Here is a 144,179-nt window from a genome sequence, read left to right as displayed (position 1 = left end):
CTTTTGAGAAATTTGATGGCTCAACACTGAACAAGACAAAACATAAGCCAAGAGAAGTATCATTACCATTATAAAATTTCTCCAAAGCCATAAGCTGGGCTGGTGTCTTGAGCTTTCTTTTCTTATTATTGTCTTGGGAGTTTTTATTCTCCTCAGAATGCAGTTCATTTGATTCTAAATATCAACCAAAAAGTGAACAAGGATACATTAGTCACAAAATGAAATCAATGATTAAGATAAATAAACATCCATCAGGGCATAATTGTTATCGAACCAGCTTCTATGTATGAATATAATGCTTCGTTTGTTCAACTATAAATTGTGGTGCTAAAGATAAACATGGCTAATATCAGGGCATGTCAATGACCATGGAATATGATAGAACTCGACAAGAACCAAACCCTGTTTACTTGAGTTCAGTCATAAAAATCCTTCACTATTTCAAATAATGCACTTCTGATCTTCTAGAAAAACCCTTCAATTTATTGGCATCTCCACTTAATTGGAAACTAAAGATGCTTTCCTCCTAGTTAACCCAACCCAGTTTTTCTCTATTTAATAGGAAACAGGAACTTTACTGAAAACCAAAAAAGGCACGACATAGGGCACAGATAAGAGATCTCCAATCCATTTGTCTCCACAAACGGATCATCTCTCCATTCCCTGCAACCAAATCCGAAAACAAAACACCAAAGCCTTGAGAAATGTCTCTCCAAGAATATCTCCTGGCATGATATTCTATTATGTCACCAGTGAAGCCAACTCTTCCTTACTATTATGAAGGCTTTTGCTATTCTGTCCCTACCACAACACCCAAATAGAGCCAAAACAGCCTATCGCCACAGGCTGACACTTCTCTTCTTGAAATCCCTCCCCATAATGAATAAATATAGTCAATAGTAGCAATTCCCACAAACCACCCATTCCAAACCAAAAGCCAGAATTGATCTAATCTAGATTTGTGACGTGGCGAAACAAGGAAAGAACGACATGGTCAGAAGATTCTCCCACAGGTTTTCTTAGTGCACGCCAAGGAGATAATGAAGAGTACTGTCTTCTCTTCTAGCATATTACATGTGTTAATTCACCAAGAACCAGCAGCCAAGCAAGTGACTTAAGATTTTGGTAGGCACCCAAGGCTTTCCAACTGAAATTACAAGGACCAAAGTGGTTGGTTCTATCGGATTATCTAGCAATGAAAGACAAAATCCCCCAAAAGAAGGGGTTCCAAGAAACAACTGAGAGAGTGAGAAACACACTAAGAATGGTTGCTTCTGGATTCAACAATATCAAAGATTTCAAATCTGAAGCTGAAAACTCTTACAAAGTTATTCTAGCAATGATAGTCGCAAGAATAACTTTCTTCATTACCATTATTATGATTATGGTTATTCCCATGAACCTTCTTTCTCGTTTGAGACAACAATAATAAGACAACCACCACATCTAAGAAAGACCTTCTGAGAGAAATATAAAATGGTGGGAAGTTTATGCAATTCCTTACTGGGTTGCAGGAATCTGCTATATGATTACAGGTTAAACTAAGCCTATCCAATATACATTTGCAAAACTAGTCACCCAGTGCTCAAATTGGAAAACTAGGTGGGATTCCCTGTAAGCATTCATAAAGGAAAATGAGGGTCATAATTGCAAATCTACATCTCCCATGCAACTTCCTGCTTCAAAAGCTTATGTACTGTGCAAGTCCCTTCCACAACCTGGACCAATGAGTCAAATGTACCACTTGAGTAAAAGTACGTAGGTCATGGTAGCATGCCTAACAGCATCCTGTTTCACAAGAAATTTTCCACACATTTTGTACATGGAAGAAGGTCATAGTTGCATGCTTAACATTATCCTGTTTCACATTCTATTTTTAAACCTGGATCAAGCGTTTTTATTCTTATTCTTTTACTAACTTCAGCAAATCTTTTGTGATACATTGTGAGGCCGGCTTAAGATTTAATTTCAATCATCATAATTGCTTTTTTATCCATCATTCAAAGATCCTGCTTGCAAAAAATTAGACAAATCGAAAATCACTAAGACATCCAATTACAATGAAGAAAATACACAAGCACATTATTTCAAGAAAACAACTAAAATGACAACCATTTTATCAAGTGGTTAAATGGTTTCGGATTAGAGTAATTTTTTTGAAAGCACTGATACTTGATGAAAGATCTAAAAACTAGATGGTTCAGATCATTAAAATACACCACAAAGCCCCACAAGAGTGTCCCTCAAATAATCTTATTGGAGGGATCCCTCAATTGAAGCTCCCCAAAATAATCGGCATTTACCTAACTTATCCATATTAAACTTTCTTGTTTCAAAACGGATTTTCCAATACAATCATAGAACATTTGGACAACATCTTAAACATAGACCGTATCATTTACAGAAGAACTCATATAGTACAACCAACCTCCCAGGTTAAGTATTAGCATCATCTATACAAACATTCAAGAATTTCCTGAGATCCCCCTAACGTGGTGCCTAATGCTGTCACCAGAGCTTCTGTGCCGGAAGACCGAAGGAAATCCAGAAAGCAACTAGAAAATTAATAACCCTAAGCCCGAAAATCGTGACGAAAGGCAAATGTGGAAAACATAAACCATTGTAAATACATGAAAAAATTATTAGGCTAAGTATTTGTCCTCAAATACAGTAGGAAACACAAACCATCATGATCAAAATGCCATTTCCCTTCACCCTTAAAAGTTTCCCAGCAATCAATTACCCAAAATTAAAGAACCCAGATTACCCTCATCACCATAAGAACCAAGCTCCCCATGCATACAAAATAGTCAAATTCCCAAATGGCAAATACAACAAACAATGCAATACCAGAAATTAACGTAAATCAATCAGAAAACAGAAAACCCATATCTCCAAAACGATCCGAGATGGAGCGGAAAACGACGATACCTTCCATGGTGTGAGTTTCCGGGGAAACTATCGGTTTGTTAGTTTTTGACTTCTATACGCCTAAAAAGCGTAGTCCATTAGAACTGTTTGGGCAGATTGATTGAAGCGAAGGAGTATACAATTGAGCCTGCATGTTTCTGGTTTGCACCCAATTCAATTTTGATGTTGGAGAGAGAAAGGGAAAAGGTTGAAAGGCAGGGGAATTCTCTTTCTTCTCTTCTCCCTCTCTTTTCCCTTTAACTTGCTAACTCGGTTTCGCTTCTCTTCATCCTAATTAACTTTTTACAGTTTTTTTATTTTTATTTATTTTTATTTTCTATTCTTTCTATTCTTTATTGTTGGTTTTATCGTTTTAGTTTTTTTTTTTGTTTTTTTAAATAAACTTTTTAGTCAAAATAGTCATTGAGATTTACTTAACTCCTCACTTTAGTCTCAGAGATTTGAAATCAACAAAAGTTCCTGAAATTGTCCACCATTAATCATTTTGGTCATTCGATGCAAAATTATGTAAAATAAGGATCCAAATGGCAAAATAACCCTTAATATAATAAACAATAAGCCAAAATGATTTGACAAATGTTGAGGGTATTTTTATCATTTTATCCTTATTTTATGGAGATTTTTCAATAAATGACCAAAATGATTGATTGTGGACAAACTCAGCGACCAATTATATTGATTTCAAATCTCAGGAACCAAAGTGAGGAGTATGTAAATCTTATGGACTATTTTGGCTAAAAAAACCATTTTTTTAATGTATTTTTTTATTTGTATACTTTTAATTAAGAAAAGGTAATATTACAGAAACTAAATTTATAAATAAAATTAGCAAACTAAATGATATGTCACCAATAGAAAATAAGCACAATGCTTAAGTAATAATTCAATCATCAACTTCCATGTCATTTAGTTTACTAATTTCATCTACAAATTTAGTCTCCCTAGCATTACTTATTAAGAAAATTCTTAGCATCAACTAAAGAGGTTAAGATGACGTTCACGTCTTTCTATTTTTTTTATATATATAAATTCAGTGTGTTTTAATATTAATTTTCATTAAGGAAATAATAATTTTTCTTTTATTTTTCACTTACTTAGGCACATCATATTTTTTTCAATTTGAACTATTGAAATAAATTTTGAATTTGAGTGCTTTTTTGCTCATCCTCTAATCCAAAGTGACCGTCACTCTTCTCCATAATCGTGTCACTAGGGGTGGGCAAACAGACTCTTGATTCGCGGGTCGAGATGGTGCTTGTGTACGTATGACTAACCATGATTACCTTATATATTTAATTAAAAACTTTATAGACAATAATAATTAAATGATACCATTCATTTCTTGCTCAATGTCCAACTCAATGAAGCCCATACACTATGTGTGTATAGACAGAAAAATTAAAAAAAAAAAATTTATATTGTCACTTAATAATATGGTCTAGTAGTACTCCTATTTACTTGTAAGTGAGAGGTCTTAGGTTCGATTCTCGCCAAGACGAATTTGAACCACGTTATTGTTAGCTCATTGTGAGGCTAAGTCCACTCCCTACTCCTTAGATAATAGCGTTTATTAAAGAAACTATATTATGGTAAAGAGAAATGTGTGAGAGGAAGAGAGAGAGAGAGAGAGAGAGAAAATACGTGTGTGTTATATGGGTGAGGTTTGAAAAAAAAAAAATTGGTTTGTGCAAAATTACTAGTCATGATTTTATTTTGTGTTAGAAGACCAAATTGTCTATCCACTCTCTTTTATTTGACAAAAAATATTTATTATAAGTAATTTAAGTTAATTAGACAATTAATTGAATTATCCTATTTTTATTCCTCTCTTCTCGGCGACAGCACAAATCCACCTTATTTTTAAGAGAATAAATCTTCTTCTACAACAGGAAGAAGAAAAATAAAAACTGAACAGAGAAAAGGAATAAAATAAAAGGAGGAAACTTGTGTGTCCAAAAATTTAAAGGAAGAGGAATTGATGTCATTGAATTTAGCATAATTCAATCAAATAAATTGATACGATGGTAATTTTTTTTTAATCATTTAATCATTTTTCTTTTCCATGCAGATTTAATTAAACGTATAGGTAATCATCTTCACTTGTAAATGCGAGATGTTAGGTTCGATTCTCGTCAAAAGCGAGTTTAAACCACATTATTGCTAGCCTATTGTAAGGTTAAGCACACTCCCTCCTCCTTTGTGTATATAATATTGTTTGTTAAAAAAAAAACAGTATTAGCAGTTAAATGGACACATGGCACCATTATGAAGGAAGAGTAACAGTTATCTTGGGTTAGCCGGTGGAGCAAAACTTTTGTGGGGCTGTATTGGTCACTCGACATTGCTAAATGGCACTATAACCTAATCAAAACCAGTCACATGGTAAATCTTAAATATAATATTTTGTTATTTTTTATATTTGAAACTCTCATAATTATTTTTCATACTAAGTAATATACACCATTAGAATAATTTAGTGGTTCATTTTTTTTTCCTCTTCTCTCTCACCAATTTTCTCTACTGTCTTCTTCCCCAATCTGTGTTTTTCATTTCTTCATTAAATTTTGGGATAGTATTCTCTCTAGATCCTCCGTATCCATCTTCTTTCTTCTCAACGTTTCCATGATACACACTTGCAATTTGAGGTACTTGGTGGAGATATCTGGTCACAAACTCAAGTTTAACACGACACTCAAACTCAAGTTTTCAATATTTACCATTCCCTTCAACAGAAATACTTTTACAACATTACACCTCACTGTTGAATAGTCTTCGATTGGGGTTTTCAATATTTTCTTCTATTATTTGCTTCCAAAGTTCCAAAACCCTCACTATTTGCTTCCAGAGAAGAACGAAGATCCGAATGAATAGGATCCGGAGAGGGGGCACGCGGATATGGCAGTGAAAAATCAATTAGCACGCCACAAAGTGGGAAAGAAGACGGTAGAGAAAATTTGGGAAGAAAATTTTAATGGCTGAATTCCCTCCCCCAATATTCTTATGAAGAAAGGGAAGACACAGAGTGAGGAAGTAAGAACATATAGAAAATTTGAGAAGAAAAAGGAGGGGGAGTAAAAGAGCGAAAAAGGAAGAAGGAAGCATTAGATTAATCTCATGGTGTATATTAATTAGTATGAAAAGTGATCATGAGAGTTTTAAATATAAAAAATAATAAAAAATTATATTCAAGACTTGTCATGTGGCGAGTTGTGATTTGATAATAATGTTACTAAGCAAAGTTCAGTGACAAATAAAGCCCCACACAAGTTTTTTTCTAGTGGGTAAGCAAAATGAACTCTTAAAATTTAGATAAAGTTAGAAATTCGAAATTGACCACCATTAATTTAGGGCTAGTTTGAGGTTGTGGTGATCTAAAAAAGCAACTTATTAAAAAATCTGAAACATTAAATGCGTTTGGTAAAAAAAAAAAAAGTGCTGTCAATGATAGTAGAAAAATATAGAAAAACAGAAGTAGGTCTACCATGCTTCTAAAAGGAGCTAGGAATGTTCTGAACACATTAAATATGTTTGCTAAAGCCTCAGGACAACATGTAAACTTTCATAAGTCTTTTCTTTATTTTTCATGTAGTACCAATGCTCATACAAGAACCTGCCATTATGACCATTCTACTTATACAACACAAAACAACCATTGGTAAATACTTAGTTATTCATAATATTGTGTTCTGGAAAGACCAAGTGAATGAGTGTGAGTTAATGAAAAGAGTTAAACAAAAACTTGCTGGTTGGAAGGCTAATACTCTCTCTAAGGCAGGAAGATTGATATTTATTAAGTCAAATTTGACTGATATGCCTAATCATGTAATGTCGTGTTTCAAATGTCCTAATTGAGTAACTGAAAAGATAAATAAAGAGTGCATAGATTTTTTTTGGGGGAGGGACAAAAAATTAAAGCCTACTGCTTGGAAGAAAGTTTGCACTCAAAGGAGCATGGATGGCTTGGTATCAACATAGTTGATCATTTCAATAATGTGTGCTTAGCCAAATTAGGTTGGAAAGTATTGACAAATGAGAATAATTGGTGGGTTCAAATTGTCAAAAGGAAATACTTAAAGAGAGATAATTTCTTGAGTTGTAAAGTTAAACAAAAGCATTCATTGGCTCTGAAAGGCATTCTTAAGAGTAGGGATGTTATTTACAAGGGTATGAGGTGGAATGTAGGTAATGGTCACTACTACAAAAGAGGCTATCACCCTGCGAACCAAAAACCGACAAGAACTCCAATTTCTGTCAGAAATTTGATAAAAATCTGACATAAAACTATGCAATGTCAGATTGGAATAGCGACACCATTGCTAGCGTCAAGAAAGGGTTTCGATGTCAGTTTGTGCACTTAATTTGTCACGACTCAGTGTCGGTTAAAAGCAACACCCACTATGACGTCGGCTAAAAGCGACGTGATGTTCTGACATGATGGCGGTCATAACTGACGTCAACTAGTAGCTAACAAAATACTCAATCTATTGTCGATCCTAACCGACATTACCCAACATCTCGATAAATAAAATAATTATCATGCATTCCTACATGGATGGTACATGAGATGCAAACTTCATAGATTCAATTTATTTAAGAATTCAACTGGGATCCTTGGGTGTAGAATTTCTTGTTAAATATATTCTATTTCATATAAATAAGGAAGTACAAATAACACATATATAGGAGCTATTAGAGAACCGGTTACAAGATGAAGATAAAAAAAAAACTAACAATTACATATAATACTTATCAGAGCTCCATGCTTGCATATAATACTAGCAGTTACCATGATGCTTTCTCGTGCTTGCCTTTGTCGAAGACCACAGATTCTGTAGCTCCATGTTGCCATATATAATACTAGCAGCTCCATGCTGCCATGCTTGCCATCAGATCAGTGCTCCAATACTTTACTACTTCAACATTAGGGCTCTAATCTCTATAGATTAAACTCAGGTTTTATACCTTTCAAAAATTATGGATTTGCGATAGTGTCTTTGCTCTTTAGATTCAAAATGAACATGCATGAATTTTTATATGGATTTTCGCACTGCTAATCTTATTGAACAAGAACATAAAAGAGGAGCTTAGTGGAGATTATAGCTTTAGTGAGTCATGCATTAGACTGCTTAGCATTGACATATTAATAGCTACATGGAAGGTTGTAAATACATCAAGAGTTCCGCTTAATCTTCATACCTTTTCATCGCCAAATCATCCAATTAGAATAGATTTTGTTGTTATACCTTTAAATGACGGATCTAGAACGGAGATAAATCAGTGGTGGTTTTTCCTTGAGATGTGATTTGGGGCTGTACCAATGGTTGCATCATACCTTTTTTTTATTTTTTTTATTTTTTTTATAGATCTCATGTCCCTGCAAAAGAAAAAACACAAGCATGAGGAGTTGAAGATTTTTTCTTGTATGGTATATTTCAATCCATGAACCTGAGTGCATGAATCATCAAGGGAAGGTGAGAAGTTTACTTCTGAGTGCATTGGCACCAAGATCGGTGCTGCTACCCTTCCAGCGATGCAATAAATCCATGGTTGCGAGGTCTTATGGGTTGATGATGGAAGATTAAGGTTTGGTTTGCAGAAATGGAGGTTAGGGTTTGAGAAAATATGGACAGAAGAGCTGCGGTTTTAGGGTGTGCTTGGAAGAAGGGAAAGATAAATGAGGAAGGTTAACCTCTGAGCTCGAGGTGAAGCCTCTTGAAAGAGGGAGACTGACATCCTCTTTTTCGTTTAAAAATATGGGGAGAAATATCCTGCCCAAAATTTTGTCATGCGAGATAAATATTTAAAAAAATAGAAACACCAACCTGTCGGCTACAACCGACAGGAAGTTTTAAAATATTTAAAAAATACTTATTAGTGTAGGGTAGAAGCGACATGAGTTTCGTTTTTACCGACACTAACTTAATATCGGTTGAAAGCGACAGTGGTTTTCTTTTTATACGACACCACCATTTAAAAATATTAAAAGCTATGTTGGTTATAAGTGACATAGACAGTTTATATCGCTTATACTCGACAATAATTCCGACACCATGTAAGGAAGGTGTCGGAAATGTCTTATCCGTCAATATTTTATATAAAACCGACACCAACCATCGACACAATAAGCCACTTTTGTAATAGTGGGTAAGGATATTCTATTCTGAACCCATCATTGGGTTTCTCCTTACCCATTTTTCCATCTTATCCCAAAGAATCAATGGGCAACTTTGAATTGGGAAGTTAGATTCAATGATTTCATTGTTAATAATTGTTGGGATAGAATTCGTCTTTCTCAAGTCCTAGATTTAGATATTGTTAGGAAGATATGTATTATCCCTATTCCTGTTCAAAATAGAAACGATTATTTCATTTGGGGTCCTTCAGCTCCTGGTGAGTTTTTAATAAAGTCAGCAACTTGGATCCAAAGCCATAATCATCAAGATGTAAATAGACATAAGTTGCTGAAGAAATTGTGGAAGTTGATGATTCCCCTAAAGGTAAAGATTTTTGTGTGGCTCCTCATACATGAAAAGTTGCATACCAAAATTCGACTGAGTAACTTTGTTCAAAATATTGATAAAAGGTACCCACAAAGTGGCAATGGTGATGAGAGTCAAGATCATTTGTTCTTTAATTGTCATCATGCAAAAATGATATGGAATCTTTCTTCGGTGAGTCCATGGAATAGTAATTCGGTGCAATTTGGCAATGTTATAAATTGGATGAAAACTTTAAATTCATCTAAGGTAAACGGTTTAAGTGACTGAAGTAAAGCTCTTCTTAATTGTTGGCAAATTTGGAATAATAGAAATTATTAAGTGTTTAGGAGTATAAATCGAATCCCTGCTTGGAGTATATTGATTGCAACAAATGTAGGATTGTCCTCTCGGGGTGAAACCAATACCTTGCATTGCATTAAATGGAATTCCCTTCCTCTTGGTTTTATTAAATTAAACTTTGATGGTTTGATCAGGATGGAGAAAGTGGCTGCTGCTTTTGTTCTAAGGAATGAGGGGCAACAGGTCAATGCAGGTGCTTTTAATCTAGATTGCGCCACCATATCTGTTGTAGAAGCCATTGCTTTAAAGGAAGGTCTTTTGTACGCCAAACGCAAAGGTTTTAGCAACTTAATGGTGGAAGGGGACTCCAGACTTATGATTCAGGTGATGCTAGGCGCTTGGGATACTCCTTGGCATCTCAAGCCAATTGTGGATAATATTAGATGGTTGACCTCTGAATTTTCTTGCATAAGGTGGAAGGGAAGCAATCTTTGTGGCTGACACTTTAGCTCACTTTGGCCTTGGTATAGTGAACCAATATTTCTAGGAGTATTGTTTACCGATTTTGGCTATGGAGACCTTTAAATTTGATTGTATAGGAAACAGTTATATTCGTGGTTTCAAGTTTTAATAAATTTCTTTCTTGATTTAAAAAAAAAAAATGCTTCTAAAAAAAGTGTTTATTTTAAAGCATAATAACCAGTGCTTATTTAATGAAATTTTTAAATGACAAGTATACCTCCTCATGTTTTGCAAAACTATAATCTTTGCCCTACATTTTTGTTTTTGCCAATTATTATATCACATTAAATACCATATCCTTTTTAGTCATTTAATATATTCAAAGTAATTTATATAAAAATTTACCAAACACTCATACACTACCATTTTTTTATTCAAAGAACATTTACAAAAAAGTTTACCAAACACTTAACAACTTTATTTTATAACTGTTTATTCTTATAGCACAACAAAAACAGTTTATTTTTTATTTTTTTTTTAAACACACTAATACCAAACTAGCACTTACTTGTTTGGATTCACAAGTATAGAAGTTAAGAAATAAAAATTTTGAAATTTGTAGCCCTTAATTTTAACTTTAAATTTCATCTTAATAGTTGACTTTTTATTTTTTTATTTTTTAAGTTTCATATGAGAGAGCGTTAAAATAAAAACCAAGACAAACACAACATCACTACCATGGTCATCTCTCTTATATGCTTGCAACCATCTTCGACACCACTAGTCCCACCACCATCAACACTGCTATTGCAGTCATTTTGCCATGACCACCAATGTCATTGCTGCCACCATTACCCTTAGACAACAACCATCACCATCACCATCACAACACCACCACCAGCACCTTCCTATGACCATCACCACCCAACCATTCTATAGCCATTATCCCCACCTCCACCCCACCACCACCTCAACTAACAACAAATTTTGATGTTCATCACCAAGGTTCTAAAATACTCTAGGCGCTAGTCGGACGGTGGATATGGGCCTAGCACCGTCTAGGCGGGCTAGGCGGATTTATGTAAAATTATTAAATATCATATAAATTAATTAGAACTACAACATAATACATGAATAAAAATTATGTAACACCTTATTTAAATAAATAAAAAAAAAAGCAAGAATATATATATATATATATATAGAGAGAGAGAGAGAGAGAGAGAGAGAGAGAGAGAGAGAGAGAGAGAGAGAGAGAGAAAGAGAAAGAGGTAATGTAGGAGTTTTAAGTACATATTATGGTTTTAACATAAGCTTGAAGTCAGCTTGACCCTAAGCAAAAGCAACCTCAAGGCTGGACTTCTCATTCTCTAGCTGCTTATTCTCCCCAATCAGGTCAGTACGAGCACTCTACAAATCATCTAGTTCATTCTTTAGGTTCTTGCAGGCAGATAACGCTTATTACAGCTCTATTTCTTGGACTCAAGTTTACTGGCAGCCTTCTTCAATCGAACCACGTCATTATGCATGGCGAGCAACTCTACGTCCTTTGCATCACGGGCAGTCTGAAGCTCTGAAATGGCACGCTTGAGGTCTTGCACTAGTATTGCTTCGACGTCGATTTGTTTCTCTACTGTGTCGTACTTCCCCTAGATCATGTCAAGCTGACATTTCAAGTCACTGATCTCCTCGCGAACGGTCTCAAGCTGTAGAATAGTAAGGGCAGCGACATCAGATCCCTTCAAAAAGGCAAATTCAGATTCCAACTCTTTACTTTGTTTTAGCTGCCAAGCAAGCTTGTGCTACCATAGTTGCCACTATCTCCCTAGCAGCCTTAGCGTCATCTTGCTCCACACCCGTGTACTCGGCTGCCAAGATCACAGATTTCTGCATCATAACGAGCAGGGAACCGCTTAGCCCCTTAGTGAATGTGTAACAACCCGTCCTTAACTTTACGATTTTATTAATTTTAAATGAGTGAATTGACGAAAATGCCCTTAGAGGCAATGATTTTGACTTCTGTTGACCATCATTTAGAGAGATGTATGACTTATTCTTTTAGTGTATTTGTGTAGTAATCGACAATACAAATGCGTGGGCACAAGCAGAATTGAATTTGGAGCTATGATGGAGATTTTATGGACTTACGAAGTCTAAGGGTATTTTGGTAAATTCATTATTCAAGATAAACTACCCCTTTATTATTTTAATAATTTTCATTGTATGATTTTTTTGCATGGTAGGACCCGTCCAGGTGGTGTCCTATCCCTTTTGTCCCCATGTTCTATCTTCCTCACTCTTCGGATCTCATCTTTCTCGATTGTGTTATCTTCTCTCTTTCCCTTAAACTGTTCATCCCTTCTCTCTATAAAAACAATGGAGCCGAGCAGCAGTAGCACCACCTCGCCGTACTCCGGTGAACCTGACAACCAAACTAGCACCATATCATCACCATCAACCTTGCGGAAGACTACCACTTTTGTACCCAGTTTGCTCAAAACACCCAAGTGGAAAAATGGAACTGCACAATGACTTTTATCACTGTTCACTCATTTCTTCGACCATGGTGAGCCTCGAGACCCTTAAATCCTTCTTATTTTGAAGCTTTTAAGTTGTTTTAACCTTAAAAATGAGTTTGGGGGACAATTTGATGTAGAACACGCACTTGGAGGATTTTCCCCTAGTTTTTCGACGAGAGATCCAACGGCTTCGAGCCATTTTTCTGCCAATTCCAGCCACGTCAAGACCCCATGTTGTCATATTTCTCTTCCTCTCTTTCGAGCTTCAAATTGGTAAATTATATTGCCAGTTTTAGTTGAGTTTTGAAGCTAGGAAGAGCCGGGAAAGTTTATCGACCAAGATTTCCAAATTCTGGCGGTTGCATAGGTAATCGGCCGGAGAAGAAGAAGGAAAAAAAAAAATCCAAACTCGAAGAAGAAGAATGAAAAAAAAAAAGAATCTAAACCCTGGATTCATGAGGAGAGAATATTTTGTTAAAGTTAACTGTTGACCGTTAGTTGACTTTTTTAGAATTTTCTTGAAAACCCTTATAGGCTAATTTCGACACCCTTAGTCCATTTTTGGCATCCATTTAGTGAAATTCCAAAGTTTTAACATAGTTGACCATCGGGACGTTTTGGTTGACTTTTTAGGGCTGATCATTAACTTTTTACGAAAATTGTCTAGGACCATTCTTAGCGTATTTCGATGCATTGATTTCGAATTCACCATCCGTTTCTCCAAATTCAAATGTTTTAATTGAGTTTTACTAATGGGTCCCAATATTATGTTTAGGTTTGTTTATTATTGAAGACACCGACTATCCAAGTTCGAACGGCTACGACCTCACAAGTAACTGTGAATGGGTCATTTCTTTTACATAGTATATATATTTGTTAGTTTCCATTTATATATTTGAAAAATAATTTTCTACGTTACACCTAGATTAGGGTAATGTATATAAAGTTACTGTATCGACGGAATTCATGCAATTATACTACGTCCTACAGGATGCACATGTATATGTATTAGTATGGATGCTTGAATGGAGTTTATGGTTATGAATAGTATTTCATTGACTCGGGTTGTTAAATTATCAAATTATCAATTTACCATTGCATGATCATATTTGTGCTATCCGCTCATCATGTACTGTTCTGTGTTTGTACTCGCCTGGGCTAGGGCCAGTCTTTCATGTGTATGTTCACATCGCATCGTACACTTACTTTGGATATATTGTAGGTGTCAGTCCTGTCCTAGATTGCTATAGGCAATTAGGACTCGTATGTGTTTCACCTAGCACCAGTCTTCACGTGATTGTAGTACTAGAGCTTAAATCATTATTACACCGAGTCCTGTTCATGTTAGAATACCTCTGCATGAACTTGTGTGTTAGCATATGTTGATGAGCACTTGATGTGATTTATTTATTTCTGCGAAATATTATGATTACTAGAAGTTATATGCTTATTTACGAATTTGTGATGTATTGAAGTCTTAAGATATTGCAAGCTACGGTAAGTATTTTCATAGTATACATAGTATGTATATTTTGAAAACTATACTTGTTTTACGGGGAGGGGTTATATTGTTTTCAAAAAGGTTTTTATAAAACTTCATTTTTAGGCCCACTCACCCTTATTTTTTGCCCCTCTAGATTTTAGTGTTGAGCTTTCATGTCGACGAGGATTCTTAGCAAATCTTGGTATAAGTGATTACCTTCGATAGTATAATTCTTATCCCACTATTCTGTACTTTACTTATGCTCTGACATCACGTGTGAATTGGGTTCATTCCTGCTCACTAGCGTACTTTTACATATAGGCACTTTTAGATTTAAATTTATCCACATTTTCCACATCACTACACTTTATGGCTTAGTCACCCTTTGGGTGCCGGCCAACACAGCTCTATTAGGAGTCCAGGTGGACATTCCTGGTCGTGGTATGTCATTTTGGTATCAAAGCATAAGTTTGGGCAGTATTGCGTTCATCACATGCGTGATGTAAGCATTCTTGGTTTTTAAGCTTGAATTTTTGAATCTTGCCACCTCATCGAGCGTGGAAAAAAAAAAGGGTGGTAGCTTTTTCTAAGTTTTGAGTGATTTAGATGACCTAGTGACATTCTTGAAGAACATTTTGGCGACCACCTCTGGACTTTAAACAAAGAACCCTTCTGCCAAGGAAAATCCCAATTTGGAGACGAGTTTGAGGCCCTGAAACAGGCTACTGTGTTGGTAATTGTGTACCACCAAAGACTTTACTCATTAATTCCACTACTGTTATCTGGTCTTTTTTACCAACCCTTTCGAGTTAGGAAACTAGAAATAGTTTTGATTCCTTGGCAGTACCCATTAGAATACCACCTATTAGAATTCCTACGAAGTTTTACTTTTTTCAAAATTCAAAAAAATATTATGAGTGACAATGTGGTGCTAAAGTGGTAGTACTCGAAGGAAGAACTTCTGGGGGACAATCATTTTGGGTCCCTGATGCCATTAATCCTTCACATGTACTAGTATAGTTCCGAATCTTCAGGAGGAAGATTGAATCTTTTTAAGGTAATACTAAGGTAAGTTATTAGCAAATTCCTTTTTTTGGCCTTAGGACATTCCAACCAATATTAGTTTCCAGAATTTCCTTTGGTGTTGTACTCGTCATTTCGATGAGCATAGGTATAGGTGTACGAGTTGTTATACCTTTGGGAAGTAGAAATCCCAAAAGCAGTAATCAATTTCTCCTAGAATCAACGAAACCACCTTACAGGACCAATTCCTTACCAAGCATCTGAAACCATCTACCCGAACGGGCTTTAACCTGTAATTAGCCTACGGTGACGCTACTATCTAATATCCATGACATGTCAACTAGTATTCAAGTGATATGATTTCTAATACCGGACACAAGTACTAGTATTTAGGAGTGATACCTTTATGCCAGAACGTCGGTTCATAGTTTCAGGGTAGCAAACAATATCAAAATATCATATGTGCGTTAATTAACAGCGTGACTGATAAATCAATTAACAGTGACTATTTGAGCCAAAGAAATTAAAATTGTGAAAGCTTAAGGGTAAGCCTTGTAGGAGGATAGTAAACTCGTAGTTGTTCCAACCACATTACCTATTTAGGTAACTTGAAGTCACTTTCACAGACAAACATTAGAATTAGGGAACGAGTTAATTCCCGTGGTAAAAGTGAATTGAGTATCGAGAAAGCTGTGAGAGACCTTTTATACGTGGCATATAGAAAGGAAGTAGTATGGTACATTTCAAGGATGAATATTTCTAGCATAATTTCTCAAAATTTTACTTAGGACATCACCAAGTTGTGAAATGAAGTACACCATTAATCCATTTACTTGCACTACACCAGTTTTCCTTGTGCATTTTCGAATGACTCCTACATCATTGAGAAAACTTAGTTACAAAAGCTTACTGATTGGGAATTTACCAACTAGGAACCAGACACCTTACTTTGGGACTTCAAACCTATCCGTAAAGGTGAAAGACTGAACCTTAGGATCATACCTAGATTTTAGCGACTCAATCAAGCAACTCAATCAAGTGACGATTAAAAACCGTTAAACCCTACTTCACTAACTTTTGGAACTCTGTTTTCTTCTGTAGCTTGTCGAATTCGTAGTGGTCTTACCGATGACTTTCTCACTTTCCCTAGCAATGAGAGTAAATTTTCCAAACATCGACAGTCAGCTTTATACCAAATTCCTTAAATATTACCTTTGTTTAGATTGGTACTTTTCTTGGGACATAATCTCAGCAGACAACATTCTTATTAATTTCCAAAAAGATTACAAATGTAGAAAATTTCATATTCCATAAATCGTTGTGAAATATGCAATATCCTTGGCTTTGTTAATTTTATGAGCAGTTTGTTAGTTACTTTTTAGCGGTGATGTTTTTCCTTTCGTGTTGGCTGAGGAAAATCAGTTTAACTCAGATGTGGAATACAATTAAAGTTGTGACAACTGAGATGTTGTTTATTTGCCACCCTTGTTCGTACGCCTTTCGATAACATCAAGAATTTTGAAATCCATGATGACTTTTCTTTGAATGATATGGCTACATACCGATGTAGTATGACAAAGTATCGCTTATGTTTCCCAACAGTTGGAATCATACGAAATGAACCATCTTACTCATGACCTTGAGTCAACAATTATCATTCTTACTTGAAAAACTGGATGGCATTTCTCTGTGGAGAAGCGTGTCCAAAATCTTTAGCAACCTTAGACTTCTCAAATACATTTTCAATTGTAATAAGCTAAATTTTTTACAGCAGTGATGGAAGAACTAAATCAATGTCTACGATTGTACTATCGTGTATTACCCCCGGTTGTGCAAACGTGATTACTGCTCACCGTAGTAAAAATGTATCTACCCTTGAACACTTTCAGCATGTCCTATCCCAATTCAGTTAGAATTCACAGGCATTGATATGGCGTTACTTACAAATCATCAAATGAACGTTTGTGTGATTATGATCATTTCCCATATACAAATGGAGATAGGGAAATATCACCATAAGCTTCTGGTACGAGGCATCTCATACATATAGAGAATATTATAATGTTCGATGATTATTGACTGACTTGACAAGTCAACTCACCTTTTGTTGGTCTAGAGGGACTATGTTTAGACGGCTTGGTAAAATTCCTCATTCTTGAAATTATCAGATTTTCTGATGTTTCGATCAGCATCTACTTTGATTGTGATTCCATATTCTCTTTTTTTTGTGCCGAAAGGCATTCCAGTCAACCTTGGGTATGTGTCTACCCTATTGCACTTCATATTATTTCTAGGGCAGACAGATCGACTAGAATAATCGCTCGGACAAGGAAATTTTAGTTGCTACCATTAATTCCTCAATCACCTAATAAATACTCTGCTAAATGAATCTTTATCGTTGGTGATTGAATATTCAGGAAGCTACAGTTGAAGCAAGATATATGAATTTAACCTAGTTACCTTGTATTCTAGATTTGATGGACTTGAGTTGACCCTCAGATTATTGAGTGTTCATTTAGCCTTTTCAGCGTAATTTTTCGCTAAACTTGAGAGAAAATTTATAATGAATCTACTTGTTAAGGCATATGTGAATTATAATGTTCGATTGCATAGTGTGCATGGCACTACTGTATCTCATTGTGATGCGTGTTTCGCTTCCAAGTCTTGGTAAGCCTTCTTGAAGGCCATGTGCATTAAGTTTTGTCACATACCACACTTCACCCTCAGACTAACGACCAGCCTGAACGAACCATCCGGACCTTCGTGGCATGTTACATTTATCCGTTTTATAGTTTTAGCATGATTGTAGTATACATTTATCTTTGTTAGAGTTGGGTGTAACTGCGGTTACACTTTCGGTTTTTGGGTATGATTTAAGACGTAGTACAGAAACTCTATGCATAGTACATAATTGACAGATGAGTATTACGAACAGGTATTCAAATGATCAAGATTACGATCTAGCAAAATTGCATACTATTGTCGATGTCGCCCGAGAAGGTAGTGTGTGAGTGCGATCAAGGCGTTAATCAGATGATTTATGTGTATTTCCCAATGAGGGACAAGATGGTAATATTGCACCCTCGGGAATTATTTGCTTGCTTATCATGATAACAGTGAGTTGTCGGTATTGCGAGCTGCATACCGTAATAGTGATAACTTTTTTGTTGGATTCATTAAGCAAGTAGACAATTAGGCCATTTAAGTTAGTTTATTTATTTATATTTGGGCTAGACTCAAAGATACTACACTTATTCTCAGAGTACGTTACGCTACGAGTGCGTGGGTGAAAAACTTTCTATTTTTAGTTTAATTTTAGTACAATTATTTTAACCTTACATTTTTATATAGGTATTTTTGACAATAGTATTCTACTGAAGGAAAAGGAAAGTCTGAGTTTGGAGACATGAAAGATGAATCATTACAATCCGATCGCGACAAAATGACATTCTCTTTTATGCAACCACTTTAACTTGATTTCTTCTTTATATATAATTTCTTTCTATCATTGAATATTTTATGTATAGCAAGTCATTTCAAATTTCATGGACGAATTTTTTTTTTAAGGTGGGTAGATTGTAACAACCCATCCCTAATTTTACGATTTTATTAATTTTAATGAGTGAATTGACGAAAATGCCCCTAGAGGCAAGGATTTTGACTTCCATTGACCATTGTTTAGAGAGACGTATGACTTATTCTTTTAGCGTATTTGTGTAGTACTTGACGATACGAACACGTGGGCATAAGCGGAATTGAATTTGGAGCTACGACGAAAATTTTATGGACTTACGAAGTCCAAGGGCATTTTTGTAAATTCGGTATTCGAGATAAACTACCCCTTTATTATTTTAATAGTTTTCATTGTATGATTTTTCTGCAGGTGGGACCCACCTATATAGGTATCCTATACCCTTTGTCCTTGTGTTTTCTTTTCCTCATTATCCGGATCTCATCTCTCTTGATTGTCACTCTCTTCTTTCTTTCCGTTGAACTATCCTTCCATTCTCTTTTAAAAACAATGGAGCCGAGCAGCAGCACCACCACCTTGTCGTACTCCAGTGAACCTCATGACTAAACGACCACCATATGATCACCATCAACCTCGTGGAAGACGACCATTCTTGTACCCATGTTGGCATATTTCTTTTCCTCTCATTTTGAGCTTCAAATTGGTATATTAGATTGAGGAAGAGCTGGGAAAGTTTCTTAGCCAAGATTCCTAGATTACGGCGGTTGTAACGACAACCGGCTGGAGAAGAAGAAGGGAAAATAAAAATCCAAACCCAGATCAGTGGGTCAGATCCGAGCCGAAGAATATTCCGTTAACTTAGCAGACTATTCCTTATGAGGAGAGAATATTCTGTTAAAGTTAATTGTTGACCGTTAGTTGACTTTTGTTGACCTTTTCAGAATTTTGTCGAAAACCCTCCTAGGCTAATTTCGACGCCCTGAGTCCATTTTTGGCATCCTTCTAGTGAAATTCCTAAGTTTTAACATAGTTTACCACCGGGGTGTTTTGGTTGACTTTTTAGGGTTGACCGTTGACTTTTTATGAAAGTTGCCTTGGACCCTTCTTAGCATATTTAGATTTGAATACGCCATCCGTTTCTCCAAATTCAAACATTTTAATTGAGTTTTACTAATGGATCCCAATATTATGCCTAGGTGTGATTACTATCGGTGATTCTGACAATCCTAGTTCGAACGACTACAACCTCATAAGTAACTGTGAATGGGTTTTTTCTTTTATATAGTATATATATTTATTAGTTTCCATTTATATATTTGAAAAGGAATTTTCTACGTTATAGCTAGATTAGGGTAATGTATATAAAATTACTGTATTGACGGAATTCATGCAATTATACAACGCCCTATGAGATGCACATGTATGCGTATTAGTATGGATGCTTTAATGGTATTTATGGTTATGAATAGTATTTCATTGACTAGGGTTGTTAAATTATCGAATTATCGATTTACCATTGCATGATCATATTTGTATTATATGTTCATCATGTGCTGCACTAGTGTTAGTACTCGCCTCGATAAAGGCCAGTCTTTCACGAGTATGTTCACATCGCACTGTACGCTCACTTTGGATCCATTGTAGGTGCTAGTGTTGTCCTAGATTGTTATAGGCAATTAGGACTTGTATGTCATGCGCCTAGCTCCAGTCTTCACGTGATTATAGTACTAGAGCGTAAATCATTATTACACTCAGTCATGTTCATGTCAGAATACATCTGCATAAACCAGTGTATCAGCATATGTCGATGAGCACTCGATGTGATTTATTTATTTCTGTGAGATATTGTGATTACTAGAAGTTATATGCTTATTTACGAATTTGTGATGTATCGAAGTCTTGAGATATTACAGGCTACGGTAAGTATTTTCATACTATACGTGATATGTATATTTTGAAATTATACTTGTTTTATGGCGAAGGGTTATAATTTTTTCAAAAAGGTTTTTATAAAACTTTATTTTTAGGCCTACTTACCTTTGTTTTTCGCCCCTTCAAGTTTTAGTGCTGAGCTTTCTTGTCGACGAGAATTCTTGGCAAATCTTGGTATAGGTGACTACCTTCAATGGTATAATTTTTATCTCACTCTACTGTACTTTACTTATACTCTGACATCACATGTGAATTGGGTTCATTCCCGCTCACTAGAGCACTTTTACATATAGGCAATTTTAAATTTAAATTTATTCACATTTTCCACATCACTACACTTTATGGCTTCGACACCCTTCGGGTGCTGGCCAGCACAACTGGATTCGGAGTCCAGGTGGACATTCCAGGTTGAGGCATGTCAGAACGAGCCTTACGCATCATGAAGAAACTGGAGTCGACAACCTTGCTAACGACATCGATGAACTTGGCACATGCTTCCATATCCTTAAGTAGATCAAGCTTCAACAATGCATGGATCTCGGAAAACTACCCGAAGGTTAGCTTGGCAGGCTTCTCACGGCTACTCATAGTAGTGGAATCATTATCCTCGCTCTTCACTGCTGCACACTTCTCCGGAATTAGATAAGACTTGGACACTGAAGGTTATCTCGGAATAAACCCAGGCACATGAGGCACAACATAACTCATCCGATGCACAATTTTATCAGCAATTATTCTAGCAACCCTCAAATCAACATGCCTTATATGTTCAGATCCAATAGCCTCCTTCCTCTTAGCAGTGGATGGACCATTGCGAGTAGCAAATGAAGTTTTCGACTACTTCTCAACATACGGTTCTCGAGTAGGCTATAAAGATCTATTTTTCCCACTTCCGTTAGCAACAGGTTTCACAACAGCAATTGGTCGAGCTAGCATCTCAGCCTTAATCTGCTTGATCTCTTTCTTCAAAAGCAACCTACATCTCTCCCGACGAAGAGGATTGAGTAGCTAGTGCCACTCGCGATATTCAGCAGGTATCTATAAGGCGATGTGCACATTCTTCATGTTTAGAGAGGTCTTGGAAGTTGAGCCAAATTCCGAATCTGCATAAACAGATAAAGTTAAATCAGAAGACAGCTCAACAAAAAGTATAAAGCAGCTTAGAGACTAAGCAACCCACTTACCAGCAATAAAGCAGTTGGAACACGTAGCCCAGGCGAGGAGTCGGATTCCAATTCGTCGCTGATTTCTAGGGTTTCCTTGCCCTAATCATGATCATATTTCATCGAATAGCCTATGACGGGTCCTCAGCTTCCTAACATTATTGATGTGGCCCATGTGAAAGAAGCACCAATACTTGTTGCTAGTCAAGTCCAAGTCAAAGAACTTGGTCAAGTTATGGAACCCCACCATCACGCGGATCATGTTTGGAGAATAATAAGCAAGAGCACACTTCATGAAGCATATCACCTCCTGGAAGAATTAAGGGATAAGAAAGGTGAACCCCATCACAAAATAGTAGGGGTGAAACTTGATAGCTTTCCTAGACCTACACGGCTCACGACTGCTATTTTCCTTGGCTTGCATCACGTGAACCCCAAACAAAAGTGTGTGCTTGAACATCTCAAGGAAGTCCTTAAACTGCTCATCAGAACGTATATTGACATGAGTAGACCTGAAGTGCCTAGCTTACTTACATATCCACCTTGGAAATACAACGACAAAATAAATTCATCATTCTTGTAGCTCGAGGGAGACATGTTCCAAAAAAATCCTACATCGCAAGGAAAAATTGTTAGAACACTGCTCGAAGAAGAAAAAAAAAAAAAAAATTTAAACAAGGCCTCAGAACCTAGCATTCCTGCGCTAAGCCTCACGGTGTAACAACAAAGAGCCCAGCTCGCGTTGGCTCACCCATCTCTCTTTCAGCCCAGCAAGCCCTTGCAGCCCAAACCAACAAAAGGGGGGATGGTGCCCCTACACCTCCTTCTCTCTGCTGCATCTCACTCTTGCTGTGCAGGCCCAAGCCTAGTGATGTGATAAATAATAGCACTCAAATTAAACCCTCTTGTTGACAATTGTAGTAAAGATGTAAGTAGGGATCGTTCTAGACCGGGGATTAGGAAGGATTGCTAATCTACTAAAAACTGACTCAAAGATACAAAACTAGGCTTAAAAACACTTAAATAAACTCAAAGACTCTTAACTAGACTTATATGACTCAAAACAAACTAAAAAGACTCAAAACACTTAAAAACACATAATAGGACAGATTCTAACTATTTGACACAACAAAGTAAAGGGGATTGGGTTTTTGACGAATTTAAAATAAAAACAAGTAACTTAAAGACTTAAACAAAGTTTGGCATGAAATTGAGTGAATGGATGGGTGACAAGCTAGCTAGAGGGTCCTTTTCCACACATGACACACTTGTATACAAATTGATTTCCAGTTGCTTTTTCAATAAACCATGAACCTCAACACCCCAGATTGACCGTGACATCACTAATTAACCCTCAAATTTTCCTTAAGTCATTGAATTGGATGGACAACGCATGGCAACCAAATTGTTCTTCCCAAGTTCCCTACATGAACTGCATAATAGAGACAAAAGCAAAGATCATTAAGTTTGCTGAAAATCATAAGCATTGACAAGGCATTCGTAACTATGACATCATGATACTCATGCCAGGAATTTAACTTAACATGATTGTGACCAACAACCTTTACTACTTGTGAATATAAGTTTGTAACGATTATGTGAAACTCCCTTATATTCTAGCATCAAATTCAAGCATGCAAACTAAGTAGGCCTCTTTAATCAACATACAAGAATAAGTTCTTAATCAAATGGTTAAGTAAATTGCATTCACAATTTATGAAATCACAACTGGAATTAATCAATTCATATCATAAATATAATCATGGTTTCAAAGTCTCCTCTAGCTAAAACAAGTTTAGCCTATCATGTTCACAGCAAAACAAAGAGAATTTAAATTAAACATTGAAAACAAAAGATAGATTACACCTAAAAACATTCCAACAATCCAACTTGAATAACCAAAAACGTCCAAGATTGCTTCTCCTCTCCTTCTTCCTTGCCAGGCTGCGGCACAAGGGTGTAAGGGTGTGAAATTGGGTTTTGGTGTGTTATGGTGAATGATTGATGAATGGCAGGGAAGTATGATGGATGATAGGGTGTAGAGGTTTGTATGGGTGATGTTTGAATGGAAGGATGCAGCTATGGGTGAAGAGAGAGATGAACGATGGCTGAAATTATGTATATGAATGAATGAATCTGTGTATAAATGCGGCAAATGGTATATATTTTGGGGAAAGGATCCTAGCTTTAATTAAATGTTTTTGGGAAAGAATTGGACCCCAAATCCACAAGGAAAAGGAGAATTAAAGTCAGAATCCTAAAGGAAAAAGGATAGGAACTTGCGGCAAGGAAAATAGGAAAGGAAATGAGGATGCCTTGCATGGCAAGGAAGGGAGAAAGGGTAAGGTGGTGCGGCATCCCCCTTTCGCTAGGATTAAGGCTTCTAGAACTTATATTTAGGTGTCCTAAATTGATTAGGAACCCTTTTGATAGCTGGAACATAAGTAGGAAAAGATTAGGGTTGACTAAGTCAAAATAAGGAAGTTTGACTCATGTTTCCTTCATTGTGGTTGATTCCTTTTCTTCCAAGTTTTGAATTAATTTCTTCCATCTCTTTAGCAGATTCCTAGCCTCCTTTGGTCTTCAATTTCGTCCATCCACCTTGCTCCAAGCATGTGGTATCCATTCCAAGCCCAAAACTGCTCCAAAATGCACTTTCTTGTTACTTTAGCCCTTTGGACCTACAAACACACGAAAATAGCTCAAAATACTAAAATAACTATGAACTAACAACATAAATGTAAGAAAAAAAACTAACTAAATCGCCTAAATATGCTTCTATCACCCAGCATGACACACCCCGACCTGGGCCCCCTCTATATCTTGGGCTCGACTCCACCGTAACACGATATTATCCACTTTAGGCCTCGACCACGCCTTCACGGTTTTTTTTTTGGGAACTCACGTGAGCAGAACTTTCCATTGGGTCACCTATCCTAGGAATGCTCTGGCCCCTATCTCGATTAACTTCGGAGATCTGATAGAACCTGAAGCCAGTGAGCTCCCAAAAGGCCTCATGCTAGGTAGAGATGGGAATATACATATAAGGCTTACATGATCCACTCCCCTGGGTGATGTGGGATCTTACAATCCACCCCTCTTAGGGGCCTGATGTCTTCGTCGGCACACCACGACCAGGGTTAGGCTCTGATACCAAACTGACATACCCTGGCCTGGGCCTCCATCACATCCTGGGCTCGACTGCACCGTAGCATGATATTGTCCGCTTTGGGCCTCGACCATGCCCTCACGGTTTTGTTTCTAGGAACTCACACGAGCAGAACTTCACAGTAGGTCACTCATCCTGGGAATGTTCTGGCCCCTTTCTCGCTTAACTTCGGAGTTCCGATGGAACCTAAAGCCAGTGAGCTCCCAAAAGGCCTCGTGTTACGTAGAGATGGGAATATACATATAAGGCTTACAGGATCCACTGCCCTAGGCGATGTGGGATCTTACACAGCAACCCAGTCAACCAAGAGGCTCGCGCTTCCTCTCTCTTTCTTTTTTTTTTCTCTCTCATCTCTCTGTTTTAGCCACACGGGCCTGTGCCTAGTGGCTTATCTGGGGCAACCTAGGACTGGCACCCCAGCTAGCCAAGTTGTCACGGTAGCAGTAGCACAACAACCCACGATTGCCTCTTTTTGTCACGTCCTCGACCCCTATCGAGCCAAAAATTCAAGCCCCGAGGCTCCGAAAAATCAAGAAGAAATAGAAAAATATTTTTTTTTCTTACCTTAGAGATGAAGAATCAACCAGACACAATTCTTTACACGGACAAGCGAAGTAGATTGCTAGGGATGGGGAACAAATATCCTGCTTAAGGCAGGCTTAATAGATTTTGGTGGTGATTATAATCCATTTCCTAGATCGAGTCAAAGTGGGTATTTACATCAAATTAGGACACAAACTCTTTGTTTTCTTATGCAGCTTTGGATTCCTACATCTCCTGCCTTTCCTGAGAGTAGCCCAGCATATGTGTTGGCATTTGTGGAGCAAAAAATAATCCCCAAAATTATGGAGCTGACACGTGGATTATTTCCCAAAAAAGACAAGACTACCCTTATTAAATAAGTAGGGAGCATTCTTGTTCACCTCGCACAACTGAGGTAGAGCAGGCAGAGAACCATGACTGCTCAAGGCACACCTGCTGTAGGAAAAGTCAAAGGTATTTATGATAGAATAATTCCTTATTCCTGTCATAATTACATTCTTAATCAGAGAAGACTTCTTTCAAGTAAGTAATCCTAATTCCATTTATTTAGGATGTTTACCTACTTACTCCAACATATTTATTTACACAAATATCTTGGAATATTCCCACCTAAAATACCACCCTAGGGCAGGCCACTGATAAACCCTAGAGGGCCGGCCCACTACCTCTTCTCTCTTATAAATACCCACTTTATCTCCAAAATTCAGTAAGCTTTAGCTACACGTAAAAGTCTTTCGCCATATAGAAAAGCCAAACACTCATTCTCTCAAAGTTTATGACTTAAGAATCGGAGGACCAAAACCCCCCCAACTCATCGTGGGCGGGTTAGGCATTTGGTCATTGACCAAAGGTGTTGACTGTTTTGCATCAAAGGAAGACGAAAATTTGCATCGACAGTATCCACTAGTGTAACTATTTTAAATTGATGATCGGGTTTGTTCATTGTATTCCTCTAGGGTCAAGGAGTCTATTTGTAAAAAATCATAAAAATCAAAGCTAAAATGATTGTTAAATCGTGATTTTTCGTTAGCAATTAACAAAAGGTTTCGTCCCGTTATCTAATCTCCGAACATCTATTTTTCATGATTTTTGGCGTATGAGATCTTGAAGTATATACAAACAAGTTGGACGGTTAGATCCTGAAAACTAGTTTTGTAGAATGCATATCTCGTTAAAACAATAGATTAAACAAACACTTAGAGTTTATTCTATACTTCTATTAAATGGAACATAAGTTTTTGTGGTATTCACTAGTGTAAATATTTTCAACTGATGACTAGGTTTGTTCTTTGTATTCTTATAGGGCCGAGGAGTGTACTTGTTAAAAACCAGCAAAATTAGAGCTAAAATGACTGTTAAATCGTGATTTTTTGTTTTGTAACCGTCGAAGAATTTCTTCCCATTACCTGATCTCTGAACATTTATTTTTGGTGATTTTTGGCTTATGAGATCTTGGATTATATACAAATAAGTTTGACAGTTGGATCGTGGAATTTAGTTTTGCAGACTAGAAAAATCGTCGAAGGAATTTAATATGCAAACTATGTCTCTCACTTTGCTAGACGAACTTTGACCTGATGAAACAAAACACTAAACCGTAAAACCTAAAACCTAATTTAGCCTTTGCGTGATGGAACCTATGTGGTTCATCAACAAGATTTGACACATTTGCCCGACAAATATACTCTTGCCTTCTTAAATTATTTCGTTGCACAAAATCTTTGGCAAAACCCAAATGTTGAGCAGCTTTGGCTGACCAACAAAAATTTACGTCGAAAAAAATAACTTGACCCGAAAAAATAGTCTTTAGACCAAATTTCGTAGAGCAATAGTATTTTCTGGTAATGTATGTAGGTTTGCCATGAAGAGGAGAAGTCAATAAAGTATTTGTTGAAGAAACTGACAGAAAGTATGAATTAGTAGGAAGACAAAGAACCAACTACTATGCAGATTGGAATGACATCTAATTAACATGTGATTTGTGGATGCAAATTTCCATTTTCTTCTTCTTGGACAAAAATTGCACCTTTAAAACGAATATCACCTTAGGTCAAGGCCAAGAGCCTCACGTGCCCACGATGAATTTTGGGGGGAGGGGGGAGGGGGCATTGGCCGAAGAGCCTCCGTTGCAAAAGTTAGAATTTTGAGGGAAAAGTGTTTGGAGAATTTAGAGAATTTTGCAAGAAAGTTGGAATTGAGTTTTGGAGAAAATGAGGTAGAATTTATAAGGGTATGGCCGGCCCCTTTGGAGGATGAGGACCGGCCACTTGGATGGTTTTTTGGGTGTGATTCATAATTTGTTAGCTAATTAATAAATTAATTGAGTAATAAATCAATTAATTAGCAATTACTATAATTTGAGAGGAATGACTTGGGGGTTACCTTGTGGAGAAGATTTAATGAGGATGGATGAAATAGGTTTTGAATAATTACCTATTTTGAGCACTTTGGACCTTGATTGAGTCATGATTTGGGGGTGGTGCGGCACATTGGCTGGTAGGGGCCAGGAGTCGGCTTGGCATGGGTCGAAGAGGTGTTGTGCTAGAGACCATTGCTTGGGCTGCTTGGCTTGGCTAGAGCCAATGGCAGCTTGTGCGGTTAGGGTTGCAGATTGAGGTGTTAGGGCGCAATGCTAAGCAAGCCGCATGGTTCATGTCCCTTGGGTTCTTGAACCTAACATGGGCTAGGCCGGCGATTGAAAGAAATGAGGAGGTCATAGACCTCATAGGCTGCTGGAATGATAGGCATGCAGGCTTCCTGCCTGTTGCTCCAAAAGAAAAAAATAAGGGAAAAACTAGTATGGGTTAAGCTTTCTTGCTGAGTACCGTGAATGATGTTAGCTTCTTTGTCCTCTTCATCAGGAGAAAGGTGGATTGCTCCCGAAAGATGACGTAAAGAGGATCAAGGCAGATGCATTGACTCGTCTGATTGCTGTCGTGGAGTTTATTATGAATGAAGGTGGAAAGAAGAGATATTCCCTGCCTGCTCAAGAGATGCCGGTTGAGAAAAAACTGAAGACTTCCTCTCCTGTTCGTGAGGGTGCGCCTATTGCCGAGAAGCCTGTGATGTAAATGAGTCCTTCCAATGGGAAGAAAAATGAGGCTGCTAGATTTAAGCTTGTGGTGTCTGCCATGTCGAGAATGGCTAGTACGATTGTTGATAAGATTGCTCAACGTAGAAGTCATGTCATGGTCCCAATGCCGAAGTCTATATAGAAACGTCCGTTGGGAGCCAAGTCCGGTTCACCTTTAGAGAGGCTTGCTATTATAAAGAGCGATAAGGTGGACTCTGCTACTAAAGTGGCGCCAAGGTCCACTCCTGCTGCTACTGAGACTAATACGCCTGCTGGAAAGGAGAAGACTGCTCGCGTGGGCAGCTGTGAGAAATCCACTAAGCCTGCTTCTGAGGAGGCTGCTGAAATATGTGCACTTTTGAAACCAATTCTTCTTGAAGAAGTGGATGTTTGTGCCAAGTTTGTCGATGACGTTAGAGGGATTGTTTGCCTAAGTTCTTTTATGAAGCATACGACCGAGTATAGGAAAATTGCCTACTTGCCATGATGTAGAATATGGCTAAAGGCTGTGGTAGTTGAAACTTATTCTCATATTCAAGATCTTGAGAGTGCCATTTCTGAGTTTTCTTTTGCTGCTTATGCAAAGGATGAAAAGTTAATTACTACTTATAACCAAGTGATCCACTTCAAGAAGGTCATTGATAGGCTTGAACCCCAAGTGTTGGAATTCCAGGGGTGTTGAAGATCAATGAAAGTTTGAAGAAATAAGTGGATGAGCTTCATCGCGTCTGTGTTGGTCTACTTGAGGAGAACGAGCAGCTAAAGGGTGAGAATGCTAGGCTTGAGGCTTTGTTTATTCATAGTCATGTCGATTCTACAAGCTGGGTTATGTAAATCATCTCTTTGGGCGGTCGTCTGACTTTGTGTTTTTTGGTAAATACTTCGAGACCTTTTTTATTTCTCCGAAAAACTTGCTCGCCTTTACTTTTAAGTCTTCCATTGGTGAAGTAGTTGGAAAGGTCGACGCCCAAGCTGGGGCAGTTAAGGGTGAAGCACTGGATGGTGCCGCTGCTGAGAGTGTCGTGGCTACTAAAGGTGTTTTCCTTGTTGTTTTTGCTTAAACTCATTCAGTCTTCGCTAGTTGTTCATCAATTTTGCTAGAAAATTTAATAAACTTGTTTCCTTTGCTTTTCTCTATCTTCGCTTCTTTTGTTCTTGCCCTAACCTTTAGACTTTGTAGACCAGTGTCAGGTGTGCTACTTTTCTATAAGGAGATAACCCCGCGTCACCTATGTAGCCATAAGTGTTGGTGTAGAACTTTGAAAAGTTATTAGCCATAGGGTTGGCAGCCGAACACTTTACTTACAAAAGCAGACAAGTCAGCATAACCACTAGGCTTTCTTCAATTCCGTAGGTTGCGTAGCAAGTATTGCAACACTTTAGGACTTGGTGTAGATTGTTTCACGCTTGGCAAAGGTGAAGCTTATTGACTATGTAGCATGTTGACAGTGGATAAAGCTTCGTATATGTATGCTAGCCTATCTAACCTTTCACAAGAATGTGTGGTTGTATAAGTCTAGCGCGGCTTTACTGCTTGAAAGGCAAGCTGTAGGCAGTCTTCAGGAAACCGTAGGCTACGTTAGTGCACTTGGTACTAGCTTTAAGGTTCTAGGGCATCCATCCATAAAGCGTACTACATTATGTGCCTCATCCGTCTCTGAGGCCCGGTTCCCCATAGATTAGGCCAAGAGACCCAAAATCCTTTAGTTAGCTAGGCCTTGAAAAAGACAATTGTGGCTACTTCTAGGAATCCTGACGCAAGCCATTGTGCACCTAGCTATACCAGGGCAGGCCAGCTCATCCACTTCTGGATATTCAAAGTGTAAGTTTATCATCATGCCTTAGAGAGTAGACCCATATGAGTGTTAAGGAATTGGTTTACCCTCTCGCACTGGAGAGCATGGTTGGTCCCTTGGGGGGCTCAATTCCTACGATAAGTCCTTAAGAAGGGCGCGATCTTCTTTTGAAGTGCAGGAGTGATCAGTTATTGTAAGCATGCATCCAAGCCAAGTTATAGATTACTTCTGAATTTCTCATTAAAAAACAAGTGAAATGAACGAGAACTTAGCTGTAAGGTAGGAACTGCATAACAAATGGATAATGCTGAAGGAAAAATTTTGTCCTAGATAAAAACATGTGAAAACATTTGAACACATAAGCAAACTAATAACCCTTTAAGTAGGCATGCATTAAAAAACAATTCTAAAACCCATGACTTTCAAAGCTTAGTGAATGGTGAAACACAAAACTCTTTAACAACATTAAAGAGAAGAAAGGATATTAAGATTCATTACCCTTGAAGCTTATCCTTGTTTACACAAGGGATTCACCCAAGTTAAGGGCCTTCAAGTCACCTCCTAGCTCCTTGGATCTTCCTTTTGATACTCATTTGCTCCTTAAGGATGTGAGGAAATGATTTCCAAGAACACCAAAGGTTTAGTGTCTCTAAGTTTCCACACCAAGGATGAGGTGTGAAGATAAAATGGATGACTTAGAGGAAGAAAAGATTGCTAACTATTTTTCCCCTAAGTGATCGGCCTCTTTAGAGAAAAAGAGAGAAAAAGGTTTCTCTTTTTTGCCTCAAGAAAACCCTAGTGAGAGAATGGTTATAAAGATGCCTCTATACCACCTCACATGTGAGAGGTAAACTTGCAATTAACCCAAGTTTGCTACCACTCACCTTATGGCCGGTTTTGACTTTATATTTGGATTAATATCCATTTAGTTTTAGTTGTCACACAACTTAAACTCAATGGGCCTTGTGGACCAAAACCCTTTTGGTCCCGAGACCTAAAACTAACTTAAAAGCCCAATACAAACCTTTAGTATAATTAATTAACTAATTAATTAATCTTGACCATTCCCAATTAAACAATTTAATTGCTTATCCATCTCATTTAAATTTCTTCATTTTTATCCTTACTCGGTGTACGATCTATTAGGTTTTAATTAGCAAGGCAGTGGGCGATTGTTACTCTTAACGCTCGATTGTGAATTGAAACTACATTTCAATTTTCCCTTTGATGAAGATTAGTGTTTGCTAATCTTTAGGGCTTCCCCAAATCATAAGTGACACCTAGCAATATGGCATGGCTACCCAAGCTAATTAGAAGTGGTTGGAGAACCTATCCAGTTACAATTACAATGCAATATGGTCATTCTCTAATACAATATTCTTAATCACATTGTTTGAGTGATAGTTTGTTTCATCTCTACTATCCAATGTGATACTTCTCTAGATGATTCAATTGAATATGATTTGGAACAAACTTCCTAAGTCATATTCGTATGTTTTGGCCAAAGACTCTTGAATTATATCTCAAAGTATTCTCCCTCTATCACTCATCCATAAATGAGGAACATGTCCTTAGTTCTTCTCAAGTACTTAAGGACTATCTTGACAGCTGCCCAGTGTTCTGATCCTGGGTTAGATTGATATCGACTAGTAATGCTCACAATATATACGATATCAGGCCTTGTGCATATCATGGCATACATGAGACTTCCTATGGCAGAAGCATAAGGAATAACACTCATCTGCCGTATTTCTTCAGGAGTCTTAGGTCCCTATGGATTTAGAAAGGTGAATTCCATGTCTCATAGGAAGAAAACCTTTCTTAGACTGTTCCATCTGGAACCTACTTAGCACCTTATCTATGTACATAGATTAGAATAATAATTAATTTTCTATATCTATCACAATAGAGCTTTATCCCAAGCACATAAGATGCATCTCCCAAATCTTTCATGTGGAAGGTTTTGGACAACCACACTTTTACAAAAGAAAGTACTGCAGTGTCATTCCCAAATAGTAATATGTCATCTACATATAACACTAGGAATACAACTGCATCCCTAATGACCTTTTGATAAACACAATTGTCATCTTCGTTTTGAGCAAAACTAAACAATTTGATTTCAATGTCAAAACAAATGTTCCAACTCCTAAAGGCTTTCTTAAGTCCATAAATGGAGATCTGAAGCTTGCATACCTTAGTCTTTTCAGACTTAGACATGAAACCTTCGGGTTGAGTCATATAGAGCTCTTCTCTAGGTAGCCGTTCAAAAAGGTCGTCTTCACGTCCATTTGCCATATCTCATAATCGTGGTACGCAGTTATAGCAAGCAAAATCCAAATGGACTTAATCATGGCTAAAGAAGATAAGGTTTCTTCATAGTCCATCCCTTCTCGTTATCTGTAACCCTTGGCCACTAGTCTAGCCTTATAAGTCTCCACATTCCTATCAGCACCTGTTTTCCTCTTGAAGGCCCATTTGTTTCTAATATACCTTTTAGAGGGTCTATAAGAGTCCATGCCTGATTTTGATACATAGAATCCATCTCGGATTTCATAGCCTCTTGCCATGTCTTTGAATCAATGTTGGACATTGCTTCACTGTAGTATCTAGGGCCCTCCTTTGTGTCATTGTCACCTAGAAGGTGCAATTCCCCAAAATCATTATCCAAGCCATACTTCTTAGGTGGCTTGCTGACCTGTTCAGATCTACGTAGAGCTAGGTGTTCAGGAACATGGTTGTCCATCAGTTGATTGCTTATTTGTGGCTCATCAGGAATTTCCTTCAATTATATCATTCTTTTGCCAATTCCATTGAGAATGATTTCATCCTCAAGGAATATAGCAATTCTGGCGACAAAGACTTTCTGGTCATCAGGGTGATAGAATTCGTATCCATAGGTTTGTTTAGGATGCCCCATAAAATAGCATTAACAGATCTTGCTTCAAGCTTTCCTGTATCTTCTTTCTTAATGTATGCAGGACAACCCCAAATCTTAAGATGTTTAAGACTTGGCTTCTTCCCATACCATATCTCATATAGTGTTTGTGGAACAGATTTACAAGGCACTACATTTAGCAAATAAGCTGTTGTGTGTAGTGCATATCCCCGTAATGATATTGGTAGATCAGCGGAACTCATCATAGAGCGAACCATGTTCATCAAAGTTTGGTTTCTCCTTTCAGAAACTCCATTATGTTGAGGAGTTCCTGGTGGAGTCCACTGTGATATTCCACACTCCTAGAGATAATCTAGGAATTCAGTACTCAGATACTCACCATCTTGATATGATCTTAGGGTCTTTATCTATCTCCCAGTTTGCTTATCTATTTCATTCTTGAATTCTTTGAACTTTTCAAAGGATTCTGACTTGTACTTCATTAGATACACATAGCCAAACTGAGAATAATCGTTGGTGAATGTGATATAGTAAGAGAAGCCTCCCCTTGATGTGGTGGACATAGCTCCATATACATATGTGTGGATTAACACTAGAATATTTTTTGCCCACTCTCCTTTCCCAGTGAATGGAGATTTAGACATCTTCACTAGTAGACAAGGTTCACAAGTGCCCATGTGGTCATTATCCAATGGGCTAAGATATCCGTCTTTTGACATCTTACAAATCTTATCCTAGTTTACATGTCCAAGTTTAAGATGCCAAAGTCTAACTTGGTTAACTTCTTCTATAGCCCTTTTGGGTTTTGAGGTATTCCTGCTCTCAATACAGTGCATCCCACTACTTGTCTCTAGGTAAAAAAGTCCCTCTATCATGTTACCATAAGAGATAATAGACCAGTTCAAGTATAAAGTGCAACTCATTTTGTCAAACAATATTGAGTGCCCATTTCATAAAAGAATAGAGATGGAAATCAAATTCTTTATACATGAAGGAAAATATAAACAATTTTTAAGTTCCAAGACTTCCCCAGAGGGTAGTTTAAGTATGTAGGTGCCTACTGCTTTTGCAGAGATCTTAGTGTTGTTCCCAACTCGCACAATCATCTCCCCATTGCATAGTGTTCTGCTCCCTGTTAGTCCCTACAACGAATTGCAGATACGTTGACTAGCGCTTGAATCAAATATCCAAGAATTGGAGCTCACTGTAAAACAACTCTCTATGACAAAAATAGTCCCTCAAAAGTTCATGTCATAAAGCTCGCAATGAGCACCCTATATTTCTTCTTCCAACGTTCATCCTTTCCACAGTGAAAGCATGTCCCTTTGGATTTTCTTACCTTCTTCTTATGCAACCTTTTCCTTATGATTACATTCTCACTCCCACTTTGCCTTTTGAAACTTTGTTCAAACTCACATCATATGTCAATCATCTTGGTAAGAGTATGATCAAAACTATTCACTTTATAGTTTACTATAAACTTAGTGAAATCATCCAAGAGAGATGCAAGGAAAAAATCTTAGGCCATTTTCCCATCAATGGAAGTTCCTAAACTCTCAAGATCTTGAAAGATCTTTTCCATCTTTTGTCCATGTTTCCGAACCGAAGTCCCCATTGGTATTTTGGCGTTCAATAGACTATAAACATTTAAGAATCGTAAATTACTAGTCTCAATGTCATGCATCTTATGCAAACTGTCAACCATGGCACAAGAAGTGTCCATGTGCTTATGTAGCTTCTTAAGTTCTTTACTAAGTGAAGTGAGGATTAAGCATTTGGCTTGTAAGTCATCCTCATAGTGTCTTGCATAATTTTGACACTCCTCATTTGAAGCTAGTTTTGTACGAGGTACATGAGGAGGGGATTGCTTGAGCACATACGATATGTCATTCATCTTTGAGACATTCTCGATGTGATGATACCAAGCAAGGAAATGTTGACCCCTAAGGCCCTTTTTGTCAAGGACAATAGGTGTAATTTTAGGCATGTCGTTAACTACATAACATAATAGAAATCGTATTAGATTGTTGATTTTAAAACTACTTGATTGAGTCTTAAATCAAATAGTACTACCCACTATTTTTTGGCAAATTCCACATCCCTCTAAATGGAATCCGAGAGTTATGTTGAACTCTTAGTGGGGTATGGGAGATTCACCATTACCAAGCCCACCTCAAAATTATATCATTTTGGCTAGCAACAATAATGATGTGAGGATAACTCTTAGCCATTTACAGCTTTTGTAATTACCCATCTGTTTTGGCCTCTTGAGAATGATTGCCTCAGAATTATATCATGTTGGCGTCATTGCACTTAGTTAAGTCATTCCTACCATGCTAGTTTATGTAGGGGTTCAAGCATAACCTCATAATTATATCATGTTGGTCATATTTGTTGTCTACACTCACTTCATCATATATTTTTATAGACTCCTCCTAGTTGTAAGCACATACTTTGAACTTCCCCATTATAGGGTGAAGCTAGTGTATGAGTCACAAAGGATTGGAGCCTACCATGGTGGAAGGCCCACAAAGAGATATTCAAAGCATATCTCGCTTATCAACTTAATATTCGTTTTAAGGGAGTAGTATTGAGGTACATCAATTTCATTTTAATCTTATTAAAAGAACTTGGGTCTATCACAACCATTGGTCCAAGTTTATATGAATTAGTAGTATTTAATACTTCTATTGTTTCGATGAAACAAGCGAGACTATATGGAACTACTAACGAATGCATAGCATCCTCATATGGACTATATAGTCATCTTAGGTCTTAGGATGATTATGACTCGTTTGATTTGATCCAACACCAGCCTTGTTTTGGACCTTGGGTCTAAGGTAGGTTGTTGTTGATTTTAGTTACGCATTTAATCCAATTAAACCGTTATTTCCTATTGGGCGTTGGACCCAACTATTCCAATTTGCATGCAAATAAACAAAAAAGAATACTTGAAATAAAGAGAAGGGCTTATGCCCTTTTACAACACATTTGAACTAATCAAATTACACTCAAATCTAAACCACTTAACCCAAACATTCATAATGTAAAGCGGCCAATCACATAGCTCAATTATCGAGGCATTTGGTTCATAATCACCATTTTCTTAATCAATCACATTAACTAAGAAAGCAACTTAAACAATTGCTAAAACATAAACTTTTGGGGTCACTTCATAAAAACACAAGAGTCCACAACTTCATATAATTACAACTAGAACCCAAAAATTTTAACAATTACAAAAACTTCATTAAAGGAGCAAAACAATTTGTCCTTTAGTGATTTTGGGCCTTTACATAAAAGCGTAAACTTTTAGGCCAAAGTACAAATACACAGAAGTATCAAAACTTTATGTAATTCATCAAAGCCCCAAAAGTACCCCCACTAAGGGGTGGCCGGTTTTGGTAGTTGAGCGATGGGTTGGTTTTGTTGAAAATTCAAAATTTCATAAAGAGGGTTGAAAAAGTGAAAGGCATGGGTTGAATAGTTGATTGGCATGGTTGAAAAGTTTTATTCGTATGGATTGTAAGATGTAGGTTTTTCAAACAATAAGGACACAAATCATCCATCACCAATCAATAACAAACCAAAACTTTATGAAAAACAACAAACACATTGAATCAAAACACCAAACCTTTTTGTTCTTGGTATGAACATCCAGAACTTTGAAGAACACACGTGAAAACTCATAAGAGCTCCATGAATGTTTTCACTCAATAAAACTCAAAATTACACTACTCAAAAGAGGGTTAATATCCTAGGGTACTAATGGGGTTCCTAATGTCACTTTAAAACACTTTTAACAAGACAAACATGAACCCAAAAATACACCCTTGGATTTGGCTAAATTTCCCCACATACATGGCACCAAATTTTAGTTCCAATATTCATGCTTAAATGAACTACATATACAACATTTGAGATGCTAAATTTTCAAGCAAAATTTATATTCAAAAAGCAAAAACAAAGCTTGTAACATTTGCAACATTTAAATCACAAACCATGAAAAACAAAAAACCCAAAGGATTCACCACACACTAGACCTAGGCTCTGATACCACTTGAAGGAAAATTTTTGTCCTATCTAAGAACATGTGAGAACATTTGAACACATAAGTAAACTAATAACACTTTAAAGTAGGCATGCATTCAAAAACCCATGACTTTCAAAGCCTAGTGAATGGTGAACCGCAAGACTCTTTAACAACATTAAAGAGAATAAAGGGATTTTGAGATTCATTACCCTTGAAGCTCATCCTTGTTCACACAAGGGATTCACCCAAGTCGAGGGCCTTCAAGTCACCTCCTAGCTCCTTAGATCTTCCTTGTGATTTTCTTCCTTTTGATACTCCTTTGATCCTTGAGGATGTGAGGAAACGATCTCCAAGAACACCAAAGGTTTAGTGTTTCGAAGTCTCCACACCAAGGATGAGGTGTGAAGATGAAATGGATGACTTAGAGGAAGAAAAGACTGCTAGCTATTTTCCCTCTAAGTGGCCGGCCTCTTTAGAGAAAAAGAGAGAAAAGGTTTCTCTTCTTTGCCTTAAGAAAATCCTAGTGAGAGAATGGCTATAAAGATGCCTTTATACCATCTCACATGTGAGTGGTAAACTTGCAATTAACCCAAGTTTGCTACCACTCACCCTATGGCCGGTTTTGACTTTATATTTGGGTTAATTTCCATTTAGTTTTAGTTGTCACACAACTTAAACTCAATGGGCTTTGTGGACCAAAAACCTTTTAGGTTTAAGACCCGTAACTAACTTAAAAGCCCAATACAAACCTTTCGTATAATTAATTAATCTTGACCATTCCCAATTAAACAATTTAATTGCTTATCGATGTCATTTAAACTATTAAACAATTCCTCAGATTGTAGGCATTCTACTGTTTTTCAATTTCTTTGCCATTCATGGTGGCAAGGGTGTAACTACCCTTGCCGCCTACCTTGCTGATCTTGTACGGACCTTCCCAGATGAGATCCATCTTTTTGGAACCTTCTCTGCGGGTAGTGATGAAGGCTTTTCTTAGGGCTAGATCTCTGGGTTGAACTGTCGAATCTTGGCCCTTTTGTTATAGCTAGAAAGAAGCTGATACTCATAGGCTGCAATGTGGGTGATGGTCTGCTCGCACTTCTCCTCTACCAGATCTAAGCTTGTGGCCATCTCCTTGCTGTTCTACTTAATGTTTGGCAATAAAGTGTTGATACTTGGCATAATAACATTTGGGAGGAATGATTGCTTCTGAACCAAATGCCAAAGAGAAAGAAGTCTCATCGGTGGCTCGTCATTTGGTCATGAGATATGCCCATAGACATCCGGGGAGCTCGTTTGGCCACTTTCCATTCTTGTTGGAGAAGGATTTCTTGAGGCAGTCGAGAATCGTCTTGCTGGATACTTCAGCCTGCTCATTACCTTAAGGATATCTCGGTGTAGACAAATGCTACTTGATGCCATACTTTTGGAAGAACTTTGTCAAATCTTTGCCCACAAATTATGAGCTCTTGTCGATGACGATGGATTAGGGATGCCAAATTGACAAATAATATTCCTCCGTATAAAGCGCTCTATATCTGCCTAAGTCATGGTTCTCATGGGCTCTACTTCTACTCGTTTGGTGAAGTAATCAGTTACCACGATCATCATGCCTCTGCCTCTAGTAACGGGCAGCATTGGCCTTACCAAGTTGATTGCCTACTGCATGAATGACCAAAGACTCGTCTGTGGTTGTAGTTCGCTGGTAGGCAGTGCTGGTACCAGTTTGTAGCGTTGGCAGCAGTCCTTTTGCACTAACTCCTTAGCGTCTTGATGCATGGTAAGCCAATAGTAACCTGCGGGCCTTCGGAGTGATTTCCACAAACGCCTTCGTGGATTGAGCTTAGAATCTTTAGGTCGTCGGGAGGCGCTAGGCAGTTAAGATGTGGTCAGTGTAGGATCTTCGGGCAAAAATGTCGTTTAACATGTAATAGCGTGCTGCCTTTATTTAGAGCTTTCTAGACTCCAACCTTGCCGTGGAGAGTGTGTCATTGACCAGGTAGTCTATAATATAACTTTGCCAGTTTGGACTTGTACTAACCTATGACACTTCGGCTGCTGGCTCTGCCTTTATGCTTGGCTTGTTTAGATATTCCACCAGGATAAAGCGTTTGAGTTGGTGGTCAAGGGCAGAGCCTAGGTTGGCTAATGAGTTTGTGTGGGCGTTGTCTGCCCGCGGAACTTAAGTGAGGGTGTAAGTCTGAAATGCCTCAAGTTGCTTACGTACTTTCTCTAAGTACTACCCTAGTAGTCTGGCTGGTAATTAGCTAGGAATTAAAAAGAATTGCAAGCTTTTTGACTGCCAAGTCTTTTGCCATTCAGAGGCCTGTTAGTAGGGCTTCATACTCTGCTTCATTGTTGGAAGCCTTGAAGCCTAAAGTAATTGCCTGCTCAAGCATCAAAACGTTTAGGGTGACAAGAACCATGCCTACTTCCAAAAGTCTTCATTGGGCGAAGTAAGCGTGGCTAGGGTGTGCTCGGCTGCCTTTGGAGCGTCGTTGGGTTTCTTTGTTGCAGTCGCCTAGGCTAGGCGTGAAAGCAGGGTAGGGAGCCACAGAGCTGGGGACATGTTACCGTAGCAGGAGATGCTCAACTGCCGGTATTAGGCCTCTCTAGAGCTGAATTATGGAGCAACAGTAGGCTAGGGCCATGTGATACGCAGCAGGAGGTGGTGCTCAACTTATCGATACAAAACTTGCTTCTGACTGTCCTTCTAGTGTTCGTTTACCTTTAGAGTACCTTTTAAGCTGAGTTGTTACGTTTGTCAAAAAACTTTGCACCACCAGTGTTGGCACCTTTATTGTCGCGCGTCTGGATTGGGTAGAATAGTGCATCATGAGGATGATTGTGTGCATTTGAAGGTATAACTTGAGCTTTCGGGTTGCAACAACTGTCGTCAAAGTTAGCTTTTGAATTTCTGGTAGCTGGTTTTCGCATTGAGGAGAGCTTTTGAACTGTGGAATATAGGTAGTTGAGCCCCCAGCTCTTCTCATATGAGGGCAAAGCTTATTGCTGCTTCAGATGCGGTTGCTCATCCAGTCAGACCTTAAATCTCCTTTAAAGTAGTAGGGGACTTCATATTCAAGATCACTTGGATTTTCCTTGAATGTGCATCGACGAACCTCATTCCAAAGTGCATGCTTCTCTGCCAGACTGAAAAAGTTTGCTAGAGTTAGATCTTCTTTCATGATCAACTCTTCGAACAGCAGGTAGTCTACTGGGAGTCCTTTTTGGAAGGCTGCTCTAGCTATCCAGTCGTTGCATCCGACTATCTTTGCATTCTCTACTTTAAACCTTTTCACATAGTCCCAAAACAACTCATTTGGGTTCTTCTTGACGTTAAACAAATGGTAGGACTTTTTCTTGATTAAGCGATAGGATGAATATTCTTTGGTGAAAACCAAAGAAAATTCATCGAAACTTCAGATGGATTGTGGTGGCAGGGTGTAAAACCAATCTTGCGCCTGGCCTTGTATAGTGGTGGCAAATATCTTGCATATAAGATCGTCATTGTTTCGATAGAGGATCATTGAGCTTCAGTAGTGCTTTAGGTGTCTCGCCAGGTCTCTATCCCCTCTGAAGGATATAAAATGCGGCATGCTGAACTTGCATGGAGGCTCTGTCTACTCGATCTCGTCCATGAAGGGTGACCTACTTATGTTGATCATGTCCTATTGTAATGCCTCGTTAGTGACCTTGTTGCATTGGAAATCATGCAATCGCTCGGTCAAGAGCCTTTCTACTTCTTCCTGAATTTTCCTTTGTTGGGGGTAACGAAGCTCTCGGCTACCCCCAGTCATGACGTACTAGTTTAGGCTACTCTTTTACGTGCTTGACTCGTTTATGCCGGAGCTGTAGTGCATGTGGTTCGTTCCTAACAGGCAAAGGAATTCTTTGTAAGCTACTGGTTGAGCTTGAGCCAGACTGAGTGACTGCTTCTCTCCATCCATTATGTTGCCTACTCCAATGTGAGGTGAATGATGCTCTTTGTGGGCCTAGTCGCGAATGAACACTTTGCCTGGAAGGCTACTCATATTAACTATCGGAGTGTGGCCTCAATCGTGAATGTATGCTCGTTCATAGGCTTAGTCAAGAGTGCACGCTCTTTCGTGCGCTAAGATAGGAATATACACTATCTCAATGGCCCAACCAGAAGTGTACACTGCCCGAACGCTCAGTTCATGGCTGCTTGCTGGGACGCTACTAGAGAGGTTCTTCGTCTGCCCTTATCCTACTTCGGGACACCTCGTCTAAGGCATGTTGCATCTCGGTGCGCTGCAAGAGATGATTCATCAAGGTCATCTGCTGTGCGAAGGCACTCATCAATTCTATGACTTGTCCAAACAAGTGTTGTTCTCCATTTGGATTGAAAGAGCTTGGAAGGAATGCATCTTCTTGAGCAGTGGAAGTGTGGTTGACTTCGGGCGCGACATTTGAGTTGGGAAATGTCAAATTCATGGAGAAATGTGGTGAAAATGGCCCCAGTTCAATCGTAGGCCCAGAAATTTGAAGTCGGGACAGTTGAACTAATCTTGGAGCGATTTGGGTTGCTTGGAAAGCCACATGAGCTGGTTGGGCCACGGAAGTAGGCTACTCAGCGTGTGGCGCACTTAGGTGCGAGGCTAAGGCTCAGCCAGGCAACTCGTTAGGTTCGCGTTGGGTTTGGGCGGCTCGGCTAGGGCTTGGGCCCTTGAAGGTTGAAGTGGCATGGTTTGGGCAGTGGCCTTGGCGTAGTGGGCCTTGCCGAGGGTAGTTGCCATGGTGGCCACTGTGGTTGTTGCCACGGTGGTGCCCCTTGGTGGTGGTGGTGCTCCATTCATCGTTGTGTGAGCCTTGTAGATTGTCGCGGTCCTAATCCTTGAACATTGGAATTTCCATTCATCGAGATTTCCGAATCTCTTGCCATTGTACTTTTCTTTTATGTTTTATTGAAGAATTTTTAGAAATAAAAACTCCAAGAATAAGAACATACAAAAAATCTACAAATGAACAAGAAAACGAAAACCTTGGATGCTAGAGTCTTCTACGAGTGTGTGACTCAACTCTCAATAAAAGCACCAATTTGTGGATGCAAATTTCTGCCTTCTTCTTCTTGGACAAAATTGCAACTACAAAACAAATATCACCTTAGGTCAAGACCAAAGGCCTCACGCGCCCACAATGATTTTTTTTGAGGGGGGTGCGGAAGCTTTGGCCGAAGAACCTCCGATGCTAAAGTTAGAATTTTGAGGGAAAAGTGTTTGGAGAATTTAGAGAATTTTGCAAGAGAGTTGGAATTGAGTTTTGGAGAAAATGAGGTAGAATTTATAAGGATATGGCCGGCCACTTGGATGGTTTTTTGGTGTGATTCATAATTTGTTAGCTAATTAATAAATTAATTGAGTAATAAATCAATTAATTAGATAATTAATATAATTTAAAATCAATGATTTGGGGTTACCTTGTGGAGAAAATTTGATGAGGATGGATGAAATAGGTTTTGAATAATTACCTATTTTGAGCACTTTTGACCTTTATTGAGTCATAATTGTCCACTGCTCGTGCGTAGGAATTCTGGTATTCCTTGAGGGTGATTTTATCCTTTTCACTCTAGAATCCACATATCACCTTCATATTTTTCTTGATTATTTTTTGCTCTATATGATTCATTGTATCAAATCTAGCAATGATTTACAAATTAAAAGTCACGTGCTAATTTGAGGGCTGACTTTTTGGTTTAATTAAAAAATTAGTGGAGTAGATATCTACTATTCTATTTGCTGCTACGTACAACACGGCAAAGGTAGACAAGAACATTGTGGAAAAAAGAATTATGAAAACCATTCAAACTTGCTTTCAAATTCAGCATATATGCGTGTGTTTTCTGCAAAGATTGAAGAACCATTCAACAATCCACATCCATGTTATAATTTAGGATCATCAGTAAGATTTACCATGCGAACCTAAAGATAACAAGCTAAGATGGAAGTTAGACCAAATTGTTCACTGTGTCTGACTTGTATCTTTGTATCCTAATTCAAATCTCTTCAGTTCATTAAAATTGAGTTAGAAAATATGGTCAAAGGTATAAACTTTTCCGCATATCTCATAAATAAGCAAAAATTGGCTGGCTAGAACAGTGAACCAATGATTAAGACAAACCCTAACCGGCCTTTGAATCTAGGGACAAGTTTTAGTTCACGCATGTTATGCATGGTCCTATGGGTCTGGGTAAGTTTCTCATGCAATGGGTCAACAAATCAACAGCATCGGACTTAACCAAGTATCAAGCGTGTGGCTGTTCTTAATTTGAAACCATGAATTGATGATAACTCCAGAGTTTCTTAAATATTAAGTGCCTCATGATTATACCCGTTCAAAATATAATTAACTAGGTAGAAGCTAAGCAAAGCACTAAAAATGAAGAGAGAGGGGCTTTCACACACTATTTTAGGTTCTCACACGCTCCTTTTGATTTTTAGCCATCCAATTGAATAATTCAAAAGAAAATAACGGTCTAAATTAAACAGAAGCGTGTTAGAGGCTAAAAAGGATGTGTTCACATATTACTTTTGATCGAAAAATCAATCTGATTTATTTCGTACCTTTCGCTCAATGATAAAATGGGTCAGATTCTACAGGATCAAACCTATGGGACTTAAGGAATGATGGAAGGGAATAAAAAAAGAAATAAAAAAAGAAAGGGAAAAATAATAAAAAAAATGAAGTAAATAAAAATGAAGTAGAAGAGCCCAGATTCCAAATGAATGAAAACGTGACTGAATTGGTCCTAGTTACTCTTCGGAACGGAGTGGAAGAAGGGAAGAGATTCTCGAATATTATTTTCCAAATAAAAATTCATCATTCCTTAGTACTTATATATTTTGCAAAATAAAAATACGAAACAAGGATATGGAGGCACTGAAGAGAGTTAAAAGGTGAAATAAAACTATTTTGAACGTTCCTTGGCGCACTGGTTTACATATATATCCATTATTTTGGGGTACTGGTTCAAAAATTCTTCTTTGGTTAAGGGATCTCTTAAATAAACTTTTTTTTGGAGGACAATCTCTTAAATAAACTTATTTGAGAATCTTTTTGCAGAATGATCCAACCATACATCATTCGGTTGTTTTCTCAAAGACTATCACTACCAAAATTCACTTAAATCCAATACCATTTCACCGTTGGATTAAATGGTAATCATATTAGTTTGTCTTTGAAAAATTATATTAATCTATTTTCTACACTACAATTGAATGTATTAATAATTTTGAATTTATTTAATTTTTTTTTTTTTAAGAACGATCTATAAATAAAAAAACGTTATGTAATAAAGATCAAAAGGTGTCCCTTAAATAAAATATTTAAGAAATCCCTCAAGGGACTGCTGGTTCACATATTTATTTATTTACTGTTTGTCAACCCAACAATGGAATTTCTTTAACGAAAGAAAAAAAACCTAACAATGGAATAAGACATTCCACATGAATATTCATTCCATTTCCGTTTTAAGAATCATTCTTGATTCTAATAATTAAACATGTTGCAAGTTAATTAAAAGTGGATAAATTAGGTTATCATTTTTTTTTAAATGAGAGAACTAGTGGCAAGTTACGGTTATCCACCTATTCTGATATAAATTAGGTTATCATTCTTTGTTTTTTCTATTTATAAATTGACTTTTTTCATGTCATTATTTGAATATTAAATTATTTACATGTCATCATATGTACATTTTAAAATGTTAAGCTTATTAATCATTTCCAAAGTGAACTGTTATTAGCACTCGAAAAATCTCATTCTACATTCCTCACAAGTGTATTTTTCTTTCTAATTATAGAAAGTTTGGAGTGCACAATGAGATTTTTTGAGTGCAAATAACAATTCCCTTTCCAAATATATCTTTTAGTATTTTTGATATATTTTTATTTTAAATTTGTACCCATTTTTTTAATTTGTACAAATATTCTATTAAATTTTAATTTGTAACCATACTTTTAATTTTAATATGTACTCATATTTTTTAATTTAATTTGTATTCTTTTTTTTTTTTTTTTTTTTTTTTTTTTTGGCTGAATGTACCATGTTAATTGCATGTATTTATTTTATGTTTCAAAATATATTAATAGTTATTTCTTAAAATATATTAATAATTACGTGGATACATTATCTTTTTGCTAGAACTATGTGAAGACTATTATTGATTTTTAAGTAATTATTATATTATAGAAATATTATTTGAATTTGTTTAAATTTCATTATTTGTGAGATATTGAATGCATAAATGCAGAAGTTAAGTCCCTTAAATGATGTTAGAGATCTCGATCAAACTATTTAAATAAACAATGTTTCATTCTAACAATTAGGTTGACTAGAGACCAGAATCAAAATGATTATTAAGAAAACATGTATGTGTAGACATGTAAATTTTGTTGCATACAAAAGATGCATCACCAAGCTCCACGTGGCATATGACTCATCACAAATAGACAAGTCATCAATGACATGTTGCACAAGTCAAGCAAAAGAAGTAGAAAACTTCACCAAAATGTGGCAAAGGGGAGAAATCTCCCTTAAATTCAGCAAAAGGATCCAAATTGATCCTAAAACCGGAAAGAAAGTTAAAGCATCTTCATAAAACAAGCAAGAATTGAATATTGGCTCTTAAATTCGACCAAGCAAGGGAATTAAGACACAAAACATACCTAAATTCTCCCATGGATGAATTAGGACATAAATCAAAGCCAAATCCATCCAAAGGCAAGCTTTGAAAAGCCTATAAATACAAGGAAAAATCTCTACATTGAAGAACCTATACCAAACCTTTGAAGACTAATATGCAGCCAAAGCTCTCTTCGAAGAACATTCAACCAAAGCCGAATCTTTCTCTCGACCAAAGCCTAAGCACTTCCTTGAAGAATCAACAAGCACTCGTGCTAATTCCTTCAAGGCATGGTTGTAATCTTATAAACTTGTAGCAATGTTCGTTTCAAGATCAAGTCGCCAAGACCCTTGAAGCAACACAATCCCGCATCAAACACTATCTTTGCCGCACCCAAGAGGTGAAGATCATCCACGTGTTGTTTTCAAGCTCAAAACTTGAAGCAATCGTTCAACCATTCGTCCGAGATCAATACAAACGTTCAACCGTTCGTCAGAGGAAGATTGTAAACAGAGATTGTAACGTACAAATTCAAATCAATACAAATCTACTTTGTACTCGTGTTCTCGTTTCATTCGTTATAGAATTTTCATGTTTACAGTATGTATCTGTAAACAAAACCTTTTGTAGTTTTTGCACACCGTTTGGGTATCTCTCTTGGTCCAAACGATGCGATTCAATCTTCAACATGAGTCATCCATAGACCATAGCTAATCTAAACCCTCACCTCTCCTAACCCTAAAATCAAAGATGTTGTCGGAATTAAAATTCAGATATTAAGAAGTAACTAAAAACCATTTGCCGGCACACAATTTAAGGGATTTAGGTATGATCACGTGCAATTGAAGGTATTTTGTAGATGGGTAATGTTAAGGAACTAAATTTATAGATAAAATTTGTAAATTAAATAATGTGTCATCAATAGAAATGAACACATTTATTAACGTTTAAGTAATAATTCAATCATCAACTTTCATATCATATAGTTTACAAAATTAGTTTACGAATTTAATCTTCCTAACATTATCCTTTGTTTATATATATACTAGCTGGCAATCTCCACGCATTATATGCATGTGCTTGTATGAAAAATAAAAGTATGGCTATGTGAGGGACATCTAAATTTAAAAAAAAAAAAATATATATATATATATATATATATAGAGAGAGAGAGAGAGAGAGAGAGAGAGAGAGGACGGAATGGATTCCAGTTTCCCTCTTAAATTTACAAAGATTAAATTTTACACGAAAAGTATAAAATAATAATAAAAAATAATCTTCCACATGTACTCCCACTTCTTTGTCTGTGTTATCTCATAGATAATGGTATTATCTATGTATTAGTTGCACCTTACTTGCATGACCGAAAAACCGAATTTAAGGTAACATAAAGCGCACCACAGAAAAAAGAAAACGATATGGTTAAAGTAACTTTGAAAAGAACAATTAATCACGTAACAAAATATAGAGCTTGTCAAAGCCGTCATAACTGACCACCGGCATGCTCAAATCTAAAAGAAAACAAGGAAAGACTTTATCCAAGTCAACTTCATCCCTTCCCTCTCATTTAATAACCCCCAACACCCTTTCTCTCCCGTCGTCCATTACCTAAAAGCCAACTACGTTCCTAAATCTAATTCCTTAACTATCATCTCACTCCATCCAATCATATGGGCAATGCAGTTTCTCCCTGCTTTCAGCAAAAAACAAACTCAGTTGTGAAAGTAATATTTTCAGAAGGCAGCACCACAAGATTCCTCAAAGGAAACCACATCGCTGGAGAGATCATGTTCGAGTTCCCTGACCAAATGGTTTGCCACGCAGACTCTTTCTTCATCGGCCGCCCGGTTCCTGCCTTAGCCATCAACGACGAGCTCATGCTTGGCCAGACCTATTTCGTTCTTCCGATTGATCGTTTCGCATGCAGCGTCCTGTCAGCCTCGACCCTCGCCGCCCTAGGCTCATCGTCGAGGCCCAACAAGAAGGCAGCTCCTATCAATTTCGGGGAGTGCCCGTTTGAGTACATAAAGGGTTCAAACGGAAAGGTCTTGATCAAGGTGGTGCCAGAGTTCATAGCAAGGCTAATTGCAAGAAGTCAGAAGGAAATTGATGGGTCGTCTGAGGCTGATAGTTCTGTAAGTACTACTTTTCTTTGTAGCACACCTGAGCTGCAAAAGCACTATGAACAACTCGTTGTGTCTAAAGAGCAATTATGGTCGCCTAAGCTTGAAACCATTTCTGAGTATAGGGTTAGGTTTTCACCATGCAAATATATAGGGCTGGAGTGGAAAGAAAAAGAGCAGGAAGTCATCTAGTTAATTTCCTTTTTGTTTTTATACAGTTTAATTGAATTTTGTATCAAGGGAAAAGTTAATTTGTAAATTTACTGTACTAGTAGCTAATTAAGGGCATAAGAAGAAAGAAAGGTTTGCTAATTGTGCGTATTGTTTTCTTGATTATTATATATATGTATTTGTGACTAGTACAAAATTTAATTTTTGTTAAAGTAAAATAGTAAAATAGTTTTTTCTTTTTATTATAAGAGATATTCGTAGTCTAAGCTACAATAAAAAAAAAATAAAAAAAGAGGAGAGTTTGAATCTAGGATATAGTAGATTAAAGAGAAATGCTAATCCCAAAGCAATCCACCACTTGCTTCTTTTTCTATTAGAGCATTGCCCTTTTAGTTGCATAAATCTTTGTTTAAATTGGTCCATCCTTATATTTGGTCATGTACTAGTCGCTAAATAACTTTATTGTAATTGTGGTAACTAAATTTCTTCGGTTTCAAATGAGATGCCACATGTGTATGAAAGTAGATCTAGTGAACCTGGATTCGAAAAAGAGTACTTAAGTCCTCAAAATAACTAAAAAGTGTATCATGTCTAAATCTAATTGGGGTTAGAATTTCGCCAACACTCAACCCTTGCATGCGTGTGTTGATTATTAAACATAAGAGGGGATGCCTCCCCGTAAATCACGCTTAGTAGAGGTGACACCTCTGCAAAAGTTGGCGTGCGAATCCTTCATGTGATGGGCTCATGCAAAATGATACGATAGGCCACCCTCATTCAGCAGAATTGGTGGGCTATGCAAATTGTACGTATTGTTTTCTTTCTTTCTCTCCATACGTATTCGCGAGTGCAACAAAATTTAGTTGTTATCAAAGTAAAATTGCTTATATTCTTTTTATTACTAGTAATATTTTTATTCTAAGCTCGACCAGGAGAATGGAAAATTGTAATATAATAGTTTAAAGTGAAAGGCGAATCCACCAGAGTAGTCCGTCATTCGCTTCTTTTGTATTAGAATTAAAATTTCTTTTTTCAGTTGCATAATATCTTTTTTTTACTAGTTCATCCCTATATTTGGTCATGCATCCATATCAAAGTTTATTGTAATTTTGTATAGTCCGACTTTAGAATGAACATTTGTCTGTATATCTTGATTCATATATAATGTGATTATATTATATTGTCGTCAATAAAAATTATTAATATGTTGTTGATACATTTTCGACCATATTAACATAGTAACAATGCATGTCCGTCATTATGCATAAAGAATTTTGATGTAGTTTGTATTTTTATATGTCTTAGGAAAGACTATAAAGCTTTTCATATGCATATGAATGAATATATATTGTATGATACCGTTAAAAAGGGTCTGCTAACAATGCACGTCCGTCATTATGCATAAAGAATTTTGATGTAGTTTGTATTTTTATATGTCTTAGGAAAGATTATAAAGCTTTTCATATGCATATGAATGAATATATACCGTTAAAAAGGGTCTGCTAGGTATCCCATGAGAAAATAGAAAAGTAAAATAAAATATACATGTGAGTTTAAGATAAAAGAATATGGGTTGGACTTCTTGTCCACCAAAACCCATTATACGAATACCTTCGGGGTCAAGCCAAATTAGCTTGAGTGGCCGCAAGGCAAGGGGAGATGAATCCTGATTCGACTTACCTAACCCAAACCGCCAAATCTAGTTGGATTTGGTATTCAATTCATCTTACAGATTGAGGGAGCAATAAAGCTCTTTGACCCAAGATTCTCTCGTAGTTTTAAGTTATACCTAAACTTGTTTTACAACTTATCAACAAACAGCATGCAACAGTCTCCTAAACCTGAGCACATCGGTTTGAACTTGTGTTGACTCTAAAAATTACAAAACCTACGTGGCGCGCATAACGAGTAACTAATGAGCTAACTACGTCCTTCGGTTGAATGCGGGGCGTGCCAACTCGTCGGCCGAGCTCGACCGAGGAGTAAAACTTGATGTTGTCGCGTTGGGTGCGCTGTTGACTTCTGTATCTTGCGATTGCGACCGAGGAAGGAACGCTCTCGGCCTCTGGGTTCTATAGCCTGAAGACAAGGCTACTAATTCTACGGAGTTCACAAGTCGTCGGAACCTGATTCGGTCACTGTGATTATATTCGTAAGAGTATAAGCACGCCGAATCGAGACCAAACTATATGGGCACAGGTACTCGAATGTGATATATGTCTTGATGGTAAACGTAGTTCGGCCGTCGGAATGCCGAACCCTGAAGCTTACTTGCGAGTATCCAATCATAAAACCACTCGGCGTCCAATACGCCGAGCAATGCAATTCGTAACACCCTACTATGCCGGAAAGGCTTAGTAAGATGACCTCTACCAACAAGGGCTCGAAAACCCTTCTCGGCCGAGACTTAGATAGATAATCGATCGACCTCGACGCAGTGCTGTTTATCCAAACTGAAGGTGCTCCTCGATCGGCTGATTCTGCGGCAGCAGTGCTGTTTATCCAAACTGAAGGTGCTCGCCGGGTGCTTCCACAGTGCTGTTTATCCAAACTGAAGGTGTGTCGGCAGGGAAAAGAAAAGGAAAAAATCTCAAGGTGTTTGAGAGGTTTTGCGCAGGGCAATTGTATGCTGAGTTCTGAAGGTCCTTTCTATTGCGTAATTTCTTGTATTTATAGCACCTCGTTCCCTGAAACCCATTCGAATTTGGATTGGGAGTCCTTGTCCCATTTTACCTCTAGCTCGAACAATCCTACCCCTTCTGGGATTCTGAATTTTCCTCCTTTTGAAGCTTTATTTCTTGCTGGTCAAGAATCCTGGTCGCACCAGGACTTCCTCGACATTTTCTACTCATCTGGACTTTTTAGGATAGGATTCGGCCGACCCTGCCAGCTGGCCCGGGTTCTATTATTCGGCCCATAACATTTGTCATTACCTTGGGCCGAGCACATCTTGCTGCTCGGCCCAACCATATTATTTTGGGCCCAAACATTGCCCCCTCGCTTCTGAGGTCGCCGACTGTTACTCTTGGTCGGTCCTCGGCCTTGAAGAAGCGAAAACGTTTATTGCTTTTTGGACCTTACTTCATTAATGACCATTATTCCTGCATATTTATGAGACATGATTGCACCTTCCTCGTTGCCCCCAACGCGTGGCCACGTGTCAATTCTCCGCCGTTCTTAAAAGCTTCAATCATGGGCCTCGAAACCGTGCACTAATTAAATCGTCTTATCCTTATTAATGCATTGAACCTGTCGCCGCACGCAATCGTGCATCCTGGATTTTTGACTCCTCGATTCCATTTTCACAGGTTCCCAAAATATCCGAAATGATTGCAGACTTTCCCGGTTAAATTTCCCCCCAATTTGAACCAACGCTTTTCGAATTCCAGTGCCTTTCGAAATTCAGGCGTTTGATCTTCAATCTGAAAAGCCTATAAATACCCACACTTCACTCTATTCGTATCTTACGCTTTCAGAAATCCCAAACTCTCAAATTTTATCATCCTTGCTCGTTCAAACCAAACCTTCTAGTTCTTCCTTCTGCCATCTTTCCAGTTCTTCCAAATTATACTAATGGCCTCCTTTATCGCGAAACTTTCTGATGAAGTCAACAAGTGCAAGGATTTCATCGATCGGAGCACAATCAAAACACTACGCTTCGAGAATGACATGGCCACCTCTCATCAAATTCTAGGCCCACTTTTCAAAGACGCAGTGCCGTCGTGCATCACCGACCTTTTCAAGGAGCAGTGCCTAACACCCCTGCTTCAAGGGTTAGACTGGTCGAAATGGTGCCTGGCTCGGCCTCAGGGAGCTTGGCCCTCGACCACCACAGCCTGGGCCGCCTGGGTGGACCGAATGAGATCATTCTTCGGCGAGGAGTGGAAAGCCCTGGGTATCTATGATGCCATCCTGCTCTTGACCATGGAGATTACCATGGACAAGGAGCTGCTTATGGTGGCCTTGACTCTATGGTGTTCGGCCACCAACACTATGATCCTTCCATTCGGCCCCCTCGGCCCAACGGTCCTCGACATTTCGGCGATCCTTGGGACTTCTCCATCCGGCCTCCCAATCGATGCCGCTCTCTCAGGATGCCCCTCCTTTCTCGACCTGAAGGCGCTTTTCGACGAGCGGGCTGTCGAAACGCTCAGCCGAGGTGATCGGGAGCCTTCGAGAGAAGAAGTTCACAAGCTTCATAAAAACTTCTTCAATTATAATACTCTCATCCTCCATTTCGCCGGCCGGGGCGAGGAGAGTCTCAGGAAGGGGGAACATGAAGTCTTCCTCTTCTACTGGTACAACAAATTTATTTGTTGTACCAGATCGAACAAATGTTTGGTCGAGAATATGCCGGTGGCCCAGGCCCTAGCTAGTGGTCACTCCCTGGCGCTCAGCCCGGCTATTCTTGCCAACCTTTTTCGTTGCTTGGCCGAGACGACCATCAACAAGATTGACCCGCACCAGAACGGGCCCCTCTGGGTCTTTCAACTCTGGCTGCAGGTCTACTTCTCCACTCTTCGGCCTGAAGTCCCTGCCTTCCAGCGCTTGGCCGCCCTTGGCCCCCAACTGGCCTCTCGACCGGCTCCTCCTCACCGGGCCGACGAGGTCCTCAAGCACTTTTTTGGCCTCGACGTCCTTTCGGACGACGAGTTTCTGGTGTGCCGGCGCCAGGAATACCCTGCCTCAATCAGGCTCCCGACGGCAGCTTGGGCCGAGACCGAGGACGCGAGCCTTCGTCAGTGCTGGGGGTCATTTGTACTGGCCCGCGACCTTCCCCTTGGTTGCGATGCCCGCCGGGCCAGTTGGGAAGTCTACCATCCCCACTTCGTCGCTCGGCAGCTTGGCTACCTTCAAGGTTGCCCCGTGCCTCTGCTTGCTTCTCGTTCCCTCCTGAGCCGGGGGCGTCTTTCTGGTTCTTCCGAGAGGGAGTGCCGGACGATGGAGCAAGAATTTCAGGATCGGTGCAAGAAGTTCCGTCTTCGGCCCACCGTTCCGGAATCCTTGGGCACCGACACGTTCGGCGACTGGTGGGACGAGTACACCTACGACTTCTTCGGCGCCTCTGTCGAAGACGTGGTGAATCAGGTTTTCGGCGACCGGCCCAGACCAGCGCCCTCGACCCAACCAAAGGAGCCGGCCCTAGGTATATTGTTGTCTCACTACCTTACCCTCTTTTTAAACTCCTTTCCATGCCTAATTATTTCGCTCTTCAGGAGGTCGTGCGTCGAGGAAGGTGGAGGTGGTCACGCGGTGGCGTGGGCGAAGAAACCGGTGCCTACGAAGAAGACCATCGCCACCGAGCGAACGGTCCCTGCCAAACGCCCCCACCGAACGGCCGAGCCGGAGGTTGATGCCCCTCGCCCTTCTAAACGCGTCAAGAAATTGGCGAAGAAGGGCGACCGGGAAATACATGTCGTCCCTAGTGATACTACAGGGACGGCTGCTCCTGCCAGCTCTCCTCCTTCGCCGGCTGCCCCGACTTCTCCGGCCGTCTCTCCTACTGAGGCCACGGCCGACCCCATCGGCGTACCAACTCCAGCTTCAGAGCCGGTCGTGGCACCTGCTGCGGGGAAGTCGGCTGCCCCTGTCGAGGGACCTTCTTCTCCAACGGTCATCCTGGAGGTATAATTCTACTTCTACCCTTGTTCCTTTAGGTTTTTTGGTCGTAACGTAGAAAGTTTTTCTTTTTGTTCAGGATGTCGAGAGCGAGAGCGAAGAGGTCCCCCTGGAACGCCGTCGCCGACCAGTCAACTCTCCTCCCGTTCATCCTCCTCCGGTTGTCGAGGCGACCTCTCGACCGACTCCTCCTGCGGCGGATCGCGGCAAGAAACCCATGGCCGACCCTGAGGCCACGGCCGAGTCGCCGATCCACCCGCAGGATGAAGATCTCCCTATTCCTCCGCAGGAAGTCTCTTCGGCCTTTGTAAGTCTTTTCTTTTTGCATTAATTTTCCCATGACACATGCTCTTAAAAAATTATTAAATGTCAGGTGCCCGAACGGTCATTTCACCGACAATTTTATGCGCCGACGGGCGTTGTCTATATTTCTTGGCCACCGTTGTGGCCATCAAATGTAGATGACCTCCATCGGCCGCGTGAATTGAGAAGCGATCTAAGGTACTGGGCTCGGCCATTAAGTTCCCTGGGTTCGAGCAATGACCCAGAGGGCATGGCTGAAGTCTCCTCTCGGCAGGTCTAAAACAATCCTCTTTCTTTTGATGCACTATACCACGACGTCTTTACTGTTCTTCACAAAATTTTCCTTTTATGTGCAGCCATCGTGGGAATTGGAGCTTGACGCTCTACTCCAGAGCACGACCGGTGAGGCCGGCTCCTCTGCTGCTCCTGCCGAACCGGCGGGAGCTATGCTCGAGGCCGAAGTCTTCGTGAAGCTGCACGAAGTCCTATCTCTTACTGCCTCCCAAGCCCTTCGATGCAAGGGCCTTGACTCTGTTGGAGAGTGTCTCAACGACCTCGCCAGCGGTGGTCACCTGAGCCCGGAGGGTATCTCTTTCCTCATCGATCTCCTGGAGCGGACTCGGCAACACTTTCTTATCTTCGAGCGAGCATTACAAGCCGAGGATGACCTGAAGGTGGCCAAGGTCGCGCAGGAGGCTGGCCGAGTGGAGTTGGAGGTAATCAAAGCGAAGCTGACCGAGTTTGATCGTCAGATCTCTGACCTTCAGCGTCAAACTTCTGACCTTCGACAGCAAAGGTCGGCTGCTGCTTCCGAGCTTGAGAAGGACTTTGAGGCTAACAAGGCTCGGCTGACGGCCTTCGCTACCGATGCACGGCGTATCCAGCAACTGCAGTGCAACAAGAAGACAAGGCAGGCTGAGATTATTTTGAACGAAGCGAAGTGGCTGGAGCTAAAAGCTGCCCTCGAGACTTTCCTCCCCTCGACCCCTTAGAAACCCATCGTTGTATTTGTATTTGTTCTTGTAATGATCCTTTTGATATTAATACAATGGTCGTTTTGCTATCAATACAATGGTCGTCTCGCTACCAATACAATGGTCTTACTCTTGCATCTCCCATGTAATTGGATAGTATTTCTTTAAAAACTTTCCATTAATCGGTAATTTGTGAACTGAACCCGTCCGATCTCTTAGATGATATGCCCCCTTGCCGCGGACTTTGTGCACGACGAATGGCCCTTCCCAATTCGGCGACCACTTCCCGAATCTTGGGTCTTTAATCCCAACAGGCAACATAGTTTGCCAAACCAATTCTCCTTCGCCGAACGTTTTTTGTCTTACATGCTGGTTATACGCTCGCTCGGCAATTTTCTTTTGCGCTATCAATAAGTTACCCGCGTCGATTCGACTTTCCTCTAAATCTTCTAATTCTTGCCGCATCGCTTGGCAATATTCTATACTGAACAAATCACTCTGCTCGATTACTCATAACGAGCTTATACTCAACTCGACCGGCAACATAGCGTCGTGTCCATAAGTTAACGCGTAAGGAGTGGTTCCAGTGGCCGACCGGGGTGAAGTTCGGTATGCCCATAACGCTTCATTTAACTTCAAATGCCACAACCCAGGTTTCTCTTTTACCATTTTTTCAAGGATGCCGATCAACACTTTATTGCTCGCCTCGGCCTGCCCGTTTGCCTGTGGGTAGTACGGCATAGATTGCTCGAGTCGGATGTTCAAACTTGCCGCGTATTCCTTAAACCTATCGGCCGTGAATATAGTGCCATTATCAGTTATGATCGTTTCTGGCACGCCGAATCTGGTCACAATATTTTCCTCTACGAAATTGCATACCTCTTTGGCCGTTAATTCGGCGCATGATCTTGCCTCGACCCACTTAGTGAAATAGTCAGTTGCTACCATTATCCACGCGTGTTTCGCTACCCCTGATGATGGCGTGATTTTGCCAATTACGTCCATTGCCCAACCTCTGAACGGCCATGGTTTAGTAACCGAGTGTAGTAATTCGGCCGGGGCTTTCTGCACGTGTCCATGAATTTGGCATGGTACGCATCTCCGTGCATATTCGATACAATCTTTCAATATACTGGGCCAAAAATAACCGTGTCGTCGAAGTAACCAGCGCATCTTTCGTCCAGACTAGTGTGCCCCATAAATACCTTCATGTACCTCGGTCATTGCTTGGGCGGCCTCATGTGGGCCGAGGCACAATAGTAATAACCCATCCTCGCCTTTGCGGTACAACTCATTTTGGTACGACACGTAATTCGTGGCGAGGACCTTCGTTCTCCGGTCATGTTTCCCGTTGGGATTATCGAGGTACCGTAACATCGTTTTTCTCCAATCATCTGGCTCTACCTCGACGGCACATACCTCTACAGGGTCTCCTCGTTCTAGTAAGGATGGGAGCGACATTACCCTAGTACGTATTACGTGTGTGAGCTGGAGGGTTTGCCGATTGATCAAGGTCGGGTACGATTGCAGGCCTGTGGCTGCAATTCGGCCAAGCTTGCCCCCCATGAGTTGTGCTCCAGAGGCGATCTGGGCGAGTTCGTCGGCATCTGTGTTGTGGATTCGTGAAATATGTTCAAACGTGATCCGTTCGAATGACTCGGCCAGGTAGGTGGCGACCATGTGATATGGCGCTAAAGTACAACTCATGCAGCGAAAAATGCCGTTCAATTGGTTAATCACAAGTTCGGAATCACCGAGGACAAGAACACGGGAGGTCCGTAAATCGTGTAAAACGTGGAGGCCGATAATGAGGGCTTCATATTCGGCCTGATTATTTGTGCAGCTGAAATCCAACTTGAGAGAAAAATACCACCGGCAGTGGTCGGGCGACTGAATTGCAATGCCGACACCCGCCGAAGTCGAAGTACTGGAACCATCGAAATGCATAGTCCAATAGTTATCGCGTGTGGCGACTAGACCGATGTCGACATCGCCCCCTTCAAAACCATATGGGGAAGGGTGTTGGGCTAAGAAGTCGGCGAGAGCCTGCCCTTTGACTGCCTTTTGGGGTACGTACTGCAGGCTAAACTCGGATAAGGCGAGTGTCCATTTCCCGATTCGGCCTTTGACGATAGGCCGAGTGAGCATGTAACGAATTACGTCTATTTGGGCGATGACTTGCGTCACTGATGGGAGCATGTAATGCCAAAGCTTGGATGCGGCAAAAAACAAAGCTAAGCAAAGTTTTTCGACGGGTGAATAATTGAGCTCTGGTGAATTCAGATTTCGGCTAAGATAAAAGATAGCTTGTTCACGTCCTACATTGTTGTCTTGCGCGAGGAGGCACCCAATGGATTCGGCGGCTGCCGAAATGTACAATTTAAGGGGTTTGTCGCGACAAGGCGGAACCAGCACGGGTGGGGTCGAAAGGGCCACCTTGATTTGTGTGAATGCATTCTGATGCTCTTCGCGCCATACAAATTTATCGGTATCCTTAAGTTTAAGGAGAGTGGAGAATGCCTTCATTTTTCCGGCCGAATTGGCGATGAAACGGCGAAGGAAGTTGATCTGCCCGCGTAACGACTGCAGCTGTTTCTTTGTTGTGGATGGTGGGGCGCTAATGATGGCGCGGGCTTTATTGGCGCCGACTTCGATGCCGCGATGGTGCACCAAAAATCCTAGGAAATTGCCGGCCGAAACACCGAAAGTGCACTTGGCTGGGTTCATCTTGAGGTTATTCCTGCGCATGCGAAGGAACGCTTGCCGCAGATCATCCAGGTGCGTTTGGCGGCGTTTCGACTTTACCACCACGTCGTCGATATAAACTTCGACGATGGTCCCTATTAAGTCGTGGAAGATCATATTCATAACCCGTTGGTATGTGGCGCCGGCATTCTTGAGGCCGAATGGCATGACTACCCATTCGTAAGTACCAAGTGCCCCTGGGCAACGGAAAGCCGTTTTGTGGACGTCGGCTTCGGCGATGAAAATCTGGTTGTATCCCGCATAGCCGTCCATGAAGGATAGCAGTTCATGATTAGCCGCGGCATCAATTAGCAAATCTGAGATTGGCATTGTATATTCGTCCTTGGGAGTAGCCAGATTTAGGTTACGAAAATCGATGCAGATACGGAGGGCTCCGTTTTTCTTCAACACTGGGACGATATTGGCCAACCATTCGACGTACCGAGCGGTCCTAATAAATCCGGCTTTGAGAAGCCGAACTAATTCTTCCTTAATGCCGAGTTGTACCTCGGTCGAAAATCGGCGAGGGGGTTGCCGAAAAGGCTTACATCCGTCTTTGATGCGTAGCTCATGTTCTACCAGGGTTCGATCGAGGCCTGGCATTTCATGCTAACTCCACGCGAAGCAATCTTTAAATTCCTGGAGTAACTTACGGAGTTCGACCTTCGTGGCCGGTGGGAGTAAAGCACTTATAAACAATATACGAGGCTCATCGGCCGTGCCTACGTTAACTTCTTCTAATGAGTCATTGACTTGAGGCCGATGGTCTTCGAGTTCGGCCGGTGCAGCCTGAACTTTATCGAGAGACAGAACAGGGCCGTCATCTGCTTCGGCCAAAAATTCGATTAAATTGATGCCGGAATGCGGTTGTTTGGTAATGGCGTACCAATGGGCCAGCAGACGTTCCATCGTTGATGAAACCGCGGCCTGACGCTGTTCTTGCTTGGTGTGCTCAATCATTGGCATTGGTGACTAAATCCGCCAAGCCAAGTCTAGCCGAATCCTGTTGGACAGTCTCGGCGCCGACCTCAATTACTTTTTGTACCGAAATTCGCGTCGGCCGCCCATCCTCGTTAAGGCCTTGGAGGGTGATGTAGCCGACGTGATCGTCGTAATAGCGAGCCTGAATCATGTTGGTCTCAAATGGTTGATTATCGGCTGGGTGGACGGTGACCGATTTGCCGTCCCAAAAGATGAGAACTTGGTATAGTGATGAAGGAATGCAACTGGTTTGGTGGATCCAGTCGCGGCCAAGTAATGCGTTATAGTCTGTCTTGGAATCAATTATAAAGAATGCCATCATGTGTTGACGACCGGCAATGCTAACTTCCAACGGTAGCACTCCTTTGGTCTGAGACTTGTCACCAACGAAGCTGCTCATAGTTATCCCTGACGGAATGAGTTCATTATCAGAACGGCGCAAGGCCTTCATGACAGATATTGGCATAATGTTGACTGTGGCTCCACAGTCGACAAACACTTTAGAAATAGGAAATCCTTCGATGTGAGCCGTGACGTACAACGGCTTCAAGTGTTAGAGATTAACCGAAGGGGAGCGGGGAAATAGTTCGGCCAAAGCCGCCTTAAGGTTGTCTGTGCTTCGGGTTTCTCTGTCGTCGTCGTCGTTTACGACGAAATCAACTTGTGTTGCTTTTTCGGCGACTACATCTCCGTCCAAGAAATTTGATTGGTGGGTACTGGGTTGAAATTCAGCTGGTAACACGTGGACCATACTGATCTCCATTTGTTCGAGGACCGAGGGACCCATTGGATCGTGGTCGTCGTCTTCTGCAGAACTAACCATAGTATCAGCCGGCGGAACATCCTCAATCAAACTTTTGAGTGCCTCGGTAAGAGCCGGTATCCGAGACGTAGGAACCAAGTCGAGTGTGGTTTGGCTATTTTCCTCGACCATGTTGACTGCCGAAGACTTATGTTGGTCCTTTGTTATACGGGCTCGTTCTTCATAGGCAATGCGGGCGTTCCTCGTATCGAGATATGTATCCAATCGTGCTATCCGTTTTTCCTCGTCGGTCGTGAGGCCGAAGAGCGATACAGCCAAGAAAACTTCGAAATGATAGCGCAAATGCTGAAGGTCATCGAGCGAAAAAGGTAATTCGGCGGTGTCGATATCTGTATAAGGATCGACTTCAAAACCAAGTACCCGAGCTTCCCGTATATGTTGGAATCTTGCTTTAATTGCTGGATCGGAAGTTTTCTGAATAATTTGCTCGGCATCAGGGCAAGTAAGAGCTAGGTCGAGGGCTTCCTGACACACCTTGGGTAGTCCGTACAAGTCATTGGCGGAGTATTTCTTATGAAACTCTCGCATGTATTCCAGGGATTCACTGAGGAATGGGGGGTGTAAGTTGCGCCGTACTTTGATAAACGGTTCGCGCGGTGGTAACGGAGAAAGTTTCTTTTCGGCCTCTTGTCTAAAGTGTTCCAGACGAGCTCTCGTTTCCCCAAGCCGGAGAAGAATTTTGATACGTTTCTCAGAATCCTCAATGGTGGTTTCGAAACCGGCAGCTGCTACTTTCTTCCCTTCGGCTAACTCGGTCATGATAGTCGGGGTTGGCCGTTCACTTACGTTTTCCACGGCCTTCTTTGGTTGCCACTGGTTGGCGAGGCTGGCCTGCGCTTCTCGTCGCTGAGCCATGCAATCGATCCGTTGACGGCGACGTTTTTGGGATTTAGACAACGCCGTATATAAACCTATCGGGGAATTGTAATCGTACCAGCGTTGATCCGATGTCCTGGGTGGTTTGAAAGTTTTACGATCGACTGATGAGCTGGAACTGTTGGTATTGCGTGAGTAATAATCCTCATTATAGAAAGCCGCGTCGAAATCAAGACGCCGCCTGACCGAGGCCTGGTCTTTCGGCCGTACTTGTGGGCCGAGTCGATCGAACACTTGACGTCGCGGCCCAAGTTCCTTTGGTGATGTTACTGACGCGGTAAGGGCCGTGGGTGGTGTTGAAAATGTTTTCTTCCCAGGCTCAACTGGTGTTTTACAATGGTCACATAAAACCTTTGATCCATGAGAATCGTCGGAATTTGTTGACCTCGTCGTAGGTTCACCGTCGGGTGGTCCCGATTGTTCCGTGGGTGGTGCATTCGAAAAGACATCGAGCCTTAGCCTTGTTCGACCATTCCGTTGACGGATATGCTGCACCGGGACGTATTCGGCCTTCCCTTTGTTTTTAGGAAGATGAGCATCCACCATACCAATTGTTGTTGAAGGGAAGGGATTGGCATCGACCGCCATCTGCTTTTCTGGAAATTTCAACTTTCCTTTCTCGATCCAACTTTGTATTGTATCCCGGAATACGACACAATTGTTGGTCGCATGCTTATTAGAGTTATGATACTTGCAGTATACCTTTCCCTTCAATTCATCGGCCTTAGGGATAATATGTCCCGGCCGAAGCTTGATGATCTTTGCTGCCAATAATTGATCGAAAATTGCATCGGCCTTGGTGATGTCGAAAGTGTAGACTTTCGAAGATTTACTTATTTCCTCGGCGGCCGAATGGGCTTTGGTGTCTTTGCCATTTACTTAAGCCAGAGCCTTGCAGACGTATGGCTTGTCTATTACTATCTCGGCCGCATCCACATTGACGTACTGAGGGTCCCCGTTTTCGGCCGAGGCATAGCTAACCGTGGGGTTCTTATACAACGTTCCCCGTGATGGTGACTTCGATATCTTTTCTTCTCGGAGCAGATAATCATACTGTTCGACATGTTGAGCAAGTTCGTACATATCGCGAATGTTTGCCCCCAGGAACTTCTTTTTGTACTCCACATCTAATCCGTTGAGAGCGATCCTGACGAATTCCACTTCGGGGAGTGGTACTCGGCACCAATTCCTGGCCGACTTAAACCTTGTTAAGTACTCCATTGGAGATTCGTCGGATGCTTGAGCCATCCTGGCCAAGGATGATACGGACATCTCCATCCCTGGCCGATAGAACTGTTCATGGAACTTTTCGACTAGCTCTTCCCAACTCTGCACAGAATTGGGTGGAAGATTAATGTACCAGGCGAAAGCTGAGCCTGTCAATGAAAAATTAAACAACCGTAGTTTGTAGAAGTCGCTATTGACGTCCCCACACTGCGCTGTGAACCGAGCCACATGTTCTAATGAGGACAAAGATGATTCCCCGGCGAAGAGGCTGAAATCAGGGATCTTAAATCCTCGTGGGTATTCAAACCTTTCTACATAAGCCGGGTATGGATGAATGAACTTTGGAAACTTCGGCCCTTTCTTCAGGGCCGAATCAATCATTCTCTGGACTTCGGTCATGTTTACGGACGCGGCTTCTTCTCCCTGGCTCGGTCCCTCGGATCTATTTCCTGGTCCTCTCCTTTCTAGGGTGACGGGTTGCGGCCGAGAGGACCCTTTCTCGGCTGGTATGGGCGCATTTGTCGAGAGCTGCCGAGGTTGGCCGACCTGGCCATCTTCGAAGGCTTTACTAACCAATAGTTCAAGCATTCTAGTCTGTGTATCGTTGTTACTTCGTATTGCTTCTAGCAAATCATTCATCCTTTGACCAATCGACTGCTCGACCTGACGATACTGCTCATCAAGTCGTCTCCGAAGAAACGACCTAGTTGGTGGATCAGAGCCTTCTCCACCGTCGTCGTCGCAATCTTCCACTATCCCTTCCACAAACATGCCCGTCATTTGATTCGGGATCGCCGCGTTGTGAGGTTGCCCGCCGAGACAGATTTCATTCTCTCGGCGTGCCACACTTATGGCCTCGGGCGGCGCGGCAATGATCGGATTTTTTGCTGAGTGCGAATCCTGCCCAAGGCCTTGCACTGGTAAGTCAGCTGTTGACTTTCCCATGGTTGTTTTCTTTTTGGTAGACCGTGTCTCAACGGTCATAAACTCCGAAGGTTTAGCACAAAGGTCCCACTGGGCGTGCCAAAATGTTGACTCTAAAAATTACAAAACCTACATGGCGCGCAGGCCGAGTAACTAATGAGCTAACTACGTCCTTCGGTTGAATGCGGGGCGTGCCAACTCGTCGGCCGAGCTCGACCGAGGAGTAAAACTTGATGTTGTCGCGTTAGGTGCGCTGTTGACTTTTGTATCTTGCGATTGCGACCGAGGAAGGAACGCTCTCGGCCTCTGGGTTTTATAGCCTGAAGACAAGGCTACTAATTCTACGGAGTTCACAAGTCGTCGGAACCTGATTCGGTCACTGTGATTATATTCGTAAGAGTATAAGCACGCCGAATCGAGACCAAACTATATGGGCACAGGTACTCGAATGTGATATACGTCTTGATGGTAAACGTAGTTCGGCCGTCGGAATGCCGAACCCTGAAGCTTACTTGCGAGTATCCAATCATAAAACCACTCGGCGTCCAATACGCCGAGCAATGCAATTCGTAACACCCTACTATGCCGGAAAGGCTTAGTAAGATGACCTCTACCAACAAGGGCTCGAAAACCCTTCTCGGCCGAGACTTAGATAGATAATTGGTCGACCTCGACGCAGTGCTGTTTATCCAAACTGAAGGTGCTCCTCGATCGGCTGATTATGCGGCAGCAGTGCTGTTTATCCAAACTGAAGGTGCTCGCCAGGTGCTTCCACAGTGCTGTTTATCCAAACTGAAGGTGTGTCGGCAAGGAAAAGAAAAGGAAAAAATCTCAAGGTGTTTGAGAGATTTTGCGCAGGGCAATTGTATGCTGAGTTCTGAAGGTCCTTTCTATTGCGTAATTTCTTGTATTTATAGCACCTCGTTCCCTGAAACCCATTCGGATTTGGATTGGGAGTCCTTGTCCCATTTTACCTCTAGCTCGAACAATCCTACCCCTTCTGGGATTCTGAATTTTCCTCCTTTTGAAGCTTTATTTCTTGCTGGTCAAGAATCCTGGTCGCACCAGGACTTCCTCGACCTTTTCTACTCATCTGGACTTCTTAGGATAGGATTCGACCGACCCTGCCAGCTGGCCCGGGTTCTATTATTCGGCCCATAACATTTGTCATTACCTTGGGCCGAGCACATCTTGCTGCTCGGCCCAACCATATTATTTTGGGCCCAAACAACTTGATACAGATTTCTGACTTGACAGTCAGAAATGCTCATTAGCCAACAGTTATTTTGCCCTCAAGGTTTGTTCCTTTTGTAATCGTACATCTAAAGAGAGAAAAATAATAATGCTTATGCAACTGGTATTTTCATTAAAATCAACAGTATCTAAGGATTTCTTGCAGTGGTGGTTTCGGTGGGGCGCCCGGATGGTGGGGAGGGTGAAGGGAAGTGTTCAGCCGCACAGAGCTCAAAAATACTTGTGTTATCTAATATATACAGCGCGTCATATATGACCGAAAATGTTTACATAGTTAAACGCGAAAAAAGTTTCAAGTGGGACCTACAACTACCTATTTTTCAACTTTCCCCTTTTTTTGGTAAAAACAAAAAGCTTTTTCAGTTTTCTGATTTTTTTTTTAGCAACTTAATAATACTTTAGTGGCCCTTACAATTTAATTTAATGATGATTTTGCAGTAAAAAATACACGGACAACCATCTTTAAATGAAACTTTAATGTTGTATTTTTTAAAGGTTTTGTTATTTGGTTTGTTAAGATTGAACTAATTGTTGTTTATTTAGTAATGGTTATTTTTGTAACTCTCTTTACTTATTATGTAAAGATATTTGGAAACTGATCATTAGCGTGAGTTCTAAAGTTTGTTTCAACTTTAGTTATTGCTTTCTAACATCAATATATTGAATTTTTTTAAAGACTACCTTAAGAAGGCCCTCTTTATAAATTGGCTTTTTAGCCAAAGTATCCTTGAGATTGGCCAAATTCCTCAGTTTTGTCCCTAACATTGACCAAAATAGTCTTTTCATTAGAAATATGTTAAATTTTCTGTTAGTGTGATGATGTGGCGTTCCACACGGATTACACACAAATAGTTAATTTATTAATTCTAGAATATATAAAAACAAAATGAAAATGAAACGAAAAAAACAAAATGAAAATGAGAAAAACGGAAAATAAAGGCTTGTCTCTTCGTCTCTCAACCCATCAGACAATGTCGTCCAACCGTCATCTTCAGCACTGTCCCCATCCATCATCTCCTCCATTCGTACCTCTCCACTCGCTGCACCTAACTACCCAAAACCTAGCCATCGACCAATCACTCCATGAGATCGAACGCATCATTTTCGACCCATTCCCTAATGGAATGCCTAGACATAATCATCGCACACACCCAATCTGCCATCAATTTTTTTTTTTTTTTTAATTTTAGCTTCTGTTTATACTCCAAATTCCTAGCCATTTTAGTGATTAGTTGAGAGAAAAATGAGTGGGGATAAGGAAGTAAGGCGGGTGGGGGATTTAGATTTCATTTGGGTTAGAAGTAGTGGGGGTCGGAGCTCTTGTGCATAGTGCAAAACATGGAGAACTCCTAGATATACCCAACTCCTCCCCATACCATTTGTTCAGGCGCTCGAAGCAGAAGAGTATACGAAATGAAGCGGGGGTCAAGTTACATAGAGCAACACCAAAGCAATTCAACAATTGTTTTAGGAAAGGGGAATGAGGAAACCTCAAACCCAGATCCGAATACAAATGGTGGATTCTAGCACAAGGACGTTTGGGATTTGAAGGTTGTGGCAAGGGATTTTGGACATTATGGCCCCTCTCCCATGTGATGGTGCAGCTGTTTAGAAGATGCCGACGGAGACTAGCAAAAACTTTTGCTTCTTCTTCACTTCGCACCTTCACCATTAGAGGTTTGAACTGAGAATCATAGTTAGCAGCAGGATGAGGAAGCTCGATTAAAGGCGCGGCCATTGGTTTGGGTGAAGGAATTTGAAGGAAGTAGACAAAGAGGTGAAAGGTTGATTTGAAAAAGGGGGCTGCAAGACCTTTTTGAAGCAATTTGGGAATTCTTTAAGAAGACTAAAGAAGAAATATGAGAATATTTAAAAAAGGATATCTGAAAGTCGTTTGGCCGTTGAATATGGACGGTCATCAGTGGATCCAACTGCTAGATTAGGCTAGAGAAAACAATGAACAAAACCTCGTTTTCTACGCACACGCAACTGCGACAATCCTCATCATTGCGATATTGAAGGCATGATTTACAAGGTAGTGTGGCCGAATACTGAACGCTTCGATGTCCACGGGCTCACGAGAAATAAAGTTAGGACGCCACACGTCTGAAATGAAGAAAACAATACATATTCTAACTTACTCTGAAAGACATGGTCTCTGGGTAACTACCCTCAAGGGGAACTAGTCATTTCTGATGCTTAGTTTGGGGCAATTGTGGGACCATGATTTTCCAAGGCTAGAGTAAGACGGATCAGAGTACGCCTACCACAGAAGTTCAATCCTGAACTCAACAGTCTCCTTAACAAAGCTGACTAAATGGATCAGAAATGCCACCATCATCCTGTTCTAGAATCAGTGGATGAAGTCTACCAACTTCGCTACGATAAACCTTTCTTGTTCAGCAAGATTCGGGAACCTAATCCAGTATGGAATCAACAGGTTCCCTATAATCTTGGAGTCATTACAATCTAAGCATTGTCATGTCCTGCAAGTAATCACTAAAAGGATGCAATATCTACTTCCTAGTTATCCTTATGGATTCTCCCAGCTTAATACGGATTCTACTATCCTAAAAAGTCTTATCCACGAATTGTATAAATACATCCTTCTAGAGTTCATCTATAGTAACACAATCTTTACACCTCATGTTTAGTCATTTGTTTGATCGTTGGTATGGCTAGTTCGGTCTAAGATAAAGCCAGTTCAATGACTAGGGGTCGGTTCTGCTGAACTAGTCTAGGGACAAGTTTGGATGGTTGAGACCGCATGGGGCACACGGGTGCGGGCTTGGGTCAAGACACAGAGTCGGGTCAGCTCGCCTGGCCTTGGGATGGAGCGCGTTGGGTTCGCATGTCTAAGAAAATTAAATGACACTATGAGAAATTCAACGTAATAGAAAATTTCAAAAGTGAATGCCAAAGCCTTATTCGAGAATAGTAAATCGGGCTCTCAATGAAAGCACTAATTTGTGGTAGCAAAAGTTCACCGTCTTCAGCCTTGAAGAATTTGTACTTACAAAACAAATAAACACATGGCAATACCTTACGAGCTCACGAAGTGTGTGGGTTTAGCCAATGAATCTCCGATGCCAAAATCAGTTTCTCTTAAAAGAGTGTGTATTTAGGGCTTAATGGGTAGCTTACCAGAATTTGGTGGAGAATGGGGCATTATAGGGAGGTGACTAGCTTAAGTGTTAGGGTTTTGCCCTATACATGATGGCTTCCCATTGGACAAAGTGTCTCATCCATAACATGAATGAAGAAAGAATAATTTCAAGATATTAATTATGCGATAATATCTTGGAATGATGATAGAAGCAATTTTGATTTTTGTTTTACTTGTTTGAGTTGATATGCAATAATGAATGTGTTAAAGATTGAACTTAATAATTAATTTTATCTTTAATGTCTTTGACTTTTACTCATTGCCACGATCATGGAAGTTTGGTGATGCATTAGCTTCCAAGAATGTTGGAATGGGTGTGGGAATATTAGTGGGAGTAAACTGCCTATCCTCCCCCCCCCCCTGAACTTTCACTTAGCTTTTGATTTCCCCCTTAACTTCTTAATTGGAAAATCAAGGATTTAAACTATTTTTTTGGCCGATTTTCCCCTACCGTTAATTTTTCATAGATTCCATCTAAATTAGTGTTAAATTTTATGATGTGCACACCACGTGATTCTCCTTTGAGGACAAAAAGTGCCACTTCACTAGAGCTTCAGACATAAAAGCTATAATATCACCCAAATTTGCATAGGTCGACATTTTAGAAATCTAGGGTTTCAATTATTTTAAAGAACGAAGCAACCAAAATATTCTCACATATTGTGCACATGCTTCCATTTAATAGAAATTTGGATGGAATGAATTAAAAGTTAAATCGGCAAAAAAAAATTAGTTTGAGTCGTTAATTTTCCAATTAAAAAATTTAGAGGAGAAATCGAAAACTAAGTAAAGGTTTATGAAAAAAATCAACAGTTCACTCATATTAGTGGGCTCTTCATTTAGCTAAAAAAGTTAAGGGGGAGCCATTTTGTAGAAAATATTTACATGTTAGATTTTTGAGTTTACAAGCATGAATACCAGCGCTTTGCACCAGGTTTTAGAAACACCGTTTAAGACAATACTATTTAACACAAAATAAGTTTTATATATCAATATTTACATGTCTATTGTTTGAGAAGGTAACTTAGCAACATATTGTCGTGATCAAAAGATTAACAGCATTAAACTGCTTATTATTCAAAGTATTTAGATAGACTATGAACATGTTACTGAATCTAGATTTTCCTACTTCACTGTTTCCGGCTCATCTTCATCTTCATTAGGTTGAGGTTTAAGGTTTTAGCTAGTTCCTACAAATTTTGATAAAAAAGGAGTTGTTAGTTCGTACATATAAGAAAACAAAAGGGGGACATAAATAAGATTGAGATAGAGTTCATTTGTGAATCTGAAGGTGCAAATGAGATTTTTGTTTCCCTCTATTTTCACCTGTTCTATCAGATGAAAAAAGAGTAAAATGAGTGCATTCAAACCAACCCATTTTTCGCACTTCACTCCTATATCAAATATATCTCAATGATACTAATTAAATAGAGTTGGGGGGTTCAAATAAAGCATTGCTAGCAACAAAAACAATAAAAAAAATGTGTATGTAGAAATTAAAATAGTAAAGAAGCTATCGTTATGATGAAGATGCAATAATCTACTGTGATTAATTTCACAAAGAAACCATATATAAAGGAATCCTTTGCAAACAGTGCAACATTAGAGTGTTAAAAAGCGAATGAGGATTATATGAAGTCTGAGAGCATACAAATGAGTAACATGTAAAGTTAAAATAGAGAAGACATTGATGTACAATGTTGTATTGGAGGAGGGCATACATAGTAGCATAATATATAAAGTAAGCTGGAAATGGAATTTGTTATTCTAGAAAAAATGGAATTTGCAATTTTCTCTTATGGATTTTCTCTGGATGGGTTCGCATTTTGAAATAGGGAGCTCTTAAGTGTGGATGGTTTGTTAAATATAACTCAAAACAGTAGAACATATAAGTAAACAAATGGGGGACACATAACCAATAGCTAAGACGGAGTTTTCTTATGATAATGAGGGAGCATATATAATCCGTCTTTCACTCTTTTTTATTTGCTCTATTAGATACAATGTATGATAAAAGGAGTGCATTTAAATTAGAAAGAGTTGCGTCAAGCATAAATGGACAAAGAAAAGCTCTTTATAGCGACAAAAACAAAAAAACTACTTTATAATTGGACAAAGAAAGAGGAAGATAAGAAGAAACAAAGAAAAGGCCCTTAAAATTTTGGCAGATACATTCTCAGCAAGTGAACAAAAAAACCGAGGCATTTCCAAACAGAAACTCAATATCAATATGAAGCGAAAAGAAAATAATGCCTGAGCAAGAAAAAAAAAACAAAAAAAAAATTATAAACCTGAGCAGCGACATAGAATTCATACGAATGTAATACTTACCTTTCAAAATGAAAACCTGCAGGAAAATAAAAAAACCAAATGAAATAGCATGGCAGAAAAATTTAAAGGGGAAAATAAATTAAAAAAAAGTAAACAGAAAGACAAAGAGGATGAATGGTGTTGTCCAATGTACTTAATTTCTCTCGAGTATAAAGATAGCTTACATATTTCTTGACCATATGAGATCAGTAGTTGATAGAATTAGTCCATCCGCAAGGGAACCCAATTCAACGCTTAAACCTAGCTTATCACTGCATTGAAATGACAAAGAAAATGCGTATTATATCCATCATTTCAGTCATTCATTAGATAGATGTGTTTGAATGCCACTGATACCAATGATAGATTTCATCACTCTGCACATACAAATTGTTCAGCCAAAACAATTGTTCATAAAAAATTAAAGCATCCAAGTGCATTAAACGAAGATATATCTATATCTAAAGGGGAAGGCTTATCATAGGCTTTAGGAATCTGTAAAAAGAAAGGTAAGTATATGAATTCTCAAAGAAAAATTTGAAATCGAAATTCTTATTTCTAAGGAAATTGAAGGCAAAATAAGATTAGATTATAAATTGAACATATAATAAAAGTAGATTCAACACTACTCTCTTAGGAACTAAATTATTGCATATCAACACTCATTCTCACCTAGGATCAGTTCAACATTTTTAACAAAGTAAGGTGCTGCAGATTGATGCTTTTGATCATCTTGCCCCTTTTTTTTAGCTCGACTATTGCCTTGGTCATCTCAATAGTTGGTGCAAAGATGTAGTTGATGCAGTAAGGAACAAAAAAGATACAAATTAACCCTTACGATGGCTGCAGCACCTGTAAATAAACAAATATTGTCGAGACATAAGTTGAATAATTGTAGCAAGCAAACAAATACAAAATTTACTCACTTTCAAAATCCAAATTAGAAAATAAAACAAATTGAATGGACTATGAAAGAAAATTTATTAATTAGAATCAAACTAAGAAAATTGAATTGAACAAAACCCGTACTCAAATTTATTGAATTAGAATCAAACTAATGAGATTTAATTGAACAAAACCCTAACTCAACTGAAGCCCCTGTTAAAAACCCATCAATGATATTAAAATTATCTTTTGGGGAAATTGGGTATGAGTGAGGGTACTGACCTTCGCCGGGCATGTCATGTTCGAAATTGGAAGAGTTTGAGATGTGATTTTGGTGGAAAATGGGTTGTGCGGTAGAGAACCATGTTTGTTGGGAATCAAAAATGCAAAAATCAAACAATGTAGATGAGGATTTCGAAGATTCTGAATGCAAGAAAAAAGGAGAGAAATTTACCTTTGGGGAAGAGTGGTTGCCGTTGATGTTAAAATTGAAGAGATTTTGGCAAATGAGAGCATGTACAAAGGAAATGTCAGGTTTTAAACATAAAATTTGAATTTGACAGTCTATGTGGCATTTTGACATCTTTCAAAATTTTACTCTTCACTCGGTATGTCAAATTAAATATTATTTTATTATATTATTTTCTTTTCTGTTTATTTTATTAAACTATTATTTTATCCCTTTCTTCTTGATCTCTTCAAGTTCTCCTCGCCCTCCCTTTCTTCTTGATCTCTTGAGGTCCCTCTTTCTTCTTGATCTCTTCAGGTCCCTCCTCGCCCTTCCCTTTACCCTCACTATTATCACCTCCACCTCCACCCCCTCCACCACCGCCTCCCCTACTACCAAAATCACCCCACCTTCTTCGCCGCTGGCAATCGGTTCGATACCGATATCCTTAATTCCCGAATCAACAGTGAATATGGTGGTAGTTTTGGTGTCAGAAACCACTCCAAGCTTTTGAATCGACGTGGTGTAGCTCAAACCGCGAGATGCTCCGAATCCGTGAAAGGTGAGACTGTTGTTGTGCTGCAAGCGTTGAGCTCCGCCATCGACGAGGGGAAGAGAAAAGGCAATGTTGTGGAAAGCTCCAATTTTGGGGCGTATGAGGAAAAGGGAAGACTGGGAAATGCACAAGTCTGCCATATGCGTATGGGCGAGGAGAGTTGTAGAGATCAAAAATATTAATAAAAAGATATTTGGTGCTGCTGTCAAATTTGACAACAATGAGGAAAGTTGCTATTCCATGTCATGCCACATCAGATTTGGCTTCTCGGTTGGAAAGCATTGCAGCAGCCTTTTTTTTTACTGTTATTGCTGATTTGAATATTTTGACATCTCCTTTGGAGATGCTCTGAGTCAAGAAGGTATTGATTAACCATTGAAAGAAAAGCTTTGAGTTTAACAGATGCCATTGTCTTCTTGCACTTCCTTAAAACAACCACAAACCCATGTTGATGTGGATTTGGGAAAAAAAAAAAAAAAAATCTAATCACCAAAATTAGGAGAAAACAACTAAAATGAACAAATATTGAAACCTGGGAAGAGCATATTTTCTGAAATTCAAAAAAACCCCTATGAAAAAGTGAAAAGATTTGTAAAGGAAGATTCAGAGTTCAATCCATACCTTAAATACTTGATAGTAAAGTTGCAAGGGATAGGTGTGAAGGTTTAGATTAGGTGTGAGAGATTGCGATATTGAATTTGTTGGTTTGAGGGGTTTTGCAATGGCTGTGAGTGAGAGAAAAAGGCCGTGTGTCACATCCCAGCTCGACTCAACCGTAGTACGATATTGTCCGTTCTGGACTTACCTTTCTCTCACAGTTTTGTTTTTGGGTTTCGGCACGAGAACTTCCCAAGGACTCATCATAGGACTGCTCTCACCCAAACCCGCTTAACTTCAGAGTTCTTATGGGATCCAGAGCCACTGAGTTTCCAAAAAGCATCATGCTATAAAGAGGGGAGCATGTACATATAAGGCACATCATCCCCTCTTCGTTAGTCGATGTGAGATCTTACACTTCACCCCACTTCAGGAGAACTCGACGTCTTCGCCGGCACATTTGCACCGAACGGCAGAGTGACTCTGATACCAAATTGCCACATCCTAGCTCGACTCCGCCGTAGCATAATATTTTTCACTCTGGGCTTACCATTCCCCCACGGTTTTGTTTTTGGTTTCGACACAAGAACTTCCCATGGGGGTCACTCATCGTAAGACTGCTCTCACCCAAACTCGCTTAACTTCAAAGTTCTTATGGGATCCAGAGCCAATGAGTTCCCAAAAGGTCTCATGCTGTAGGAAAGGGGAGCATGTACATATAAGGCACATCACCCCTTCTTCGTTGGTCGATGTGGGATCTTACACAACGAGAGTTTGATGGCAGTGTAAAGGTAAACCAAATAGACAACACACTATCATATAAAAGCAACATGTATGTCTTGGCTTTTTGGTCATTTTATTGTGGAAGTAAGAAAAAGACAGAAATATTTAAACAGTAAAACAGGGATATTTCCGCCAATTCACTATGCTTAGTGTGGATGCAAATTTCTTCCTCCTTGATCTTAAACAAAATTGCACCTACAAAACAACTAACACCTTGAGTCAAAGCCAAAAGCCTTACACGCCCACGATGAATGGGGGGTTTTGGCCGAAGAACCTCTGATGTCAAAGTTAGAATTTAGAGAGAAAGGTGTTTGAGAGTTTTGGAGAATTTTAGCAAGAGTGAAGACCTACCTTTTTAGAGAAAAATGGGGTTAATATATAAAGCATGGCCGGTCCCTTTTGGAAAAAAGATGGCCGGCCCTTTGGAGTATTTTTGGTGTGTAATGGATGATAATTTGTGTAATGGGTGATTAATTGGTATAATGAGTGATTTAATTGGTGATTAATGGATTAATTAGGAAATAAATCCATTAATTAACCAATTAACCTAATTTTTATGGAATGTTTTGAAGGTTATGGAATGATTGCTTTGTAGAGAATATGGAATGAGGAAGGATAAAATAATTTTGAATTTGTTACCTTCTTTGGGCACTTTTGACTTTGTTGAGGGATGATTGTCCGCTGCTTGCGCGTAGAAATCCCAGTATACCTCAAGGGTATTTTTGTCCTGCGTTATCCAAAAATCCACGTGTCGCATTGTGATTATTTTTGGCTCCACACTTAGGAACAATGTTTTTTCCATTGCGTTGTAGTATATGTAACTAGCAACAGCGCCCACGTGATGTTGCAGGTCTTAAAACTATATAAAATATGTAAAAAGTTCTAAATAAATACAATATGCAATACTATTTACATGTAGAAATCTATTTACAACCCATATGGATTGGCTGTTCTATTGCCATTTGTTCTAATATTTACATCTCTTACAAATTGAACTCCTAACTGTCAACCGTACAAATTTTTTTGTATGTAATTTTATTTACATACAAAAAATAATATTTGATGTGCATATACATACTATTTACACACAATAATTTGGTAGATAGTCCCTATTGATATCCTCATGAAATATAATCGACCTATTTTACCTAATCATAACCAAACCGTGTAGTTCCTGGAAGCAAGTTGGATAATGTGCAAACGTAGACATTATAATGCTCAGAAAATAGGCCATCTTTTATAGTGATAAACGGTAAGCTTAAGAAATTAAATTACCATTTCACTCGAGAAGTATAAAGTTTGAAAAGGGTAAGTAAATAGACACAAAGATATATATATCTTTGATGTACAGTCCACCTTGGTCTCAAATGGATGTACAGCACCAGGAACACTGAAAAGCCTAGCAAATTTTCGTAATGGGGCTGGAAAATTAAAGTTTAAATAGTAAGTTAACAACTTAAAACACTAACTGGAATTGTAGCATAGCTTGTAATTTCTGCAATATAAATAGTGACAAAAAGAAGTAAATTCTTGAGAAGCACTTGAAAAAAATAAACAATTTAGATAAAAAGAAAAGTCTTTAGCAACCCCCATGGTTGTTGTTAAGATACATATATCTACATATATAAATTTTATCTCACCTCAAAGAGAACGGCAAACAACCACACTCAATTGCCTAATGAAAAGAAATTGAACAAATTAGGATTCAGTTGGTATTAAATTGAAATGGGTTGAATATTATAACAAAATGATTAAAGAAAACACATAATTTATATCTTTTGAGGGAAATCAAATTACCTAACTGAAATTTGTTGGAAAACAAAGAATTTAACCTTGTATTGGAAATCAAAGCAGAAATATGTCAAAGAGCGGTGACATACCTGTGGAACTCTCTAGCATGGAAAGGCTTTAGTTTCTTGCAAAACAACGGAAAATAAAATAAGAAACCCGCTAGAAAACTCGACAATAGATTGGTTAAAAAACACTTTAAAATACTCTTTGTACCACTTGGTGATGATAAACACTATTTGTTTTCGGATGAAACTAAGTATCCCAAAACTTATCTTTTCCGTCTCCGAACATTCAAAATTTTCAACAGAACATGGATTCTATAATGTTGGTTAAAATTATCTACACTACGCACATGCAGACTAAGGCAAATACATAGCTAATTACAGAACAAAAAACACCAAAACTTCTGTTTAACATGCATAACATACTTTAACTTACCAAAATGAATTTACATGCCTGGCATGGTTGGGGAATCTGGGACAGCGACACAAATGTTGCCTCAACTGCAATTCAATTCATATGCATCTGCTCAAGGATAACTCATATGTAAGAGAGGGCGTTCATGCCCAAACGCGCATACCTTTAAAAGCACAAATATATGTATGCAGGTATAAATAAACAACAAAACAAAATTGTTAATTCTAACAAAATTGATAGAACCGAGTGGAAGTTTGTAAGACTCATTTGCAGGAAGGTGCTCTGTAGAAATTGAAAAGATAGAAAATTGATAGTTCATGATTATGGTAGTCCATATTAGATTAGCTTTAGACTCTGCCGGTTTATTGCATGCCTTTTATCCATAATTCATGTCCTAATTTATCCGTTTAGGTTTTAGTTCTTGCCTTTGGGAAAACCCAAAAGGAAAACCCAAAATCTCTATCTCAAATGCTCATCTACAACCACACTAATGCAACAAATTAATCAATCAATTTCAGAAAAATAGAGCAAAAATTAACAAACCTAAACAAATAGGATCGGGATGAATCTTAGAACATACCTGAGTTCAATTCAACTTGTCCGACAACGGTCCCAGCTCTGGGATCGCCGATGATAACAGAGACCAACACCCTGAAGAACTGGATTCAATGAGAAGGAATAGGAGGAAGAAGAAACGACCCAAGTTTAAACATCATAGAAAAGAAACTGATGTCAGTACCATAGAGTTTGATTTAGGGATGTCTTTTCTGACTAAACATATAAATCAAGATCGTGTAACATGAATCATAACCATCCAAACACAAACTCTAGTTCATAACTATTGTACAGAGTAGAACTCTTACCTGCAGATCCAGCTTTACAAAAATTGAAATTAATTGTAGTGTTTGACAAAGCCCAGGTGGGTGATTTTATTAAAAGATGAGTTAGAAAGCCTCTGAAACAGAAGAATCCAAATGAAGAATTCAATTACTGCAAAATGCAAATGAACACACAAGTAAGAGAGACTGAGCGATTCAATACACCTGAAACCAAAGTCGTTATGTTTCGTTCGAATCAACACAAATTCAAAATAAAACTTATATATATATGTACACACACACACACGATGTACTTGGTCATGATTTCAAGGCATGGCGTGCCCGGATTGGACTGAAAATTCATCGGAAAGCCGGTTCGAACTCCGAGGTTGGAGACGAAAGCAAAGACCAATATTCTCAAGGTCTTGCACCGACGATTGTGAGATCAAGATAAAATGGTCAAAACCATAGCTTTGACAAAACGTTGAGAAATCTTGGAATTCAATCATTGAGAAAACATAAAAATTTAAACACCAAAGAAGTTAATCACTGAAAAAAAACATTAAAAACCAAAATCAGAGGCCAAAAACCCATAAAATTAAAAGAATTAAAATATGGGTTTTATTAATCAGGTAGTGAATCAGTAAAAATACCAAACATGCTACTGAGAGAACTAAATCAAACAACTGTAAAAATTAAACCCTACTTTATTTTTTTTTTAATTCCAAAAAAGGAAGAGGGTAATGATTTTTCTTCACAAACCTTTCTAACCCAATGAAGGACACTCCTATGAAGTACTTCAGTGAACATATCTCTTATGGGTTCTTCCTTTACCTGCACAAAGAATCAAATAAGTAAAAACCCACCAACCAAAAACTATAAAAAAAAATCAACTTGTTTTTCTCTAGAGATTCTAACAGAGAAAACTGGATAGAAAATTGAAGAGATGTGCACTGACTTTCTAAGAGAGATGTCCAAATGGAGGGGATGCTGTCCAACGGATGAGGAGGAGGAAGGAAGCTGGAGAATGAGGGAAGAACAGGCCATCGTTTCTATTTTTGCAGAAAAAAGATATGCACTGATCCTGTCATTTTTAGCAAGAAAGTGAGAAGGAAGACGCCATCGAGAGAACTCAAGAACGGCGATGGGATGGGATGCCCTTTTGAGAACATGAAATGGAAGCAAATGGGCTTTTCCACTGTTTTCCTCGCCTTTCCACCGTTTTCCAAGTCGCGATAACCAACACGTGTAGACATGGGGCAGAAAAAGAAAAAGCCAATTACAAGAAATGGAGTGAGAGAAAACAGCAAAATGAAAAGCAGAAACAGCAGAGAAATCGAACAGGAAAGGCCATCGATGACGACCGTGTGGCCATCGAGGGGCGAAGTTGTTATTTCATTGTGCAAATGAGGATATAAGCATAGAACTAAGAAGAAGCTGAAGGGAAGTTTCCCCAAAAAAAAAAAAAAAAAAAAAAAAAAAAGAAGCTGAAGGGCAAATCCGTCCGGACACTATAGATCAATAGTGTCATCGTAGTTTATATAAATTTTAGAACGTGCTATTCACATATTTCATTGTAGTTCTCACATATCCTTAATAATTTATGTTCGTTGATCTTTTTCAATACATTGATTCGACAATCGAAAATTAAAAAGATATAAAATGAAATGCACTCGTCTTAACTATGTTCTGTCATTGACTGTTGTTAGTAGGGATGGTTCGGTATGGGATACCGAACCGAAAGTAGTATCCCGAATCCCAAACCGAAATTTTTTGGGACAGGAATTTGAAGACCAATCCCAAACCAAAATTTCGGGAATCCCAAATTTCGGGAATCCCGAAATATTTTCGGGATTTCGGGACAAATCGGGAATCCCAAATTAAAATATGAAATTATGAATTATTCTTCAAATATATAATTTAAGAACACATTCATGAACTAGGAATGTCATTTCATTCACACTACCATTTAATCAAATATTGGCATGCTTGATTATTTTTATCAAAGTCAAAATTCAAATTAATTAAACCCTTTTGACAATCTGTTAAGAGACAAAAGAATCAAACCTTCTGAAATCATTAGCCATGACAGCAACAATAATAAAATCCAAATGAATATCAAACAGAACATGAAAAATATGCAAGGTGTAAGGCATTCCAGGTTGCAAAGCATGAATTAGAAACTACTAACATCAATTATAAAAGAATAATATATAATATATATATATATAAATTAATAATATATAATTTCGGTTTGGTATGGGATTCCCGAAATATTGAGAAGTCAATCCCAAATCCCATACCAAAATTTCGGGATCGGTTCGGAATAGCATCCCGAAAATTTCGGGAATTTCGGTTTGGGAAATTTTTGGTTTGGGATCGGGATTTTTTCGGTTCGGTTTGGGATTTTCGGGAATTTTTTCCACCCCTAGTTGTTAGTGCTGCCGGAGCGAATGGAAGAGTTGTAGTGGAGGCACTTTTAGGGTTTTCGGAAGAATCAAGAGATTATGAGGACCTGGGCATATCAACGCCGCCGTCGTACAGCTACATCTAGGTGCGTTGGTCGAGCTGGGACGAGTGGCTTGAATCTCTCTTTTCGAATTCACCTGATTCTGGCCTCCGCTTTGAGAAGAGTAAGAGAATCCAACTTCATTTTTGCGATAATTTTGAAAACAATAGACATACTCTTGTTTTTTTTTTTTTTCTCAAGTGGGTTTTGCTTTTAATTGAGTTTTTTGGACGTTTCTGGCAATTTCATATGTGGTCTTCATCGTCTTTGAATTGTTGTCAACCGATATCAGCATGGAGAAGCAGATGATGTCTTCCTGTTGCGGTTGAAGTTACCGAAACGATTGTCGAATTCAGCAAAAAGATCCTCAGTTTAGGTACGTTTTTCACCCAACTCCACTCCTCGGAGCCTTTTCAGATCAACTTCTTATGTCGTTTTTTTCCCGACGGGGCGGGGGATAATGTGTTTGTTCTACTTTGCTAGCTTAATGTATGTGTTTTGTGAACTACAGATTTGACATGATTTAGATAATTGTAAAATGAATCAATCAAGTGATAATTCGCTTCCAGAGGAAATGTTGGCCATGTTATATTGTATGGCAATCATAAAGGTGAGCCTTCTTTATTGTTGTGTTCTTACATCTCTGTTCTTTTCTTTACTCCCTTATCGTCATGTGTTCTCTCTCTCTCTCTCTCTTCCCCTACCCGCGGCAAAAAAAAAATATTGAGTTGTTGACTTATCCCAGCTGCATTACACTTTCAGCTATACCTGGAACCTTCCCATTCAATAAGTATGTAGAAGGAAACGTTTTACTAAAAGTTGGTAGTTCTCAGAAAGAACTCCAACCTTTTGAAACTCCATATATAGCAGATGTATATGTTCGTTGTACAAATCATTTGGAAGTCTTTAAGCATCCAAAGTTGTTGTCAGGAGTTCTTTTGATATAGCGCTTATTATTTCCAATTTTTTGCATGTGGTCCAATATCCTAGTGGATAGGCCGATCGGGTGTTGGGTTCTAACCATGCGTCCCGAGTTCAAAACTCCCCCGTCCCCTAGTTTAATATAATAGTTTCAAACACTCCCCACTCCCCTTAATAATAGTAAAAGCTCTATGTCCCATGACATATGTGATAATAGTTGTATAACAATATAGTTTTGAAGGTTTTTCGTGGTTAGGCATACAGCAGAGATATTTGTAATTGATTGGCCTTCCATGACTTTGTGTTCATATAAAAATAAATGTAATTCACTCAAATTCGTTGGGGATTATTATTTATGCTCATATTTATTTTTTGCATCCTTTTCAATTTTGTCGCAGGTAGTGCTACATGAATAAGTTAGCTTCACACTAGTGGTCATGTTTCTGAAGGCTTGTGAATGGTGTTGCCAAGAAGACATGGAAGAAAACAGAGGTTTAAATTGTTGTGGCTGCTGATGCAATTGGCATTCCACGTCCACTGATTGATACTCATCATGGTGAGAAACTCAACATTTCATTTGTACATTTTTCTTTTGTTCGTTGGTTAACCCTTTAGGTTTTGGGTATTTAAGTGATTTTTTTTAATACTTGTGATACTGCATGTTGATATTTCTTTTTTCTTTCGCTTTGTATTGAATTCTTTTTTAGAGGGATCTCACCGTGATCTTCCCACACTTGAGGTTCTTCATGGTGCATCAGTGAAGGTACGGATCACGCTTGGTACTTCAAAGTTTTGTTTCTTCAGATTCTTCTGATGTTTACTCTTAATGTTTAGATTTTATGGTTGATGCATCTAGTTTATTTGGTGATGAATAATCATAATAAAATTCCTACTAAGACATTGTTGGTGTCTGAGAAAACTACTTGTGGGTGCTCAAAATAGTTGAGAAGATTTCTGAATTCTATTAAGCTGTGAAAACGAGCTTTGTTTTACCATTCAACTTTAATAATAATTTACAGAAGATAAGGATGCACATTTTCACTTAATTGACTTGTGACAAATTTCAACTCACGAGTGCCTTGTGTTATGAAGACAATGAAAAAAATTTAGTATCAACAATCAATGTGAATGGATTTTCTCGTTTGTTTCATGTCTACAATACAGAAAATGATTTTCTATTTTTGTTTAAAAAAATAAAAATAAACAGTTTATGGAAGGGTTACATGTTGTTGTCGTCATTCCCTTCCTTCCCATCTCTAAAAGATAAAGTCCTGGTTTAGGTCTGACAATTTAGGCTAAACACCAAATCAAAATATGCATATAAACAATGGAACCTCTATTTTCCGATGAGAGCAGATTTTTGTTGTGTCAAATTTCAATTTTTCTATAGATGGAAGATATAGTAATTGGCTTTATGGACGTAATAAGTTTTTGTCACTAATGACTGGCGATATCCTTTCATAGAAATCTGGACGGTACATTGAGCCCTAACTTTAGTAATTTAGTGGAAGGTGGCAAAGTTTTTGGTGTACACTTGCATTTTGTTTGGTTTCCCTGTGGAAGAAGAAGGATAAGAAAATTAAGTATTTGAATTCCACCACATACCAACATTTCGTTCTAACATAAGAATGAAAAAGAAAGAACAGAAGAGAAAAGCAAGTCTAAATTTCTTCTCAAACTTGGTTTTTTGAAAATGGGTGAGATTTTGAGAGAGAGTTTACCAAATTACTTTTCTTTTTTCATGTAAGTTCCAGTCGCTTTCTTCGTAAATAAATTTTTATCATCTCTCTCTATTATCTGTAGTGTTAGTTGAACCAAACGTGGTTTAAATAACAGTATTGAATGGAATCTGGCTGTAGTTTGGAAGTAATAAGGAACCGGAGTTACTTCTGGCTCTTCCGAACGCAGTCCTTGATATGATTGAGACTCAGGAAGGAGTGATGTATGAGACGGGTAATCACATGACCTTAATTTCTTTGTATTTGTTTGTTCCATATTCAGATTGTCTGGTAAACTTATGCTGAGATTCTGCATAGAATCTTAAGATATTTACATGAAACAGTTTGAATGCTGATACATGTTTCCTCTTTCTTCCTGTCATCAAATTACATACTTCAACCTTTGTATTACATTTGGTAGCTACTAAACAGGAATGTACAAAATACTATGTTTCCCTTAGGTTGGAAAAGCGTGTGCTTACGTGTGGTTCTGGAGCATAAGCTGCTGAATTAGGTTAGATGAATAATCGACGTTGAGCATACAAAATTTCTGTGTAAGCGTCCTGTTTTTAGTATAAAATACTATACAACAGCTTACGGTCGTGGAGAGGAGCCCGTAAACATGTTCATTGTTCATGGCAGCTAGCCAGATGCAGTTCTAGGTGGATGGTGTGTACTTAGTTTCGGAGTCTAATTTCAGAGTGCACACACCTGCTTTTAATTTGTGTTAAATTATGCATTTGATACTCTCAGTTCCTAGCATGAATTCAACGTCGTGTAAAGCTGGATATACAGAGTCTTCTGCTTCACCAAAATTGAGCGTCTGATGGATTTCGCAAGTGCTCAAAACTTAGAAGTATCCAAATGTTCTTATCCTGGTTGCCAGGGCAGAGGTTGAACCCCTCTCCTCTCTGTTCACAAATCATGGTACCGGCGTCTGCTTGGAATGTTGCCTCGAGCTGTTGGGTTTTCTGGCTGGATGTCAATAATGTCGCCGAAAAGGTTCCTGGATTACTAGGAAGAGAAGAGAAGTGGGAACAGAAACAATGTAGTGCGATGAGACCTATAATACTCAATTTTGGTCAAAATAATTTATGCAAGCAGTCGAGAGCAAGTAATGTTTCTTATATTTCAATACACCGAAATATGGTACAACTTTCTCACCTTTCAATGTAGCACCTCGGGGCCGTTATCAATGTCCATTCAAATCTACAGCAGTGCAATGATATGGTAGAGAAGATACCGCAGGGGCGACCTGAGAACACATCAAGCGCAATACACAAACGCTACGTGTGATCTCAGGTCACTCCTGTGGAGCCCCTCTACCGCTTTGGCTTATCTCTGTACAACTTCCTTGCCGTAGTATGGTAATATATAGCACAAGTTAGAATTTAGTTGTGTACTATTTTCACTTCATTGTACTGCATGTATCTTTCTAGTACAAATCTTCTTGTTTGACCAGATACACGTTTATTTATTATATATTGGATTTAAATGTACTACAATGTCAATGTGGTACAGTTTGATTTTTCGAAATTGTTTCGTACAAATGCAGCTTTGTACTTTGCAAGCTTTGGAGGACCTTGCTGATTTGCAGACATCTAAATCTTATCCATTCTGGTTGTTCAAAATTGCTCTAGTAATCAAACGGACAAGATTTGTCCTTCTGATTGTCAAAATCCCTACTTCTATATATGAATTATGTAATAATTCACATTCATAACACTAGTCCCAAATACAAATGGGTGTCTTTATCGACTAAAAATTATCTTCTGTGCGTGTGGATTGTGCGCATGAGTTACTTTGTTTGGACTATAACTTGTAATTCATACGAGTTCTACAACAAAGGTATATGTGCGTAAAAACTTTGGTTTTGGGGTTTAGTGTTCACTGAATTTACGAATTCGCATAGACCCCTATTATGTTTCAAATATAATGTGTCATAAGTCCGGTGCATCCGTATTTGACCATCAACTTATACGGGGTGCAAATTATGATTGGTGCCTAGATCCATCATATTAAGACGAGTGTTATATGTGTCCTTTTACTTACCATCAATGTTTCCCCAAATTTCTCACACCTTTTTTTTATTGTTTCAAAATTGTGATGTAATTTTTGTTGGCGTGAGTCAATATACTTAGAATATGGATTTAATGTATGTTGGCGGGAGTCAATGTACTGCAGGAATTCAATGCATATTGGCGTGAGTCAATAAATCTAGTATAGGAATTCAGTGTTCTCGGAATATGGATTCCATATCGCAAACATCCTTGTACTTTTATATATGTATACTGTCCTCCTATTGAGAGAAATAAAAGACGAAAAAATTCAAAATCCTAAATCAACTTTGATCTTGCCGTTAGTGCAGGTTTCGACCAGTCTGTTCCCTAACCCTAAACTCAATGTCATTGTGCAAATTACAGCTAACCAAACCCTTTCTAGCTGGTTTTGAAACCTAAAGCCAACCCAAACAAACTCACGCCGCCTTGTGTTCTCTAGGCAGTGCCGATCCAAATAAAAAAAACAAACAAGTCACGCCGCCTTTGATATTGATATGAGCAATCTTAAAATTAATTAGAGTTAATTGCGTTCATTAAGCAAACTTTTGAACATACTCATGTGAATAAATGAAGAGAGCTTCAAAATCACGGTGGGACCTTTGCCCTTCCCTACTAGTGACCTTAAGGTGGACTAGAGACATCCCTTAAGGGTAGGAAATGGAAAGAGAGAGAAAGGCAACATAGTATAAGGTGAAACACCTAAATGCTCTCAAAGGATGAGGTTTTGAGGATCTTGCAAAGACTAGATAGCCTAAGAGATTGGGAGCTGTACTCGAATGCAGAAAATAACTGCCCTAGTCCATGCAATTAGTCTCTAATACGGGAAGATCCAAACATATGGTTGCTCCTATCAGAAATGATTGTTTTAAATAAAAGTGCACAAAGAAGGTGCAGTCTAGAGACGCATCTTGAGCAACATACATGGTTATATCCACGAGTTGCTCTTGTGATGATTAATGTTTGGTACCATATTTCATACATGTAAGTGAAATGATGCAGACACATCTTCATTATGTGTCACTGGGCTTTGAATTGGTTCTCTCACACGAAATTTCACCTTGGCGCTTTGAGATAGTGAGCAAGTTGAGAGATTCATGTCTTGAATGTATAGAGTGCATCCAGACATGTCCTGGGCGTAGAGAATGCATCCGGACGCATGCATTACTTGGCACAGCAAAGAATGCCATATATTGTCTGATATGTCATCTTAGAGAGAGAACTAAAACGTGACCTTATTATTATGGAGAATGTCGATCTTGGAGTAATTTATGTATGTGTTTCCATTACTCCAAGTAGCCCGATTACAGTTGAATGTGAGTTGTTATAAGATTCGTATGATGATTCAAACAACTATATGTGCTTCAGTTGACCAAAGTAGTGGATGTAATGAATGAATCCCTTCTTCATTACTATATGAGCCACTGGATTTTAATCCAACATGTATAGCATTTGGATTCAAGACAATGTCAAAAAGAAGATACTTGACAATTGCTACTTTAGCATACTCATATATGGCGATCGGCAATCATTACTGCATGTCTGGGAAAGCGATCAAGTCTAATCAAAATGACATGAATGCTTAGAGAAGACAATTTGTTATTACACCACATTTAATATGGCTCATTAACTGGTTAGCGTTCATGTAAAATACTTGAACACGAGTACATATAACGCTTGTGGGACAAAGACATTGCTTTCTTAAGGATTAAGAATGTCTTGTTGGTGTTTTGTGATAAACATTCTGGGTATAAGCGATATGCTTTTGGATGAACGTTTTTGACAACTAAGAGAATAGTTTATTGATTTTCGTTCGTATGTTGTTTACGGTTTCACTAGGTCGCGCCACAATACGCCCTTGTGAATATGAGAACGAGAGGGATGATGATAGTGTTGTGAATGTGAGGACACCACTCCTATTTGGGTGAGAGATGATAATTTTATGAGGAAATTAATGAAAATGGTTTGAAAACTTTGAATTTTAACGATAATGACAAAATAAATGATAAAATAAATAGTATCAGGATTGACTTTTTAGTGTAAAAATGTAATTTTTCATTAAAGTGAATAGTATTAGGAGATTTCCGTTAAAGTTTTCTAATTTTATTGGACTTAGTAAAACAATATACTCCACCAAAATAAGATGTGGATTATAAAAATATCTATTTGGTTAAATCTTCATTTAACAATGAAAGGATATGGAATATTCTTTGCACAGTGAACTTGGCTTAAGCGTCCTTTAGATGGGCTAGATGCATCGGAATACAAAAATGGTAGCGTTCGTACTGGCAAATAAGGAAGACTCGTAAGAACGAGACGTTGGTACAAAATTCATCAATCTCGCTAGGTAAAACCCAAAACAATTTTGTTATTATTTGCATAAATTTCTTCCAGAAACAATGGAAAAACGATGAGGAATTTAGATTGCTTGATTTGTTTTGTAAATTTTTTATTATATGGATTTAATTGATTGCTTCTTTTTATTGGTTAGATTGATCTCTTGTAATTGTTCAATTAATACCAATACTAATGCAATCAGTTGCTGACGGCCATAAGAAGATATAAAGCGTTAGAGCATCTCCAAAGGAGATATTAAAATGTTCATATAAACTATAACAGTAAAAAAAACCATACTAATGTTCTTCAACCGAAATGTTAAATCCTATGTGACGATAACGTAAATTGGCAGCAAGAGAGTTGCTGTCAAATTGTAACATCCCACATCGCCCAGGGGAGTGGATCATCTAAGCCTTATATGTATATTTCATCCTTACCTAGCACGAGGCTTTTTGGGAGCTCACTGGTTTCGAGTTCCAAAGGAACTCCGAAGTTAAGCGAATAGTGCGCGAGAGCATTCCTATGATGGGTGACCCACTAGGAAGTTCTCGTGTGAGTTTCCAGAAACAAAGCCATGAAGGTGTGGTAAGGGCCCAAAGCGGACAATATCGTGCTACGGTAGAGTCGAGCACGGGTTGTGGTGAGGGTAATTTGGTATCAGAGCCTAACCCTAGCCGGGTGTGTGCTGACGAAAGCAGACAATATCGTGCTACGGTGGAGTCGAGCCCGGGTTGTGGTAGGGGCAATTTGGTATCAGTACCCCTGACCGTGCGTGTGCCGACAAGGACGTCGAGCTCCTAAGGGGATGGATTGTAACATCCCACATCGTCTAGGGGAGTAGATCCTCTAAGCCTTATATGTATATTCCCATCCCTACCTAGCACAAGACCTTTTGGGAACTTATTGGCTTCGAGTTCCAAGGGAACTCCGAAGTTAAGCGAGTAGTGCGCGAGAGCATTCTTATGATGGGTGACCCACTGGGAAGTTTTCATGTGAGTTCCTAGAAACAAAACTGTGAGGACGTGGTCGGCGCCCAAAGAGGAGAATATCGTGCTACGGTGAAGTCGGGCTTGAGAAGTGGTTCCGTCCGAGTCGGGATGTGACACAAATTTGACAGCAGCTTCAAAATTAATTATTAATGTTTTTATTAATTTTTTATTGGTTTAATCATCATTGCAATTAATGCTGTTGTTGACCCGTTTCTCTTTTGTTCAATCGAGGTAAGTAAACGGTTCTCTCTTGTTAAAAAGAAATGGTGAACAGTTCGGATTTCACAATTATTAAATGCCTTTTATTAAATTTTTATTAATTTATTGTATAATATAATAAAATAATAATTTAATTTGACATATCGGGTGGACAATAAAACTTGAGAAGATGTCAAAATGCCACATAGGCTTTCAAATTTAAATTTTATGTTCAAAATTTGACATCTCTTCTGGAGATGCTCTTAGAGATCATTTATTTGACATGCATGTGACCAACTCTTTGCTGAGGATACATTGTTCCACTTCGATCAGTTTCAGTCCCGATGATACTATTATAACTTATTTGTTCAATCCTTGTATATATTTTAATTTTTATAAATTCAATTCTCACCCCCCGCTTCATGACATATTTATTTAGATTCAAAAACAACAATTTTTTAGGTTTTGAAAAACCAAACTAAATCGGAAAAATTAAACCAAAATTAAATCGGACATAAGAAACCAAACTGAACCAAGCAGTATTTTCAATTCAGTTTTCGGTTTTGGCAAAAAAACGAATTATTGAAACTAAACCATCGCCTACCAAAAACAACATTTCTCTTCCAATGGTTTTAGCTTAAAATTTAGATTATTAAAAAAATGAATTTAGGCTAAATTTTTTTTTTTAGCAATTTTCTTTAAAAAAAAATTATGTAGATTATCATAATATTTAGACTAATAAATAATGAATTTGCTTATATCTCTTATTTTGACATTTCCAATCATTTTAAATACAATTCTTAAATTTAAATATTGGATCTTTTGTTATTTAAATCGTGTACTCACATTCACTTGTAATAATTTATAGATGATTGAAAAGCGATCCAATTTTCACTTTGTACATAAGCAAAACATTCAAAATTGTTAGGGCGAGTCTTCCTACACAGCGCCCGACTCTAGACTAGACAAAAGCTGCAACCTACCCTCAAAGCTCTTCATAGCCCGGTGGGAAAAAAAAATAAAAATAATTATGCTTTAATTTTGGGTGAATTTTGATTTAATAATTTTCTAGTTATTTTAAACATTAGATTTAATTTGGACAGTTAGATTTTTTTTTTTATCGTTATACTTGATCATATTCAATCTCAACCTTTAAATTAATATATTTATAAGTTATATTTTACAATGAGAAGTTGAATGTGAACGTTGTATCAACCAACAACCCAATTGTTACTGCTGTTGAAGTACAAAATAAGCTTGGGATGCGATAAGGTGGCAGACAAAGCTGTCAGCAGTGGGTCACCCACTGCAGCTTTGCCGTGTGCAGGAAATTGGAGCGCGATTCCTGGGAGTGTTCACCTCCATCATGGGGACATGCCGCTCACCTGGCTTAATTTTTGGGCTAGATGTGCTTAAATTTTAGCCTAATTGTTGGAATAGATTTGGGGGTTTTAAAACTGAAAATGTAGGGATTTTAATTTTATTTATTTTATTTTTTGGAACAAAAAATATTATTTACAGGGAGTGGAGTGAGATTGGCTGTGCAATGAATTAATAATGATATGATTTAAATTTGTATTTTTTAAAAAGAGAAATACCATTAAATCGTAGCATTAAAAATCGTAGCATTAAGCGACAACAGAAAATGTAGATTTTAACTCAACCTTTGGAGTTGACCTTAAGGGACATTACAAAAGTTACAATGAATTGTCCATGTTGTGAAAAGTTGAAGGACGGGAATTAAATTCGTCCATTAAAGGTATCGTTTGGTATGCAGACGAGACGGGACGGAACGGAATGGGACGGGACGGGACAGGACGGAACGGAACGGAGCAGGAATAAAGATGCCCTCGGATGGAAACAAGGAGGAAGAAGAAGGAGACAGAGAAGTTATAGTTTTGTGTTCCACGGATGTGGAACGAGTCGTTCCAGGAGGTGAGGTGGAGACCATTATCCAATTATAACCGAGTTGCCACCGAATTGATCTTGAAGCAAACACCCACCCACTCTTCGACGCTAGTAAACTATCTTTTGCTGGGTAAGCAATCCTATTTGGTTTTGCTCATTTCTTTTGTTTTTAGGGTACTTCAGCAAATCCAGTAGCTTTGGTATTTTTGTCTGTTTATTTGCTATAAATTTTTTTGTATGGCGCTTTACATTTTCCTGTAATCTTTCATTTATCTCCTAGAAGTTGAATTCAGGTTTGAATTTGGGTTTAGGGTTTAAGCTGATGGGAGTGATAGTATTTATGCTGTGGGTTTTGGGTCTTAAGCTAATGAAAACGACTGTGTTGTTCTTGTAGCGGCGGTGGCAAATGGGGGAAGGGGGAAATACAGTTGGTGATTCTCCAGTCGAAACATCATTGGAGAGGGTAGAGGCCTTGCTGGAGGTACCCAACTCCCTTTTCCAAAGTGTTCTGATTGTGCACTGAGATGTTTATTAGAGATATAGATCCTTCTTTTATGATAAAAATTTGTAGTTTGAGATGGTTTTCTATGTGTGGCAGGCTGCTAGGTACGATGACATGGATGATCTTAAAAGCTTAGAATCTGCTGGTCTTTCCCTTGATTCTAAAGGATCTCCACGGCCGAACAGGTTATTCATACTTTCGTTCTACCACATTTATAATTCTATTGCTGGTTTAAGGAATTAGTTTGCGCTAGGATTAACAGATTCAACATGCGATGACACTTTGTGGATTCATCTAGTTCTTTTTAATGAGCATGCAGTTTTTATTTTTCTTTTTTTTGTTTGCTTTCCTGGGAATAATCACTTGTATCCCATGTAATAATGTTGGAACTTTGACTGGATCAAATCACCCATCCAGAGGCCTTGCTTTCGCACGACTAGCTGTGGATAGATGCCCTTTCTTTCTTCCTTTCTTAATTCTTGTACTAGTTGGTCTCCATAAGGTTGATACTGTAACGAACAGAGCAATGATTTGCCATCAGGAGTGCTTTAGGAAAATCTGAAAAATATTTCTGTGGTTAAGAATTTTGAGATTCAGTGGGTAAGGTCACTTTTATATACCCTCGAAGTCAGAGGTTTGATAAAATTGATAACAATCTGTAAATTTTGTGAAGAAGGTAGAGAAGTTGAAGAGATGCAGGCATGGTATTGGAAGAATAGGGATCTCAAAACCTAATTTATCTTGGAAGTGAAGAATTAGGTTCTCCATTTCATCAGAAAGTAGTTAGGTGTTAGGATATTTGAGGACATGAGGGTTGAAGAGGTGGATTATTTGATAGTGTTATTTTTATGGTATAATCTGCTTATATCGATTCAGTCTTGTTTTCAAAGAAGGGGGATTCCCTCTACTCTTTCTTAACTGTGGGTGAATCAGTAACACCTCCTGAACAGTAGATTCCAAAGTCCACGGACCACACAAAAAGCTAGAATTTTAAGTCATCTTTTTGGTGCAATGTTGCATTAGTTATGGGATGCGTCCTTCGCTCCTTATTCCTCTTTGTAGTTTCCGTCCCCTTTGGTTCCTTTTTGTTTCTTCCCTAACAGGACTTTAACTGACATTTGACGTGTGGCAGTGAATATTCCTTTGTTTCTTGGATAAGTGGCTTTACTTTTGGCTTTGGCTGAGATTTTTATAATCGGGTTGATTATTGGTGTATCGTTTATGTGTTAGTTATTTTGAAATATATCATATACTGAGCTAGATTTTGTACTTATGCAGTATGCAACGAATATCCTTTTATTTTCCTTTCACCAAATTTCCAAATTTCCTAGTTCAAACAGCTGACCAAAATGAAATTTCATTCCTTGATAAGAATTAATAAAGCATAATAGAGCCTTCAGAAATTGATGGTTTGTTAATATGTCATGTTGCTCCTTTAAAGCTTTAAGTGAGAAATTATTATTTGTTAGGCTTAGTTTTTTGCCGTTATCTTCATTTTGTTCTTGGTCAAGGATTTGTATATTATGAAATTCATACAGAGAAGCTAATATAATTATTTTTGCTCACAAAAACAAATGCTTCTAAGTTGAATTTCAAGACTGATGTGAATGTTGATTTTTTTTTTTTTTTCCCTTCTTTAATTGTTATAGTTAGTGATAATTAAGCTATTGGTCATCAACAAGCTAATGCAAAACTGTGTTTGAACTAATTATGGTTTAACTGCAGCACTACACATGGCTCCTGCTAATGGACACCTTCAGTTGACTTTGAGGGTGGCAAGAAAGTCAAGGTGGATTGGGAAGACTCCGCAAGCCAGCTGGCATTAGGAGCGGTCGAGGGTGGGGGGCATTTTTTCTGGAGGAAGTCAAAGGCCGACAAATTTAGAGATAGACTTGAGTTGGTTTCCACGTGGGTAGCCATACCTGACATTGGCAGTGTAGGTGAGACTTGTGGCTCTGTAGGAGACAAGCTAAGGGACAAGGAGGGTCTACCCTCAAAGACTTCTCTGAGCATCCTGGTAGAGATGACCGTGGCCGAGGCACCCCCGCCACGCGGTTTTGGTAAAAGAGTACCTAGGACCCAAGGAAGGCCCTGAGTATCTCTAAGAGATGGAGAGTTCCACCTCTTTCCTCCTCCACTGAAACCATTGTTAGAACGGGAAGCCAGAGATACTCAGGGCATATCAACGCCGCCGTTGTACAGCTACAATCAGTGCCTTGGTTGAGTTGGGACAAGTGGCTTTTTGTAGAAGAATCTCTCCTTTCGAATTCACCTGATTCTGTGGACTCTGCTTTGTGAAGAGTAAGAGAATTCAACTTCATGTTTTGCTATAATTTTGAAAACAATGGACATACTCTTGTTTTTTTTTTTTTAGTAGAGTTTTGTGGACGTTTCTAGCAACGTCATATATGGTTTTCATTGTCTTTGAATTGTTGGTAACAGTTATCAGCATGGGGTAGCAGAGGATGTCTTCCTGTTGCTGTTGAAGTTACCAAAATGCTTGTCGAAATTCAGCAAAAGATCCTCAGTTTAGGTACCTTTTTCACCCAACTCCACTCTTCAAAGCCTTTTCAGATCAACTTCTTATGTCCTTTTTTTCCTGGCGGGGGCGGGGGATCATGTGTTTGTTCTACTTTGCTAACTTCATGTATGTGTTTTGTGAACTATAGAAAGGAGCAGTCAATGATTTGATAATTGTAAAACGAATCAATCAAGTGATGCTTTGCTTTCAGAGGAAATGTTGGCCATGTTATATTGTATGGCAATCACAAGGTGAGCTTTCTTTAGTGTTGTGTTCTTAATCTCTGTTCTTTTTTTAATCCCTTATCGTCATGTGATGTATGGATATATATGAATGTAATGCTCTCATAGCTATCGACCACAGTGCAATAATTTGTATAAACAAGGCCTTTGATCAACTATAATGCTCAATTAAACCACACAAACTCTCTCTCTCTCTCTCTCTCTCTCTCTACCAATATTGAAAAACTGTTTGAGTTGTTGACTTATCCCAGCTGCATTACACTTTCAGCTATACCTGAAACCTTCCCATTCAATAGTATATAGAAGGAAACGTTTTACTAAAATTTGGTAGTTCTGAGAAAGAACTCCAGCCTTTTGAAACTCCAGATATAGATGTATAAGTTCGTTGTACAGTTCATTTGGAAGATAAGTCTTTAAGCATCTGAAGTTCTTGTCAGTAGTTCTTTTGATATTAGCGCGTATTATTTCCAATTTTTTGCATGTGGTCCAATAACCTAGTGGATTGGGTCTTGGGTTCTATCCATGCGTCCCGAGTTCGAAACTTCCCCTCCCCCTAAAGTTTTTGATGATAAAACTTTTCTTTTTCCATGTTCCAGTCGCTTTATTCAGAAATAAAGTTTTATCATCTCTCTCTCTATTTTCTGTAGTGTTAGTTGAACCAAACATGGTTTAAAGAAGAGTATTGAATGGAATCTGGCTTTAGTTTGGAAGTAATAAGGAAAGTTTGGCGAAGTCACTGGGATTAACAGAAAATGCGCTGTAGTAGTTGTTTGAATTAGCTGAAAAGCATATCAGAAATCGACTGTACCCATGTAAAGCTAAATCGAGCAATCATAATAAAATTTAGAGGGACACTTGTATTATGTTACAGATCATGAGCTATGATTTGGGCTCCTTTCCTTTGCCTTCAAAATGGAGAGGACCTCATCTTTCATTGATACTGCCAATCATGTATTACGGAAAGTTGCTTGTCTTTACAATATGCTCAGACTAGTGTAAATCATAATTGATGTCCGTGATTAGCGAACTACAGTCTCCATTCGAAAGGTGTTATCAAGATATTGAAAAGTCTTATTGGGTTGTATTCTTCCTTCTCTCCAGAAGTTGTTTCTGTACTGTTGGAGTTCTTGTTGAAGGCTATGAATCCTCAGAATCCTTGGAACCGGAGTTACTTTCTGTCTCTTCTGAAGACTGATGTATGAGACAGGTAATCACCTGACCTTAATTTCTTTGTATTTGTTTGTTCCATATTCAGATAGACCGGTAAACTTATGATGAGGTTATACATAGAATCTTTTGATATTTACATGGTTAGAATTGGATTGCTTTTTTACCGGACATGGGTCAGTGATCTAGTATGCAATAAGGATTAGAAACAGCTTGATTTCCTGAGTTTAGAGAGCTTGTAAATTTACATGAAACAGTTTAATACTGGGATATGTTTCCTCTTGCTTCCCCCATCAAATTACATATTTCAATCTTTGTATTACATTTGGTAGCTACTAAACAGGAATTGTACAAAATACTATATTTCCTTTAGGGGTAAATGACAAAAAACTACCTAGCTATTGGTCTAACTACACTTTGGTACCTCATCTTTTAAAAATGACAATGTCCTACTTTATCTTACGAATTTGTGCCCATGTCAGACTTCTGTCAGTTTTTCTGTTACTTTTTTTTGTTAAATGCTGACGTGGCTAGAGATAGGACCCACTCACTAATCCAACTGGATTAAAAAATAATTAAATATATTTTTAATAATTAAATATTCAAAAATTAAAAAAATTAAAAATTAAAAAAACTAAACAAATAAAAAAGGCCTAGGACACGGGCCTTCCTTTCTTCCATCTGCACCTTCTCTCTCTCTTCTCTTTGTCTTCTCCCGCATCTCTCTCCCACTCTAAGTCCCTCTTCTCTCTACAACCACTAGTGCCGAGGAGGAGAGCAGCGGAGAGGGGGAGGAGAAGGGTCTGAAAGTGAAGAGAGTGGAGGTGGGAAGGAAAGGAGGGTTTTGACGGCTGAGAGGAGGAGGAAATCGAGAGGTCGAGAGGAAGAGCGATGTCGACGGCGAATCAGACGGAGGAGAGAGGTCGGAGGAGGGACTGGGTGGAGAGAAGGTAGGAGGGTGATGGGTGTGTAGGAGGGGAAGGGGATCTGGGTGTGGGTTTGGTATTTATTTATTTATTTATTTATTTTTTGGTGTGGGATTTGGGTGTGGGCTTGGTTTTGTTAGTTTCTTTAGTGGGGTGGTGAAGATGGAGGAAGAGAGGCGGTGGTGGGGTGGTGAAGGAAGGTTGGGACAAATTCGTAAGAAGAGGTATGACATTGTCATTTTTAAAAGATGAGGTATGGAAGTGTCATCAGACCAATAGTTGAGGTAGTTTTTTGTAATTTACCCTTCTTTTAGATTGGAAAAGCATGTGCTTGCTTATGGTCATGGAGAGGAGCCCGAAAGCATGTTCATTGTTCATGGCAGCTAGCCGATGCAGTTTTAGGTGAATGGTGTATATTTAGTTTCCTAGTCTGATTTCAGAGTGCACACACCTGCATTTAATTTGTGTTAAATTATGCATTTGATATTCTCAGTTCCTAGCATGAATTCAACGTCATGTGTAAAGCTGGATACACAAAGTCTTCTGCTTCACCAAAATTGAGCGTCTGATGGATTTCTCAAGTGCTCAAAACTTTAAAATATCCAAATGTTCTAATCCTGGTTGCTATTCTTATGAATTTGTCTAGGAGAGTTTTCATCAGTAGACCATAGGCCAGAGGTTGAACACCTCTCCTCTCTGTTCACATGGCTCACGGAAATTTCAAAGAATTAGAACCTCGTCATGAAAAAGATTCTGAAGCGGAACTAAAAGTTTCTTCAGCAGAAAAAACTGTCTCCAAAGCAATTCTGGTTGAGCTCATGGATTCTCTCCTCCATCTTGCACAGCTGACAGAGGACTGCTTTTTAGTTTCATCACATTTGGATACTGCAGAAGATGTTCTTCTAGTGTTCTTATAAATACAAATTATCTACATTTAAAGCAAGATGAATCATTAGTCAAGCGGCAAAGAAGCTAGAACTGATTAATGTCGCAAAATGAAGAGCAAAGAATTGAAGAAGACAGATGCTGATGTCGGAAATACAAACAAATGGGTTCTGCCCAAATCAGGGAACCCGCGTCCGATTGGAATGTTGCCTCGAGCTGTTGGGTTTTCTGGCTGCCTTCCTGTTCTGGATGTCAATAATGTCCCAGAAAAGGTTCCTGGATTACTAGGAAGAAAAGAGAAGTGGGAACTGAAACAATGTAGTGCCATGAGACCTATAAAACTCAATTTTGGTCAAAATAATATGTACAAGCAGTCGAGAGTGAGTAAGTAATGTTTTTTACATTTCAATACACCGAAACATGTTTGAACTTTCTCACCTTTCAATGTAGCACTTCGGTTCCGTTATCAATGGCCATTCAAATCTACGGCAGTGCAATGATATGGTAGAGAAGGTACCGCAGGGGCAACCTGAGAAAACATCAAGCGCAATACACAAGCGTTACATGTGATCTCAGGTCACTCATGTGGAACCTCTCTACGGCTTTCGCTTATCTCTGTTCAACTTCCCTACCTTAGAGTGGTAACATATAGCACAACTTAGGACTTAGTTGTGTACTATTTTCACTTCATTGTACTTCATGGTTCTTTCTAGTACAAATCTTCTTGTTTGACCATATACACGTTTATTTATTATTTATTGGATTTAAATGTACTACAATGTTAATGTGGTACAGTTTGATTATTCGAAATTGCTTCGTACAAATGCAGCTATGTACTTTTCAAGCTTTGCAGAATGACCTTGCTGATTTGCACACATCTAAGTCTTATTCATTCTGGTTATTCAAAATTCTCTAGTAATCAACGGACAAGATTTCTCCATCTGATTTTCAGAATCCCTACTATATATGAATTTTGTAATAATTCACATTCATAACACAAGTCCCAAATACAAAAGAGTGTCTTTATTGACTAGAAATTCTCTTCTGCGCATGCAGGTTGTGCTCATGAGTTATCTTGTTTGGACCATAACTTGTAATTCATATGAGTTCTACAACAAAGTTATGTGCTAAAACGCTCATAAATTTACGAATTCGGACCCCTAGCATGTTCCAAAAATAATGTGTCACAAGTCGGGTGCATGTATTTGACCATCAACTTCTACTGGGTGCAAATTATGCTTGATGCCTAGATCCATCATACAAAGACTAGTGTTATGTGTCCTTTTTCTTACCATCAATGTCCATCAATGTTTCTACAACTTTCTCACACACATTTTTTTTGCATTGTTTCAAAATTGTGACCTAATTTTTGTTGGCATGGGTCAACATACTTATTATGGGGATCCAATGCACGTTGGCGAGAGTTAATGTTTTATAGGGATTCAATGCATGTTGGCATGAGTCGATGTGCTTAGATTATGAATTCAATATTTAGTGTTCCCAGGATATGGATTCCATATCTCATACATCCTTGTACTATATATTTTGATATTGTCCTCCTATTAAGAGAAATAAAACACGGAATACATTCAAAATCCTAAATCTACTTTTATCTTGGTGTCGGTGCAGGTTTCGACCTATCTGTTCCCTAACCCTAAACTTCCTGTCGTCGTGCAAATTACAGTCGACCAAACCTTTTCCAGCTGGTTTTGAAACCTTAAACCAACCCAAACAAACTCACACCACCTTGTGTTCTCTGGGCAGCGCCGATCCAAATAAAAATTTACACCAGAAAAACTCTAATTCATCCGCTCAACAATTCCACTGCAATGGCTGAAGAGAAGTCTGATATTTCATACTCAAACTGTACCTATCCCAAGTAGATCAAGCAATCACTGCAATGGGAAAAAGCATACGTAAGAAACATGTTTAGAGAGGAGGAAGTAGCTCAGGGAAAAAGGAAACGCATGGGCCAAGGTAAGGGTGGCAGATGCTGGACCTGAATTTCTCGTGGAGCAAATAAGCCGAATGATAGTAATAATGGCTCAGTTCTTTCTTTAATCAACCAATTCTCTGCAATTGATGGTTCTGATGCTTCAGCTAATATCCTTACTGCCTTAGTAGCATCTGCTGACCGCGTCACAGGTTGGATAATTGTTTCCAGAGCCACAAATCATATGACTTATGATCAATCTTTGCTTCAATGTATGACAAATCCACCTAAATAGAGTTTTGTAACTGCGAATGTTGATTTTTTCTCTGTCACTAGAGTGGGATCCATACCTCTTACAACTTCGTTGTCATTACATAATGTACTACTTGTTGCGGCTCTGTCAAATCTATTAGGAAAAGTATCTTCCATTGCATAAATGAATAATGTTTACACTTGGGTATTCATACACAAACTATCACAACTAACAGAAAAGGAAAAACAACCAAAACAAACTAAGATTCCTTATCCTCTAAGTATTCTCCCTTGTAGGTGTTATTACATTTTTATCATTAATATTCCCCCGCAAACGAAATTGGGGAATTTTTAGTTGAAATTTGTCTCGTAGAACCATGAACCTGGATTTAGAGAGAGATTTGGTACATGTATCAGCAATTTGGTCCTGTGTTTGAACAAACTGCAGAGAGACTTGATTGACAAGAACCTTTTCACGTATGTAGTGATAATCGATTTCAACATGCTTGGTTCGAGCATGGAATATAGGATTCTTGGCCAATGAGATTGCAAAAACATTATCACACCATAACTGTGGAGAAGAAGGGAGAGGATAAGCAATGTCAGTGAGTAATTTGCAAATCCAAGTGATTTCAGCAGCTATGTTTGCAAAAGACCGGTATTCCGCTTCTGTGGAAGATCGAGCGACAGTGGGTTGCTTCTTGGCACTCCAGCTAATGAGTGAGTTGCAAAAGAATATGCAATATCCACCAGTGGATCTTCTATCCAATAAACAGCCTGCCCAATCGGCATCTGAAAAGGCTTAAAGAGATGGAGATGTGGAACTCTTGGAAAACCATAAACCGAGATCAATAGACCCATTTATGTATCTGAGAATGCGTTTTGACTGCTTACAGATGTGAAACTCGTGACCTATACATGAATTGACAAACCAAGTTGACTGCAAAACTCAGACTAGGTCGCGTCAAGGTTAAGTACTAAAGTGCTTCAACCAATGATCGATATTCAGAAGCATTGTCAAGAAGAGGAGAAGAGTGATCAGGTTTAGTTGTACTAAGAGGAGTGATACAAGGTTTAACACCTTCCATTTTGGCTTTGGTTAAGAGATCCAAAATGTACTTAGTTTGAGATATGAAGAAACCAGAGGATGATCTTTTGACTTCAATACTAAGGAAATAATGAAGGGCACCAAGATCCTTAATGGAAAAAAGGGCAATGAGTTGAGTTATAACCTCTTGACATGCTGCAGAATCTGGACCAGTCACCAAGATATCATCCACATAGACTAGGATGAAGACCAATGATGGAGAACTCTTCACAAACAAAGAATGATCACTTTGAGAACATGTGAACCCAAGAGAATGCAAAGCATGATGAAGTTTGTCATACTAGGCTTGAGGAGCCTGTTTCAGGCCATAGAAGGATCTGTGTAGTTGACAAACATGAGTTGGTTTTATGGGATCTTAAAAACCAAGTGGATGTTGCATAAACACGGATTCAGTAAGTGTGCCATGTAGAAAGGTATTACTTACATCTAGTTGATTGAGAAACCATCCAAATTGAGTTGTAAGAGTGAGAATAAGTTGAATGGTCACAGGTTTGGCAACTGGATTGAAGGTTTCAGTATAGTCTAATCCTTCTTGTTGGTGAAACCCTTTTGCAACCAAGCGGGCTTTATACCTGTTGTTTGTACCATACTTGACCAATCCCGAAACTACTAAGCACCGGTCAACAACATACTGTCAAGGATCCACAGACTTTTCCTCCAACTAGGAGGCCAATCACAACACGACACATGTCGGTATCAGAGGCCAATCATAGCGCGACACGTGTTGATATCAGAGGCCAATCACAACACGATACGTGTCAATGTCAAAACAAAGCTAGAAACTCTCTTCTATAAAAGGGGATCATTCTCCCACAATAATCCCTAATGTCATTTGTACTAAACTATTCACTAGAACTCACTAAAAGAGAGCTTGAACTTATGTATTTGTGTAAACCCTTGACAACTAATTTGAACTCCTCTACTCCGTGGACGTAGCCAATCTGGGTGAACCACGTACATCTTGTGTTGTTTGCTTCCCTGTCTCTATTCATTTACATACTTATCCACATTAATGACCAGAGTAACCTAGCGAAGGTCACAAACTTGACACTTTCTGTTGTACTAAAGTCCTCGTCGATTTTGTGCATCAACATTTAGCGCCGTCTGTGGGAATTGCACTTATTCCTACTCTTTCCAACTTTGTCAAGTTGGTTTCCACCATTGGCACACTTTCTTTTGACTATGCACCCCTCCAACATGGGGAGTGAAGGGAACCACATCACGCAGAACGACACCCCCCTCGCACTTAGTGCAAAGCAACGAAAGAGGTTTGCTCTTTAGGCTAAAGTCGATGAGCTAGAGGCTCAGAACAACAAAATAGCGATAAAGAATGAGATCCTCCAGGAGCAGTATGAGAAGCTTTTCAGAATGCTCCATGAAGCTAGGCATACTCAAACATACGAACTCATCGCCCCTGGGGAAGTCAACCACCACCTGGGTGCCCCCCAACACGGGGGATCACCTGTCTTCAACATGGATGTCCCTAATGGGGAGCGAGTTACTCATCAAGGTGTTGATCAACATGAGACCTTTCTCGACCTAGCTGCTTTGACCCGAAGCAGGAGAAGTGGAGGAAGGCACCTTCTTGCAGAAGGAGTAGAAGGATCAAAAGCTGTTTATCGCGACTGTCGGGACTTCCTGAGGCAACGTCGAGAGAATCCCATCCATATAAGCTCGAAGGTCAATGATCCAAGGGTTTCTGAAAGGTTCGGTCCTTTTCCATACCCTAAGCCAATTGCTAATCTAGGAAATGAGCGACATGTCTTAGAGGAATATAAAGGTACGGGGGACTCGGGGGCGTTTTGACAGGCTCGCCCTGGAAGTCAGTACGGTGAGTCCAAAGAAAAATCCCATGCCCTTGACCAAGCTTTCCTACTTCCAAGAGGAGATGGAGACTTACGGAAGAAGAATCCAGCAGTACCTGACTCCACTCAGGACCCCCTTGTCCTACAACTCCTTGAGGAAGTAAACAAGTTGAAGGCCGAACGTCAGGCCGAAATACCTAATTGGAACCAACCTAGGCCTGGCCCTCTTACAAGGAGGATCCTCGACACCCTCCTCCAAGAAAAGACAAAGCAGAAGCTTGGCTTACAACTCTACACTGGAAGGGAAGACCCGATTGAATACCTTAACCTCTTTGAGTCCACCATGGCATACCGGATGCACACTGATGAAGAACGATGTTTTCTCTTCCCCTCTACCCTCTCTGGCGGAGCCCTGAATTGGTATTGCTATCTTCTACCTGAGACAGTAGACTCATTTGAGGAACTGAGGAAACTATTTGTCTCTCAACACATCTTCCAGACAGATCGCTTGCATTCCGCAGATGATTTGTACACTATTCGCTAGAAGTTGGATGAGTCACTACCAAAGTATGTCGGCCGCTTCAGCCATGAGTATTCTCGTTGTGCTGAGGCAAATGACAAGACCACCCTTAAAGCCTTCACGGTAGGCTTACGCGATTGTTTCTTCAAGTACATAATCAATGTTAACACTTGGAAGACTTATTATGAGGTAATGGCACAGGCTTATAACCATGCCTCCGCCGATGAAAAGACATATGAAGGGAAACTCCCTACAGCTATCCCTTATTAGCAAATGGATAGTGGAAGCCAAATCCAACTGAATGAGAAGACCTTAACCTTCTAAACAACAGCGACGCTTCCCCCTGCTCTACTTAATACCTCGCCAAGTCAACAAGCGTATCATTCTCAGGGCAAGAGGAAAGACTTCCATCCTCACCAATCTCATTTTAATAAAAAGAGTAAGGGGCACTATCGTGATAACCAAAGGTATCACCACGATAATACTCGCCCCCAGGCAGTCAATGCAGTGGGCCAAACACGTGTCAAGAATGGTCCTACCCCGAGGTATGAGACATACACACCTTTGAACGCCACATGCACGGCCATTTACCCCAGTATAGCTCACTTGATACCAAAGCTAAGGCCGAGGGAGCCAGATTTCAAGTCCACGAAGAACACATGCATGTTTTGTGGTTACCACGAGTATAATGACCATGACGGCGAGAAATGTATCACCCTCCGTGATCATATTGAAGTTTTGGCACGTGAAGGAAAAATTGACCAGTTCCTCCTTCACCCTCCAAGGGATAACCGCAACCAACGCCAAGTGAATGTGATATATTCCATAAGCGATGGCACGCCCATATCTGAATCTTCCAATAGGGCCATGAAAAACAATGAACGAACGTTGAAGCCTGGCCACCAAGTGTTTCACGTGGAAGACATTAGGGGAGGCAAGTATCAAAAGCCTAACTAGGATCCAATATGTTTCTACCCTGAGGAAGAAAGAGGTATCATCTATCCTCACAACGACCCACTAATTGTGGAGGCTCACATAGCCAACTTTGATGTACGACGAATCCTAGTAGACACAGGGGCGTCGGTCAATATCATGTTTGCTGAAGCTTTCAAAACACTTAATGTAGCTGAACATTTACTCAATCACTCGGTTTCTCCCTTGATAAGCTTCTCTGGTGATGTCGTGCAACCTTTAGAGAGTATACATTTACCCTTCACCATCGGTATGACTCGTACATAGCCACCATCACCACTAACTTCTTGGTGGTTGACTACCCAACGACATACAATGTCATCTTTGGGCGCATAGGCATTAATGATTTCAAGGCCATGGTATCCACACATATGTTGTTGATGAAATTTCCAACCCCTTATGGCAATGGTTACATCAGAGGAGATCAACTTAGTTCACGATCATGTTACAACACTTCAATCAAGCAACAACACTTGCATGTAGCCAAAGAAACACTTTCTATACATGACCAAGTTATCAAGACCAGCTCGGACAAAGCCAACTTGAATATTCACGGTGGTAACAATTAACCCGATGATCCTCGAGATGACTCTTTCACCCAGCAAGCACAACCTGCTGAAGAGTTGGAGAAGGTCTCTATCTCAAAAGATTATCCAGATCGCATAGTGAAGATTGGCACCACTTTGTCACCACCCATTCGGTGGGCATTGATCTCTTTTTTGCAAGAGAACACTGAAGTCTTCGCCTGGTCATACAAGGACATGCTAAGCACATCTCCTGATATCATCTGTCATCGCTTGAGTATTGATCCCAAGACCAAGCCGGTGAGACAGAAGCGAAGATCTTATGATGCTGAACGATATGAAGCAATGAAGGCAGAAGTTGAAAAACTCAAAAGCATAGGCTTCATCCGTGAAGTCAATTATCCAACGTGGGTAGCAAATGTGGTCCTTGTTAAGAAAAATCCGACCAAGGAAAGTCTCTTGCTTTAAAAGATCTTGTGGAGAATGTATGTCGACTACACCGACTTAAACAAAGGATGCCCGAAGGATAGCTTTCCCCTTCTCTCATTGATAGACTTGTAGACTCTACAGCAGGGTGTGAACTCTTGAGCTTTATGGATGCTTACTCAGGGTACAATCAAATCCTCATGAACCATTCAGACCAAAAACACACGGCCTTCACCACTGATAGAAGACTATATTGCTATAAAGTCATGCCAGTCGGCCTAAAGAATGCAGGGGCAACTTATCAAAGATTAGTCAATTCAATGTTCGCTGAATAGATTGGGAAAAACATGGAAGTTTATGTTGATGATATGTTAGTCAAAAGCAAACGTGTTGACTAACACATTGCCAACTTGTCTGAAACCTTCTCTATTCTGAAGAAGTATCGAATGAGGTTGAACCCCAACAAATGTGCTTTCAATGTGGGCTCTGGAAAATTCTTGGGCTTCATGATTAGCCAACGAGGCATTAAAGCTAACCCCGAGAAGATCAAAGCAATCATGGACATGAAAGAACCATTAACCTCAAAAGACATCCAGAGCCTTACTGGCAAGGTGGCAGCCTTGACCAGGTTCATCTCTAAGGCCACAGACAAATGCGTTCCTTTTTTCAAAGCACTTAAAGGAAATAAGAAGTACATTACGTGGACCGATGAATGTGCCGAAGCGTTTAAGAACCTCAAGGAGTACATGAGTAAAGCCCATCTGCTTTCCAAACCTGAAGTTGGCGACACCCTAATTGTTTATTTATCTGTCTCAACTTCAGCAGTTAGTTCCGTCCTCATTTGTAGGGATGGTAGTATCGAACGACCTGTCTACTACGCTAGCAAGGCTCTACAAGATGCGGAGACACGATACTCCAACATTGAGAAATTAGCTCTAGCATTAGTCATGTCTGCTCGGAAACTTCGCCCCTACTTCCAAGCACACTCCATCATCGTGTTTACCAATCACCCCCTTTGACAAATACTTCAGAGTCCTGACACTTCGGGGCGAATGATCAAATGGGCCATAGCACTGGGAGAGTTTGACATCTCCTACCACCCAAAGCTAGCTGAAAAGGGCCAAGCAGTTGCAGATTTCATTGCCGAATTCACTTATCCCGTTGACATTTCTCCTACACCTGAGGTAGCGGCTTCATCACCCCTGGAAACCCGGAAGGTATAACCAACACTCCCAGTATGGACTCTATATGTTGATGGCTCATCCAACCAACAGGGTTATGGAGCAGGACTAGTCCTGACTACCCCCGACAAAGTGGCAATGGAGTATGCTCTCCGCTTCAAATTCAAGGCATCAAACAATGAAGCCGAGTATGAGGCCCTTTTAGCAGGCTTACGTTTGGCCAAACACCTTGGAGTTAAACAAATGAATATCTTCAGTGACTCCCAATTGGTGGTTAACCAGATCACGAACAACTTTGACGCTAAGGATAACTCCATGGCAACGTATCTTGCGCAAACGCAGCTTTTGCTCAAGCACTTCCACTACCAGATCACCCAAGTCCCTTGAGCGGTAAACAGTCATGCAGACGCTTTGGCTCGCCCCGCCTCAGCAGTGGAAGATAAGATTGGGAGAAAAATTCATGTCGAATTGTTGGCAACACCAAGCACCATGGTCACATAAGTGTGCAACTTGCAACAGAGGGATAGCTGGATGACCCCAATTTATAAATTCCTTGTTCATGGCACTCTCCTAAATGATAAACTCGAAGCTAAACAGATTCGATATAAGTCTACCCACTACCTAATCGTTAATGACCAACTCTACAAGCGAGGTTTTAACCTACCATACTTACAGTGCCTCACACCTGTGGAAGCGAAAATTGTCCTTCGAGAAATACATGAAGGAGTCTGCGGAGATCATGCGGGATCTTAATCCCTAGCACGCAAGGCTTTTCGCCAAGGATATTACTGGCCAACACTCCACCAAGATGCCATCAGAATATCCCGCTCATGTGATAAGTGTCAACGCTACGCAACTATTCACCACTTCCCTCCCGAGCCTCTTACTCCTATGATCAGCCATTGGCCCTTTGCTCAATAGGGACTTGATTTGATCGGCCCAATGCCTGCAGGAAAGGGCAAGGTCCTCTATGCAATCGTTGCAGTTGACTACTTCACAAAGTGGGCCGAAGTAGAACCCTTGGTAAACATTACTGAGGCAAAAATAGAAGACTTCGTATGGAAGAACATCCTTTGCAGATTTGGCATTCCTAATGCGATAGTCACAGACAATGGGTGACAGTTCGACAACAAGAAGTTCAGGATGTTCTGTTCTAAGTTCAACATCAACTTATGTTTTGCCTCCCCAGCTCATCCCTAGTCTAACGGACAAGTTGAGGCCATCAACAAAATAATCAAGCGCACTTTGAAAACCAGCTTGGACAAGGCTAAAGGTTGTTGGCCAAAATTTGTACCCTAAGTTCTTTGGTCATACCGCACTTCATATCGGACTTCAACAGGAGAAACTCTATTCTCACTTGCCTTTGGTACAGAGGCTGTTGTCCTAGTTGAGCTTGAGCAAGCAACGTTCCGAGTCCAGAACTACATGCTAAGTGAAAATGACAAACAACTCACCCTCAACTTGGATCTAGTCGAGGAACACAAAAACCAGGCTCACTTGAGGAACGTCGCCTACAAGCAGTGCATCTCCAACTACTATGACTCAAGAGTCAAACCTCGCTCTTTCAAAGTGGGGGACTGGGTATTGAAGAAAAAACTACTCTGCAACAGAATCCTGAGTGAAGGCACGCTTAGCCCAAATTAGGATGGACCGTTTGAAGTTATTGGCATCAGTCGCCCTGGTTCTTACAACCTCAGGAGCTCCGATGGCATGACCCTTAGCCATCCATGGAACGATAATCACTTGAAGTACTATTACAAGTAGAGTCACACTGTACAAGTGTTGAGCTACGGCCATTTGGCATCCTATGTCCCTTACATCCCTATCACTTAAATGCTCCCTTACATCCCTGTCACTGAAATACTCAAGTTTGAAGCTTCAACACGAATGCTTACAACATGAAATAAAGTCTAAATATATGTCAACATGACTTATATCCAAACAAGGGATCCCTTCATGCATAGCAAAACATTCATAAGCATCACTTATTTCAATCAACATAAACATCATACATTCCAATACATTCCAACACATTCATACATAAACATCATACATTCCAACACATCCATACATAAGCCAACTGTGCTTCGAAAGGGTTCAACACACTTTGTGTCATTCGACACTTGCTACAATGTGCCTCGACACCTTGCCCTTATTCTCACCAACCAAGTGATGAAATGTGAAGAAATAACTCATCTTCATGCCACCAACGAGGTAATGAAATGTATAACCTGTACTCTCCTTCATGCCACCAACCAGGTGATAAAATGTACAACCTGTACTCTAATATCATTTGGCAACTTGCCACTCATGCCACCAACCAAGTGAAGAAGGAACTCATTTTCGTGCCACCAACCAGGTGATGAAATGTGATGAAAGGTGATAAAGGAACTCACATTCGTACCACTAACCAAGTGATGAAAGCAACTCACCATTCATTACACCAACCAGAAGACGAGTGGTACAACTTGTACATGTGAACTCCTAGTATTCACAAATAATCAAAAACCCTCATGCTTTACAACTCAACTAGGGTAGTACTTATGCCTAACAAGAGTTATAGTCACAAACAAAGTCTTATTGCAAGCCAACAACGGCTTCAATGCATGGTATATGAAGATCAAGCACTTTAGCCCTCTTACATCTGCTTCAGACATTTCTCCTCTGTAACAATGCAAACACTAAAACTTGTAGAAAGCTTCACACACTCTTGATCAAGACTGTTCGAAGCAAATTCAATTTATATGGTTCATCCAAACCTTCGACTACTACAAGGTGTGGCTTGCATCACAATCTCTTGCTCAACAGTGTGGAAGCAAAATTGGTATATGTTGTCTCTCCCACATTTTCAAATTTCTAATTTTCCCAAAAAAAAAAAAAAATATTGGGAAATTCAACAACTTCAACAAATGTCAAAAGCCTCACACACTCTTAATCAAGATAGTATGAAGCAAAATCAATTTATGGTGCCAACAAAAGCTTCAACAAGTGAAGGGCAACAACAATTCTCAAAAAGCCTCACACACTCTTGATCAAGATAGTGTGAAGCAAAATCAATTTATGGTGCCAACAAAAGCTTCAACAAGTGAAGGACAACTACAATTCTCAAAAGCTGCACACACTCTTGAAAAAGATAGTGTGAAGCAAAATCAATTTATGGTGCCCAACAAAGCTTCAACACAAAAGCTTCACCTACAAAGTTTCAACATCAAATAAAGCTTCATCAATGGAGAGCAACTACAATTCTCAAAAGCTTCACACACTCGAGATCAAGATAGTGTGAAGCAAAATCAATTTATGGTGCCCAACAAAGCTTCAACACAAAAGCTTCACCTACAAAGTTTCAACATCAAACAAAGCTTCATCAATGGAGAACAACTACATTTCTCAAAAGCTTCACACACTCTTGATCAAGAGAGTGTGAAACAAAATCAATTTATGGTGCCCAACAAAGCTTCAACACGAAAGCTTCACCTACAAAGTTTCAAAACAAGAGCTTCACCTACAAAACTTCAATACAAAAGCTTCAACTATAAAGCTTAAATACAAAAGCTTCAACACAAAAGCTTCAACACCAAAGTTTCACCTACAAAGGTTCAACTCTCAACTACAAAGCTTCAACACAAAAGCTTCACCTACAAAGTTTCAACATAAAAGTTTCACCTACTAAGTTTCAACACAAGAGCTTCAACTACAAAGCTTCAATACAAAAGCTTCAACTACAAAGCTTCAACACAAAAGCTTCGACACCAAAGTTTCACCTACAAAGGTCCAACTCTCAACTACAAAGCTTCAACACAAAAGCTTCAACACCAAAAACTTCACCTACAATGGTTCAACTCTCAACTACAAAGCTTTAACACCAAAGCTTCAACACAAAGGCTTCAACTACAAAACTTCAACACCAAAGCTTCAACACAAAAGGTTCAACTACAAAACTTCAACATCAAAGCTTCACCCAAAAAAAAAAAAAAAAAAAAAAACATTTTCGAAAATTCAAAAATTCGAAAATTCAAAAAAATTCAAATTCAAATTCAAAAAAAAAAAAAAAAAGAAAGAAAGAAAGAAAGAAAGAAATGAGCCTAGGCCTCCCCTTCTTTGGGCCTAACAACTTTCATACCAAATATTTATAAAGGAGGAGTTTTGGGTAACCACTTAAAAAGGAAAATGGTGAAGTTTTGTTTGTAAAATTGCCTACTAGCAAGACACCTCCCTCGACCGAAGACTTGGGGGACTCCTACCATATACCACTACACCTTGGTACTCAGAAATTTCACGACTACTCAGTGCATTGGATTTTTCAAGTCCCCAACCGAGAAGTTTTCCTTACTCAAGAAATTAAGGGAGCACTACTTCAACCTACAGGGTCCATCCAACATGCAAACTTCAACAAAATAAAAAATTCAAAGAACTTAGTGAAGGATACCTTAGTGTATTTAACGCAACACATGGAATGAAGTAAAGCTTATTTATTGATAGCTTCGATAAATTACAAATACGTGCATACACATGAATCAAAATAAACAAACAGGAGGGCGCCTTCACAAAGGCTGCTCAGGAGAAGTCTCAACACTCGGCAAAGTCCCAGAAATAGGAGGCACCGAAGGGTGATTATTTGGAGCCTCAGTATTAAGCAGAACCCCAGAAAGAGGAAGCACCAGAGGTTGATCATTTGGAGCTTCAGTATGTGGTATAGCCCCAGAGGACGAAGGCAACAAATGCCTTTCGAACAAACTCATAAACCTCTAATGATCATTTAAAATTTAACCTTCGGATTCCTGTAACTGGTCAAGCTTTCTCTTCATGGTTGTAGCATAGCTATGTGCGAGCATGTGCAACTGTCTATTCTCATGCTTAAGCCCTCTGATCTCCTGTTTGAGACTTATCACTTCAGCAACCAACGATTCAACTTGGCGGGTTCGAGCAAATAGGCGTTGGGCCATATTAGATACAGAACCTGCACATTGAACACTGAAAGCTAGAGAATCCTTAACAGCCAACTCATCGGATCGTTTGGAAAGTAGTCTGTTGTCTTTGGGAGTAAGAAGATTCTTGGCCACCACCGTAGCGGTCATATCATTCTTCATCACAGAGTCCCCAATAGTAAAAGGACCGGTAGGAGATAAGAAGGATGAGCGCCATATGTTATCTTGAGGAGACATGGCTATCTCTTCTACAACATTCAAGTCCAAACAACAGTCAGAGGGGCCAGACATTCTCAGAAAAGATGAAGAAAAAAATGAAGTACAGTAAGTCTCAGAAGTACGAAGATAAGGGAAAAATTCCTACAAGCAATAACTTTCAGAACGGACTCCTTGAACTTAATTGGTGCTCCTATAAAAGAAAGAGTCAGATCTTCAATAGGGCTGCTTGTTCAAAAATCGAAGAGGCACCACTCTCCAAATTTCGAGAAGCGGATTTCCTGGGTTAAAATTTATTAGCAATCTCCACACGCGGCATCAATTCCTCGGATACCAAGAACAACTTTGCCAAAGAACTCTGACAAAGTTAAGACAGGTAAATGTTGAAGGCCCAGTTACCCTACTATTACCCACAAGGATAAAGGAATAACACCACTGCTTGATTATTGGAAAATCCTTATGTGTGTCAACCTCTGTGCTCCGTGGCAAAGCAGACTTGCAAAAATGCCCAACCTTTCTTCACATCTGAGAAAACACTCCCAACAGGATTGCTTGCCCAGAAATCGAAGAGGCACCGCTCTTCGAATCTCGAGAACCATATCCCTAACAAGATTGCCTGCTCAGAAATCAAAGAGGCACTGCTCCCCGAACTTCGAGAAGTCGGATTTCATTGGATAAAATTTGTCCACAATTCTCACTTGCAACATCAACTTTCTGGATACCACAAACCACTTTTTCAAAGTGCTCTAGCAAAGTTAAAACACGTGAACCTTGCAGCGACCATTACATTGCTTTGACCAAGAAGGGTAAAAGAACAGCATTACCACTCGCTGTTGGGACAATTCCTATATATGTCGACCTTCATCCTCCACAGCCAGGCAGACCTGCCAAACAAAAAAAAAAATGCTCAACCCTTCCCTACATCCGAAATGGCACTCCCAATCTAGCCTCTCGAAATACTCCGTTTTCTTCTCCTTCGATAATACCTATGCGAACCAGCCACATCAGAGCAAGAATATCTCATATCATCAGGGTTGAAAGCAAGAGTATCCCATATCATGCTTTTTCCCTGTCTTTTCCTTTACCCTTGCTCTTACCTGCAGGACAAGGAGAAAAAATGCAATTAGTCGGAACCTGAAATCAAACTTCCGATCTAGAACTGATTGCCCGGAACCTTTGCCTGGTCACTTGCCTAGCATTGCTCTCGAGTACTCATCCTCAACTGTTGTCAAGGTTATGAATTCCTTCGGCAAATACCTCAGAACAGTTGGTACGATATTGGCTCTTTACACTGAAGCTGCCAAGCATGGATAAGTCACTGAGAAGTAGTGCTCTGAAGAACCATTTCAATGCAAAGGTTGCGCACCATTTCTGCTATACAAAAGATTGAAGGAGAAGGCTCAACGGCGAGCTAGAACAGATCACTACAGCACGACGCCTTTTCTTGTGGAACCGCACAATCCAGACAGAAGAGTCTAAGTCAAATCCAAGCTCGGCATCATTGCTCTAATTGAAGAGATCGAGAAGTCTCAACAGTCTTTTGCTAGCATCATCGTCGAAGAACAAAGCTTCGCCATACCACATCTACTACTTTATCAAACAGCAAAAGTGTCCCATATCATCAGGATCGAACATACTCTAAGTCTGACGGATTTGTTTTGACCCTCAAATTCTGGAGTCGGCTCGCTCCTTTGGAGGAAACTAGAATACCCTCCAGCCCAGTTCAAGAATACACCTGTGGAAAGTCAAGTAAAATAAAGCACATGCCGATTCGTTCGTCTTCTCCAAAAACAAGAGTACCTCATATCATCTCTTCTCCCTGTTTCTTCTCTTTATCCTTATTGCTGAATGTGAAACAGGGAGAATGATTACAATCAGCCAAAACCCAAGATCAACCTATCAATCTGAGACTGATTGCTTGGAACCTTGATTGCTTACCTTGTTTGTCACCTCATTCGGCAAATCTCCTCGCTTAGAGACTTGGGGGACTCCTACTATATGGTTTGTATCGCACTTGACCAAACTCGAAACTACAAGTAAGCTTCAAATGAAAATGATACATTACCTTGTACGTCAACACCAACCAAAGATACCACTCCTAGATGAAGGAAAAGTACTTCTAAGAAAAGATGCCACATCTACTTACAGGACAGAGAAGGCAAGTGAAAGCGACACCACACTTCTGTACTTGGAAGTTTCATGATTACTTAATAGCTAAGATCTTGCAAGTCCCCAACCAAAGAGGTTCCCTCACTCGGGAATTTAGGGGAGCACTGTTTGTACCATACTTGACCAATCCCGAAACTACTAAGCACCGGTCAACAGCATACTGGCAAGGATCCACAAGACTTTTCCTCCAACCAGGAGGCCAATCACAAAACGACACATGTCGGTATCAGAGGCCAATCATAGCGCGACACGTGTCAATATCAGAGGCCAATCACAAGACGACACGTGTCAATGTCAAAACAAAGCTAAAAACTCTCTTCTATAAAAGGGGATCATTCTCCCACAATAATTCCTAATGTCATTTGTACTAAACTATTCACTATAACTCACTAAAAGAGAGCTTGAACCTATGTATTTGTGTAAACCCTTCATAACTAATGAGAACTCCTCTACTCTGTGGACGTAGCCAATCTGGGTGAACCACGTACATCTTGTGTTGTTTGCTTCCCTGTCTCTATTCATTTACATACTTATCCACATTAATGACCGGAGCAACCTAGTGAAGGTCACAAACTTGACACTTTCTGTTGTACCAAAGTCCTCGTCGATTTTATGCATCAACACCTGTCAATAGAGCCATTTGGTTTTCTCTTGATTCGAAAGACCCACTTGTATCCAACAAGGCTTTGAGAAGAGGAAGAGGGTACAAGGGACCAAGTGCTAGTTTTGAGAAAAGCATCAAACTCTTCTTGCATTGCGGAAGCTTGTAGATAAGTTTTAGGAACATAATCAACTGTAAGATGAGGATGAAGATGATGTTTAGTTGAATTTAGAGCTTTTGGTTTAAAAATGCCAAACTTGGATCTTGTCTGCATTGGGTGAATATTGATGCGAGGGTGTGTTTGTGAAGAAGAGGGTTGTGATGAAATGGGAAAGGATGATGTGGTTGCAGGATATGAGAGATTTGATATAATGACAGAATTTGAGGTGGAGAGATTATTAGAGGATGTAGCAACATTGATTGGCACAGATGTTTTTAGAGGTGCAGGGTTGGAAGGAAAATGGTGAAAAGTAAAGGGTGAGGGAATGGTACATTGAGATAATGTGGAGGTAATAGGTTTGGAGGATGAAAGATGTTGAGAATGGTAAGGAAAACTGAACTTATAAAAAAGCACATGTCTTGAAATATATATTCTGTGAGCGATTGGATCAAGACCTCCCTTGTGATTTAGGCTGTACCCCAAGAATACACATGCCTTACTCTTAGGCTCCAATTTTGAAGAAGTGTATGGTTTTAACCATAGGAAACAACAGCAACCAAAAACATTGAGAGACTTGTAATCTAGGATTCTGTTGAAAATAGACTGCCAGGGAGAAAATCTTGAAATAGTTGGTAGTCTATTAATGAGATAAACAGATGTAGCAAAAGTTTCTACCCAATATTCATGAAGAACTTTAGATACAGTTAAGAGAGTCTAACCAGTCTCAACTATGTGCCTGTGCTTACGTTCCGCACACCCATTTTGCTCAGGGGTGCAAGGACAAGTAAGTTGATGCTGAATACCATTGCCAGATAGGAACTGAGAAAAAGCAATACTAATAAATTCACCACCAGAATCATATCGTAATGCAATAATGTTTGCTCCCAGAGACTTTTCAACAAGTAATTTCCATTTCATAAAAGTGAAGAGTACATCAGATTTACACTTTAAGGGATAGAACCAACAATATCGAGTATAGTCATTTATGAAAATGACATAGGACCTAAAACCATGATGAGAAACTATGAGTGAAGGTCCCCATACATCTGTAAGTATTAGTTCTAAAGGTTTGTGTGTAGTACAGGTGAAACTAGAAAATGGAAACTTAGAACATTTCCCTAGTGCACAATCTGAGCAAAACTTCTTATTTGAACCTTCAGAAACGGAGATGCATGACTGAGATGCCAATTTATTTATGATCTTAGTAGATGGTTGACCCAATCTTTGATGCCAAATATACCTTGGAGCTTTGACAGAGGTAGTGAGTGCTTGATTAGTTGCAGAAGATGATGATGAGTGAAGAGAATAGAAGCCATGTTCAACTGGACCTTTAAAAAGCATCATCCCAGAAGAAAGATCCTTTATAGTGAAGTGAAAAGGATAAAGATGCATTGAACACCAATTATCAAGAAGAAATTGATTTGCAGACAAAAGATTATGCTTCAGATCAGGAACATGTAAAACATGTTTCATTGCAAAAGAATTATGTGGAGCATGTAAACAAGAAAAACCAGAGTGAAGAATGGACAAATCTTTGCCATCTCCAATATACATTTGCTCAGGGTCATAGTATGGTTCTGGATTTTGAAGATTGGCATTCGAGTTTGTCATATGCAAGCTGGCACCAGAGTTTATGATCCAAGTAGGTGTAGAATGTAAGGTGTTTGCAAGCATAGCAGAATGAGAAGATTTGCCACCATAGTTTTGATCCATGCGATGAGGACAGTCATAGGCTTCATGATCGAATTGGCGACAAATCTGACAAGAAATCTTCTTATTTGAGGAATAGTTGTTACGAGCTCCACGGTTGAATCTTTGAGTGGTTTTACGAGAGTAGTTGTTTCTCCCAATGTTGAATCTGTAATTGCCACGATTCTGATGATTACCACGATTTTTATTCTGGTACTTTCGCTCCACATTTCGACCTTGATTGTTGAATTGAGAGACAGGATGAGCAACAAATGCTTGAGGATTAGGGTTTGTAAGCAAAGGAAGAATACCAGCTGAGGAGTTATACGCCTGAAATGGTGTAGCTGAAACTTTCTTCTTTCGATTAGTGAGTTGAATCTCTTTAATCAATAGTAAGCCAGTGCAATTCATCAATAGTCGTATAACCAAGGTGAAATTAAATGGCATCCACAAAGAAGTCAAATTCAGGAGGTAAGCCATGAATAGTGACTGAGATTAGTTATGAATCTTCAACATGAGCATCGGCACTCGCTAGTGCATCTGCGATTTCTTCAATTTTCTGGAGATATTAAGCCGCAATTGATTCACCTTTAACAATATTGCGAAGACGAGATCGGAGCTCGTGAATATAAGACTACGATGCAGAGGCGAGTCACGATTCCAACTTCGCCCAAAGTTCGCGAGCAGAAGTCACACCAGCGGTGTAATGGATGAGAGATTCAGAGAGGGTTGAATTAATCAAAATGAGAATGTTTTGATCATTCTCAAACCAAACAACATAGGTTGGATTGAGAGTAGTAGTTCAATTTCCTGATGAATCAAGAAGATATTTGGGCAACGCTGCCGTAATTCTGTTAATAAGACCAGTAAGATTGTAACGACGGAAGATCAGAGCAACCAAAGTACTCCAAGTCAGATAATTGATAGTTGTAAGCTTGATTGGAACCATAGATCCAATGTTTTGGATGGTGATGGAAGAAGAAATCGCAAAATTAGGGTTGGGAATTTCATTATGAAGCGGATAAACAAGAGAATCTGATTCGAAAGATTAAGATGCAGAGGCCACCATAGTTGGAGATTAAGGAAGAAATCACGAACAGCAGAGAGAATAGCTGAAGATTGAGGAAGAATTCACGATCAAGATCAAGAAATCAATCGATTGATCAAAGACGATAAAGAAGTTCAAGCGGTGCAGAGAGAGGCGGGAAAAGAAGATCGAAGAATGAGAGGTGTCGTAAGACTACTGACGGCTGATACCATATTAGGAAAAGTATTTTCCATTGCATAAATGAACAATGTTTACACTTAGGTATATATACACAAACTATCACAACTAACAGAAAAGGAAAAACATCCAAAACAAACTAAGATTCCTTATTTTCTAAGTATTCTTCCTTGTAGGTGTTATTACATTTTTATCCTTTATAAAATCATCTATTGTAAGTTATTTAGGTCACTGAACAACTGGATTGTGCTGTGCAAATATTTCCTAGTTTTTTCTTACTTTAAGACATCCGAACACGAGAAACCATTAGGTGTGGTACTAAGAATTGAGGGTTATACTATGTGGATGATGTGGCATTGAGGTATGTCAATCAAGTCTGTAGTGGTGATAGCAACAAGATCAAGACAATTTTGTTATGGCATCGTCGATTGGGGTATGGTAATTTAAGGAAGGTACTTCTGTCATTATTCAGTAATGTTTCAGACTCTACTCTTAAATATAGTGATTGAATCTTAGCTAAAATTCATCGTGCTTCATACCAGTTAAGTTTCAATAAAAGAATGGTACCGTTTAAGTTAATACATTCTGATGTGAAGGGTTCCTCCCTTGCTACTACACAACATGAAATACATTGGTTTATTATACTTGTGGATGATTGCAATAGAATGACCTCTATATCTATATACTATGAAGCATAAGAGTGATTTTGGCTCAAATTTTCAAATGTTTCCCCATGGTCTGCACTAAATATTCTTTTCCTATCAAGGTCATACAGTCTGATAACAGTGGCCAATATCTCAATTCATGAACTCTCAATTTTTTCAAGAACACGGCATCCTTTATGAGACTATGTGTCCACAATCCCCACAATAAAACGAGGTGGCTAAACATAAGAATAGGCATATTTTGGAGACCACTCTATCTCTTCTTATTGGTGCCTAAGCACCACAATCTTTACTGGGTGGATGTCGTTACCTATGTTGTGTATCTCATGAATCGGACCCTCCAAAGTTCTTAATTTTAAGACGATAGTGGAAGTTTTGGCCAACCATGTCACTTTGCCATCAACTCTTTGTTTGCTCCCATGTATATTTGGGTATGTAGTGTATGTATATCTCCAAAAAAATCAACGCAGTAAAGCTTGGCTTGTGTGCAGTTTAATGTGTATTTCTTGGGTTTAGTCCCCAACCAAAAGGGTATCCTTGCTGTCATCCTTCTTCATGGCACATGTATGCTACAATGGATGTCACATTTATGTTACAATGGATGTCATTCAGGGGGAGATGAACGGTGAAGATTTCGGCTAGACTAATCTCCCAACCAAAATCGTAGTGGCCAATCCAAATGGACCTAGTGATTAACTAGGTTACCAGGCCTCAAACTTTGGATTGGAATGAGGGGGAGCGAGCTAAAACTTCACCGCCAGTCTAATTCCTAGCGATGTTGAAGATGACACAGACTTATGGGGTAAAAATGGAAGAGATAGGCTGGGCAGGATTCAGTGACCCTTATTTTAAAAATTTACTAAATTTGATTTTTAGTAATTTTTTTAAAATAAAATTTATGTAGATTATCATAATTTATTTTGTGAACATTTAACCTAAAAATAGTTAGACTCTCATAAAAAAATGGATTTGCACATAATGATCAAATTATCCGGTCTTTTTTCCACTTTTCAAGTCATTTTAGATACAACTGTTAAATATTAGATCCTTTGTTATTTAAATCGTCCATCTCCTTTACTTATAGTGATTTATCATTCAATGGATGACTGAAAAGTGATCGAATGATCCAATTTTTACTTTGTAGCAAAACATTCAAAATTGTAGGGCGAGTCTTCCTACAGGGCGCTCGACTCCAGACTAAATGAAGTTGTAGCCTACCCTTGAAGCTCTTCATAGTCAGGTGGGAAAGAAATATTAAGTATGCTTCAATTTTTGGTGAATTTTGATTTAATAATTTTTTTAATTATTTTAGCCATTGGATTTAATTTGGACCATTGGATCCTTTTGTACCGTTAAATTTGATCACAACCTTTAAATTAATGTATTTAGGAATTATATTTTAAAATAAAAAATTGAATCTGAACGTTGTATTAACCAACAACCCAATCTTTATAGCCGTCAGATTACAAAATAGGCTTTGAGATGGGATGAGGTGGCAGACAAAGCTGTCAGCAGTGGGTTTCACCCACTATAGCTTTGCCGTGTGCAGGAAAGTGGAGCTCGTCTGGGTTGTAATAGTCTTCAATTTCTGGGTGCATTCACCTCCATCGTGGGGGACCTACCACTAACCTGCCTTATTTTTTAGCTATATCTACCCAAATTTAAGTTTTAATCCAAATTTAAATTTTGGCCTAATTGTTGAAAGAGATTTGGGGGTTTTAAAAATAAAATGTAGGTTTTAACTCAACCATTAGAGTTGTCACTTTGTACTACGGTTTGGTAGTCTTCCTCTTCATTTGTAAGTGAAGGATTTTAGGTTCGATTATTGACGAATTTGAATCATATTATTGCTAGCTTATTGTGAGGCTTAGCCCACTTCTCCCACCCCTTAGATAATCTCCAACCCTTGGGCTAAAAGCAAAATTTTTTAGCTCAGAAACAGCTCTTCCATTCCAACCCTTCTAGCCTAAAATTTTAGCCTAGGATTATTAAAGAATGAACTTAGGCTAATTTTTTTTTTCTTAAATTAACTTTAAAAAAAAATTATGTAGACTATCGTAAATTAATTTTATGAACATTTTAATCTAAAAATATTTAAATTCCGATAAATATTGAAAAATTTCCATTGCTTTGTCATCCTATGCAAAAAAATACATAAAAACAATTGGTTTCAAAATAACATTATGCACATGACAAATAAAATATCAAGAAAAAAACTCACAATTTCTGTGGTGCTCCTTCCACTAGCCATGCCAACCACAGCTCTTTCCAAGCTTCCCTTCCATAAAGTGCATGCTTTGTTGATAGTCTTCCACCGATCGTAAACACCACCACCGTCCCTCCTGCCGCCGTTGCAGTTTTCATGAAACTTTTCAATGATTTTATCCCACAAAACCTTTTTATTTTGATTCGTGCCAACTGCACCATCTTCGCTAACAGAAACTCATGTCAAGTATAAAGCAACATCATCCTCACATGTCCAATTACGACCTCTAATATGCTCTCTTGCCATGTTGAACGATTTGGAAATGGAAATAAATGGTAGAAAGAAAAATTGGAAGAATTGTAGGAGAAAATTGAGTTTTGTGTGGATGTTTGAACAAATACAGAGGTATTTATAGAGTTTTTGGATGAAATTTAAGTTAAATAATTTTTTTTAATTATTTTAGCCGTTGGATTTAAATTTGGGCCGTTAAATTTGATTATATTCGTTCTTAGTCGTTGGATTCAATGCATTTTAAAATAACATTTAAAAAAAAAAAAAAACCAAATTTGAATCTGGACTGTTGGATCAACCAACGGTCCAAAAATGCTAGCTGTTGGATGCAGAAAAGAGCCGTTGGGCTCTGGGTTGTGGCCCACAGTGGCCTTAATAGTGAGCCCCCTCTGTCGGGCGCTGAAGGCTCACGGGCTGCGTGAGGCGAGTGGGCGAGTGAACGGACCGAGAGTGGGGTGATTTTGGGCAAGTCTATGCGTTTGTGGCTAAATTTTGGGGGGTATTGGGCCTTGGGCTAGATATGTAGTCTTAAAATAAAATATTGTTTGTTAAAAAAAAAAAAAAAAAAAAAAACAAAACTACTCAACCATCAGAGTTTATCTTAAGACCATCTCCAATGGTGACCTAAAACCTAAATTTTCCCTTTCCCCCCCCCCCCCCCCAAATCCACTCCAACCCAAAACCTAAACTAAACCTAAAACCTAAAACCCAAAAGGAAGGCAAATACCAGCCACAATTTAGCCCACAAATTCAAGTGGGACCCACAGATGAAAGTGAAATCTGGGCTGTGAAGCCTACACCCCAAAACCCACCCACGTGAGGCTGTACCCCTTGCGTGTCAACATCATTGTAGCCAACGACTACTTTTCTTCATCCAACGTCCAGTTTAATTGGACCGTTGGTTAATCCAATGGTCCACGTTCAAATTTTTTTTTTTTATATTTATATATTTATTGAATCCAACGGCTTAGATCGAATATAATCAAATCTAATGGTAAAAAAAAAAAAAAAAATCTAACGGTCCAAATTTAAATCCAACGGCTAAATTAATTTAAAAAAATTATTTAACTTAAAATTCAACCAAATACTCTATAAATACCTATGTATTTGTTCAAACATCCACACAAAACTCACTTTCCCCTACAATTCTTCCAATTTTTCTTTCTACCATTTCTTCTCATTTCCAAAATTTTCAAGATGGCAAAAGAGCATGTTAGAGGTCGTAATTGGACCTTTGACGAAGATATTGCTTTATGTTTGGCATGGATTTCGATTAGCGAAGATGGTGCTGTCGGCACCAATCAAAATAGAAAAGTTTTGTGGGGTAAAATCATTGATAAGTTCCATGAAAACTCCAACGCCAGGTTGAAGGGAAGTTGGTGGTGTTTATGATCGGTGGAAGATTATCAACAAAGCGTGCACTTTGTGGAAGGGAAGCTTGAAGAGAGCCATGGTTGACATGCCTAGTGGAAGGGTCGACTCAGAAATTGTGAGTTTATTTGTTGATATTTTAGTTGTCATGTACATAATAGTATTTTGCAACTAATTATTTTTATGTATTTGTTACATAGGGTGACAAAGCAATGGCAATTTACAAGACAAGAACTACACCAAAAAATCAAGCTTTTAAGTTGCATCATGCTTGGAACATCCTCAAGGATTGTCCGAGGTGGGGAACCGATGCGAACCAACAATGTGGAAGATTATTTCATAGTGAAGCCCCACCCCCAAATGATGTTAATGAAGGTGTGAATTTTACCGACAATGAAGGTGTCGAACAAATGACCCCAACTTCTTCTTTTGCAAGGCCCCCGGGTAGAGATAAGCAAAAGGAAGCAAAGAGAAAAGGGAAGTCCCAAGATCCGACACGTGCCTAATTTGCTAGCGAAATGGCAATAATGAATGAAAACCAGTGCCGTCGGCAAGAAGAATCGGCCCAAATGCTTTTGGCCATGAAGGAAAAAGGGATAGGGAGCAAGAAAGGTACGAAACTAATTTGATAATGGAGGACCTCGACAAATACACTCCAGAGAGGAAGAGATACTTACATGGTAAGCAAAAGGAAATTTTACGAAGGAATACCACAAGGAGTATATTTCAAGATGATGATTCATCTCAAGACTATCACCAAGTCCATCACCAAGTCAAGATGGTGAATATCATTATTAAGTTTATGTAGTCTATGAGTTTTCGATTGTATTAAGTTTATGTAGTTTATTAATTGTTTTTTTTATTTTTTAAGTTTATGTGGTTTATTAAATGTCGTTGGTATTAAGTTTACGTGGTTTATCTTGATTTTCATGTATTGATTTAGTGATTTTTCAAAATTTATCGGAATTTAAATATTTTTAGATTAAAATGTTCATAAAATTAATTTAGGATAGTCTACATAAATTTTTTTTTTAAAAAGTTAATTTAAAAAAAATAGCCTTAATTCATTCTTTGATAATCTGGAACTAAAATTTTAAGTCAGAAGGGTTGGATTAGAAAAGCTGTTTCTGGGCTAAAACCTAAATTTTCTGGGCTAAATATTTTTAGGTTTTAAGTTACCATTGGAGATGGTCTAAAGGACATAATAATGAGATTTCCAGTTCATAAAAAAAGAAAATAATAATAAAATAAAATAAAAAAAAGTTAATAACGAATTGTCCATATTGTGAAAAGTTGAAGGACCGGACTTAAATTCGACCATAATTGACGAACCAATTCTCCAGTTATAGCCGAGTTACGACCGAATTTCTCTTGACATAAACATCCACCCACTCTTTGACGCTAGTGAACTATCTTTTGCTGGGTAAGCAATCCTATTTGGTTTTGCTCATTCTTTTGTTTTTTTAAGGTAATTCAGCAAATCCAATAGCTTTGGTATTTTTGTCCATTTATTTGCCGATAAATTAATCTTTCATTTCTCTTCTAGAAGTTGAATTCAGGTTTGAATTTGGGTTTAGGGTTTAGGGTTTAAGCTGATGCAAGTGATTGTCTTTATGCGGTGGGTTTTGGGTTTTGGGTTTTAAGTTAATGGAAGCGATTGTGTTGTTCTTGTAGGGCGGTGGCAAATGGGGGAAGGGAGAGATAAAGTTGGTGATTCTCCAGTCGAAACGGCATCATTGGAGAGGGTACAGGCCTTGCTGGAGGTACCCAACTCCCTTCTCCAAAGCATCTGATTGTGCATTAAGATATTTATTAGAGATATAGATCCTTTTTTTACGATAAAAACTGGCAGGCTGCTAGGTACGATGACATGGATGATCTTAAAAGCTTAGAGTCTGCTGGTCTTTCTCTTGATTCTAAGGATCTCCACGGCCGAACAGGTTATTCATACTTTCTATTGTTGGTTTAAGGAATTAACAGATTCAACATGCGATGCCACTTTGTGGTTTCATCTACTTCTTTTAACTTCCTTTGTTTGTTTGCTTTCCTGGGAATAATCACTTGTATCCCATGTAATAATGTTGGAACTTGGACTAGCACTGGATAGTCGCCCTTTCTTTCTTCCTTTCTTAGTTCTTGTACTAGTTGGTCTCCATAAGGTTGATACTGTAACGAACAGAGCAATGATCTGCCATCAGCAGTGCTTTAGGAAAAATCTCAAAAATATTTCTATGGTTAACATATCTGAGATTCAGCGGGTAAGGTCACTTTTATGTACCCTCAGAGTCAGAGGTTTGATAACATTGATAACAATCTGTAAATCTTGCGAAGAAGGTAGAGAAGTTGAAGAGATGCAGGAGTGGTATTGGAAGAACAGGGATCTCAAAACCTAATTTATCTTAGGTTTTCCATTTCATCAGAAAATAGTTAGGCGTTAGCATATTTGAGAATATGAGGGTTGAAGAGGTGGATTATTTGATAGTCTTGTTTTTATTGTATAATTTGTTTATAGATAAAGTCTTGTTTTCAAGAAAGGGGATGATCCCTCTACTCTTTCTTAACTGTGGGTGAATCAGTAACACCTCCTGAACAGTAGATTCCAAAGTCCAAGGACTACACAAAAAGCTAGAATTTTAAGTCATCTTTCTGGTTCAATGTTGCATTAGTTATGGGTTGCATCCTTCCCTCTTCCTTGTTCTTCTTTGCAGACTTCGTCTCCTTTGGTTCTTCTTTTCTTCCCTATCATGACTTTAACTGACATTTGACATGTGGCCGTGAATATTCCTTTGTTTCTTGGATAAGTGGCTTTACTTTTGGCTTGGGCTGAGATTTTTATAATTGGGTTGATTATTAGTGTATGTCCTCCCAATTAAGGAGGCGTGTTAGTTACTTTGAAATTTATCATATGCTGAGCTAGATTTTGTGTTTATGCAGTATGCAACGAATATCCTTTTCTTTTCCTTTCACCAAATTTCCAAATTCTATTATTGCCTTGCTTCTTAGGATGTTTATGGTTTCTAAACTAGTTCAAACAGCTGACCAAAATGAAATTTCATTCCTTGATATGAATTAATAAAGCATAACAAACCTTCAGAAATTGATGGTTTTTAATATGTCATGTTGCCATTTTAAAGCTTTAAGTGAGAAATTATTATTCGTTAGGCTTAGTTTTCTGCCGTTATCTTCTTTTGGTTCTTGGTCAAGGATTTGTAGATTATGACATTCATACAGGGAAGCTAATATAATTTATACTCGCAAAAACAAATACTTCTAAGTTGAATTTCAAGACTTTGATGTGAATGTTCATTTATTTTATTTTATTTTATTTTTTCCATTTTTAATTGTTATAGTTAGTGATAATTAAGCTATAGGTCATCTACAAGCTAATGCAAAACTGTGTTTGAATTAGTTATGGTTTAACTGCAGCACTACACATGACTTCTGCTAATGGGCATCTTCAGATTGTGGAGTATCTAATCAGTAGAGGAGTGGTGAGGTTTTTTACTTTGATACTCTTTTGATTGATTGAAGTAGGGATAATGGTTTTAACTATTTACTTAGTGTTTTACATGGATAGCATGTAATTGATTTAGAGATAATATCATCAATTTGATCTTATGCTATGAGTATGACTAGCTAGCTCCAAAAGAAAGAAAGAAAGAAGGCTAAATATCCAAAATGCTCCCTGAGATTTGCATAATCAATAGAAATGGTCCCTAAGATTCAAAATCAATAGAAATGGTCCCTGAGATTGTACACCATCCATGATTTTGGTCCTTCCATTAAAAACTCTTTTGGGCAATTTTCAAAGTTTCATAACTCAATCGATTTTTAACCAAATTCGACCCATAATATATCAAAATGATGATAGGGAAGTGTAGAATAAGATTATACCTATTTGGAAGCCAAATGGTTGCCGGAGATGGCCGGAAAATAGCCTGAAAGATGACTGGTTCGTTGGAAAACTGGAAAACTCGCTGGAAACTGGGTAAACTTTAAACGTTTATAACTTCTTCAAAAATGAAAGTCATACTTCTCGATGAGACGAAGATAATGATACATTTCTCAACGGCCAAATCACTCATTGAGAAGTATGATTGTTGTTTTTGAATCACTCGATTTCGTTGACTATTGAAAAAATTATGAGCGTTTAAAGTTTACTCAATTTCCAGCGAACCAGTCATCTTTCAGGTAATTTTCCGGCCATCTTCGGCAATCATTGGGCTTCCAAATAGGTATAATCTTGTTCTACACTTTCATATGTTCATTTTGATAAATTATGGGTCTAATTTGGTTGAGAATCGATTGAGTTACAAAGCTTTGAAAATTGCCCTAAGAGTTTTTAACAGAATGACCAAAATCATGAATGGTGGACAATCTCAAGGACCATTTGTTGGATGTGCATTCATCTTAAGAATACATTTTCGGATGTGTATATTATTGATTGGCTTCTTAATGCAGAAAGTTAGTCAAGCTAATTCAATGTTTTAAATCTATGTTTGATGCATAATCGTCCAAACTGAACTCCCCAAGGTCGGTTGTGACTTATTTAAAATGATCTATAATAATGTCTAAGGTCAATTAGGAAAAGTGAGCGAAGATGTGAAGTATTGAAGAGCTATTCAATCCAACTCCTTGTGGATATAAGTCCTTTTACCATGGCAGTTTGGTTTAATATATTCATTATATCGTTGTGGACTTTAATCTATGTGTTGTGTTCAGTTGGGGTTACTATAGTTACATTTTTAGGTGGATGACTCATTAATCGATCAATACAATGAAATTCTAACAAGTTTGCTTCAACGTATAAGCTTGCATCTTATTACTGAAGCAATCACTTTAGCTGATATAAAGCATTTACGTAGAGTCTGTCCCTCATTTAAAGTGACAAATGTTTTTGTTTTCTTCTTGAAGCTTTAAGTTTGTTTATATAATTTCCATTGTGATATCTTGGAAAAGATTGACTGCGTGCTGTCCATCTTCTAGTTGTGATATGTCGTTATGGTAAATTCTAATTAGTTTGTAATGCTTGTGTAAGGATCTGAATGCTACAAATGAGGAGATGAATACACCTCTACACTGGGCTTGCCTGAATGGACATGTTGAGGTTATTATTTTAGTTGCTAGGCAGTGGGCACAGTTATATTCACTTGTGCTACTTCATTGTTTAACGTTTTTGCCTTTGCAGGTGGTTAAGAAATTGATCTTAGCAGGAGCAAATCTTAGTGTATTAAACAGGTAAGCATTGTAGCACGTGAACTAAACCCTGAACTTATTTGAAAAAGCAAGTTTATACACAGTTTACTATAACAACGGTTGTGGCGTTGTTATCTTCAGCTACGAAAGGACTCCAGTTGATGAAGCAGTGAGCAGGGGAAAGATGGATGTTCTGGATGCCGTTAATGCAGCGGCTGCCCAAGTAGAGCTTCGTGATGTCAGCGTGTCCTAGTGTACTATTGAGCCCCCTAATGAAAATGATTTATGATAATAGTGATAGATGTTATCTTCTTGTAGAATGCAAGCTTTGATATGAAATAATGAAGGTTTTGGTGATAGCTGTAAAACTAGAGAGGGTCAAATGCGTCTTTGGCCACTGTGTTATTGCCTTCATCTCTGTTTTGGTCATTGTAGTTTTATCGAGTACAATTTTGAAAGATAGAGAGTAATGGGTGGATTTAGAAAATTGTCCCCAAATTTATATTTAGGAAAACTAATAAAACATGTTTCAAAACTTTCAGTCTTAACCAAAAGTATTCGAATAACTTTATTTAATAGTTAAGACAAATCTAACATCAAACCAGTCTAATAAAACTGGCCCAAGCAATGAGTTTTTTATTTTACCCTCATGGCAAACCATGTTCTCTTAAAACTAAATCAAGATCTAACTACTCCTCCATAGGAAGAAAAGGCCATCCAACGCCTTCTCCTTCATATGAGAAGTCCTTAAATTCATTAAATCTTGTCAAGTTCCTCCCTACCATAAGATTGGAATCTATTCTAATGAATTTTCGTTCAATATAACATTGAAAAACAATTAATGAAGATAAATTGAAATTAAGAGCTCAAACCTTGCTTTATAAATTATATTGGACGGTGATTTTAATCAAGTGCCAATGTACCAATCAACTTTTTCGTCTATTTTCCATGCGTCTTTTCTTTGCTTTTTCCGATAGCTTTTAAGACAAATGTATATTTTAAGTACTAAAACGTTGTAAGAAGCCTGGAATCCATGAATAAAGGTGTGCGATGCTTCCAATGGTGCGCATTGCATTGATGCTTTTCCAATTCAAATATTTTGGCATTTCTTTTCAGTAGCAATTCAAGGCAATCAAACATTCCTGAAAGTGAAAGCATTACTATAATTGGAAGCAACTGTGCTCAAGTCACTACACACACTCACTCTCTTTTTAATTTCAAAATATAATATTAACGATATCCTTTCATTCAAAGAGAGGTTCTTGTGTGAGCCAACTGCCATCCAATGTTTAAGTTAGGACTTAGTAGATAAAATGATTGCAAATGCTCTAGTTTTCTAGGAGGAGAACCATTTAGCTTCCATATATAGTTGATGGTTGTGCCTTTATATAGCGTCAAGTTCTAGTAGTAAATACAGAAAAAAATCGCAATACCATTGCTTAAAGAAAATGAGTATTGAGGTTTAATTTTCCTTCTTCTACTTTTTGTATGTAATTTAACTTCCCTGACTACATTCTATATGTACATATAAATGCTTGAATTTGGTATGTTTAGGCACGTCATTTAATTAATATATTCAACAATGTATAAATTATAATTCAACTGCTGTATCGGAAATACTTTTCTTTTTCTTATATAATTTAAACTATTGTTCCTCTACCTCTTGCTTGATCACTATTATGTTTTGAGCATAATTTCTATCGGAATTACAATTATATAATCCTGCTTTGGAATCACATTGGTAATGGTCTCCAACTCTATGTTTGAACGAAGGACTTAAGTAGATATGATTAGTTTCATTTTGACGTATCCCCGTGTCGTATCCTCGTGTCCGTGTTAGTGTCCATGCATCGTAGGGTACGGGAAAAGATTGTCGATTAGGTTAGATGGTGATCAAACGCAAGTGTCATGTCTTAAAGTGGCTTTGGTTGGAATGAAGAGAAGAAGTGGGTCGAGGTTGAGAGTGATGATGCATGGAAAGCTCATACCATTTTCTTTTCATAAAAAACAAGAAAATTGTGCTTCTAATGGGACTACTGGCCTGCCTATTTATTATTCACTTCCTTTTTTTCTGTCAAATAAATTGTTTTTACTGTCATTATATATGTGACCTTGTTATAATGTTGGATGTATTATTATATTTTCTATCGTAGGTACATAAATATGCTAATGAATGGAGAGATAGACCTTTTCCAAGGTTTGAAAGGTTTTTGTATATCTTTGGCCAGGATCGCGCAACTGGAAAAACAACTTTAGCTCTTTCGGAGATGGTTATGGATGATGATGAAGAGATGGATGCATCTGAAACTAACATTGGGTTAGAAGGGAGTCATCAAACTAAAGTAGCAAGTAGCAACTCAAGCTCATTCTGATTCATCATCCACTTTCTACAAGTAGGAAAAGAGAAAGGCCAAACGAAATTTTGGATGGCTTGGCCAAATTGCTAGTGTACCAAAGAATATGGTGGGGGGGTCATGATTTTAAAATGGTAAAGTTGGTTGATAGGTCGAAGGCGCATTGCGAAGATGATCATAATTTGTCCATAACAGTCCAATGAACTGGGATTCAAAGCCTAACCAATCCATAACAGTCCAATTCTGTTTCTACGACCTGTTCTCATCCATCCCATCAAAGGAGCCCTTGGGGGGTGTATAGGAGCTCAACTAGCAAAACTATGGGCGCAAGAGAGGTTTCAACAATTTTTCTATTTTATTTTTAACAACCGAGAATAGACAAAAGGTTGCTATATTTCCATTAACTCGCTCAATGCCACGTCTGCCCAAGTTAAGAAACTAAAGAATAATATTTATTATAAATGCGCACTATGGCACAATATTCTAACCACAACCCTAGCTAGCTCTAGCCAGTTAATTTCTTCTTTCCAAAACCCCGCACGATATGTACCATCTTAACCCTAATTACAGAATACATGCATGCTCACACTCATGTCATGCTCATGCATGGTTCAGTTCAGGAGATATACACCTTCAAAATAGACCATACATCAGGTAGCGATCTAGGTTTTATTCATAACTTGTTAGTCCGTAATGAAGAAAGCTGAGATTCCATCATAAAACCAATTGACAATATATAAAGTAGTCCAACTTAGTTATAAACTCATGCAATCCCTCCTCTTATCAATGTAAGACTCATTTTCAACACGTAACTCCTAAAAGTGAAATAGTTTTATCACAAATTTAACAAAAAGATGTACAGTCATTGGTCTTATTTCAAACAAGCGGACTATTCCTAATAAAGCCTCACAAAATTGAAATTGTATGTACTTAGAGAATTGTTATTAGTACTTTAAAAATCTTATTCTACACTTCAAACTTTCTATATTAGGAAAGAAAAATACACTCGTGAGGAGTGTAGAATGAGAGTTTTGGAGTAGCCAATAACACTTCCTATATTTATCCTTAAAGTAATTACTTAGGTCGTAAAGGTATTAATCCATATCAAAGGGGTGAATGAGCTCATTAACCTAAGAAGTGGATTCAAGTATTATTCATGGAACAACTACAGAAAAACTTGTGCATATATATGATTTAGCTAAAAATGGCAAAGATACATGCATGAAGCCGAAACCCTGGACACGACAATCCCAACGAATAAGAGCCAAAAACAAAACCCTAGCTAGACAACCGAAGAAGGGGAACAAATGGAAAAGAAAGGAGCTAGGTTCTCATGGAGTAGGATCCTAGGGATAAGTTCATCTTATACATTCATTAGTCATCTTACGGCCAAAAATTATTTTGAATTTTTTATTTAAAATTGAACACAAACAATACCTAACAAAAACTGGCTGCACAATATACGATGAACAAATAGGATGAATTGATCCCTAAAATCCTCATAAAGAGTATCCAGAGAACATCCTCATCCGGTTCTCATCTCATGGAAAATATTAGAAAGGATATAATATAGGGTTTCTCAAAAAAACCTTCTTAATCGATTAAGAAGAATGGGCAGGACAGCTTCTAGAAAGGGTATACACACAAAACTGCAACTTACAAGTAGAAATGATTTAATTCATCATCACCATGATACATATTATTAATTAAATAAATACATAAGCAAAATGATTGGAAATAAATCATGGAACAAGCACAAAGAGAAAGAGTGTAGCAAGGATAAACAATAATGATTTTTTCCAACTTACATTTATGAATCAAATCATGAGCTGCAAATATATGAAGCGCATGGATCTGAAGGATGAATAAAACCCGAGTAAAAAACAATACAGTTCAGGTACTGCACAGTTAGTAATAGAAAATAAACAAACACTTACAAACAATGCTTTTCTATATGGAAAATGATATATATATACATATATGTATATAATGCAGCCAACAAGAAGACGGGACAAATGTTACAAAGATTAACAAAAAAAATTTATATGAATCAAGTGGTTTAGCAACTTAGCATTAGGATAGATCAAAGAATAACAATAGGTATTCATAAATACAATACATAGTTAAGCTATATATAACTCAAGATCATAAATGTGAATCAATAGTTTATTTTTCAAGCGGTAATTTTACTCAAAGCTATACTAAGAGGAGGGGAAAGGGTTTGAACTCAGAACGCAGTGAGTCGAAGATGACTACATGCCAAAATAATACAAATTTAATATGTTATTCACTCATCAACAAAACTTCCAATCAATCATTTTTCACTTGGGTACCTAATATCGATATGAGCTCCCAAATTCAGTTCCAAGAGAGACTCAGGAAAAATAACAAAATACAAAATATATATTAGGAATAGCAGTAAGAAGATATATATATATATATATATATTACATGTATAGAGGAATAGCTAATCAAAACTGGGCATGTCACATAATTAAGGTGATTATACTTAGAAGAGGTGATCATGTGCAGCATAGTAAGAATTAATATAAAACAAAAAATGAATGTGAACGAAATCCACATGATTAAACCAATCTAGTAATATATATTTAGTTCAGACAAGCAAGGGGGACAGCATGTGGGAGAAAGAGAAAATCTAAGTAATAAGCATTGAATTTGGACACCCTCCTTCATTAGCCCTTAATTAATCAACACTAGTCAACATTTGTATGCAACATTAATTTCAACTAAAACAAAACAAATCACCCAAATCTACGTACGGTAGCATCAATCACAAGAAACCAAATAAGTATTCTGGATAACACTTATCTAGCTAATTAAGCACAAATATATATTAAACATATACAATTAAGGAAATTAATCTTATAGCAAGCATTCAAAGGAGGAAGAAGAATACAGAATGTTTTTTCTGTAAAATTCATATAAAGATCACTATTGGGCAAGAATATTGTACCACCTAGCTAGTGCCATATATATGATCCGAAATTTTAAAAGAGAAAAAGAGAAGTACAAATTAAACTTATGGGGTGGGATCCGCTTCACAAGATGTGAGACAACCAATAATCGATCGGTTGTGCATTGACAGTCTGTCTCACATCCCTTGAAGCGAAATTTTGTTCCTCCTAATAAGCACACATGTATACATTAGGACACGATAACCACATACCCTTTTCTTATCCTAACGCGTCTTTACTAATTGTATTGAATATACCAAACGGATACAACCTGACATGATTAAACATGAATGTACAAGGGACCAAAAATACATGGAAATTGAGTAGCATATAAAATAGCAATATAAAAGGTTGGAAGTAATATATTAGATTTTGTGTATATATACACACACACATATTTAAGAAGCATTTGGCATACAAGAATACAAAGGAGAAACAGGTGACATATAATGTTGGTGAACGCATGCAAATGCACGATTGTCCAAAAACAGTGAAGGGAGATTCTAAAAGTAGTAAAGTGAATGGAAAAGGACACGTATAAAATGCTTTTTCTTCTTTGGTAACATTACAACTACTCTCATTCCCTCATGCTAAAAAGTAGCACTACCAAGTCTACCATTTCCCACATTTACTTCTACCCTTGATGATCCATGAACAAGCTAGACTTAGCATCATGTGTACCATCTCTCTAATAGAGATAAGATCCATATGCGTTGGCAAATCTTATCTCTATTAGAGAGATGGTACAACTAATGGTACAAATAGATGTTAAGCGTAGCATTATTCAAAAAAAAAAAAATATATATATATATATATATCGGGAAGGAAAGAAAATCTGCTACTTCAGTGAAAATATTAATTTGGCCCTAATATCGAAAATATATAGCTGGAATAATAAATACCAGGTCTAGCACAATTATTTGGATATATAATTTCTTTACTTTTTCTTTGCTTATGAAAAATAATTAAGAGAATACTTTACACTGTAGATTTCACCTTTGACAAGCAAAGTTTAATGAAAAGAAAGACCAAGAGGAAAAACAAGCAGATGAGAAGAAAGCAAAATGCAGCTTCTATAAAATGCAGTTTGTTATGAGAGTAGTGCTAGGTAGACTAAATTTGCAAACTAAATGATGTGTCACTAATAGAAATAAGCACGTTAATCAACACTTAAATAACAATCTAATCATCAACTTCTACGTCATTTAGTTTACAAGATTTAATTTACAAATTTAGCCTCCCTTATAATCCACCTAGAGCATCTTATGCAAATGCAACCAAATAGAAACTAGAAAGTTAGAAGCCGTGAATCTGAAAACAATGAAGGGGAGAAATTAACGGCCTAGTTGATAACTATTTCAGCTTTCACTCGTTTGACAATTGTTTAGTTTATAACAAAAATTTGAAAATTGAAATTCATAATTTGAAAATTCGAAAAATGTAGCTATCAGTTTTTGGTAACAAATGACCTTTCATTTTTCAAAAAAGAAAAAGTGAAAACAAAATGGTTATTAAACGAGTTATAGACATGTTAGTAGAATGCAAGTTTCAAATATTAACAACAGGTTAACATATATAGTAGGAAGAAAAGTTAGACAAGTACAATGTTGTTCCTTCCAAACCACAAGGGGTAGGGGGTACCTAATTAAATAAATCCACGGTATAACATCAATTTATTGGATTACCAAAGTTTGAACCTCCCAGCAATCCTGCACCAGACGCGGCATAAACATCCGACGGGTCAAGAATCGGAGAAGAAGCCCCATTTCTTCCTCCGCCATTGCCACCACTAGTAGTGCCACCACCCCCCAAATGCAATTCAGAGATGTCAGGAAACCCTTCTCTACCATCAACTCCTTGATCATACAAGAAGCCTTTGAACACATGACCGTTAATTTTGACAACGGCGTGATATGCGTACTCATCCTCGCCGTCCTCCACGGCAGTCACTCGAACACACTTGAAAACCGCTGGGGCACGTACTTGTCCCGGCAATGGATCTTTGAAACCAGCATCTGTATGCATAAATTATACATAAGATGGTACATTTTTGTTAGTGAAATAAAACAAGTGAATCAAAACCCTAGATACTCAAATAATACACATGTATATATATGATTCGAGAGAGAGAGAGAGGTGAATTAAAGAACCTTGGTGACTAGAACTAGTGTCGTAGCTTCTAGGGGGAGTAGTGTTGGAAGTGGAAGTGTGAGAAGGGGTGGTTTGAGAGGCGCCAACCAGCCTGGGCTTCTTGGCACTAGAAGTCGACCCAGAATTAGACCCAGCCCCACCGCCAGCCGCTGCAGACATCAGCTGCCGCTCCCTGCGCCGAGCCGCCGGCACCCACGTGCTCTTCACGTGAGTCGCACAGTCGAAACCCCGGCTCTTGCAGCACGTCCTGCACCGCCGGTGCGTACAATCCTTCTTGGCCTGGTTCCCGCAGTCTTGACACGTCATGGTGGACGACCCCGACGATGCAGCAGCAGACCCAGCGTTCATAATGTTATTCCCTCCCCCGCCGCCACCACCGCCTCTTCCTCCACCATCTCCATCTTGGTTTAAGTGGATCCCGCCTAGATTAGTAGTAACGGCGGCCTCATGATGATTTTTCTTGAAGAAATGTGGCGGGTTCTGCTGCCACAATTGAATCCCTCCCCTCCTCCTGCTGCTGAGGAGCTTCTGTTGTTGCGCTGATGGCCGCCACTCATCATACCCATACTCATTCCCATTCCCATGCTCATACCCGCAGGTGTGTGAGTGTCTTCGTCATCGTCATCGACATTTGACATATTAGGTGGGGCGAGACAAGGGGTTGCTGTGAGAAGAGGAATGACTCCGACGCCGACACCAAGAGCGGTTGCGGGGTGGTTGGAGGCATTGATGGAGTGGTGATGGTCGGAGGAGGAGGAGAGGAGATTGGGGTCGTGGCCAGGGTGGTGGTGGAGATGGGTGTTGTGGTGGTAGGCGGCGGCTGGGGCAACGACAAAGAGGTCGCGGAGGCCGACCATGCCGGCCATCTCGGGAGGGAGGTGGCCGTAGGTGAGGGGTCTGTTGGGAGGGGCGGAGGACCACATGGACATGGTGGAAGGGGAGGCGGAGGAGGGTCCAGCGGCGGCGGGCCCCGCATTGAAGCCGAGGGAGAGGACGTCGATGTCGGGATGGTGAGTCGTGGGCCGCCCTGTGGTAGCGGAGTTGTTGGAGGAAGATGAACCCACCCAATCTGCAAATGCACCCGAATCGGAAGGCAGCCTCCTTGTAGTAGCCACAACTACTGAATTAAGTAACCCAGCTCAAACCTACACCCTTTTCTCAAATTTTCTAATCGGCTTGTTCTTCCTTCCTTCTTCTGAGCTCTCTCTCCCTCTCGCTCTCACACACACACACACACGCATATATATATATATATGTGAAGGAGGAGGATGAGAGGGAGAAAATCTATGTCTGGGTGTTATGTGTTTGTATGAAAAAGTTGTGTGTCTGAAATTTGATCAGATTTGGCGCAACAGATGGTTGTTGTATCGACGTGAGAATAAAGCTATTGCTAGGTTCAGTTTTTAGAGAGAGAGAGAGAGAGAGGGTCGTGTTGGGTGTGTGTGAATATATATATGCCTATATATATATATATATGTAATTGGAATAGTGGCGGTGCCGTCACTGGTGGTTCCGTTGCTGCTGCTGCTGCTGCTGCTTCCACTGTCACTCGTTTGGCTTTTTATGAAGAAAAAGTTGGTTTATTTCTGATCAGAAACAGATGGAGAGTTTCTACTTCTGCTTTTGGTTGTGCTTGTTCTTGTAATTGTGGGTGGGGGGCTGCCCCAAAAACCCCAAACTGAGAGTACAGCAGAATTAGACAACACCAAGCATAACCTATCTCCTCTCTACTGATGAGAGAGAGAGAGATGCAATAACAAACTAATAGCAACAACGACCTTTGCTGGGTATTTTCTGTTGTTGCTATTGTGCCCAGTAACGTTTCTCTCTCATCATCATCATGGATCCATATCTATCCATCCCCTTCTCTTCTCTTCTCCTCTCTCTCTCTCTCTCTCTCTCTCAGAGCTAGTACGGATGAGCCTTTTTATCTTTTCCTCTTAACTCACTCTCTCTCTCCCTACAAACCCTTCCTCAGCATGTTTCCTAGAAAGCCAACTGAAGGAGGTGGGTTCCTCTCTACCTCTCACTCCCACCCTCACTCACTCTCTCTCTCTCTCTCTCTCTCTCTCTCTCGCTCTAATAATCACTTAGCCCAAGGGCAACACAACATATTTCATAGGAGGAGAGACACAGGACAATAAAGCCAGAGAGAGAGAGAGAGAGAGAGTATAAAGACTTTTGTTCTCTAGTTTTTGTAGGTTTGTGAGTCTTGAGAGCAATTCCACCCGTTGTGGGACTGAGAGGACAAAGGCATGGACAATGACATTTAATTTGTCTTTACTATTTATTTTGAAAATTAATTGTCTTTTGCAAACAAGAGCATGAACAAGGATAAGTCACGGTTTTTCTTTTTAAATGCACAATTATGTTATTTAATAATAGACGAACGGTTTAAACTGTAAAACTTCACTCGTTGAACAAGGGTAAAAGAACGAACAAGCCACAAATATACTTTTTTATTTTTTAACGCACAATTATGTTATTTATTAATACATGAACGGGTTAGATTTTTGATGTGAAAATGAAAATGATGATTAGATGTATATAGAAAATAGTATATAACCTTTTTTTTTTTTGTAGTTTTATAGATAATAATTTTGAATTTTCCAAATTTTTTCAATATTCAAAAATGTTTTTTGTTTTAAAATTATGAAAATACTGGAACGTTAGATATCTTGATTGTTGAAGATCAAAAGGTTGAAATCACATCACATGGCTTAATGGTTGAGACTTTTTTTTTTCTTTTTTTTTTTTTTTGGGCTCAGCCTCACGTGGGTTTCACTCGCCCAAATCAAACGTGCAATGCACATTGTGAAGTCTAGTTTTATTGTTTGGCTTCCCTTGTCAAATGTTGTAAATTATACCACATGGTCTAGTTAGATTTAGGGTTTAAATGCTACTTTGAGATCATTATGCTGGAAATATCATTTCAAGAGCTTAACTTCTCTTATCAAAGGTTTATTCATATATATGCATTTTACAACATTATTTCCAATTCATTCTGTTTAGTGGTTCTGTCTCATCAAAACTTTACGCGAGCTGGGCACACACTTTAAGATAACCCACATGGGCTTTCTGACAACTTTTTTCCAAAGAGTGTTTTTACACCCTAGATCTTTTCAGATTGATTTTCCACATGACACGTGGTTTTTCTAGTCCTCTTTCTGTTTGAACATCAAGCCCTCTTTAAAAGCCAAATCTAGGGTTCATTTGTTTTTGGGGTTTGAGATTGGAAATTTTTTTAAAGCTTTATTTTTCATCTCCATCTCATATCTACTAGGAGCATCAAACATATTTTATGGGTAATATTCTTCATTTTCTAAACCTATCTTTGAAATTGCTTGCTTAAATTCGTTTTATATGCTCATTTGTTTTGGCTAGGAGTTTTGCATTTTGAAAAAATAGTTGATTTTACCTTTGAGCTACCTCTTGTGTTCTTCTTTAAAATCTTAGCCACAAAACCATGTTCATACATCAAACACCCAATCACTGCATATTAGGATAACATTGTCTTCATAGTTTTGTTTTATTTGGTGGTCAAGTTTTTCAAATTTCAAATCTTTAAAATAACCTCTTTTTAGATTCACATCGGTTTCATCTTTCAAGTGTTTGATTGGTGAAATTGACTAGACATCGAATCCAAATTTGCATCAACTTCATCATAACATTATTTGCATAAATTGATTTGGATTCGTGCCACAATGTGAAGAGCTCAAGAGGAGCTGCCACTTCGTAAAGACCGAATGAATCCATCTTGTGTAAGGCAAGGTTGCACAAAGGTAAAGCTACTTCATAGATTAAGATCTAGGAATCCAGCTTGCGTGGTTACTTTGTAAGAATCTTGATTTCACTAGTGGATTGGACTCAGTGGAGAGTCCCCGGATTTTTAAACCAAATGTGGGTTTTTCCAGCCAAAAACTTCTTGTGTTATAAACTAAGTTTACACTGCATATTATGAGCAATGAACTGATTTGTTGTTGACTAAGATAACTCATAGTGAACTAAGTTTGATTCATAGATTTGCATTTGATTAACTAACGAATCTTTACTTAGTTGACTGGTGAGCTTGACTAGTTAATCGAACATACTTTAATTCATAATTGCTTTGTTATTGCTATTTGCATAATGAATCAATGTGTAAATGTGTTCAAGCTTAGGAATTCCTGTTGCGAAACTAATCTAGGCAGACTCTGATTAGTTAAACATATTGGACAGTTATGTTTCGTTATTACAACTGCAATTTATATCTCTAACTAACTTGTAACTAGTTGACCAGTCTACAACACAAAGTTAATTTTTATTTGCAGGATATTCTGCCTAGTACCCGATTTCACATATGCCAAAGACAAAAAAAGGTGAAACGTGGTTGATATCTTGCCAAACAGTAGGTTGGTCGGGCTTGACTTGGCCCACGGACATTGATCAGCTTCACTTGGGCCACCATTTACCCTTTGATTATTAATACATGAACGGGTTAGATTTTTTATGTGAAAATGAAGACGATGATTAGGTATATATAGAAAATAGTATATAACCTTTTTTTCTTTTTTCTTTTCTTTTTGTAGTTTTATAGATAATAATTTTGAATTTTCCAAATTTTTTCAATATTCAAAAATGTTTTTTGTTTTAAAATTATGAAAATACTGGAACGTTAGATATCTTGATTGTTGAAGATCAAAAGGTTGAAATCACGTCACATGGCTTAATGGTTGAGACTTTTTTTTTCTTTTTTTTTTTTTGGGCTCAGCCTCACGTGGGTTTCACTTGCCCAAATCAAACGTGCAATGCACATTGTGAAGTCTAGTTTTATTGTTTGGCTTCCCTTGTCAAATGTTGTAAATTATACCACATGGTCTAGTTAGATTTAGGGTTTAAATGCTACTTTGAGATCATGCTGTTGGAAATATCATTTCAAGAGCTTAACTTCTCTTATCAAAGGTTTGTTCATACATATGCATTTCACAACATTATTTCCAATTCATTCTGTCTAGTGGTTCTGTCTCATCAAAACTTTACGCGAGCTAGGCGCACACTTTAAGATAACCCACATGGGCTTTTCTGACAACTTTTTTCCAAAGTGTGTTTTTACGCCCTCGATCTTTTCAGATTGATTTTGCACATGACACGTGGTTTTTCTAGTCCTTTTTCTGTTTGAACATTAAGCCCTCTTTAAAAGCCAAATCTAGGGTTCATTTGTTTTTGGGGTTTGAGATTGGAAATTTTTTTAAAGCTTTATTTTTCATCTCCATCTCATATCTCCTAGGAGCATCAAACATATTTTATGGGTAATGTTCTTCATTTTCTAAACCTATCTTTGAAATTGCTTGCTTAAATTCGTTTTATATGCTCATTTGTTTTGGCTAGGAGTTTTGCATTTTCAGAAAATAGTTGATTTTACCTTTGAGCTACCTCTTGTGTTCTTCATTAAAATCTTAGCCACAAAACCATGTTCATACATCAAACACCCAATCACTGCATATTAGGATAACATTGTCTTCATAGTTTTGTTTTAATTTGGTGGTCAAGTTTTTCAAGTTTCAAATCTTTAAACTGACCTCTTTTTAGATTCACGTTGGTTTCATCTTTCAAGTGTTTGACTGGTGAAATTGACTAGACATCGAATCCAAATTTGCATCAACTTCATCATAACATTATTTGCATAAATTGATTTGGATTCGTGCCACAATGTGAAGAGCTCAGGAAGAGCTGCCAATTCATGAAGACCGAATGAATCCATCTTGTGTAAAGCAAGGTTGCACAAAGGTAAAGCTGCTTCATAGATTAGGATCTAGGAATCCAGCTTGTGTGGTTACTTTGTAAGAATCTTGATTTCACTAATGGATTGGACTTAGCGGAGAGTCCCCGGTTATTTAACTCAAATGTGAGTTTTTCTAGCCAATAACTTCTTGTGTTATAAACTAAGTTTACACTGCATATTACGAGCAATGAACTAATTTGTTGTTGACTAAGATAACTCATAGTGAACTAAGTTTGATTCATAGATTTGCATTTGATTAACTAACGAATCTTTACTTAGTTGACTGGTGAGCTTGACTAGTTAATCGAACATACTTTAATTCATAATTACTTTGTTATTACTGTTTGCATAATGAACCAATTGTAAATGTGTTCAAGCTTAGGAATTATTGTTGCGAAACTAATCTGGGCAGACTCTGATTAGTTGAACATATTGGACAGTTATGTTTCGTTATTATAACTGCAATTACATCTCTGACTAACTTGTAACTAGTTGACTAGTCTACAATACAAAGTTAATTTTTATTTGCAGGATATTCTGCCTAGTACCCAATTTCACACATGCCAAAGACAAAAAAAGGTGAAACGTGGTTGACATCTTGCCAAACTAGTAGGTTGGTCGGGCTTGACTTGGCCCACGGACATTGATCAGCTTCACTTGGGCCACCATTTACCCTCTGATTTTTGGGTCTCTAGAGGACATTGTTGAGGTTAAAGGGCATTCACAAGCTCTTGCCCTTTGCTAATAGTTGGAATTGCTTTAAATTCACATGAAAGTCCCTCATTCATTAGGGCAAATAGTTTACTCCTTCATTCAACATTAAAAGAAATTTTTATATGCATTTGGAACACAACTCTACATGTTAAAACAAGAATAGACAATAAAATTAATGATTTTTTTAATGTTATATTAATAAAATAATATACAGGACATTGCATGACTATATTTCAGGTTCACTGAATAATTGCCTTGAAACTAATCCTTTTTCTTAACTTCATGGTGCGTGTATACCTCACTTTCCCGCAGCGCGTGGAGTTCATTATTCTACCACTAGTCTTACTGAAAATGGTGGTGCCCACACTAATGGAGAGTTGCAATGCGTCGTGTGTACACTACGCGTGCGCATTAATCTCTTCATTTTTCATCAACAAATCGTGGAGACTAAGTAGAGTCCCAAAATCTACCTGTTTTGTCATTTTTGGATCTAAATTTGGGTTTATAATTGTCAGTTGATGGAGGTGAGGAGAATGGATTGGAATAATGTCAAACTGTTTGTTGTTAAGTTGTGTTTGTGGTGGTTTATCTTATATCATTAATTTTGTTAGCATTGCCACCGCCATTGTGCCACCATGCCACTGTGCTATGGCTAGGTTTGACTGATCACTAATTATTTACCTATCATTAAACAATTGAAGTTCCAATTTCATGTCTGCCTATTATTATAAAGAGTGATTAAATGTAGAAATCTCCAACACTACGATCTTTTATGTGTACTTAAGATTACATTAAAATTCAAGTAGCTTAGAGAAAGTCTACTTCTAATTTACAATGTGATTTAAAGAGCACAAAAACCCTAGCAACAAACCCGTGCACCATTGGGCCTTGCTTAGGCTTGGGCTGGCGGCATCCTCTCATTTCTTCCTCCTAGCCCCTTCTTTATCCTTCTACCCTTTCCATAGTGATCTCTTTTCTCCTTCCCGCTTCCCACATCCACTGTTTTTTTTTTTTTTTTTCCACAGCCACTTTATTTTTCGACAACATTCTGGTGTACTCTAAGTCTAAAGCAGAGCATGTTTGACATCTTACTTTGGTGTTGAAAAGGTTGAGGGAACACCAATTATATGCTAAGTTTAGTAAGTGCCAGTTTTGGTTAGACCAAGTTGCGTTTTTGGGGCACGTCATTTCAGCTCAAGGTATTTTGGTGGATCCTCAAAAGGTGGCAGCTGTGGAGAAGTGGGAGCAACCGCGAACCGTCACTGAAGTGAGGAGTTTCCTTGGTTTAACAGGGTATTATCGACGGTTTGTTAAGGATTTTTCTGTGATTGCTTTACCACTGACGAGATTAACAAGGAAAGACGTTAAATTTGAGCGGGATGACAAGTGTGAGCAGAGTTTCCAGCAGTTGAAGTATTGTCTCACTCATGCACCTGTTTTGGCGCTTCCGGACGATAGTGGTGATTTCGAGGTTTACAGTGATGCTTCTTTGAATGGCCTGGGATGTGTGTTGATGCAGCATGGTAGGGTGATTGCTTATGCTTCACGACAGCTGAAACCTCATGAGTTGAATTACCCTATGCATGATTTAGAGTTAGCCTCCATTATATTTGCGTTGAAGTTGTGGAGACATTACCTTTATGGAGAGAAATGTAAGATCCTTACAGATCATAAAAGTCTTCAGTATCTTTTTACGCAGAGGGATCTTAATCTTCGTTAGCGGATGTGGATGGAGCTACTCAGTGATTATGACTGCACGATTGATTATCATCCTGGTCGTGCAAATGTAGTGGCTGATGCACTTAGCAGGAAGTCTCAGGGTCGTATCAATGCGTTATACGCTAGTCACATTCCTCTTCTAGCAGACTTAAGATCTACGGGAGTGAGGTTAGAGGCAGAAGATCGAGAAGTGGCTTTACTTGCTAATTTTCAAGTTAGGCCAATTTTAGTTGACCGGGTGCTTGAAGCTCAGGCAGCGGATAGGGAAACTCAAGAATTAATTCAAGCTCGAGATCAGGGGAGGAGGAGAGACCTCAGAGTTCGTGATTCAGATGACATGCTGATGCAGGAGGGTAGGATGATTGTGCCTAATAATTCGGATTTAAAAAAAGAAATTCTCGATGAAGCACATATCTCGGCTTATGCTATGCATCCAAGAGCTACTAAAATGTATCATACCATTCGACCATTTTATTATTGGCCGGGTATGAAGAGGGAGATAGCTGAGTATGTGAGTATGTGTGCCGTTTGTCAGCAAGTCAAGGCAGAAAGGAAGAAGCCGTTTGGGTTGTTACAGCCGCTTCCCGTTCCAGAGTGGAAATGGGAAAATATTACTATGGATTTCGTGTACAAGCTTCCGCGTACACATAATGGTTTTGACCGCATTTGGGTGATTGTTGATCGGCTTCCTAAGTTAGCACATTTCATTCCAGTGAGGGAGAAGTATTCTTTGGGTCGATTAGCTGAGTTATTCATCTCAAAGATCGTGAAGTACCATGGTGTCCCTGTGAGCATTGTCTCGGATCGTGATCCAAGATTTACCTCTAAGTTTTGGGTAGCTTTTCAGGAAGCTTTGGGTACGAGATTACTTTATAGTACGGCGTATCATCCTCAGACAGATGGGCAGTCAGAAAGAACCATTAAGATGTTGGAGGATATGTTGCGAGCTTTGGTGTTACAGTTTGGTGATGCTTGGCACCAGCGGTTGGATTTAATGGAATTGCCTACAACAACAGCTTTCATTCGAGTATCGGCATGGCACCATTTGAGGCATTGTATGGTAGATCTTGTCGCACACCTTTATGTTGGTCAGAGGTCGGAGAAAGAGTTTTGGTGGGCCCAGAGATTGTTGAGGAGAGTACTCAAAATGTTCAGGTAATCAAGTCTAACCTGAAGGCAGCCCAGGATAGGCAGAAGAGTTTAGCGGATCGGCATGCTACTGATAGAGTGTATAAGGTTGGCGATTGGGTATTTCTGAAGCTTTCACCATGGAGATGCGTTGTACGGTTTGGAAAGAAAGGCAAGTTGAGTCCCAGATACATCGGACCATACATGATCACTGAGTGAGTTGGCGAGGTAGCTTACAAGCTGGAGTTGCCTCTGGAGTTGGCTAGAGTACATAATGTTTTTCACGTGTCTATGCTCCGACATTATGTTGCTGATCCATTTCATGTGATACCTCCTCAACCCTTGGAAATCAATCCGGATTTGACTTATGATGAGGAACCAGTGACGATTCTAGATTGGAAGGAAAAGGTTCTGAGGAACAAGACGGTGAAATTGGTGAAAGTTTTGTGGAGGAATCATTCCGTGGAGGAAGCTATGTGAGAAACTGAAGATAGGATGAGAGATTTGTATCCTCGGTTGTTCTTTGATCACTAGGGGTTTATTGTATGGTTGTTTTGAATTTTGGGATAAAATTCTTATAAGGTGGGTAGGTTGTGAAAGCCCGTTCCAGAAATTTTAAAACGTACGCGTGAAAAGATGATTTTGCCCCTAGCGTGATATTTTTACGTTCTGTGGTTGTTTTTGGTTGGTGGTTGGCTGATGGTGGACCACACATTCTCCCACACACATTTCCTTCACCCTTTCCCTGTCCCTGCACCTGTCCCGTGCCATTTCCCTTCCCATTTTCCCCTCCATTATACGGACACACACACAAACACACCAAATCATCACAGATCGAAGAAACAAAGTACATATCCATGCTCGTGAGGTCCGTAGGAGTCCAACCATACCCATTTCAGGTAAGGATACCTTCATTTTCACGTCGAACTCGGGATACCCCGATTTTGTTACTGTTCATGCACACGTAAATTCTTATGTTTTTAGGAATTTCAAGCGTGTAGGAAGCTTGGTGAGGTCCTTAGGAGGCTCGAGGTGGTTCGTCTAAAGGTTTTGGACGTCGGGATAGTGAGTTTCGAGGTTGACCGGAATTGATGGAGTTTTCCCGGCGAGATTTCGTGGATTTTAGCACTTGAAAGTGGTATGAACTTGTTCCTCTCGTTGTAAGCTTCATTTTAGTACCAATTTTGTGAAATTTGGTTGAAAAACGAAGAAGATAGGACGATTTAAAAATTTCCCAATTTTCCGGCGCTGGAGAAGACGACGGAATATTCCGTCAAAACTGACGGAATATTCCTAACGGCGTTAATGAAATCCGTTAAAGTTAACGGAATATTCTTGACGGCGTTAATTGACGCCGTCAGCATGCCAGGCACGTGCCTGCGCGTGGCCGGCGTGTGGGGGCGCGTACGACGGTGGAAATTTTTTCTAAGAATATGGGGATGTTCCTGAGGTTGAGTAGATCACGTTGGTGTATTCATACACCCCATTTGAGCATTGTATGAGAAGTTATTTGTTAAGGTTGGTTATGTGCTTTAAAATACCTATATACTCATGTTTTCGTATGTTTTGAAACGTTTATTCGTTTATATGCCATGTTTATTGTTTGCCATCATTTACGCATTATTAGTTGCATATATATATATATATATATATGCTTGGCGCTGCGGACGCACAGGTAAGTGCCAGGTGGGTATGATTTACATTTACATTCAGTAGTGATTTTAGATACATAGAGAGCTCATAACCTGCACCCCCGGTGTTAGTGCTCCCGCCGAGAGTAGGGCACAGTCCTTCAGGTGATGTTCACCTCCTGCACCATACACTCATCTTGGATCCAAGTTAGGTGCACAGTCCTGTCGTACAGACCACTTTAGGTGGTTCCGACTCATAGGTGACCCGCGATTATTCACCCAGCCTTCACGTGATCGTAGCACTTGAGCGTACCTATATTACACCCAGGCCTGTCGTACAGACCACTGATAGGAGCATATTCATGCGACTTAATTAGCTTGTTCTCGTGCATTTATGTTGTGTTTACTTATCTATTTCAGTGTTTAAGGCCACTTTTGTGTATTTTCAGATTATAAGGCCAAAGTGTGCAAGAAGATGCAAATTGGAGCCTTTTGGAGCGAAAGAGGAATGAATGAGTTGAAGACGTGAAGAAACGACGAATTCCTATTCCAACAATGAATTCTTACCAAAACGAGGAATCCTACTCAAACAAGGTTTCCTATTTTAGGAAAGTTAACCCAAAGTTTCCCGTTTTGGTAACCTTTCCTAATCTTAAACGTCCGTATTTTCTAGCCACTTTGAAGTCCTTGTAGGCGCTTTAGGACACAAAACGAAGGCCCTAGCCACTTTGTAACCCTTTGCCGTGCCTTTTTATTTTCTCCCCTTCCCTTGCTGTGCAAGGGGGGGCATTTGTGTCCAAAAACATTCACCCTAATATTCCCAATAATTTCCCTAAGCCGTGATTCATTCTAATCATTAATCCCACCATTCCTGGCCATAACCCGTGCATTCCATAACCTATTTTATACCCTAATATTTTGTCCTTTAGGGCAGCCACCATTCCATATTTTTCTATAATTTCCCTAAGCCGTGATTATGCCATTAACCCTAATACAATATTCATTCCATTATTTTATTCACCTTATTCTCCCATTCAAACCTACAAGCCGCAAATCCCATTATTATTATTCCATTTGTTTTAATCAACCACTCCAGAATTCCCATGATGGCCGTGCAAAAACCATTCCAAATCAGCCGCAAAAATTCCATATTCACTTATTTCCTCCTTGAGCCGCAAACTGCCATTCACCTTTTCTCCATCATAGCCGCAACCAATCAAACCCTAACTACTTCACCCTAATTCCATATAATTCTCTCACCAAGCCGTAGCAACAAGAACCTAATTCCAGCCTTCCCCCATATTCACGCAGCCACCAAAAACCCATTTAAACCGTGCCATCTCCCTCCACCATTCCAGCCATTCCAAATCTGCCGCAGCACCACCATCCATTCTCCCTCCATTACAAACCTTCCAACACCACCCCACAACCTTGCCGCACCATTAAACCACCATAAATCCATTCCCAAACCAGAAACTCATCCAAAAACCACCCACAACCAATCTGCCGCAGAAGGAGAAGAGGAAAGAGGAGCTTCGACGCGCACCAATTCACGTGGATTCGTTGGGCGTTCTAGGTGTAATCAATCCTTTGTGCTTTATGTTTAAATTCATTTGTAATTCTTTTTTTGTGAACATGAGAGGCTAAATCCCCCTAGTTAGCTAGGGGGTGATTCGAAACCATGTTTATGCTTATAATATGAATTGATTACTTTTGGTT

General features: G+C 38.9%; 4 protein-coding genes, 6 long non-coding RNA genes and 1 pseudogene across 14 annotated transcripts in view; 6 read left to right on the top strand and 5 right to left on the bottom strand.

Annotated features, from left to right (window-relative positions):
- Positions 1-3,180, bottom strand: part of LOC125480060 (homeobox-DDT domain protein RLT1-like) — a 7,926-nt gene extending 4,746 nt beyond the window's left edge. For 2 of the 3 annotated variants that reach the window (XM_048590304.1, XM_048590305.1), the window contains exons 1-2: positions 2,932-3,180; positions 67-174 (exon numbers count right to left, since the gene is read on the bottom strand). In XM_048590304.1, the coding sequence (XP_048446261.1) occupies positions 67-174; positions 2,932-2,938 (115 nt within the window). In that variant the 5' untranslated portion in view covers positions 2,939-3,180. The remainder of the gene's footprint in view (positions 1-66; positions 175-2,931) is intronic. The other variant, XM_048590303.1, reaches the window with a different exon arrangement.
- A 44,411-nt stretch (positions 3,181-47,591) lies between these two features.
- On the top strand, positions 47,592-48,236 carry LOC125480034. The gene has a single exon (XM_048590247.1). The coding sequence runs from the start codon at positions 47,592-47,594 to the stop codon at positions 48,234-48,236; it is 645 nt and encodes a 214-aa protein (XP_048446204.1).
- Positions 48,237-70,276: 22,040 nt separating this feature from the next.
- LOC125480058 lies at positions 70,277-72,157 on the bottom strand (annotated as a pseudogene).
- A 5,707-nt stretch (positions 72,158-77,864) lies between these two features.
- Positions 77,865-78,829, top strand: LOC125480013. Its single transcript, XR_007260421.1, has 3 exons — positions 77,865-78,345; positions 78,514-78,597; positions 78,733-78,829. It is a non-coding gene; the product is annotated as an uncharacterized LOC125480013 (long non-coding RNA).
- Positions 78,830-81,210: 2,381 nt separating this feature from the next.
- On the bottom strand, positions 81,211-83,110 carry LOC125480011. The gene is made up of 2 exons (XR_007260417.1): positions 82,025-83,110; positions 81,211-81,923 (listed from the first exon to the last, which is right to left on the bottom strand). It is a non-coding gene; the product is annotated as an uncharacterized LOC125480011 (long non-coding RNA).
- Positions 83,111-88,389: 5,279 nt separating this feature from the next.
- LOC103929557 (ankyrin repeat-containing protein P16F5.05c) lies at positions 88,390-124,386 on the top strand. The gene is made up of 7 exons (XM_009338771.3): positions 88,390-88,479; positions 120,506-120,594; positions 120,684-120,771; positions 122,258-122,322; positions 123,870-123,938; positions 124,020-124,069; positions 124,169-124,386. Exons 2-7 carry the CDS (start codon positions 120,517-120,519, stop codon positions 124,278-124,280), a joined length of 462 nt encoding a protein of 153 aa, XP_009337046.2. The 5' UTR covers positions 88,390-88,479; positions 120,506-120,516; the 3' UTR covers positions 124,281-124,386.
- Positions 88,501-90,713, top strand: LOC125480014. Its single transcript, XR_007260422.1, has 4 exons — positions 88,501-88,549; positions 88,744-88,830; positions 88,948-89,036; positions 90,577-90,713. It is a non-coding gene; the product is annotated as an uncharacterized LOC125480014 (long non-coding RNA).
- Positions 90,712-93,297, top strand: LOC125480012. Of its 3 annotated transcripts, none has more exons than XR_007260420.1 (4): positions 90,712-91,152; positions 91,294-91,384; positions 91,521-91,623; positions 92,638-93,297. It is a non-coding gene; the product is annotated as an uncharacterized LOC125480012 (long non-coding RNA). The 3 variants fall into 3 exon arrangements; XR_007260418.1 differs by having other exon boundaries at positions 92,716-93,291; XR_007260419.1 differs by having other exon boundaries at positions 92,262-92,704.
- On the top strand, positions 93,311-95,078 carry LOC125480015. The gene is made up of 2 exons (XR_007260424.1): positions 93,311-94,109; positions 94,201-95,078. It is a non-coding gene; the product is annotated as an uncharacterized LOC125480015 (long non-coding RNA).
- On the bottom strand, positions 94,252-96,133 carry LOC108865732. The gene is made up of 2 exons (XR_007260423.1): positions 95,031-96,133; positions 94,252-94,925 (listed from the first exon to the last, which is right to left on the bottom strand). It is a non-coding gene; the product is annotated as an uncharacterized LOC108865732 (long non-coding RNA).
- A 6,523-nt stretch (positions 124,387-130,909) lies between the features above and the next one.
- Positions 130,910-133,658, bottom strand: LOC103929567 (protein LATERAL ROOT PRIMORDIUM 1). Its single transcript, XM_048590301.1, is given in 3 exon segments — positions 130,910-131,371; positions 131,507-132,011; positions 132,014-133,658. Coding segments are annotated over 3 exon segments (1,275 nt in total). The 5' UTR covers positions 132,437-133,658; the 3' UTR covers positions 130,910-131,024.
- Between the last annotated feature and the right edge of the window lie 10,521 nt (positions 133,659-144,179).

The sequence above is a fragment of a genome, unplaced genomic scaffold (assembly GCF_019419815.1).
Source record: "Pyrus x bretschneideri cultivar Hongxiangsu unplaced genomic scaffold, Pyrus_bretschneideri_v1 Contig31, whole genome shotgun sequence".
In the NCBI taxonomy this organism is placed as follows: domain Eukaryota; kingdom Viridiplantae; phylum Streptophyta; class Magnoliopsida; order Rosales; family Rosaceae; genus Pyrus; species Pyrus x bretschneideri.
Note: the sequence above shows the minus strand (reverse complement) of the source record. Positions and strands in the feature narration are given on the sequence as shown.

Coding starts and splice junctions, on each gene's coding strand:
- LOC125480034 (XM_048590247.1), top strand. CDS start 47,592: ATGGGCAATGCAGTTTCTCCCTGCTTTCAGCAAAAAACAAACTCAGTT.
- LOC103929557 (XM_009338771.3), top strand. CDS start 120,517: ATGGGGGAAGGGAGAGATAAAGTTGGTGATTCTCCAGTCGAAACGGCA. Junction 120,595..120,683: donor GGGTACAGGCCTTGCTGGAG/GTACCCAACTCC, acceptor AAAAACTGGCAG/GCTGCTAGGTACGATGACAT. Junction 123,939..124,019: donor GCCTGAATGGACATGTTGAG/GTTATTATTTTA, acceptor TTGCCTTTGCAG/GTGGTTAAGAAATTGATCTT.